General features: G+C 41.9%; 1 protein-coding gene across 1 annotated transcript; it reads right to left on the minus strand.

Annotated features, from left to right (window-relative positions):
* Nucleotides 1–17,732: 17,732 nt before the first annotated feature.
* LOC147627544 (transcription termination factor) lies at nt 17,733–90,333 on the minus strand. Its single transcript, XM_086815088.1, has 2 exons — nt 90,095–90,333; nt 17,733–18,420 (listed from the first exon to the last, which is right to left on the minus strand). The coding sequence occupies exons 1-2, from the start codon at nt 90,206–90,208 to the stop codon at nt 18,262–18,264; spliced, it is 273 nt and encodes a 90-aa protein (XP_086671214.1). The 5' UTR covers nt 90,209–90,333; the 3' UTR covers nt 17,733–18,261.
* Nucleotides 90,334–144,179: the final 53,846 nt, after the last annotated feature.

The following is a 144,179-nucleotide window of genomic DNA, read 5'->3' on the forward strand; positions in this document are numbered from 1 at the left end:
ACTTCATGCTATGATGAGGCGGCATACTCATGCCATGGTCGGATGTTCGAGATTTTCTCAGTTCATTTGATTATAGAGGTTGACCTATCAGAGGATATGGGTCATATATGGGCACCGTTGATGAAGATAGACCATGCCTATGATGATGACTTTAAAGACTATGAGGGTGACATGGTTAGCTACTTGATTGGATGATGTCACTTATCTTTCATGTGTAAAGACATTGTCAGTATTCAATGATTATCATTATGATAATCCTATAGATCATGCTTTTGCTTAGGAGGGTCTCACAATATAGATGGTTTTGCAAATGAGGATATGCTGCATGGTATGGTCATGTCCAAACATGTATTGATACTATGGACCATGTCTTGGATGGTGCAAGTGATGTTACATGGGTCGATGACAATCCTATGTTCTTTGGTGTCAAGCCATTTATCTTTGTATGCATTATATGCTACTTGGGATGTATGGTACTTGATTATGTGGCATATCTTATGGATGCACATCTTGGTTTTGGCATATACAGAAATTCTTTTGTGCCAGGACTACTTGACATTCTGGCCATGAGTCATGGGGATACCTTGGATTGTTACCTTTCTTTATGGCCCAAGGTTTCATGGCTATCTTAGATACCTTTTGACCATTTTGACATATACATAGTTACCTTTCTTTATGGCCCAATATTTCATGGCTTTGTCATGGTAGTCTTTCCATGTCTAGGTGCTACTCCCTATGATGAGTAGATCTGTGTTGGTACTACCTTCATAAGTACAATCTTTATCTCTATCTCCCTAGATCTCACTCTTGCAAACACCTTTATTGGATGTACATATAGCTTTGTGAATGCAAAATCCATATGTAGTCTTAAATTATAGCCCATGTGTTTGACAAATTTGCATAAAGTACAAGTGGAAAATGGTGCTAAAATGGATTGCAAAATGGTATGCCATGATGTGCCATTGTTGCTTTCACACGATTACACTTATAAAGTGGATTTGTTGATGCTTAACATGGGTCCCATTGATATAATCTTGGGTTGTGATTGGCTCTCTACTCTTGGATGCATAACCATGAACTTGCAACGTGGTTACATGGAGTTCATACATGAAGGAAGAAGTGTCACTTTGTGGGGAAATATTACACCAAAGCTAAACCTTATCAATTGCACTCAATTCAAAAGGGAACTTAAGAAGTTAAGTATGATATATGTGTTATATCTTTGCAAGGGGAATGACATTGGCAATGAAGGAAACGTCACACATGATGGTATAGAAATGTTATTTGAAGAGTATAAGAATATATTCCAAATGCCAAAATGCTTACCACCTATACAAGAGATTGATCATGGAATAGAGCTTGAACCTAATTCTAAGCCTATCAACAAGAGTGGAACCAAGTCAATCATCATTTGCATCACCAGTGTTATTGGTGAAGAAGAAGGATGGTACCTTTCGAATGTGCCTTGCTTATAGAGATGTGAATAAGATCACAATTAAAAAAATGTACCCTATCCCAAGGAGGCAAGTGAAGTTGAGTATCTTGGTCACATTGTGGGTGAAAATGGCATTAGAGTGAACACAAAGAAGGTGGAATGTGTGAAGAATTGGCCTATACCTAAGAACATCACTCAACTAAGAGGATTCTTGGGGCTTTCTTCTACCAAAGGTTTATGATTGAGGCTTTCTTCTACCAAAGGTTTATGATTGAGAATTAACCAATAAGTTGAAGAAGGAGGCATTCTTTTAGGAAGCAACATCCCATAAAAGCTTTGAAGAGTTGAAGAGAATGCTTACTTCCACCCCAATTTTGGTATGCTCGGATTTCACCAAGCCTTTCACTATATCGGATGCATGTGGAAGAGGTATTGGTGCCGTATTGTATTAAGACCATGGGGTAATTGCATTAGAAAACCATAAACTTGATGAGACAAAGAGCGAGATGCATGTCTATGATAAAGAGATGAGTGCTATATTACATGCAATTAATAAATGGCATCATTAATCTCTCAAGAAATGGAAGCAAGTTTTATGTGAGAAGTGACGATAGGGTTCTCAAGTTTTATGTGAGAAGTGACGATAGGGTTCTCAAGTATTTCCTTTCTCAACCAAATCTCTCACTCAAGTAAAGGTGTTGGTTGGAAACCCTTCAAAATTATGATTTTGAAATCACTTGTATGAAGGGAAAGGATAATGTGGTGGCTAATTTTCTCTCAAGAATGTGGGCTTGTACATTGTTTGCCATCACAGAAGCGCATAAAAATTAGATTAAAGACATTGAAGAGGAGTATATGTTGGATGAGGAGACGTCACACAAATGATATAGAAATTATAGCTTGGCACTTGTGAAGAGTTACCTCATTTCCGACTGCAAAAAGGACTCCTTTACTTCAAGGAGAAGGTATATCTTGTATCTCATTCGGCTTTCAAGAAAGGTATTGGATGAGATGCATGCTTCTCCCATGGACATTTGGGGTTGTTTAAAACCTATGATGCCATCAAAAAGAGCTTTCATTGGAAAGGCCATGTGAAGGAGTATGTTGCCAAATGTATGCCTTATAAAGTCAATAAGGACTCCACACAAAACCCCGATGGTTTTCTTGAGACTTTACCCATTCCTGAGGTTAAATGGACTTATATAGCAATGGATTTTATCACAAGTCTTCCTACCACACCAAGAAAGGGTGGGATAACATTTATGTAGTGGTTGATCGATTGGCAAAAGATGCCCATTTTTTGCCTACGAAAGTGAGATATTCGACATCTATGGTTGCACGTCAATTCATGGAATATGTGTTTCAGATGCATGGCATGCCATAACAAATAGTGAGTAACCGGGATGTCAAATTCATGGGCACATTTTGGCATACATTTTTTGAGAGTATGGGTACACTCAATTGACTCTAAGTACGACGTATCACTTGGAGCCCAATGGTCAAATTGAGAGGATAAACAAATGGTTTGAGACTTACTTGAGGCATTATTGCTATGAGACGCAAAATGCATTGGATGATTGGTTACACTTGGCTGAATTTGCCTATAATAACACTTACCATGTGAGCATTCGAATGTCACCTTTTGAGGCTATGTATGGATATAAAGTACATGTACCAATTGTAGCAAAGAGAATATCAAGAAGTCTCAAGAGAAGATGAAGCATTATGAAGATGCACGTCGAAGACCATTGGAATTCAAGGAGGGTGATTATGCATTCTTGAGGATTCCCAAGACACACTATGGTTCTCTCAAGGGCAACACTAACACAAAGCTTGCACACCATTTCTATGGTCCATACAAGGTGGTGAGAAGGGTTGGTGAAGTGGCCTATCAATTTCTACTTCCATCCACTACAAGGATTCATAATGTGTTTCATGTGTCTCATTTGAAGACATATATTGGACTGGAAGATTGGACTGGAAGTGCAAGTCTTGGATGAGCTACCTCCTATGAATGAGGATGGCATGGTGGAATATATTTTCGAGAGAGTGTTAGGAATGAGGGAAAGGGTACTTTGCAATCGTTCTTTGCGCAAATATCTTCTTAAATGGAAGGGATTACCTCAAGATGAAGCAACATGGAAACTTGTCCACGTGTTGGAAGGATATGAGCACTTATTGAATGCATCCGATGGGGAGAATTGAGCCATGTAATAGTGGATATGCTTGCTGTATTTTTATGAGATTCACTGTTTGGAGGCTAATATGCACTTCACTTTTTGGATATGAGCACTTATTGAATGCATTCGATGGGGAGAATTGAGCCATGTAATAGTGAATATGCTTGCTGTATTTTTATGAGATTCACTGTTTGGAGGCTAATATGCACTTCACTTTTTGGAGGCTAATATGGTGCTTAATTCGAATGCTAATGACGCATTTCATGGGGAGTGTATATCATATGGTGCTATGTTTTGGTGGTTGTTTGGGGAGATTTACATTAGATGTTGAAGCTCTTAAGCATGGCTATGCTCTCTTGGATAGTTTTGTTACATGGTATATCTACATGTATATAGTGGACATCCTCATACCAATGAAGTAGAAGAATGTTCAAGGATGAAACATATTTGGGTGGGGATGGTTTGTAATGTTGTGGAGGCCATGGATTCATGGACATGTTCATATGTTGGGCTTTGGGGCCTAGGCTTAAGGGCATGGGCATAATAAGTGTGTGTGAAATGGGCCAAGGTATATAAGATAATGGCTCATAGTTGTAGAGTAACCTTTTGATATCTTTTATGATAATACATTACTTTAATGCCTATGGCACAAGTTTCCATGGTGAGCTTCTTCCTCATGAGATATAGGATGGTGACCAACACTCATGTTGTCTACTCCATACAATGAGTGGGCCTCCATCTCGTAGGTGAATATGAGGCTTGGAGAACCGTTGCTTTATCTTATTTCGAGGGGTTTTGTGGTTCCTCCACCCGTGCTTGCATTTATTTTTCTCTTTTCCTTCCAAAGCACCTCACTTGAGGTAGATTTGAAGGAGTCTTGCCTTCTTAAAAATAGAGAAGCACTAGTTTGAGTACTGGTCATTTGATGGGACCAAAGATTGGGTTAGTTTAAGGTGGATCGATTTCTCATCAAAAGGTTCTCTTGAGTGAACTAATCTTTAGTGCGCTCACTGAGAATGGTTGGTGGTCAGCTAGATGAGTAGGTTTGGTAATGATGTTGTTCAGAATAATCGTGCTATAAGGAGACACTCTTTATGGCTCTAAGAGTGGCCACTCAAGTAGGTGTAAATAGAATAAGATATTGGGTAATATACAAATTGTGAAAAATAATTTTTTTAAAATTCTTATTTTTTAAGTTTTTAATGTCTCATATCTAATTACTCACATTTAGTTGGCTCATGTCTGGTGGGCTCACTCAGAGCTTTTTCCAATCCACTAACTTCAACATTAGCGATGCTCCTCCGCACAATCAGTCATGCTATTTACAGATCAGATGGTGTTCTCCTTTGCTTGCTCCTATATGTAATGGTGGCTGGAAGAAGAGCAAGAGTAGGAAGATGGCTATGGCTATGGTGATTTTTTTCTCCTCCACACACAGTCGAGCCCTCAAAAAAATAGATTTTTTTTGAATGGTTCACTAACCTTAGCATGGGCTTGGTCCTAGTTCACATGGGCTCTGATACCAATGTTACACTTGCATAGCAACGATGTATCGAGCACACACGAGAAGGAGCTCTTGTTCACACAGCCATAGAAGGAATGAGTATAGGGATCCTCACCGTGCCAAACATATATAGTGGCCTACATGCCCACACATGTGTGACCGCTCCTGCGGGGGACAACACCCAGGTTCCCTCACCCCTGAACCCTAGCTCGCTCTCGCCATCCACACTCCAGTGTGGATAGTCTTAGAGGTCAATCGAGCTCACCGAATGCTATGAGCTACGCAACATCAAAGAAGGGGATTGGGTGCTTTTACGTATTCCTAAATCAAGATATGCATCTCTTAACAAAGGGAAATACCAACACAAAATTGGCTTATAGATATTATGGCCCATATAAAGTGGAGAGAAGAGTGGGGTAAGTGGCTTACAAGTTGATGTTATCGCCAACAACTACATGTATACATGAGGCGTGCTATGTCTCTCAATTGAAAGCATTTGTTGGTCCAATAGTGGAAGTTCAAGATGAGTTGTCCCCATGAATGATAAGGAAGGCATGGTGGAATGAACAAGAAAGAGTGTTTGTGGGTACTAGAGAAAAAGTGTTGGTGGGTACTAGAGAAAGGGTGTTACGTAACCATTCTTTGGTGAAATACCTCATTAAATGAAAGGGTTTACCTAATGAAGAAGCCTCATGATGGCAACTCACCACAATCTTTGATGAGGTTATTTTGGATGCATTAGTGAGTCAAATGGAACATAATATTAATTTAGCTTGCTAGAAATTCTTGTAAATCACCATTAGAATGAAGATATTTGTATTAGGAAGATGGTGGACTTGATGTACTATCTTAAAGAGCAAGTTTTGGGCTATTTTAAGGGTAAATGATGAAGTTTATAGCCATTGGGGGCCACTTACAGTTGTGATTTTGGATGATTGGACATGCCATGTTCATTCACTTTTGGATGATTGGTACCAATGCACTTATGAATGAATATCTTACCTATATGTGGATTATCTATTTGATGAAAGGTTTTGATGAGAACGAAACCTATGCGTGGGGATGGTTTCGATGAGAACGAAACCTATGAGAGCTAGAGTGTAGACTCCTCTTAAGTATGACCTGTGTAAACTCTAGTTAATGAGTAATTTTCTTTCTTTCACTAAGTAGAAAAATATCAAACAGTGGTGGAAAGTGGGTGTAGGGTGGACGTGAGTTCCCAAGTATTTCACAAAAATGAAAAAAACTTGTAGAACAAGGAAACTTGGGAGGAGTAGTTAATTGGTAATCATGACTAAGGATAGAAGAATTATCTTTATAATTAAGATATCTTGACATCTTGTTGAGCCTCGAGAAGCTTCTCAATGTGACTAGCTTATGAGAATTATGAAGGGAGAATATCTAGAGGAAGCATTCACCTTTCCTTGCATAAGGATTGCTCTTGTCAAACTGAGAGGAGAGGAGCTTATAAAATAACCAAGTGTTAGGATATTATGATATGAGGCCCTTAGGGAGTGTCTCTACCCTTAGTGTGATTTGTTACCATATTATTATATAGATAGAGAGGTAGGAGTCTAAGGCATCCTCTCTTCCCTAAGAATTTTTCAATCAATAAGAAGAGGTGGTTACTATTTTTAAATTAAAAAAGCCTCTCTCTCATAATCACAAGCTAATAGCTCATGGCTCATATTTTGTGGGCTCACGGTTGAGGACTTGTGTGGTGGCTCATGCCTTTTTTGTATGAAATGTCTCATGTCTCATGAGTAATGGTAGACTCACGTCTAGTGGCTCTCATGTCTAATAGCACACTTTGTGGACTCATGAGACTAATGACTCATGCTTGGTGGCTCACGTCTACTAGCTCTCACGACTATGAAATTAGCTCACATGTTTTTGAATGAGATAGGGCCTCATGTCCAAGGTGGAGAGTGGGGAATTGTCCCTAGCTATAATAGGGTTGGTGAGATCAGTAAAATAATAATTGTACTTAATGCTCCAATAATTGGCAAGTGGAGCCTCATACTTATGACGGGGTTGGTGATCACATCAATTATTATATACTTAATGCTCCAATAATTGAAAAGGATAAGAATTTTCCTTACAACTTGATGTTCATACAAACTTTAAGATAGGAAAATATTTTTAAGACATAAGTAAGTGTGTCCTTATAAGTCTTCAAGGTAGATTTAACTGGCTAATACAATATTATATTCGCAGGCTCACATCATGTCCTTATAGGCTCATAACTAATTTTCATGCTACGTCCCTATACACTCATATTTGTTGGAATCACATCTAATTTTCACAAGATATGGGCTCATATCCTCTAACTCGAGAGATGTTTTGGCTTAATTTTCTAGTTTTTCAAGATTTCTTAGACTTGTATAGGGTATTTAACGTTCTTAGTTTAATTATAGGCGATTATACAATTAATTAAGTGTTTATGGTTTGATTTTAGTTGGCTTTATATGCTTTAGTGCTACTAACTTCAATGATGCACGAACAAAATCAAAGGAATTAACATTCACACCCTAATCCACTTGATTGGAGCTCTAAGCTTATGTTTTTGGAGTAATAATCACTCTCAATCACACTAGCTAAGCCTCTTCTTGGCTCAATGCAATCAAATGTAAGCTCGATCGAATCTAATATAAATAACCATTGAAATTAGGGTTTTCCCTTCCAATATCCAAAGAATGCCAAACCTAATACAAAACAAGACTCAAACAAAAAAAGCAACCAGCAAGATTCAAAAACCAATTACCTTTCATGGTGTGGCCCCCTATTCGATACCAAGTGATATTGGAAAATCTAATAGCTACTAATGCATGGAAATTGGAGCTAAGCATTAGGATTTTCCCCATCCGTGTTCAAGACAATAATAGCTTATACTGAAACAAGGATTGTTTTTATCATAGAGCCTCATGATAAATAGTATTCAAACAAAACTCACCTCATGTGTTTGTCATTTTGTCTTAAATTTGTCACTAATTTAAATTTTATCCAAAGCTTTAAGACCCGTGTCTCCTTTGCATTGAAGGACTTTAGATATATACTTCAAGGAGAAGACCCATGTCTTCTTTGCATTATCATCAATGTAAGTTAAGAAATATTTGGCTTCTCCCAAAGTTTTTCTTTGACAAGTTCCTTACATATGTGAATGCACAAGGTACAAATGGTTCTTTGTTTTTCTAAAGCTTCTAGGAAATGGATTTCTTTATTGTTTTCCAAGGCAACATGTATCACACAACTTAAACTACCTAGTTTGTATGTAAGACAAACCTGTAACCATGCCATGCTTCTTTATATTTTTGAAGGCTTTCTTGCATATGCAGATGTACAAGACTTTGATGTGCCACATATTAACTTTAGTCATAGTGAAGCTTTTCCAATTTAAACATTCTAACCATCTCGATTCCACTTGCCATAATTTAAATATTCTACCCATCTTAATTCCACTAGCATTAATTTTTCCATTCATATCTTTCACAAAGCATCCTTGAGGATTGAAGAGTAATCATATGTTTTTCTCATGAGAGAGAGAGAGAGAGAGAGAGAGAGAGAGAGAGAGAGAGAGTATGCATACATGTGCGTGTGCGTAAAAGAGAGTTTTTATGTGTGAGAAGAGAGAGAGAGTTTTTATGTGTGAGAAGAGAGAGAGTTTTTATGTGTGAGAAGAGAGAGAGTTTTTATGTGTGAGAAGAGAGAGAGTGTGTGTGTGTGTGTGTGTGTGTGAGAGAGAGAGAGAGAGAGAGAGAGAGAGAGAATTTTGATATCTGAGATAGTGTATGTGAGGAGAGAGTGTGTGTTTGCATTAGTACATGTGTGTGAGAGAGAGACAGACAAAGAGAGTGAGACAGAAGTAGGCCTAGGGGAGGGGAGAGAGAGAGAGAGAGAGAGAGAGAGAGAGAGAGAGAGAGAGAATAAAGTAGATTTCAATAAAATATAAATTAAATATCAATGTGTATTTTTATTTACATTTATAAATACATATATATATGTTTTGTGTGTGTGTGTGTGTGTGTGTGTGTGTGTGTGTGTAATATATCTATCTATACTATGTATTATGTGCATGTTTTTGGGAGGAAAGGGGACACGTGGCGATTGAAATGATGAGAAAGGGGAGGAGCCACGTGTTAAGGGCAGAGGAGGCGAAGAGAGAAAGCGGGAGGGAGGGAGGTTGAGGGGTGCGTATTAGGAAGGGGAGAGAGAGCGATAAACAACGGGGGACAGCGGGGGCCACATATTGGGAAGAAGAGAGAGAGAGAGAGAGAGAGAGAGAGAGGAATGTAGGGGTATATTGAGAGAAGAAAATTTAAATATATATAATAAAAATATATAAACATATAATAAGTGAGGATATTAAATAAATATATAGTAAATCTATACTAATATATTATAGTTTAATGTTATATATATATATATATATATATATATATATATATAAAACATACTATATCTATACTATAAATATTATATAGTAAAATATAATAATATATTATAAATAGGATAATTTAATTTATATCTATACTCTTATTAAACACGATCTTTCACATGCCTGAAAGGAGAGTAGGGAGAAAGGAAAGCAATTCATGCTATCCCTTTCTCTATTTTGCATTTTCTCATCTCAATTTTTGAAAGGAGAGCTATCGCTTCTTATCTAATGGTTCCCTTGAGAGAAAAAGTAGCGACGCTTCATGACAAAAACTTCAATGTGTGTGTGTGTGTGTGTGTGTGTGTGTGTGTGTGTGTGTTAGAGAGAGAGAGAGAGAGAGAGAGAGAGAGAGAGAGAGAGAGAGAGAGAGAGAGAGATTACATGTAAGATGCATTTATTTGAGAGTGAGTACACCTCACCATGGATTCCCACCTATTAAAACTTAATCTACATTAAAATTGAATTAATCAAAATTAGATGTGTATGTAAGTGTATATAAAAGTTTATTTATATTCATAAACTCACACACACACACACACACACACACACACACACACACACACACACATATGTATATACATACATACACATATATGTATATGCATACATATATATGTATATACATACATATATACATATATTATATAGATATATATATTATATATATCTATATAATATATATATGTATATAGATCTCTCTCTCTCTCTCTCTCTCTCTCTCTCTCTCTCTATATATATATATATATATATATATATATATGTATGTATGTATATGTATATGTATATATATATGTATGTATGTATATGTATATGTATATGTATATATATATATATATATATGTATATATATATATATATATATATATATATATATATATATATAAATTTATATGTGTGTGTGTGTGTGTGTATATATATATATATGTATGTATGTATGTATGTATGTATATGTGTCAAAATATAATAAAACATAATATTATATAATATATATTTGCATGTGTGTGTATTTATTTACAATTATAAATTTACATATATACATTATATATGTATGTATATACGTGTATAATATATATATCTATTATGAGCAAGTTTTGGGGAGGGGAGGGGCACGTGGCGGTTGGAAGAGGGCCAAGTGTTGGGTAGGGGAAGGGAGAAGGTGGTGTGATGGAAGATGGGTGGAGAGAGAGAGAGAGAGAGAGAGAGGAATGTGGCGGCCATATATTGAGGAAGAAGGAGAGAGAGAGAGAGAGAGAGAGAGAGAGAGAGAGAGAGAGGAATGTGGCGGCAATATATATATATATATATATATATATATATATATAGAGAGAGAGAGAGAGAGAGAGAGAGAGAGAGAGAGAGGAATGTGGCGGCCATATATTGAGGAAGGGGAGAGAGAGAGAGAGAGAGAGGAATAGGGGGATATATATATATATATATATATATATATATATAAAGGAGTGTAGGGGTATGTTGAGAGAAGAAAATATAAATAAATAATTTAATTTAAAATATAAAGATATATAGTAAAAGCGTAAAATATATATAAAAAACAAATATATATAGTAACAATACGTAAACATATAATAACTAAGAATATTAAATAAATATATATAATATTATATATATAAATTATTATATATATATATAATATAAGTATAAATAAAAAATTAAAGATAAATAGTAAATATATAATAATATATTATAAAATATGATAATTTAACATAAATATATTTAATAATATAAGATAAATATATAATAATATAATATAATACTATTATATAATATACTACTTACTGTATACATATAGTAACTATATAATAATTTTATTTTAATACTATTATATATAAACACATTCATGCACACACATGTATGCGTACACTTGTACAATCACACATGTGCATGCAGAGTGTGTGTGTGTGCGTGTGCGTGAGAGAGAGAGAGAGAGAGAGAGAGAGAGAGAGAGTGTGTATATGCGAGACGAATGTGAGAAGAGAGAGAGAGAGAGAGAGAGAGAGAGAGAGAGAGTATATGAGAGAGAGAGTGCATGTGCACGTGTATGTGTGTAAGAGAGGGTTGTGTATGTACATATGACATAGACATAGAGAAAATGCATATGAGACAGACACACACAAGTGTGCATCTATGTGTGTGCATCTATGTGAGAGAGTCACACATAGACACATGCATACACACACGTGTACATAAATACACACGTGTATATAAACATATACACACACATATACATGCACACACACACTCACACATGCTTGCACACACATACACATACATAGATGCATACACACATGCACGCATTTGCACACTTGCATATGCATATATGCATACAAGCAAAAAATTCATGCCGCAACACAATGCACGGGTCACCTACTTGTACACATTAAACTTGTATACATTAAACTTGGTAGCGTATGGTGAAGCAAAGCTATGGTGATTTGACTTATTGTGTGGGCTATAGAGCTGGAACTGGAACTTCTACTTGGAGCTGCATGTGGTGAAAGAAAGATATGGTGATTTGACTCACTATGTGGGCTATAGAGCTAGAGTTGGATCTTCTACTTGGCACCTCTTGTGCATTATTCGTCATGTTGACATTTTGGGTGCTTCTTACAATGGCATGCTTATGCTAAGTTGATGAAGTATCTGCTTTGACTTTTAAGCTCCACAGTAGCTTGGTGTAGAAGTGAAGTAGAGGAGGGTCTTACATGAATAAGACGTAAAAGTTGAGATGGATTGGGAGGAATCTTTAATTTGTAGACTTAAATAAGGTAATCGTACTAAATCATCTTCTTGTGTAGTAGTAACCAGTAAAGCTATCAATAGAAAAGCAATTTAAACCTTACCTACTCTTCTCTTTAGGGAAAGAGTAATAAATTGATTTATTGGGTTACACGTTGGTGGTGGCGGGGGGGCTTTGAACTTTCAAATCTTATCTTTTAATAACTTTATCAACATTTGTGTAAGTAATGTGAACTCTTATTCACCACAAAAACACTCATTTATTTGTGGACTTCAAAAGTTAACAAGTCTATGGAAGAACATAACACAAGATCCACTAACGAACATGAATCAATGGGTGAACGTAAATTATTGTCTCCAGGAAGTAGGACCTACCAGTTGTATGAGTATGAACTACATTGGAAGCCTCAGAGTGTGATTTTTGAGGGAGCTTGGTGGAGGGAGATTTTCTTGGGTGCCCTCTCTCTCTACTTGAATAATCTCTCTCTAACTATTGCCACCACCACCTCTGCCTAGCCCAGACCACGCCACCCTCTTCCCTCCCCTATCTCTCTTCCCTCCCTTTTACTCTCCCTCTCTCACTCTCTCTATCCTTGTCTCTCGTTGCTAACTCTCTATACCCTCCCCATGTCACTCCTCTTTTCTCACTCTCTGTGTCCGCCCTATCTCACTCTCTCTATTCTTCGCTCTCTTTGGTATCTCTCTGTATCCTCCCTCTCTCTCTCCTTCAATTCCCTCTCCCTCCCTCCCTTGCAATTCCCTCTCCCTCCCTCCCTTGCACTTTCCCGCCCTCCCTCTCTCTCCTTCTCCGACCCTCCCTCCCTCTCCTCTCCCTCCCTTTCACTCTCCCACCCTCCCTCTCTCTCCTTCTCCCACCCTCCCTCTCCTCTCTCTCCCTCCCTTTCACTCTCCCACCCTCCTTCCCTCTCTCTCCTCTCCACCGTCTTCTCTCTCTCTCTCTCTCTCTCTCTCTCTCTCTCCCTCTCTCTCTCTCTCTCTCTCCCCCTCTCCCCCTCTCCCCTTGTCCCACCACCGCCCAGCCCACACCACCCTCTCTCTCCTTCTCCCACCCTCTTCCCTCCCTTTCACTCTCCCACCCTCCCTCCTCTCCTTCTCCCACCCTCCCTCCCTCTCCTCTCTCTCCCTCCCTTTCACTCTCCCACCCTCCCTCTCTCTCCTCTCCACCCTCTCTCTCTCTCTCTCTCTCTCTCTCTCTTGTCCCACCACCGCCCAGCCCACACCACCCTCTCTCTCCTTCTCCCACCCTCCCCCTCTCTCTTCCCTCCCTTTCACTCTCCCACCCTGCCTCTTTCACTCTCTCTATCCTTGTCTCTCTTTGCTAACTCTGTCTATCATTCCCTGTCACTCTCTTTGCTAACTCTGTCTATCATTCCCTGTCACTCTCTCTATCCTTCTCTTTTCTCACTCTCTATATCGTCCCTATCTTACTCTCTCTACCGTCCCCCTATCACTCTCTCTATCCTTGTCTTTCCTTACTCTCTCTATCCTTCGATCTCTTTGGTAGCTCTCTCTATCCTCCCCCCCTCTCTCCTTCATGTCCCTCTCCCTCCCTCCCTTTCACTCTCCCACCCTCCCTCTCTTTCTCCTTGTCTCACCCTCCCTATGCATAATCTCTTCTTCTCGTTTCTCTTTATCTCCCTCATCTTCACATGTATTTGCATGTGAGTTTATTTTCTACATTTGTATTTTTGCATTTACATGACATGGGCTGCTCTTTATTATCTAATTACATGTCAATGCATGTATGAGCAATTACAATACATTGCATTGCATGGCATGGCATTGCATCTATATGTTATTACATGTGCATGGTACTCCATGACCTTTGCATAGTGTTGCATATCATTTGCATAGTGCTGCATGCCATTGCATGTCAATGCATGTATTTGCCATTACAATACATTGCATGCCTTTATTATCCGATTGCATGTCAATGCATGTATTTGCCATTACAATACATTACATTGCATGGCATGGCATTGCATCTGGATGTTATTACATGTGCATGTTATTGCCTGGTACTCCATGCCCTTTGCATAGTGTTGCATGTCATTTGCATAGTGTTACATGTCATTGCATGCCTTTATTATCCAATTACATATCAATGCATGTATGTGCCATTATTACAATAAATGCATTACATTGCATGGCATGGATTTCATCTGGATGTTATTACATGTGCATGTCATTACATGGTACTCCATGCCCTTTGCATAGTGTTGCATGTCATTGTTGGCGTAGTGTTGCATGTCATTACATGCTGTTGTATCTGATTTTATATCATTTGAAGCCTTTGCATATGACGACATATCATTGCATGTGAGTACAATTAACAAGGTGAATAATTTAAAGAATTATATATACAAGATAATTTCATTCTAGGCAAGATATCTACTATGCCTTGCATGTAGATTTATTAAGGTTAATAATTTTTCAATTATGATTAAGATCATGGCCTAATTATTTGAGAGAGAGAGAGAGAGAGAGAGAGAGAGAGAGGAGTGAGAGAGAGGGAGGGAGGAGTGAGAGAGATAAGAACATGATGATATTACATCCTTAGGATCGAAAATATCGCTTTCAATTCAGATAAAACCAAGTTTGTTCACATACACCTTCCAAATACAGCTCTTTTATCATAATTGTTATTTAAAACATACAATAAATTGATAATTTGACATAATTAATCAAAACAACAACAAACTAAAAATTTACCAAGGCAATTAATACAAAAGGCAAGGCGATCTATGGTTGAGACCATTTTATTCCAAAAAAGGTTATTACATCTGCAACTACGTACTTATAAGGGCTATTGTAATCTAACATTATTTAAAATTAATAGCATACCATAACTACCCACGGATCCTACACCTATACACTTTTATGGGCTACTCTATTCTTTAACTCCTCCCATAGGGGATCCTCCGTCTCTTCGGCAATATACCCGTAACTTCGCCAAATGCCGATAACGCTTCTAATCTTCATGTTCCACAAATACAAATCTCCAGAATCAATAGTCTCATCTGCTAGCATCTTTGTCCAAAGATTGCGAGCCTCTGTCGTGATTCTGAGATGTTCTGTCACATCTCCGCCTGTTTTGTTACATAAATATTTGCAAACCCTTTTTAAGATTTCCTTCAAAGCATAGCTAGGGCCATTAGAAGGAGCCATTAGAGATAAACAAAAGTTAGTTGATGGTGGTGAGGGTTTTAAAAAAGAGAACGATAGTGAGGGAGAGAAATACAACGAGAGGGAGAGGGAGGCAATAAGATTTGGAAGTGAGGATTAGAGTAAGAGGCAGGGGTCAAATTTATACATACATAAAGCAAACAGCAAAAAGTTATTTTGCATGGTTATCCACTAAATTTAGAAAAGTAGATGCATGGCTTTTTCCTAAATTTAGAAAAGTACATGCATGGCTTTTTCCTAAATTTCGAAAAGTAAATACATGGCTATCCCCTTTATTTAAAAAAGTAGATGAATGGAATGAACATATTCAAGCCATTGACATACAACCATATTAATTATCCTTCTAAAACATTACAAAAATGAAAAGTAAAGTCCTTCCTAGAGAATTGAGACAAAGGAAATTTTATTTTTGCAACATGAAGGATCTTTTCAAAACTATAGTACAATGTCATCAAACAATACTAGCTCCTTTTCACATTATTCTTTCTGGCTGAACATTCTCATTAGGTCGTCCTTTTTTAGAGTGGGTTGATGTATAAAAATATTGTGGTTCGCATCATCTAACCCAAAGATACGCAAATATACAAAGTAAAGGTGCTTGCATCATGCACAATAAAGTCATCGAGAGAGGGAGGGTAAAAGGAAGGAAAGAGAGAGAGATAGAGGGAAGAGAATGGGAGAAGGAGAGAGAGGGTAGGCTGCGCTGGGCGAAGATGGTGGTAACAATAGTTAGAGAGAGAGAGAGAGAGAGAGAGAGAGCGTAACCAAGAAAAGCTCCCTCCACCAAGCTCCCTCGATAACTTCTTAAATAAAAGCATCTTACATGTAATCTCTCACACACACACGCGCACGCACATACACGCACACACTGCACCCTCTCATTCTCTCTCTCTATCACACACACACACACACACATGTACACACCCGCATATGCACTAATGTAAACACACTTTCACACACAAAACTCTCTCTCTCTCTCTCTCTCTCTCTCTCTCTCTCACATACACACACACATGCAAATATATATTTTTATAATATCATGTATTACATTTAAACACATATACCTATATGTATATATACATGTATTTATAAATATAAACATATATTATATATACACATTTTTTAATTTTTAAAATTTTAATTTAGATTAAATTTTAATGTGGGTGAAAATACATGATGAAAGATGCTCTCTCTCAAATAAATGCATCTTACATATAATGTCTCTCTTGGTCTCTCACTCTCTCTCTCTCTCTCTCTCTCTCTCACACACACACACACACACACACACACATAAAGACATATCCACATGCACTAATACAAACACACTCTCCGCTCCCCACATACACTCCAACATAGAAATTCTCTCTCTCTCTCTCTCTCTCTCTCTCTCTCTCTCTCTCTTATACACACGCATGCATTCAATCAGAAAATTCGAATTTGAAAAAAGGGCAACCTGAATCGATTCCCTTTCTCCCTTCTTCTCCAAAGTTGTGTTTTATTTAATAAGAGTATAGATACGTTAACCTATGAACTGAACAATTATCCTTTCACACTTGCATGACGCAGGAAAAGCTGTAAAAAGGGATTATTGTTTGAACTTATACCTGCCATGTACAAAACTCCCACATCAACCCAAGAATGGCAAATCATTCAGATACCAGAAAAATGAGAGCTAAGAATTCTACATAGAAAATCTGGAGGTAACGCAACGTCCAAAACAGGATAACCTCATCCTTTAAGTGAGAGACGAAGATACTACAGCTAACTGCACAAGTTGGCCCTGCAGCTTATGCCACAAAAGCAGAGCCTTGGACCCTTTCCACATTCTGTCCTCTAGAATCCTTGCCATAGCACTCTCCTTTCTAATTTTAGTTTAGTCCTCTCTAGAATCCTTGCCAAGCACTCTCCTTACTAGTTATAGTTTAGTCCTACTTTTTCACAGGTTTCGCCAACTCCTATTTCCTTGTTGAGCTTTACTTACACACATTTTATCTTTCTCCTATTTTCTAGTGTGCTGCATTTTTCACACGAGCTCGGAGGAACATTAGTTAGTAGGGATTCCCTTGTGTTCCAAGCACCCCGCTAAAGGCTTTTCACATGAATCATACAAAGCTTGCATTGCTTGTTCTGACCTTCCCATATTTATTGCTTTTCACATGAATCATACAAAGCTTGCATTGCTTGTTCTGACCTTCCCATATTTATTTTGATGTGGAATTTGACAAATATATAGATTAGCAATTATTAACTTCAGAAAAATATAAAATTGCAAGGCTGTTCACGATCACTGTTAACACACATGCCTAGACGCATTGTAATGTATACAACAATGCATGGCAACTAGCGTAAACAGCACAGACACGAGGTGTTCGAAAGTGCATGCCTCTAAATCTGGGGCCTAAAAGCTGGATTTAACAGATCCTAATGATCAAAGTAACTAAAATGCTCACTCGTGGCAAACAGAGCAAAGAAAGCACCACCATCAGTTGCACCACCTGGAAACACTAGGCTCTTAAGATACATGCTGTTAAGTCCTTAGGTGTACCCACAAGGCATTTTAGAGATGGACACCCTGCTCATATTCCCAGTTGAAACGTACTCGAAACCCCTGATGCTAGAGCAATCTCAATGCCCTCAGTGAATTTTCTGCAATTTTCAATTGCAACTCAAAGGCCACAAACAGTTTCCACGAGCATGAAATGTGTCTCAACTTTCATGTCCTTCAGAAAACTCAAGAGACCCATGACTATCCAGTCTCTTGCTCAAAGTCTTCACCTTCGCTTTCTTCCTCTACATTGTCTGGGTCATCGTCCTCTCCATCAGGGTCAACCTCCTCTTCATCATTATCTGCATTGGTCTTGCCAATTGGAATCAGACCCTCATTAGCTGTTCGTATCTCATTATACTGCCAAAAAAGGAGGAAAAGGGTAAACCATGAGTTATTAAACATTTCATTGTTTTCCAATAATGAACAATGCCTCAAGTAGAGGCCAAGCACGCCCTGCAGGGAATGAAACAGCCTCTGAACTCCAAAGACACACGAGGGAGGGAGAGAGGTGAGGTGAAGGGGAGGGGGGGTACCCTTTTTCAAGCCTGAACTCTGACAAGCTTGTAATTTTTTGTTTTAAAAAAAAACAATGAAAAATGCTGAATTTGCATTGAATACACAAGGCGCATAGGGCCGCAGAGATCTCTGCATAGCCCATAGGAAACCTGCAGGCTGGCCGTACTATTCATGGACTGCCATTTGGCACGTCATACAGGTCATACAGGTCATACACAAGGCGCATAGGGCCGCAGAGATCTCTGCATAGCCCATAGGAAACCTGCAGGCTGGCCGTACTATTCATGGACTGCCATTTGGCACGTCATACAGGTCATACAGGACAGGGGCTGCAGTACTACCCAACTGCAGCCATGAGGGAGGGCGCACAGTAGCCATAGGGTACGGAGCATGGGAAAAGAACAATTTTGAAAAAAAAACATTCGATAGGCTAAAAATATAGCATGCTCACGTTTTTGGTGGAAAAATGTGTAAAACTGGGCAACCTGAGGGGGGGATATATTAGGAAGGCACACTCCTGTTTTCTTTGGGAAAAAGCATACTTTCTTTTTAGGAGAAAAAGGGCGCCTCTTTTTTTGGTGCTGCAGCACACATACATAGGGCTGTGTTTCTCTTGTGCGCAACTACAGGACAGATTCTTTGCTTTCGTACTCGCAGATACAGGGTATGGTCAGGACCAGGGCATGCATCTTGGACTTGCAAGACCGCCAAGCAGGGCAACCAGATACCTATACCTCTTTGTTTTTCCTCTCTATTCTCTTCTGCTCTCCAACTCTGCTTTGATGATGAAGTTTCTGACCATCACAAGGAGGATATGCCCACACTTGAGGAGACGAAACAGGAGGAAGTTGAAGGCATGGCAAAAGCCTATTTCAACGCCAAAATGGCGAAACTCCAGGCAGAGTTGTGGGGATTCGGGGATAAATCTTGTGTGGATGCCGAGATGGTTAAACTTTGGAAGGAGATTCGGGGCTCAAAGATCAGATTTTGCTCTAGCAGAGGGCAGTTTTGAACCCATCTTCTTCAGCGACCCCTAGTTCGGTAGCACCTTCTTTCACACCTCAGGTTTTTGCGGGTGACACAAGGAGCGGACCCAAGAGTTTGTGGACACTTGGCTGAACCGATAGAATATCCATTTTAAATTCCACCCTTTTCTGGATAACCAGAAGATTCAGATGATGTAGGGCTCCTGAAGGGGAAGGCATTGTCTTGGTGGAAGGACACAAGGCAAAAGCCAACTTTGTGGGCTGATTTTGAGAACCAATTCCGGGGTGAGTTTCTCTTGTCAGAGGATAAGTTTGACGTAGTCTTGTTGAAGTTTGCAGACTTGGACATGAAGAATATGACTTTTGAGACATACTCGCAAAAGTTCAAGGAAGTTGCAGCTTGGTCCATGCACACAGACGCACACTTTGTGCGGGTTTTTTTTCTTTGTTTTGTTGAAGGACCACAAGCTCGAGTTGAGGAGAAATCATAGCAAAACAATGGTGCATGACTTTGCTAAGATCTTCTTCGATGAGACGATGATAGACATGGCCCAGATGCGCACACACCTTTGCCGTATACATCCCCCCTAGCATGGGTTTCACATTCTCAACCTGTACATATCACCATGCATGCACGCTTTCTACAACAATGCTCCTACACGAGGGTTATTCTGATGCACGATTCATAGTAAAGCAAAGGGGAATTTTAGGGTTTCTGAAATTTTCAAGAAACATGAGCCAGGCAGCCTTGGCATCCCATACCACCAAGACCCGCCTACTAAGGCCTTCGGCAAGATTACCTGTGCATCACTACGGAGTCTGGACTCATAGCACTTCTATGATTGGAAGATAGTCTAAAAGGAAATTATCTTCACTATTCTTTAAGAGTTAAGCTATACACAAACTCACATATGGCAGGGGCACCATTAGTTCCAGCAACTGCTTGTGGGAACGCAGCTACTGATATGGAGGCTTTGGAGAGTTAAGCTATACACAAACTCACATATGGCAGGGGCACCATTAGTTCCAGCAACTGCTTGTGGGAACGCAGCTACTGATATGGAGGCTTTGGAGAGACAGCTACCAGAGAAGGATCACCTTTTTCTGAGTCTTCAAGCAGACTAGGTATGAAGAAGCTCGTGGACGAGAAGGCCAAACAGGTAGAGGAAGAGAAGGCCAGTAAAGTAGAGGAATGGAGTTACCTGCAAATCCTTTGGGAGTTCCTAGAGACGGGATGAGATCCCCCTTTGAAAATTGATGTCAGGACTCCACACACCCAACCAAATCCAAATCCCAATCCTTTGGAAGCAGTGAGCACCACTGTGCCCTAGGTACGGTCACGGACACACCTGACCACAATCCAAGTCTGTAAGCACCACCTCCAAACCAATCCAGCATCCTACAACATCAAAGAAGCAGATCTATGGATCTGAGTGGTCTCATCGATAGCATCACTCAGAGCTAAAGTAGACTCCTCATGTAGAGAAAGGGAAACATGTACATTCACTGTAGCGGTAACTGTAGTAGTAGCCTCCTCAATAGCATCACACAGCGTAGAAGGAGGCTCTTCCATAGAAGGCAAAGAGTCTAGCAACTCATCCTAGTCACTAGTTGTCGAAGAAAGAGTCGGAGGCGAAGCACCAGGAGACAAATCCCCCTCAGAAGCTATGGGCAAAGCTAGCCAATTGTCCTCCACTGCAGGAACATCTCCAAAAAAAGTGTCCACAAGATCACTGGCTGCACAGCACCCAGAAGCAGAATCCATCTGATGATCACTAGCATCACCATACAAGTCACAAAGCAACTACCACACAGAGAAAGTAGAAGCATCATCATGAGCACACATGAAATGTCGAAGAACCAAATCCTGACAATTGAGGAGGAGAAAGCCATAGATCTGTCTGTCAGTCTTCCTCCACCGACACACATCCTCCACGGAGGTTGTAAGCCCAACGGAGCGTGCAATGACAGATGCAACCACGTGTACGAGAGATAAAGATAGAGAGAGAGATGGGAATAGGGGCTTCACACGGTACACCACGCTGAGCGGGGAACATGCCCCGCTCCCTCTTCAAGAATTTATTTCAGGAATAATCCACGGGCTTTTCCAAGCCAGGACCAATACAACAAATGAATACAATATTCAAACAAAAGTGTCAATATCGAGATTGGGCCGAGGTCGATGTCTAGGCACAAGATAACTGATGCCGAGCTCACCACGAGGATGACCCACAAGAGACTTACACCGGCCTAGTACCAAGATATGAGCAAGTCTATGTTGTTCACAAAAATCCCTCAAAGAACTTGTGGAAGAGAGTGATGTATGATTGCCCAAGATTTGTTCACCAAAAGGGAGGAGGAGGTTCTTCAATGGGAGGAAACCCTCCAAAGAAGACGGCTGAAAGATGGAGATGGCAGGTGGCAGCCAACATGCAGAGGTGGAGGAGCAAACAGGGCGTCCCAACAGGTGGTGAAGGTGGCTTTGGGGCGGCGGAAACACCGACGGCAGACAACGGATCTGGGCTCTGGGCGGTGCCAACGCCGGCGGCGGTAGCGGCAAGCGGCTCTGGGTGGTGGCGGTGCCAGCGGCACAGAGGCGGCAGCAGTATGCAAAGGGGTGGAGCAGCTGTGGTTGGTGCTGCAAAAGGGGTTGCCACCAACAGAGGTGGAGGAGATGGGTGATTTTGATGAAGTGGAGAGGGAAGATGATATTGATACCTCTCAAAAAGGTTCTCTTGTTCTCCTCAAGTAATAGCTCCAAAGATTTTCTCTATGCCTCACCAAGAGGGTTATGGCTCCTTATATACTTGGAGAGGGACCCTGCTTTTGCCACACTTTGCTTTTTCTTTTTCTTCTAGCTTTTGATTTTCTTTTAAATGTAGCTTTTTTGAAAAAGCGGCTTTTAGCTTTTTGATCTAGTTTGATGCCCTCTTTCCAACGGTTCCCTCAGCTTTTTGGTCAACAAAGTTTGACTTTTGCTTTTTCTTGCTTTTTGACCCAAACGAGTGCTTTTTCCAATTCCAATTTTAGGAACCCTGTTTCCATGTGTCCATCATCTTGTCCATGTGTCCGGACATGAGTTCTATCATGTGAAAAGAGCATGGAGGACCAAATAGTTACATTCCCTCCCTCTTACATCACAGTTGTCCTCAACTGTGGCATAGATATGATCGTGGTACTAGCCCCATCTGGTGCTCTTGTGCATCTGGTCTTTCCTCATATATGTGGTGGCTTCTGCTCCTCTGGCAACATCTTTATGCCTTTCCTTGACCAATGTCCTTGTTCTTGATGGTACATGTTCTTCATATCTTGTAACAGGGGTTAGATGATAAATGCATACTCACCTTCTTGCAAAAACTAGACACAAGCTAGTCAACAAACAAGTATGAATCATTCGCGTCTACTAGGTATTCCAGGTACTGGGCAGGTAGTTTGGAGCCCAATGGACTATCACATGCCATAAATCCAAGCAATGTCCAAGCATCAAAAACAGCACATAGAGTCAAAGAAATTCAAACATACATCAGTATGCAATGCGCAAGTAATGATCCTCTTGTTCATGGATTGTCTTGTTTGGTTTCATCGAAACCGTGCTAAGCCATCTGGTCACTAGGACTGATCAATCTTCCCTCAAGGCCATCTCGTCTCCAGGACCGCCCGACTATGATATCCAATAAAGTCATTTGGGCCATCTAGTCGGCGGATCGCAATGACCACCCGACTACGAAATCCAATATAGTCATCTAGGCCATCTGGTCGCAATGACTGCCCGATTGCGAAGTCCAATACAGTCATCTGGGCCATCTCGTTGCAATGTCTGGCATCGTTGCTGTCCAATGGGTCTTTTGGCATCGTTGCCTCCCATATACAAATCTTGCTCCTTGGGCTTTCTAGCATCGTTGCCACCCAAACTAGAGCATATTCAATCAAGACCATTACATAAGCAAGATAATGATCAATTTCATTTCAGTATAAATATATACAATGAAGCCCTTGGCTAGGGCTACAATCCCTCCCTCTTAAATCTGTCTTGATCTCAAGACGTATCAAGCTTGTACTTCAAATACATCTAGACCAATTGCTTCCTCATAAGCTCGAATAATATCTGGGTAGTCCTTGAAGTACTCTTCTGGCATCCATTTTACATCCATAGGCGAATAATTCTTAAATTTCAAGAGGAATTTTTTTACCATTGTTTTTCCTCTTTTTCTCACGGAATGGAATACAATCTGTTCCGGCTATAAGACTTCTTCTTGTTCTTCCACTTTTGGTGGATCCTCCAATATAGGCTCCTCTGGGGGTAGTCTTGTATATGGCTTCAATAAACTGACATAGAAGGCATTATGTATCCTCCAATGATCTAGAAGGTTCAAGCGAAAACGATAACATACATCGTTGATCTTCTTGGTAACCTGAAAAGGTCCATAATATCTCGGGGCAAGCTTGGGTTCCTTAAGCTCCTTAGCTTTTGACTTTCTGAGTCTTGCTTTTTCAAATTGCATTAACACCCAATCCCCTTCTTGAAAAGTGACCTTCCTTCTATGCTTCTCTGCAGCTTTCTTTTGCTTGGCTTGAGATGTCTCAATAGTCATTCGAACCTGTGCAAAGGCCGTATCCAAATCTCCAACAAACTCATCCGCATGGAAGATCTCTTCCTTGGTCTTCAAAATAGGCAACAATAATGGTTTGCCATAAATAATCTCAAAAGGAGCTTTGCCAGACGAAGAGTGAACAATGTTGTTATATGCAAACTCAACCAATGGTAAGTATTTCTCCCATATATCCTTTGCTTCGAGAGCATAACAATTTAGCATATCCAAAATAGTGAGGTTAGCAATCTTACTTTGTCCATCTGCTTGAGAATAATAAGCCAAAGAAAAATTCAGCTTTGTCCCCATCATGTCAAAAAGTGCTCTCCAAAAGAAATTGGTAGTCCGAGGATCTCTATCCCCTACAATGGATTTGGTTAATCCATGATGCTTGAAGATTTGCTGAATAAACAGCCTTGCCATCTGCACGGATGGTCTTCTTCAGTGGAATGAAGTGGGCTTGCTTATTGAACCTGTCAATAAATCTCCATATTCCAGCATTCCCAAATCCTGACTTTGGCAATCCAAAGATAAAGTCCATAGCAATACTTTCCCATGGAATGTTAGGAATTGGCAAAGGTTGTAACAATCCTACGGGTTTTTGTCAATCAAACTTGACCTTCTGACAAACCAAACATTCTCGAATATATTGCTCAATATCCCTTCTCATGCTAGGCCAAAAGAAATAACTTTCCAAAGCCTGAGTTGTTGTCATGATACCTCTATGTCCCATATAAGGTGGGGCATGACATTCTTCCATGACCTTTGGTCTCAAATCCTTGGTCACACATAAACAAGCTTGCATCATAAGAAACCCTTCCTTGATGACATAAGAAGTTACCAAGTCTCCATTCTGCAACCTGTTCCAAATGTCCTTGAAATCTTCATCTGTAGCATAAAGATCTTTCATCATAGTGAAGTCCAAATGATATCCCATGGAAACTGGATGGGTCATGGGTCTTCGAGATAGAGCATCTGCTACTTTGTTATCTTTCCCATGAGTATGCATAATCTGAAAAAAAAATTGGGCCAAATAGCTAGCCCATCTTATATGCTTTTTTGATATCTTAGGTTGAGACATAAAATACCTAAGACTTTGATGATCTGTCTTGATAACAAACTCAACATCCATAATATAATGCTTCCAAATCTTCAAGGCATGAATGATAGCCATCAATTCTTTCTCATAAGTGGATGCGGTCTTTTGAGCTCCTTAAAGTCTTCGACTCTCATAGGCCACGGCATGGCCTTCTTGGTTCAAGACTGCACCAATGCAATCTCCTGAAGCATCACATTCTAGCACGAATGGCTTCGACAAATCTGGAATAATCAATACCGGTCCTTTGCTAGCATAAAATTTTAGTGCTTCAAAGGATTCTTTTTCAGCTTTGGTCCACCGAAATCCCACAGCTTTCCTTGTCAAAACATGTAGTGGACTTGCTACCACAGCAAACCACTCGATGAACTTCCTGTAGTAAGAGCATAAGCCAAGGAAATTCGAACTGCATGCACACTAGTCAACTCTGGCCATTCCACAATAACCTTGACCTTGTCTGGGTCCATCCTGACTCCTTCCTTGGACACTATATGGCCCAAGTAGTGAATCTCTGACAAAAAGAACTCACTCTTCTTGCCATTCACATACAACTTGTGCTTCCGCAATTCCTGAAATACTATATCCAAGTGCTTTCGATGCTCTTCTTCATTCTTTGAATGCATAATAATGTCATCAAAGAAAGTAGCTGCAAACTTTCTTTGTGCTCGAAATATTCTTTCCATCATTCGGTTGAAGGTAGCCGGGGTATTGGTAAGACCAAAAGACATCACCAAATACTCATAGAATCCAAAAGTAGTTCTGAATGCAATCTTGTGAATATCCTCTGGAACAATACTGACTTGATGGTATCCACTCTTTAAGTCAATCCTGCTGAAAATAGTGGTTCCATCCAATCTATCCAAGATATCATCAATCCTAGGAATAGGAAACTTGTTCTTTATAGTGATCTTGTTAAGAGTCCTGTAATCAATACACATACGCCAAGAACCATCCTTTTTCTGAACCAATAAGACTGGGGAGCAAAAAGGAGATGAGCTAGGTCGAATCAAACCCTTTTCGAAAAGCTTTGTCACTTGCTTCATAATCTCCTCTTGTTGAGCCTGACTCACTCGATAAGGAGGTCTACTACAAGGTGAACTTCCTGGCATGATGTCAATCTTATTATCTTCTGGTCTCTTTGGAGATAGCTCTCTTCGAAGAGTATCTACAAAACAATCCTCATACTTCTTTAAGAAATCTTTCCTTTCATGATCAAGAGTTGAGAGTGACTCATTTGGATCTCTTACATATATCAAGTACGAGGAAAGAGATTGCTTTATTGCTTTAGGAACTTGTACATGACTAATGAGTGGAATGGAATTCCCCTCAACTCCTATATTAAAGGTTAGATTCCTGCCTTTAAAAGGAAACCTAATCTTATTTCCAGCCCAATCAATGGCCGGATCTATCTTCTTATGCCAAGGCATACCCAAAATCACATCACAATGTCCAACTTTGCCAACCACAAAGTTCTCATGATCCACATAGTCTCCAATCTGTAAGCGGAGCTTTACCAAAGTAGGAGTCACCTTTGCTAACATTCCTTTAAAAGCGGCACCTGTTGTGATAGGAGTTCCGAACCTATCCAGAGGGAGATTCATGGCTTCAACCACTCGTGGATGGATGTAGTGGTGGGTAGCACCACTATCGAAGTGGATAAGTACTGGTTGGTTTGCCACTTTGCCCCAAGCTTTGAAGAGTTGCCTCTTCTTTGGTGGAGTATCATCTTGATGTTGAAGTTCTTTAGGTAATGCATTACTTTGGGACGGTTTGGCTTCTTGGTTCGGTTTATAAGGACATTTTGCAACCATATTTCCTTTCTTTCCACATTGAAAACATTTACCTTCTTTGACATAGTCCTAGAGTTGCTTGCGGGATAGCTTCTTTTGGTACAATGGGGGTTTATCCTCGTTTTTGTTCTTCTTTTCATGTGGCTCGTTCCTTGCTTGAGATCCCCCTTTAAACTTCTTCTATTGGGGGACGAGTCTCGATTCTCATTTTTTTATTTGCCCACCATCCAAGGCATATATAAGGCTTCGGCTTGCAAGGCTTTACCTTGGGCTTCCTCCAAGGTTTTAGGTCCCATCATATAGACTGTTTGATAAAGCTTTGGTTGCAACCCATTTACAAACATTCGCATTTCCATCAATGGTGGGATAGGGGTATATGAGGTAAACTTCAATGAGACAGCTAAGAAATTATTAATATATGTTGCCACACTTTCTCCCGCTTTCTGTTTTACCTCATCCCATTACATCTATCTCGAAGGTAGCGGAAAGGAACTTCTTCTTAAACACGGTTTTGAAATCAACACATGAAGTAGGTTCGATCCCTTCTTGGACCACCTTTAGCCACCAATTCAAGGTGGTATCTTTCAAGTGCATACGGAATGTGCGGAGTTTGGACTTTTCGGAGAAGTCCTCGCCTCCAAAGGCAAGGTCAAACTATTTGATGAATCATGAAGGATAGAGCTTTCCGAGTGTCCCGCTTTCCATAAGAGGTATCAAAATTTACGCTTTTCTCTCCTGGTTTGAAGTCTGCTTTGCCGGTTGAAGGTTCCTTTGCCTTGTTGTCTTTTGCTTGGCCAGAAGAGGTTGCATCTGATAGAGCGAGTCTTGGGGTAGCTTCTCTCTGTCCTCCATGAGTGATGGATCGGGTGGCTTTGAGTTCATCTCTAAAGGAAACCTCCTTTCCTCGTAAGTATGCTTTGGCGGCTTCCACACCTTCAGCTTCAGTATTCTAGTCTTTGATAAAATCTTTGAACATCTAAGCTCTCCTGTAATCTTGTTCCTTCTTGGCTCTCCAAGTTAGGAACTCTTCATCTTGAAGATACTTTTTAAACTTTTGAAAATCTCAATATTCGGTTGATGTCATGACTGCGGTCTCATGAGAGACGGATTGACGACCTTGGTTCCCTTCCAAAAGTTCCCTTCTTGAGGCCCTTGGTCTCCCTCAACTCTTGACATGGTTCTATCACCCCAGAAAAGATTTCTTCAAGAGAGATCCTGCGCTACTACCACTGTAAGCCCAACAGTGCGTGCAGATGTACGAGAGAAAAGATAGAGAGAGAGAAGGAAGAGAGAGAGATGGTAATAGGGGTTTCACACGGTACACTGCACTGAGCGAGGGACAGGCCCCGCCCCCTCTTTAGGAATTTATTTCAAGAACAATCCACAGGCTTTTCCAAGCCAGGACCAATACAAAAAATGAATACAATATCAAACAAAAGTGTCGATATTGAGATTGGGCCGAGGTCGATGTCGAGGCACAAGATAACTGATGCCGAGCTCACCACAAGGATGACCCACAAGAGACTTACACTGGCCTAGTACAAAGATATGAGCAAGTCTATGTTGTTCACAAAAATCCCTCAAAGAACTTGTGGAAGAGAGTGGTGTATGATTGCCCAAGATTTGTTCACCAAAAGGGAGGAGGAGGTTCTTCAATGGGAGGCAACCCTCCAAAGAAGGTGGCTCAAAGGTGGAGCTGATGGAGATGGCAGGCGGCAACCAACAAGCGGAGGTGGAGGAGCAAACAAGGCGTCTCAACAGGTGGCGCAGCCGGCTCTGGGGTGGCGGAAACGCCGGCACCAGACGGCAAATATGGGCTCTAGGTGGTGGCAGCACTGGCACCGGCACCGGCACCGGCACCGGCACCGGCGCCGGCGCGCAGAGGAGTGGAGCAGCGGTGGTTGGTGCTGCAAAAGGGGTTGCCGCCAACAGAGGTGGAGGAGATGGGTGATTTTGATGAAGTAGAGAGGGAAGATGATGTTGATACCTCTCAACAAGGTTCTCTTGTTCTCCTCAAGTAATAGCTCCAAAGATTTTCTCTATGCCTCACCAAGAGGGTTATGGCTTCTTATATACTTGGAGAGGGATCCTACTTTCACCAAACTTTGGTTTTGCTTTTTCTTCTAGCTTTTGATTTTCTTTTAAATATTATTTTAATAATAGCCAAAGTTCTTGATTTATGCTTTTACAACTTCAAGGCCTTGCTTTTTGGCACTGGAGTTGCTTTTTGAAAAAGCGGCTTTTAGCTTTTTGGGAGCTACATACCTGAGAATACAGGCCGACCAATTCCACACTTCTGTAAAGAAAAACACTGATGAGAAAATACCTATAGGCTGTAAGCGATGAAGCCTAGAAGAAGGTAGAGCAATCAGCAGTAAAACACATCAACCTAGAGGGCTGTGATTCTGAAAAACGCAGAGGTGAAGGGGCTATAGATAGGGCAAAAACTGGGGCAGCAGAGAAAACTCTGAACCTAGAGCGATGATACCATGAAAGAGTTCACAGAGAGCAGAAGAAAGATGAGCACGAGAGTGTGCTGATCTGAGAAGTGCAAGAGAGAAAGAGATATGAAACTAATAAGCTGAATATACTGCAATGAAAGAAATCCTGAGCAAGAGACATAATAGTCTCATAAGTGAAGGATACAAAAGGTGAGAGTGTGTCAACACACGAACCACCCCTCCAACAATCAATGAATGAAAAGAGGAGAGGCCAGCCCACCTATATATAGGTCATATGGGGCTGGCCAACTGGAGTAAGACAACCTAGCCGACTAGACATGAACAGCTGGCCGACTGAAAATGCATCACCCAACCTAGAAAAAATACCAAGAAAATGGAAAAAAATAAGGACAAAATAAGCGTGGCCAACCCACAATCAAGGGCCATAAAAAGGGATCAAATGTGGGCACAATACATGGGCAGAATATGGGGATAAATATGCTAACAGGAACTAGTGATGGAAGCTGATCTCGGGGCTCCCTATGACATGCGGGGATTGATCGTAGTAAAACAACCTTAGGCTAAACTAAACTTCACTTAATTATACTTAGGAGATAAACAATGGTGTCAATGCATTAAAATGCAGCTATATTAAATGGATGAGTTACAATGAAGATTTATAAATAGATCTATGTTGTTCCTAGATGAGCTATGTACCTGTTGTGGGTGCGGTAGAAGCCCCAAACACATGCTCATGCTGTGCTATATGCTGTAAATGCCCTGAATAATACTTGATGATCCTGAATGCTAACTAATTAATGCTTATGGATGCTAAGAATGCCATGCCGCTTGTACACCTAATGGGTGTGCACGTGACATTCCCCTCTGCTAAACTATTGCTGGGTGGTACACCTAGCAACCTTTCGACTCCTCTGTTGATCCTCCTCCACTGAAACCACAGTTCCCTTCTGACTTCTTTTGCCGCAATTGAGGTCGACTGCAGGAGTTAAATTCTTTGAGCAAAAGACTTCTTCACTGCGCTAACGGAATGGCAAATACTGCTAAATCTGCTTGGAAATACCTGAACGAGTTGGTCTGCTAAAGCTACTTTATGTTGAAGAACAAAGTTGGCAGGAACAAGGGGAGTATGGCCATAAGCTGCTTGAAAAGGTGCCGTTCCAATAGCTGAATGATAAGAATTATTATAAGCAAATTCCACCAAAGGTAAATATTATTTCCATGAAGCTAATCGAGACTGAACATAATGACACAGCATTTCTTCTAGAATCTGATTAACTCGTTCCATTTATCCATCTCTTTGTAGATGATAAGCAGAGCTAAAGAGTAAATTCTTACCAAGAGACTTGAATATCAAAGTCCAAAAATCTCCTGTAAACTTTGGGTCTCGATCAGAAACTATAGATTTTGGCAACCCATGAAGTTTGAAGATATACTATATGAACAATATTGCAATATCCGAAGCCTGGACTGCTTTCTTGCACGCAATGAAATGTGTCATCTTAGAAAATCTGTCCACCACCACAAGAATCTATGTATTGCCTTTAGAAGAACATGGCAATGAAGTGATAAAATCCAGACTAATACTTTCCCAACGTTCATTGGGAACTGAAAGTGATTGAAGAAGACCAGCTGAAACTTGTCTGCTAGCTTTCATACGTTGGTACGAAAGACATGTTGTGACAAACTTAATAACATCTTGCTTCATTTGAGGCCAACAGTATATAGCTGTCAAAAGACGATACGTCTTGATGATGCCTGGGTGTGCAGCATAAGTGACCTCGTGATGTTCTTTCACCAAGACTCTTCGAACATGAGTATCATGAGGTACACAAATACGATCCTGATAATATAGTATACCATCCACTAATGTATATGCTCCATAAATCTTCAATTCTGAAGGAGTTGCATTCTGAGAATTGAGAATTCGAAATGCATTTCCAAAATCACGATCCTTTGAATAACGATCCTTGAAACTTTGAGGTATATCCATTTCAACTGTAGAAATAGCCAAGACCGAAGCTGGCGGCATACGACTGAGAGCATCTGCAACCACATTGGTAAGACCAGGAACATACTCAATTGTCATATGAAAATTGGCTAAGAATTTGACCCAACGCGCTTGCCTAGCATTCATAACTAGCTACGTGAAGATGTATTTCAAAGAATGATGATCTGTTTTCACCATTGAATCCGCACCAGGAGATTATGTTTCCATGCACGATAGGCATGAACAATGGCCAAAAATTCCTTGTCAGATACTGGGTATCTTACTTGAATCACAGAGTGCTTATGACTGTCAAATGCAATAGCACGTCCTTGTTGCATCAAGACAGCACCAGTGGCAATATCGGAAGCATCCGTATAAACATCAAAGGGGAGAGTAGGGTCAAGAATAGCCATGACAGGAGTTGTGGTCAAAGCTGTCTTTAAACTTTCAAAAGCTTGAGTTGCGGCTTCAGTCCACTTGAATGCAGGAGCGGACTTTAAAAGTTCTGAGAGGAGTAGCTATTTCTGAAAAACGATAAACCTTTGTGTGATAGAAGTTGGCAAGTCCCAAGAAAGAACGAACATCATGGATGTTTGTGGGAGTTGGCCAATTGACAATAACCTGTATTTTCTTCGGATCCACAGAAATACCGTCTGTTGAAACAACATGTCCAAGGTACTCCAAGGATGTTTTGAAGAATTCACTTTTGCCTGGATTAATGTAAAGAGCATTGTCACGAAGCACCTAGAAAACGATCTTAAGATGTGCCTTGTGTTCTTCCATATTACGACTAAACACGAGGATGTCTTTTTTCACCACAAAAGTACTGGAGCTCCAAAAGGGTTTTTGCTTAGTTGAATATGTCCTTTCTCCAAAAGTTCAGTAAGTTGTTGCTGTATCTCCTGCGATTCCGTAAAAGAAACTTGATATGGAGCACGAGTAGGGGGAGCACTGCCAAGAAGGAGATCAATAGCATGGTCGACTGGTCACCGAGGTGGGAGAACCGCGGGAAGCTCTTGAGGAAAAAGATCCAAGTATGAAGCAAAGAAAGGTTGCTTGAGGTACATCATCTTCATATCCATGTCCTCGGGAGGATCTTTGGCTGAATAGACCATTAAAAGTGCTGAGGAACAACCACTCCTGTGAACCCACCGTTTTACTTGAAGAGCTGAAAGGGTTGGTGTAGAGGGTTGGTCTCTGATGCCTTCGAGTGCCACAAGCTTATCATTTTGAGCAAATTGTATGGAATGGTTCCGGAAACTGATGAGGGGATCATATTGGTACAACCATTCTTGACCAAGAATCATATCATAATGTGTCAAAGACATGACTTGGAAATCCAATTTGTCACGATAGTGCTGAATTCGAAAGGAGAGGTGTTTGGCAACGATGTTACACAAAGATGTGGAACCATCGGCATGCTCTACTTCATAAATAACAGCACTTCGAGAAGTCTAAATCTTCAATCTCTGGGTCAAGGTGGTTCCCACAAAGTTATGAGAACACCCACTGTCTATGAGCACATGAATGGGGTGATTGGAAATAGAACCTTGAAGAACCAAAACCTGAGTAAACCGCTGGGGTAACAGTGAAAAGGCAGATTGAGTTGTGGCAGTAGCGGTGATCACCGAAGCAAGTGCAATAGCATGGTGATTAACCGCACGCTTTCCTTTGTCAGCAACTGGGCGTTTCTCCTCGAAAGTGGAGGGTTCAGCATTAGAATTCTGGCGATGGGTTGGTCTGTGGGGCACTCAAACCAACGATGAGGTCCATTGCAAATTGTGCACAATCTTGTTTTTTGTTGATCCCGTACAGAAGGAACAGTGGAAGGATGAGGATTGCGAGATTGGTCACGTCCTTGGTTCCGTCCACGATCCGAATTGCATGGTTGGAAGGATTGAGGACGTCGGGACTGAAAAGAGGATGATCCTTCTGGTCGGCGAGGTTGTTGAGACTTATTCCATTGGGGATTAGGCCGGGAGGTAGAAGTGCGAGAAGATTCTCTTCGACTATCTCGGTTCATACAAGACCAATGGCTTTCTGAATGGCATTAGCTCAACCGGAAGAGGCCGAATTTCGAGAATTAATGTCTGCAACGCGCTCAGCGTACCGTATGGCATCGGCAAGATCGACGGGATTATATTTCTGAACATCGGCACACAATGTGGAGTTAAGATCTTCAACGAAGGCATGGAGTTCGTCCGCTGGGAACAAGGAGTCAATCTCTAGTATTAAGTTGGTGAACTGGGAGATATAAGAGGCCAAGGAACCATTTTGGTCCAAGAGGCGTAAGCGAGTACGGGCTTGGAAATCCGCATTGGCAGGTATAAACTGCTTCCGGAGGACCCGCTCAAATTTTTCCCATGTTGTAACCGATTTTCCGACATGCTATCGTCATTGCCACCACAATAAAGGAGGGATACCGCAAAAATCACCTTTTTGGAATCAGAAAGGATCATGGTTTCAAAGTATAACCGCAGTTTGTAAAGCCATTGGTCTAAGATGCGCTTATCGCACTGACCACCGTAAGATTCAGGGGCTTTAATTTCCAATTTCTTTGTTCTACTAGCTTGTAAAAGACGATACAAAGTTTTAAGGTCATCGCCTTCTACCTCGGAAGGAATGACATCTTCGTCTGCTGGTACTGTTGCTGAAACATTTGCTACTGGTATTGAACTCGTGTGGGAGTAGCGATCCGTGTGGAGGTGCTGGATCTGTGAAGCCAAGGATGCCATGGACTCCTAGAGTTGCTATTGGAACTGCTGCTAAAGTTGCTGCAAAGCTTGCTGCCATCCTGGAGGAGCCGGTGTGTCAACAAGTTCAGCCATAAGAGAAGATGTTAATGTAGAGGCTGCAGGGTGATGAGGCTCTGGGGGTTTTTGCTACTGATGACGTCGCTGGGCTCTAGTAAGAACCATCGGCCGGCTGGAGGGTGCGGCATCTGTAAATCCAGTGATGAGAGGCTATGTGTTGGTGAAGCGGCTATGGACCATCCAGTATAATGAGGGCGATCCTCTGGGACCGGGCTCGCACGAGAGTCTGCTCTACTGGAGAAGAAGGTATAGGGGTAGGGGCCGCTGCTGGTGTCAAAAGCTGTATAATCTGGTGTAGAAGGGCGCACCGTGAACGAAGATGAATAAACGTTCTTAGAATAGGTGCAATATTCATGAAAAATGATACTTCACTCGAGAAGAATAGCGCCCAGATAAGGATGACGCCTGAGTATAAAACAGTAATGATCCAGATCCTCTGCAGAAGTACGAGCACGGATCGCCCACACATCGAACTCTCGGAGGTGAGAAGTCGGTGTGGCTATCTGAACACGGTAATGAATGGGCTGTAAAGAGAGGGGCACACTCACTGGAACAGGGGCACAGACCGGTGGAGAAACACGGGTAGGAGAGGGCATGGGTGTATCCTGTAAATAACTGAATTCATAGGTTTCCTCTGCCATAAGCCATCGAAGAAGAGGGTAATGTGAGTCCACGTGATCTGGGAGGTGCTCTTAAACCCGTAAAAAGTGATATTGGCCCCTGATGAGTGAAGAGCACGCAAAAGAATGAAGTGACGGGTTTTCGATATTCTAATGCGCCACATTATGTGAGATTTTAATGCCTAAGAAAATGAAAAAAATCACACCTGAAACATATTGCCATAAATAATGTTGTTGCTGTAGGAGAAGCACCAAGGAGAAGGTGGCCGTCAATCATACGAAAATCTTCACTGGGAAGCAGCTGGTCCAAGCAAAGGGAGTGGACAGCAAGAAGCACACGGCGAAGGGACTGAGGCGGGCTGAAGCTGTCAAGAAAGGAGGCGGCTGCAGGCTGGCGCACGATGAAACCAACACGTATAGTTTTGCAAGTTTGGTGCACGTTGAAGGCGGTTGCAGGCTGTCGCACATTGAAACCGGCACGTCGTTATGCTCACGTATAGTTTTTTTTTTGTATGCGTGGCAATTTAAAACCTTAGACCCGTAACGTGTTGTTGTGGTTGTATTGTGTTTGTTTTTTTTTTAATAAAAAACATCAAGTCGTCGTTTGCTTCTCAACGGGCAGCCAAGGGGTGTGGCTATTCGATGGAGGGGTAGGAGGGGTGCCTTTCCATGAAGGGGTACCGGCTGAAGAGGTAAGCTCCCTTATTTTTTTTTCCCCAGAAAGGAGACTTCTATTAAGTATGAAAAAATTTTGCAAAATGGAGATTTCACACCAAGAAAGGTAGAGATCTCATCCAATCTGGAGCCTTGTGCTGCCAATAGGGTCCCGAATGAGAGGACGTGAAAAAGATACCAATGTCCCAAACTCTCATAAACTAGTCGCGCTTCCTCTCCGCAGCCCTCGAAGATCCCTGGATTCTCGCCCAGGTAGCCATGATGGTGTGAATAATATCACTCCAAATCCTGCAAAGGCACTGAGAAACAAGAACGAGAGTACCCTCAATAGCCTCGGTGCATCTAGCCTTCTAGATATTCCAAGCTGAGATGCTAGCAATAATCTCCCAAGAACTGTCTAACCTCTGTGCCGGAGGGACAAAGTGTGAAAGTGGCAAATCGTGAAGACAACACTGCCGAGCAACTCCATGCCTAACCATAATGGCCAAGCTCTTGTCAGTCCCCTCGAATCTCAGCTGTGGCGGTCCAGACTGTGTCAACCAAATAGTAGAGCCAAAAGAAATGATAGCATCCCTCTTAATCCTACCAAAGAGGTGTGCAATCGCAGACCAAACCCTCTGTGCTTCCCTGCATTCCCATAAACAATGGTAAACTGACTCCAAAACTCCTACACATCTAGGGCATGCTCGGCAAGCACCAGTAACTGACCTCCACTGATTGGTGGCCAGACCACCATGAAGAGAAACCCAGATAAAGGAGAAAATCTCTGGCTTCCTATAAGAATGCCACAATCTCCGCCAAAAAACCCTCTAAATGTCAGTCGAAATGTCGTAAGATTCCCAATGGGGTCTAAGAGTAGGGACACTCTGAATGTGTCCCAAGATAAGATGTCTGGCATTCCGCACCGTATAACTGAAAAAAGGCATGCTTTTCAAGGGGTTACAAGCATCCTTCCACCCCCACTCACCAGGGTCCCAATGCAAATGTCTGATAGGGCAGCCACCATACAACCAAAGGCTAACACTCTCTGTGATCATCCCGGGGGGGGGGGGGGGGGGGGGTCAACAAAGACGTGCTTCCCTAACCTGCCAACAACTCTGACTGGACGAATCTGGGGGCCCTCAATAAGGTCCTGCACGTCACATCTCTCCAACTGCCATCCAACCTGTACAGAAAAAAAGACCGGTACATCATCCTCCCTAGGCAAGGGGAGACCCATAACCTGAAGAGGAACACCTGTCCCAGAAAAAACCCCAAACCAAAAATGATGACAGTCTTCCAAGAAAGATCCAGTAATCCAGTGGTTGGGAATGGCTGCGTCAATCTGTGCAATCCTCCAACTAAAGCCTCTCAAATGCTGCGTGAGATCCAATCTCTGTACCTCGGTGAGGCTCTGAAACCTCTTCCAAGCCAACACTGTGGGGCAAAGTGTCTCCCATCCAGCCCAAAGAATATGCATAGCTACCCCAAAAGGCCTACCATGCACATCTAAGATCAAATCATTCCACAGAATGGGCTGCCGGTTAACTTCCTCCGCTGAATGCGAGGGGATGTGCACCAAAAAACTCCTCAAGCAGTCCCAGGCCCGTAGGAGGGACCAAACCAAGGGAGATGAAGGGGAGCGGTGAACTACATCCGAGAAAATAAAGCGTGAGCTGAGAGTCCAGTCACCTCCGCGAACAGGGACACATTTCATGATCTGCTGCATGAGAAAGTCCTTCCACGGCTCAGAGCCTGGAAGAAAGCCCCTAACAACCAGCTTACACAGCAAAGCCTTGCATTGCACCTCAAGGTCAATGATATTCAATCCCCCTTCCTGCTTAGGCCTGATAATGGTTTCCCAAGCAACTCTAGCCCTAGTGTGTGCATTTCCATCAAGCCCTGACCAAAGAAAGTTCCGAATAAGGCGACGAAGCTGTCCAATGCAACCCTCATGAAAAATCCAGCATGAAGCGATAAGCAAGTCCTGGCTAGCAAAACTTGGTTAACCACCAAAGCTCTAGAGGCCAAGTCGAGCTTCCTCCTACTCCAATGATGAAGTTTGCTTTTGATGCTTAAGAGCACTGGAGCAAACTGTTGTGCAGGGGAGATGTCAACACCCACCTGACAACCAAGGTATCTAGCAGAGCATCCTCTCTCAATCTAAGTAAAACCAACATCTGTACCCCAATCCGCAAGAGGAGAATCACTGATCCAAAAACCAACTGACTTATGCCAATCGATAGTAGCTCCTGCTGCCAAACAAAAGGCTTCCAAGGCTGTCCGGAAAGCACATAAACAAGCATGTGAAGCCTCAAGGAACAACGCCGTGTCATCTGCTAACTCAGAGTCCAATAACTCTTCCTCCGTACATAAAGGCAGCCTAAGACCCACAACACCAGGGGCAGCCCGAAGAAACCTGCTCATAGCCTCAGCTACAATGAGGTATAGTAAAGGGGCGAGGGGGCAGCCTTGCCTCACTGACGGGAAATCTGAAAACGCTCACCACGCCCCCCACAGGCTAAAACAGTGCTATGAGCCTCCCTGTATAGGCAAGACACACCTTTGATCCAGTTTTGGGAAAACCCCATGTGTGCCATAGTGCCCTACAAAAAACCCCAATCCACTCTGTCATAAGCTTTTTCAAAATCAAGCAAAAGAATGGCAAGAGGCTGCTGACTAGCCTTTCCCCACTCAACAGCTTCCCACCCCGCTCCTGCGGTTATGCCAAGAGAAAGATAAGGAATTTGGCCTTCTCTGGAAGTCATCCTCAGTCCAGCAATCCCTACCAAAAAAGGAAAGCGTGAACCTCTCCCATGAGGCTCGCTCCAAAGGGTGTAAACCCCCTTCGCGTCCACCCTTCTTGTCAGAAGGTTGCTAAAATCCCCTCCCACTATCCAATGATCAACCTGGGGAATGACATTTGTAATGGTGTCCCAAAAGGCTACCCTTTCACCTCTCACGTTAGGTGCATAGATATTCAAGATTCCCAATTTCTGTGACCCTCATGCATGATCAAGATCCACTGCGCTCTAGCAGGGATGATAACACCGTGCCCAATAACATGAGGTATAATAGATGCTGCCAACTGAAATACAAACACCCCCTCTAGTCCCAACTACCGAGGACCAGAAGGTGTGGCCAGAAAGCATCTTACCAGTTTTGCCACACTGAGATCTATCCAATTTGTGTTCCTGCAACAAAAGCACATCCATAGACCCTCCTGTAACAGCAGGGTGAAGCTGGTCCTTTCAGAAGGCGCTTCCTACCACGGGTGGGAAGCCCTCCAAGGCCCTGAACATTCCATGAGACAATTCTCAAGGAAGAGAAGAGGGTTTGACCCCCGATCTAAGAAGACAATGGGCAGCCTGAGGACGCCTCTCATAATGCTAGAGGACGCGAAAATCCACAGGGCAAAGTCCACTGACATGCCCTTGTCCGAGGCCCTGCAGCGTGCCTACATATGTACGAGAAACCTGTTCGCCCTACGGGGCATCAAGGGCAATGGCATCATGCTGAAAATCCTGCAATACATGATCCCCACTGTGCTGAACATCCTGCATATCACCCCCTCCAAGTAGAGAGGACTCCACAAGATCATCCTGATCTGAAATATCATCTCTCTGCAAAGATGCATCAGCCGACACATCCCTCTGACCAGAAACATCATCTATCTGTACGTGATCCGAGGAAGCCTTCCCATCAATCGCACCAGGGGGCAGGCGTGAGAGACAGCATGCCACACCTGGCGGACTGAAGGACGGGAAGGAACCAAGGGAGGTGGCGCCTGAGAGGCACGCTTACGAGGCCTCTTGCGACCTCGAGCCCGAGGACAATCTCGAGCAAAGTGACCCTGTTGGTGACAAACCCGGCACTGATCGGGTTTACCTGCAATCTCCATACGTTGCTTCAAAGGGCCACAAGGGCCCAGAAGCAAAACATAGTCCTCAAAGAGCTCAATGTCATGGGCAAGAACCATGACCCTGGGGACACCATCCGCCGAGGCGGTGACCACCTGGGCAGAAGATGTCGGCAAGGCGTGAAGGGGGGGCACTTGAAGAACAAGCCCAAAGGCAGACCCGATGGCCTCTAACATAGGCCAATATGCGCGCGGAAGACCTGGAAATCTCAGAGTAATCGGGAAACGATTCCGGTCTTCCTCAACAGGGTCAAAATAGCTAGAGTAGGGAAGAAAGAATATCTTCCTCGGGCCCAATGGCAAAGGGCTGCCCTTCAAAACCTCTGAGGCTACGTCCTCAGAGTCAAAATCCACCTGGAAGAAACCTCTTCCACACAACGGAGGGCAGAGCCGCCAGGACCCAATCCCGAGCTTGGAGACGGGACGGATGAGATCCAAAGATTCTCGCAATGAGGGTCGTTTTGGAGTCTTTCTCTATTTCGGCGTAGAGGACCGCGAGCTCGGCTTCGGAGAAAACAATGGTTCTCCCAACCGAGGGAAAATGATTAGCCATGATGCTAATTGAAGAAAAAGGCCGACTTGAACCCAGATGATGAGCAATCCGAACCAAGGGGAAGAGGAAGGCAACAAGGCGGAGGAAAGGAAAGGAGGGAGGAAAAATGAACAGCAAAAAAGGGGAAGAAAGGGGGAGAGGCTGGACACAAAGGCGAAGAGGGGCAAGGGAGGGGCAGCACAACAGCACTGCGTTGAGGGAAGAGGCGGAGGAAGGAGGGGAGGCGATTAAAGGCGAAATGGGCGGGCAAAGGCAAGGAGGGGAGGCGGAGGAGGAAGGGGGGCGAAGCAGCAGGCAGCGATGGAGGAAGGGGGGCGAAGCGATGGAGGAGAGAGGGGCGCAGCGACGGAAGAAGGAAGCGATAGGAAAAAAACGAGGAAGAAGGAGGGGGCAGTGATGAGGGAAGGAAGCGAAGGCAGAGAGGAAGGGAACGAGTCAAATGAGGGGCGCAGCGAAGGAGGAAGGAAGCGATTCAGGTTCGGGGAGCTCGCCGGCCGTGCGCAGTTGATGATCGTCTAAGCTCCCTTATTGAATGGTTGTATGCTATCTTGCCTCTGTTCAAGAGTTTTCTGCATATGGCTGGCCTGGCATTAATCAACAAAAATTGGGAGTTTGGGGCTAAATTTGATGGGGCATTCTCTCCTGCTCTTCCATTCAATACTTGCTACACCCAATTTTAGGGTTTGGGCTGACTGATTTTAGGGTTAGGGTTAGGACTGATTTTAGGGTTAGGGTTAGGGTTATGGTTTGGGCATGTCACAAGGTGGAAAAAAGTTTGCTCTGATACCACTGTAAAGCTTTTATAGCTTTATTAACATGATTAAGACTTGATTAATGAACATAAGACAAATGCTGCAGGAAAAGACTGAATGATTGCATTGAGACAGGGGCCTTTCTTAAATAGAGGCCGAAAAGGTACAATTGAAGAGGCACATCCCTGTGAAGGGGTGTGGCTCTTGAATCAATAGTTACGTACTTAGGACTTAGGGATGTGTCTTTAATGAATAGGCATGTCCTTTGATAGTGACCAGTGTGCCAGGGTGTGACCCTTCATAGGTGTCTTACAGTTAATGAGGGATTAAGGAGTAATTAGGAAGAGATTAAGAGAGTTAGTCACAATCGTGACACATTCCAAGGGCTATATAAGGCAAATTTGCTCATTGTTCAAGGCATTCAATCCTTGCTTGGGCTGAGTTATAGAAGTAGGATTAGATTAGGTATTTTACTACCTTTTCAAGGCAGCCCATGGCTGTAGGATTTGTACATCCTTTTTGTACCGTATGAATATATTGAATGCTCAGCTATCTCTCTCTCTGTTCTAGCATCTACATGTACAAAAAGGATTTGTACATCCTTTTTGTACCATATGAATATATTGAATGCTCAGCTATCTGAAACCGGCCTCTGATAGAAAACCAGAGTGCGGTAGATTAGCAATCACCCGTCCACTTGTAGTCCAGATGATAAAATAAAGCAGATTGGAGCTAGAGTGCCCAAATCTGAAAACACAGCGACACCTGTTGGCCCCAAAGCTTGGCGCCCCTTGCGGTATTTCTTTATTCAATTATAATAAAATGAATGGCTGAGTACAACACAAGGATCAGCCAAGAGTTTACACCTGTAAGTCCAATCTGACGGCCCACAAATCCTTCTCAGCACAGAGGATCTATGCACACAGATCTGTGTCTTCAAACAACACACTGTGCCTCCCTCTGATCAGCCAAGATCACTAAGCAGGCCAGCCATGGGCATACATCTGGCATAACTCAAGTGCGTGATACATCATCTCAACTCAAACATACATGTGCTGTCCAAACTCTGTCTCAACCCTTGTCAATCTGCCATACCCCTCCTCTCACAAGGGGCCAGATAACACATATCTGCAACAGACATCAAGCAGTAGAAAGAGAGATAGATGAACAGTAACAAGGCTTACCAAGTTCAGCTCGTGAAACAACACTGGAGGAAGCAACAGCACCAATCTGTACTTGCAGGCACTTGTATCCACAACCCTGCTTCACACGTGTGCTTGTACTTGCCTGTATCCTCCTCCTGATGTTCACTCTTATGCTGTCCTTGAAAATACAGATCTGAAAATCAGCACTGTACTTGATTGTACTTGACTGTACTTGCCTGTACTTGACGGTACGGTCTATCTACAGAGAATCAGAGGTAGCCGCCTGCTGGATTTTGCTACTGGTTACCTGCGCCGTCCTGCTACAGTACTGTCCAGCACCTGTACTTGCCCTAGAACTGGCCATACAGTGTACCTGCAGAAAGTACAGGGCTGTACTTGCAGTCGTACAGCACTGTACAGCCTATATTCTGCAGTTGCAGGCGCCTGTACCAGTCCCACAGACCTGCGCTTCTCTGTCCACAGCAATCCCTGCAGTCGTACAGTACTGTACGGCTGTTGTACAGCCTTCTTCAACACACAGTACACAGAAAAACAGCAGCTAGACCAGTCTTCAGCAGCCGCCTAGAGCTTCCTCAGCTTTTCCACGCTTGAATTCTCTCTTTTGCTCCACGACTCCCAAAAAGGGAAGAGAGAGAGAGAGAAGAGAGAGAAAACTCCAAAAGTGGCTCCTCCCCCAAAATAATCCCTAGGGCCCCAAACTTTAATAAGTTCCTAGGGCAACTAAGGCCTAGGGGCAAACTTTATTAAACATTAAAGTTTAATGTTTTTAGTTCCCCCCTTCACACCTAGGGATGTCCACACATCTTAAACTCTGTCCGGGCACCCCCCATGTGAATCATAAAATATTCTGACTCTGCAACCACCATGCCCACACTTGTACTGCTCCATTTTCACAGGGCCATGACATACCCCCCTCTTGAAAAATGGCAAGCGTCCTCGATTGCATTCTGGTGATGCATCAAAATATCCAAAGTGAAATATACAATATGGCAAGATCAGCGTCCCAATCTCTCTGAGCCATACACATGTATCAACATTCACTGCAAACCAATGGCATAGTAATAGTCCAAGTTGTATACCACTGTGAACCATACATATCCACAACAATCTCATGTGACTAGTTGTCAAATCCCCACGGATCCCCTCGTGATCGATCTTGGTTCGAAACTCGAATCCTGCAAACAAACGAACAACAAACAAGCAAGGGGGTGCAGGCCTGACTCACCTCCCAACCATGACAGCCGTGGGCAAGCCCACAGTCTTGGCTGTCCCCACCGAGCCACGAGCTGAGCTAACTAGGATGACGTACCGACCAATCTCCTCCTCGCGACGTCCCATACCGCCACGAAGCTGCCCTCGCGGGCCTCGAGACTGCTGCCGGCCTCGGCTGCATAAAGCAGGTGCACGTCTGCACTAGATCCAGGCTCCAAGACCATAGAGCTCTCACAAACTCGCGAGACTCTCTATGTTTCAATAACTAACCTTGGCCACCCTTTTATAGGCTCTTGGCCGGTCATCGGGCGTCCACACTTGGCCGCCCGCCCGTCCATACTTGGGTGCCCGCCCGTTAGTATATCCCTAACTCAGCTCGTCAATCAGCCTGTCTAGTTCCAAGCTTCCCCAAGCCTCGAAACTAGTCTTGCATGCGTATAGCACACGGTAGATACCCACTGTGCACATGACATACTCCCCTTCCTCTAAGAGCTCACTCCTGAGCTCACTAAAAAGCCAGGGTAATCTCTCTGAAGAGAAGTCAATGTCTCCCATGTAGCGTCCTCCTCAACACGATCCTTCCACTTGATCTTGTATTCCGTGATAAGCGTATGACGCAATCTTCGTTCACGAAAGCCAAGAATCTTTTCAGGTTCGTGCGGAACAAATGTCATGTCCTGGACATCTATAATTTCTTGAGGAGTAACTAACTGATCTGCTCCACCCAGTACTTCTTTAAGTCTACTGACATGAAATACAGGATGAACTTTCACATGAGAAGGCAAATCCAATTCATATGCAACTGAACCAATCCGTCGTGTAACACGAAATGGTCCACAGTATCTAGGGGATAATTTCGGAGATCTACCTGTTCGTAAAGTCTCGGAATCTTTCAGAACTCGCAAATACACCATCGTTCCTTCAGAGAACTCTCTAGGTAAACGATGTCTATTAGAATAAAACCTGTCTCGGTCTTGAGCACTTCTAATAGATTCCTTCGCAACTTGTAACATTTCCTGCATATCTTGCAAAAAATTACGTGCTGCATCATGCTGAAGTCCTGAGAATCCTACTGTAACAGGTGATCTTGGTTGAAAACCATACATAAGCATGAAAGGACTAAACCCTGTACTCGTATGCTTAGTACTGTTATATGCAAATTCTAACATAGGAAGATAATCCTCCCATGAACTTTGTCTTTTGGATATATATGCTCGAAGCATATCCTCCAAAATCTGATTCACTCTTTCAGTCTGGCCATCAGATTGAGGATGATCTGAGGAACTCAAATTCAAAGTTGTTTCCAACTTCTCGAAAACAAGTTTCCAAAAGTCACTCGTAAACTTAGAGTCCCTATCACTGACTATGTCCTGCGGTAACCCGTACAGTCTAAACAATTGCTCGATAAACTGCCGAGCTAATTGCGTAGCTGTAATATTCTTCCGGGTCGATAAAAATCTAGCCATTTTTGTCAAGCGATCTATCACAACCCAAATAGAATCGTGGCCTTGATGTGTTCTTGGCAATCCGGTAATAAAATCCATGGAAATACTTTCCCACTTATTACTCGGGATTTGCAAAGGATGCAACAACCCAGCCTGTCTAAAGCGTTCAGCTTTATTTGCCTGACAAATCTGACACTTCAGAACATAATCTTCTACATACCCTTTCATCTTCGGCCAATAAAAAGTGTGTTTCACTAATGATAGCGTCCTGTGTACCCCAGGGTGTCCAACAGAAGGGGGCGTCGTGACACTCCCTCAGAATCTTGGATCTAATGTCCGGGATCTGTGTGGTACACAAATTTTGTCATTACGGAATAGTAAACCATTCCGAATCATCCACTGACCTCCTGCAGCCTGAATAGTAGACTGCTCAGTCACCGAGTCTTGGTCAATCAATGAGCTCCCGTCCTGGATCTTCTGCCAAATTGGACCAAAATAACTATCAGTCCTGCAAAGCCCTCTCAATGACTGAAATAAGTCAGTAGAAATCTCGGTGAACGACAAAGTATTCACCTCTCTAATCCGACTAAGCGCATCTGCAATATTATTCATGGACCCTTTCCGATAACGGATCTCAAAATCAAAATCTTGCATTAACTCTGCCCAACGAGCTTTCCTTCCTCTCAAATCATCCGCATCACACACATACTTGATTGACTAATGATCAGTCAATACCACAAACTTGGAGCCATATAAATAATGTCTCCAAACCTTGAGAGCATGAATCACAGCATAAAGCTCCTTCTCAAGGGTTGGCCAACGAGATTGAGTGTCGTCTAGCTTTTTACTTTCAAAAGCAACCGGTCTACCATCTTGAAATAAAGCAGCCCCGATAGCATAGTCACTGGCATCAGTTTCAAGAACATAAGGCCGACTAGGATCAGGCAATGCTAAGATAGGTGCTTCCTTGACTTTATCTTTCAAAAGTCTGAAGGCCATATCCAAATCGTTATTCCAAGTGATAGGCTGATTGGACTTACGTCCACGACCTTTCAATAAGTCGGTCATCGGTAGTGTGAGGTGAGAGTACTCCCGTACAGATTTCCTAAGAAAAACAACAAAACCGAGAAAAGAACGAAGTTGTTTCACTGTTCGCGGTATAGGCCAGTCCAAAACCTTCTGAACTCGGTCATAGTCAATGCTCAATCCATCTCTAGTGATCTTGTGTCCCAAGTAAATGATGTCGGTCATAAAGAACTCACATTTACTGAATTTAGCATATAGTCGATTCTGTCTTAAAATAGATAAGACATTCGTGAGGTGTCTGACATGATCCTCAAGAGTACGGCTATATATCAAAATATCATCCAGGAACACCACCACAAATTTTCCCAAATGTTCACGAAAAAGATCGTTCATCATTTGCTGGAAAGTGGCTGGAGCATTGGTTAACCCAAAAGGTAATACGAGAAACTCGTAATGGCCATACCTAGTCCGAAAGGCGGTTCTTTCGACATGCCTTTCATGAATACGTATCTGGTGATAGCCAGTACGCAAATCTATCTTCGTGAAATATTTCGCTCCTGCTAACCGGTCAATTAGGTCATCTGATCTAGGGAGAGGATAACGGTTCTTAATGGTCAGCTTGTTCAATCTTTTGTAATCTATACACATTCTCCAAGTATTATCCTTCTTTCTCCTAAGCAACACAGGTGCACCCCAAGGTGATTTACTTGGACGGATCTGGCCCATCCTCAGATAATCTTCGAGTTGTTTAGCCAACTCATCTTCCTCAGCTTGGCTCATCCTATAAGGTGGAATACTCACAGGATGAGCACCAGGGATCAAGTCAATACGATGATCTACTGCCCGTTCAGGTGGTCAACCCGATGGCAGTTCCTTAGGAAATACATCTTGAAACGAATCAAGTATCTTCTGTAATTCTTTGCTTTCAAACACACTTAATTCATTCACATCCAATGAAGGGATGAGAAAAGAAGAAAGTGGAATCAATACACAATGGAAAGCGGTGTACAAAGAAGAATTCATTATATTTCCAAAATCAATTGTATTTACAAGAGGTCCCTGAGAGGGATGGATACAATCACCTAAAATACTATACTTGGTGTCCCTATGCTGAAAAGAAAAAATATGACTAGACCAATCTATCTGGACATCAAGAGTCTTAAACCACTCAATCCCTAATAACAAGTCTACATTTTCCAGATGCATGACATAGCATTCCAGAGTATCTTTGTAGTCCTGAATCTGGATTGGAAGCATCTCCACCTTGCGATCCCAAACTTGTCTGCCCGCAGGTAGACGTACCTCATAGGTATGGTCGCTGAGTGTCGTATCAAGACTCAATTTCTGCACAAGTTTGTAGTTAACAAAGTTATGCGAACTGCCAGGGTCTAACAGAATGTGAATTTTATGGCCATTCACTTCTCCATAAACTCGGAGAAGGTCATGCATGCCAAATACCTTAGAATTGAACAGACAATCAGAACAAGTACTAGGGCGAGAAAGTACAGTAATTGACGTACCTGTCAAAGACAACTGGTTAGCTGCCTTTGGCTTGGGTCCTGCGTTTGACTTGGTACCCTTTTGCTTCGGGCACTCATTACGCATGTGTCCTTTTTCTTCGCAGATAAAACAACGTCCTTCCTTCTTGAGCTTCAAAGCCCTAAGGAGTCGTTTCTTCTTCGCTGGTGTCGAACTTGTATTCTTCGAAGGTTGGTCCGAAGACTTGCCTTCAGTGGTGTTAGCCATAGGTGCAGAGAACTTTCTTTTATGCTTGTTCCCCTGCTCGGTAACGGGTTTCGATTTGGAAGAGACCATCGTATCATCATAGATACGAGCTGAATGAATGGCCTCGTCCAAAGTTTTACATTTATTATTTTTAACCTGTAATCGGTACGAGTCTGGTAAACCAGCTACGAAAAACCCCAAAAGAGTAGTGGGATCCATCTTTGTAGCCTTCATCTGCAAGTCACGAAATTTCTGGAGATAGACCTCATAAGTGAGGTGCTGCGAGGTCATGGTCAAAGCTGAAAACCGGGCAACAACATCGTAGTCATCCTCTTTCTTGAGGAATTCTTTCTTGAAAATGTCTTCGAATTGTGCCCAAGTCGTTGGCTTTGGGTTCAATTCCTTCCACCAAAGCAAAGCTTTGCCGGATAGGAAACCTGCTGCTAACTGTATCTTCTTTCCATCATCATATGGATGAAACTGAAAGTGAACTTGCCACTTATGTAGCCAAGTGTCCACGATCTCCTTGGTTCTCTGCTTTTGCTCGCCCCCGAATGGTTCCGGAGTAATATTGGGGCCTAAAGCTGAAGCCAAGGTATCCATACCCGAGAAAGTAGAGAGGGTAGTGGTCAAGAGAGCGATGGAGTTCTGCAAAGCCTGCATCTGGGCTGCGATTTGTGCCTGACGTTCCGCCGAAGAAGCTTCGAGAGCTACTTTGAACTCTTGGAAATCTGATTTTGACACAAACTCGTCAAAAAGATCGGCATCAGTGCCTTCCGTAGCCGGCAAGCCTTCGCGTTCCACGAGGGGCTCCAACTCTGATTCTTGGGTCGACATCATGAAGAGGGTACGTGGAGAGAAAATTTGGTCTTTGCACAACAAAAGTGCGAGCGAACTCGAGAGCTTGAGAGCTTGAAAACTTGAGAACTTGAGAGATGTGTGGCAAGAAGCCCACGTGAGGGGTTTATAAAGGTTTCCCAAAAGCCAAAAAAAATCTCGAAAAGCTATGCTTAGCTTTTACTTTAGCTTTTGTGTTTTTTTTTCTTTTTTTTTCTTGAATATATATATATATATATATATATATATATATATATATATATATATATATATATATATATATATATATATATATATATATATATATATATATATATATATATGGATATATATATTCTCTTGTCTTTTAAAAAAAAATAAAACCCTTGGAAACCTTAGAGAAGGGAAGACTTTTAAACCTTTTTAAAAAAAATTTAAACGCCCCTTAAAAAAAAAACAAAAAACGAAAGCAGTAAAAAAAAACGTATGCTTTCGTAGCGTTTTTTTTTTCCGCTCCTTGGATTAGCGCCGTCGGCTGTTTGCAGGCGTCACACGTCACACATGCAGGGGTCGCTCGCCATCTTTGCTGCCGGCCTGCTTTCCAACGTCTGCGCCAGCCTGCTGTGCGTGGCCTGGGCGCCAACCTGCTGGACGTGGACTGGGCGCCGGCTGCTTGACATGAGCGCTGGCCCGCTTGGCCTGCCTGGCCTGGGCGCCGGCTTGGCCTGGGCTGCCTGGCTGGAGCGCTTGCGTAGGCCTGGGCTGGCCTGGGCTGGCCTGGGCGCCTGGCCTAGGCGCCTACATGGGCTGGCTGCCTGGCCACGTAGGCCCATGCGCCCGCCTGCAAGACCGCCAACAGTAAACTAGCGACTCCCGCCAGCGACTAACCTGGCCGCCTGCTAGCAATCCAGCACGTCTCTCATGCGCTCTCTCTCTCATGCGCCAAAAAACATCGAAAAGGAAACATGCTTTCTTTCGTTTTTTTTTTTTCAGTTTCTCTCCCTGCAGGTTATGCGACTGCACAACAATTCACCTCTTCTTTGCAAAAGCAATCAACCCTATTAAAACTACCATCTCCCATCATCAACATGGGTTTCTTTGATGAAGAAAAAGCACATACCAAAACTGAAAACTGCAGTATGCACAGAAAAAACAGCAAGTTTTTTAACACATACCGTTCTTCGACCTCTTCTTCTCTACCTACCGACTTGCTCGTTCACGAGGTATGCTCTGATACCACTGTCAAATCCCCACGGATCCCCTCGTGATCGATCTTGGTTCGAAACTCGAATCCTGCAAACAAACGAACAACAAACAAGCAAGGGGGTGCAGGCCTGACTCACCTCCCAAACATGACAGCCGTGGGCAAGCCCACAGTCTTGGCTGTCCCAACCGAGCCACGAGCTGAGCTAACTAGGATGACGTACCGACCAATCTCCTCCTCGCGACGTCCCATACCGCCACGAAGCTGCCCTCGCGGGCCTCGAGACTGCTGCCGGCCTCGGCTACATAAAGCAGGTGCACGTCTGCACTAGATCCAGACTCCAAGACCATAGAGCTCTCACAAACTCGCGAGACTCTCTATGTTCCAATAACTAACCTTGGCCACCCTTTTATAGGCTCTTGGCCGGTCATCGGGCGTCCACACTTGGCCGCCCGCCCGTCCATACTTGGGTGCCCGCCCGTTAGTATATCCCTAACTCAGCTCGTCAATCAGCCTGCCTAGTTCCAAGCTTCCCCAAGCCTCGAAACTAGTCTTGCATGCGTATAGCACACGGTAGATACCCACTGTGCACATGACACTAGTACACATATATCATAGAAGTTCCATAAACAGATGTACTGTCAGCCTCAGTACCTTCGGGTGAGTGAAAAACTGCACCAAGCGACCTCTAGATGTCATCTGAGCCTGTCTGTATCAAGAGAGTGGAGGTGCTACCCCCCTCTTGAGCATCAGGTAATGCTCCAGACCCATGCTCTGCTGAACCTGAATGAGCCACAATAAGAGTTGGCTCTAACTCAAAGGCATCGAGATAAAGCTGCAAAACCTGAGGTGAATCTGTTAAGTCACCTTCCTCATCCACTTCGCATCCATCGGTGAATAGTTCTTGAACTTCACAAGATAGCGACGGGAAACTTTACCTCGTACCTTCCTTTCTTTATGTGCCAGTATCTGCTCTGGAATCAGAACCTCATCAAGTTCCTCAACTTCCGGCTGAGCCTCATCTGATACATCCTCAGGCACATCCCCACGGAAAGGTCTAAGAAGACTCACGTGAAAAGCATTGTGAATCCTCCAGTGATCTGGTAACTTCAATCGATAGGTTACCTCACCAATCTTTTCCAAAACTTGAAAAGGCCCATAATATCGCATGCTCAACTTAGGGAATAAGCGCTCTTTACCCTTCATCTTCTTGAGTCTAGCCTTTTCAAAACGCAAAAGAACCCAATCACCCAATGCAAACTGTAAATCACGTCTGTGACGGTCTGCGGCTTTCTTTTGCTTCTGCTGAGTTTTCTGGAGGGCCAACTTAACTCTCCGATAAGCTTCATCCAAACTCTCCACATACTGATCAGCCTCAAAGATCTTATCCTTTGTATGCAAAATGGGTGGTACTTTCTTCCCTCCTACAATCTCAAAAGGCGCCTTGCCTGTCGAGTTATGTACAGTGTTGTTATATGCAAACTCCACTAGAGGAAGATACTTTTCCCATTGTTGCTTGTGCTCTGACACATAACATTTGAGAAGATCCAACACTGTAGAGTTAGCCTCTTCTGACTGACCATCTGTCTGTGGATGAAATGACGATGAAAACTTGAGAGTTGTACCCATGTTGTCAAACAACCCTCTCCAAAAACAAACTGGTCATCCGTGGATCACGGTCACTAATGATAGACGTAGGCAAGCCATGATACTTGAAGATGTTCGCCATGAACAACTTCACCATATGATCCACTTTAATTGTCTTCCTCACGGGAATGAAATGTGCCTGCTTACTGAACCTGCATATGATAGTCCAGATGCCATCATTTCCCATTTGTGTCCGTGGAAGATCAAATACAAAATCCATGGCAATGCTCTCCCAAGGTCTATCCGGAATAGGTAAAGGCTGTAATAACCCTGGTGTCTTCTGACGGTCAAACTTTACCTTCTGACATACAATGCATTGCCTCACAAAGGCATCAACATCTCTTCTCAAGGTTGGCCAATAAAAGAAAGTCTCCACTGCTTTTACCGTGGCGTCAATACCTCTATGACCTGCATACAGTGGAGCATGACTTTCAATCATAACCTTGAGTCGCAATGGCCTGGTAACACACAGTCTGCCATGCATCAATAAAAACCCATCTCTGAGAGTGTAATGCTCATGCCGCTGACCCTCAGACATCTGATCATACAACCTTTCAAAATCCTCATCATGGGCATACTGCTCTTTCATTTCATCAAGCTCATGATGATAAGCAAGTGAAACTGCAGAGACCTGTGGCTTGCGTGACAAAGCATCTGCCACTACATTCTTTTTGCCTTCCACATGCACAATCTGAAAGTGAAACATTGACAAAAAGTTTGCCCAACGCATATGCTTCTCTGAAAGCTTAGTCTGCGTGAGGAAGTAACGCAAGGTCTGATGATCTGTCTGTACAGTGAAATCAGCCCCAAGCAAGTAGTGTTTCCAAGTAGAAAGAGCGTGAATTACAGCCAACATCTCTTTCTCATACACCTGTAAATGCTTCTCAGCATCTTGCAAAACTCTACTCTCATAGGCTATCACATGTCCCTCTTGCATGAGAACTGCACCAATGCTACTTCCACATGCATCACACTGGACAACAAAAGCCTTTCGGAGGTCCGGTAACACCAATACTGGGTCCGAAGTAAGCTTTTCTTTGAGCTTTTTGAATGCTGTAATTTCCCGATCAGCCCATCTAAACGGAGTTGCTTTCTTCGTCAAAGCATGAAGAGGCGAAGCAATTTCAGCAAAGTGCCGTATGTACCGCCTGTAATAGGAACACAATCCTAGAAAACTGCGTACATCATGCACGGTCCTCAAAGATGGCCAATTAAGTATTGCTTCAACCTTTGCTGGATCCATACGGACTCCATGACCAGACACAATATGCCCCAAGAAATGTATCTCCTGCAAGAAAAACTCACTCTTCTTGCCATTAACCACCAATCTATGGTTTCTGAGTTCTGCAAACGCAATGGCCAAATGCCTTCTATGCTCTTCCTCAGTTCGTGAATGCACAATCATATCATCAAAGAATGTGCCCACAAACTCTCTATGAGGCCTGAAAATCCTATCCATCATTCTATTAAATGTGGCAGGCGCATTCGTCAAACCAAAGGGCATAACCAAGAACTCATACAACCCAAACGTGGTTCGGAATGCTGTCTTATGCACATCCTCGGGTCTAATGCGTATCTGATGATACCCGCTTTTCAAGTCAATACGACTAAAAACTGTGGAGCCCTGTAAGCGGTCCAAGATGTCATCGATCCTCGGTATGGGGAATCGATTCTTGATGGTATTCTTGTTCAGCACCCTGTAATCAATACACATGCGCCAAGAACCATCCTTCTTCTGCACTAAGAGCACAGGTGAGCAAAAGGGTGATGAGCTAGGCTGAATCAACCCCTTATTTAGAAGCTCCTGCACCTGACTCATAATCTCTTCCTGTTGGGCTGCACTAACACGGTACGGTGGTCTATTCGGTGGAGTACTACCAGGAATCAGATCTATGGCATGATCTTCTGGCCTCTCAGGAGGTAATTCTCCTGGCAATGACTCGGAAAAACAGTCTTGAAACCCACTTAAGAAATCAGCCCTGTCCTTATCTAACATTGACAAATTAGACTTAGACTCATCATCCTGTGCATCCTTTACATAAATCAAGTACGCGAAAAGATGCTTTTTCATTACTGATGAAATCGCCGAAGCGGATACAATAGGAACAGATTCCCCTTTGAGTTTTACATCCAATACATGCTCTTTCCCTCTATGAGTCAGAGTAATTTTCCTATTGTAAGTATCCACCACCGCATGTACCCTGTGGCACCATGGCATCCCCAACAAAACATCATAGCCATCCAAAGGCATGATGAAGAACTCTTCGCTGTCCACATAACCCTGTAAATGAAGCCGAAGCTTCCCAATGATAGGAGTGACGGGTTCTGCATACCCTGGACAAGCCATATTTGCCTCATGTAACGGCCCCATCTCCTCTGCGCGAATCCCCAATCGGCCAGCCAAATCTGGTGAAATGAAGTTGGCTCTAGCACCTGTGTCAAAGAAGATCAAAGCATTCTGATCTCTCACTTTGCCCCATGCCCTACCCAACTCTGTAGCTTCACCACCTAGCTGCTCCCCCACAAGATCAGGAACTAAGCCTGCAGAAGGTTTTTGTTTCTTTGGCTTGGGCTCTCCTTTATTGTCAGGGTCCTTTTTGGACGTTCTTTTGGGACAATTGAATGACATATGCCCCTCTTCATAACAGTAAAAACACTTTTGAGCATCTCTCAAAGCCTGTCTTTCCTCAGAAGTCCTTTTGGGCATTGGCAACTTCTTATACTTTGTCTCTGAAGACCCTTTAGTATCACGAGAAGCATGCCCAAATTTTTCAGCTTTCTTGCTCAATTTTTTACTGCCTTTAAATCCAGATGAACCACCCGTGAGTAACGCATTAGCTGTCATAGCATTTTCAATCATCTGTGACATGTTCGTTACTCTTGTCTTTATACAATAATCTCGTACCTCCTTGGGCAGCCCACAACAATACTTCTCTACCTACTCAGATAATGGCACGGCACGATAAGAAGTCACTAGGAGTAAAGCTTCCCAAAACTTCTTGTTATAATCCTCCAAACTATCACACTTTGAAGCATCCAGCTTGTGCCATGCGGTCATAACATCCACCTCAAATGTAGATGTGAGCCATACGGAAGAGAAAACCTGTTTGAATTGGACCCATGTGGTGGGTGCTATGCCCTGCAAAAGAAGAGTAGACCACCACTGCAAAGCATTGCCCTTGAGAAAAGTGGCAGCTTTCCTCACCTTAGAGGACTCTGTGTAATTCCCACCAGAAAAAGCAGCATCAAACTGCTGTAAAAAGGTAAGTGCCTTCAATTTATCCTTGGCCCCACTGAAAGTGTCAAACTTCACTGCAGCTCCCCCTTGTAATCCTTCGCCTTTCCCATAGGCGTTAGATTATCATATGGAAGTGGTTTCGTGAGATTGCTGCCCCCAACATTCATACCCATCATTGGGTCAACATTTCCCATTCCCATGCCAGGCATACCATACATTCCAGCCATGTTTCCATACATTCCATTATGCATACCTGGCTGCATGCCACCAAACATATTGCCTTGCATCCCAGGTTGCATGCCTGCAAACATATTTCCAGCCATACCGGACTGCATACCACCATACATATTCCCTTGCATGCCAGGCTGAAAATTGGCTCCAAAAGGCCCATACATACCCATGCCTCCCTGAGGATAACCCCCAGTCATGGATTGGAACACCGAGCCACCACCAAAATAACCTGGATGCATATTCTGCTGAGGAATAGGTGGCTGTCCATAGAAGGAACTCTGAGAGTTTGCTCCATAAGCATGCTGCATATTCGGAAACTGGCCAAAAGATGGTTCCTGTGGGATGGCACCACTATGACCCTGAGGAAGATTCTTCGAACGAACCTTCTTCTTCTTTTTCTGGGGCTCTGTGCGGGGCTCTGTGCGAGATCTCAAAAATTCAGCAAATCTCTCGCTTTGTGTGAGCTGCATAAAAGTATCCATAACACTAGCCAAGCGATCTTTGAACCGAGCATCATCATCCTCTTTACCATGCACATCTTCTGGCTGTGTTACATCCTCATAGGGCTCAACATCTGCAACCTGTTCTCCTGCAAAAATATCCTCAGATACATCTCTTTCAGGAGAAGTCTCTTGCTCTTCTTCTTCATGATAAAAGTACTCATCCTCTGTATCAGACATGTTTGCTGAATTTTCAGCGATGGCTTTCTTCAAAGCAACCACGAGCTCACCCCCTTCAGAAAGTTGATGATTGGTCCCGGGGACGGAACCTTGAAACCGGCCTCTGATAGAAAACCAGAGTGCGGTAGATTAGCAATCACCCGTCCACTTGTAGTCTAGATGATAAAACAAAGCAGATTGGAGCTAGAGTGCCCAAATCTGAAAACACAGCGACACCTGTTGGCCCCAAAGCTTGGCGCCCCTTGCGGTATTTCTTTATTCAATTATAATAAAATGAATGGCTGAGTACAACACAAAGATCAGCCAAGAGTTTACACCTGTAAGTTCAATCTGACGGCCCACAAATCCTTCTCAGCACAGAGGATCTATGCACACAGATCTGTGTCTTCAAACAACACACTGTGCCTCCCTCTGATCAGCCAAGATCACTAAGCAGGCCAGCCATGGGCATACATCTGGCATAACTCAAGTGCGTGATACATCATCTCAACTCAAACATACATGTGCTGTCCAAACTCTGTCTCAACCCTTGTCAATCTGCCATACCCCTCCTCTCACAAGGGGCCAGATAACACATATCTGCAACAGACATCAAGCAGTAGAAAGAGAGATAGATGAACAGTAACAAGGCTTACCAAGTTCAACTCGTGAAACAACACTGGAGGAAGCAACAACACCAATTTGTACTTGCAGGCACTTGTATCCACAACCCTGCTTCACACGTGTGCTTGTACTTGCCTGTATCCTCCTCCTGATGTTCACTCTTATGCTGTCCTTGAAAATACAGATCTGAAAATCAGCACTGTACTTGATTGTACTTGACTGTACTTGCCTGTACTTGACGGTACGGTCTATCTGCAGAGAATCAGAGGTAGCCGCCTGCTGGATTTTGCTACTGGTTACCTGCGCCGTCCTGCTACAGTACTGTCCAGCACCTGTACTTGCCCTAGAACTGGCCGTACAGTGTACCTGCAGAAAGTACAGGGCTGTACTTGCAGTCGTACAGCACTGTACAGCCTGTATTCTGCAGTTGCAGGCGCCTGTACCAGTCCCACAGACCTGCGCTTCTCTGTCCACAGCAATCCCTGCAGTCGTACAGTACTGTACGGCTGTTGTACAGCCTTCTTCAACACACAGTACACAGAAAAACAGCAGCTAGACCAGTCTTCAGCAGCCGCCTACAGCTTCCTCAGCTTTTCCACGCTTGAATTCTCTCTTTTGCTCCACGACTCCCAAAAAGGGAAGAGAGAGAGAGAGAAGAGAGAGAAAACTCCAAAAGTGGCTCCTCCCCCAAAATAATCCCTAGGGCCCCAAACTTTAATAAGTTCCTAGGGCCACTAAGGCCTAGGGGCAAACTTTATTAAACATTAAAGTTTAATGTTTTTAGTTCCCCCCTTCACACCTAGGGATGTCCACACATCTTAAACTCTGTCCGGGCACCCCCCATGTGAATCATAAAATATTCTGACTCTGCAACCACCATGCCCACACTTGTACTGCTCCATTTTCACAGGGCCATGACACTATCTCTCTCTCTCTCTGTTCTAGCATCTACTTGTGTTTTGCATCAGCATGTTTTCAGATGGTGTTTAGGGCTGAAAGAAGACTCCTAAGAGCTTCCGCATGTAACATTGGTATCAAAGCCTCAGGCTCAGCAAGGCTAAACACTGATTCAATCCCGAATGAGGGTGCACAGGTCCAAAGCACAGGAAAGTGCAGAGGTACAAGCCCCAAGACAAGAAACACTAGAAATGGAAGAATTCCCAAGAGGTTGGTTGGTGGTGTTCCACAAAGCCCAAGGGGATGGCAATCCTGTGAGTTGGCTGCCACTTGGGGCACACCAGGAAAGGCTTTCAAGCAACGGTTCCAAGGGAGGATGATCCTCCAAGGGGTGGAGTGAGAGTGCCAGACTCGTTTCTTAGGAAAGAAGACCAGAGACAGTCTTCAGGGATAGGGCAGGAACGGGATGGGGACTAGATGGAACAGATGCATAGATCTTCATCAGAGTTAAGAGTGGATTTGGAGACTGGGCCGAGTGTTCAATGAAAAGGTTGCCAGAGGAGGAAGGATGACAGAGGGACTCCGGGAATACGGAATGGGATAATGACAGTCATCCAAGAACACAGATTTGAATCCCGTCATCAAGTTTGCTAGAGGGGCATGTCCTGTGCAAGACATGCACTGGCTAATCCAAAAGCTAATCCTGAAGAGGCAACAAGATAAAGAATAAGATCATAACCAGATTTTGGAGCATATATTGTTATTATAGGTAGGAGTTCCTTGTGGAGGGGCACAGGAGCCTGTTGGCCAGTTATGAATGAGGAATATCTCTGTTGGCTTGTTGGCTGCAGCATGGTTTGGATTTACTTGTCCAGGATCTGGCCGACAGCAGGTCGGCCAGTCCATGAGGTATTCCAAAGGCTATATAAGGCATGTGTGCTCATTGTTTAAGGCATTCAGTCCTTGCTTCGGCTGTGTCATAGAACTAGGATTAGATTAGGTATTTTACTACCTTTTCAAGGCAACCTATGGCTGTAGGATTTGTACATCCTTTTTGTACCATATGAATACACTGAATACTCGGCTATCTCTCTCTCTCTCTCTTCTCTAGCATCTACTTGTGTTTTGCATCACCATGTTCCTAGATGATGTTTAGGGCTGAAAGACGACTCCCACCGGAATCTAGAAACCAACCACACAAGCCAGAAAAAAAAATCTTTCTTTTTTTCTAGTTTTTTCTCGCTGAATCTTCACACTTGAAGAAGGCTCTAATACCAATGTAACATGCGGAAGCTTTGTGGTCAAATCGGTAACTTCAATGCTCACAATTCAGCAATCTTTCACGATGAATATAACGCACAAAACTGAAGTAGATGTGCAGAAAAGAGAGAGAGGGAGAAGAGGACAGACACAGTATTGGGTACCAATTACCCTCTGTAGAGAGAGAGAGAGAGAGAGAGAGAGAGAGAGAAGAGGAGAGACACAGTATTGGGTACCAATTACCCTCTGTAGGGCCCCCACCACGAATGATGTATTTGCTTTATTAGAAAGATGTAAATCAAAAAATAAAGGCGGAATCTTGACCTGCACTCATAGTCACAAGGGATGGGGGATGGTGACGGGGACGGGGACGGGACGGGGGACGGCCATAAGTAGGGAACGGGGACGGGGGAGGGAACAGCACTCAAAAAATACTTTTTAAAAAAAAATTCTACTCTACACTTATTCTACTTCGGAAGTACATCAAAATGAGCACAAATTTACACTAAAATGGTAAGTTTTTGAGTCATATTAATAATTAAGTAGATACAAAATGAGTCATGACTCGAGTCAGGACTCAGGAGTCAGGACTAAGCCTTAAGGAGGCAAAATACATGGACGGACTCAAATGAGCCAATGACAAAAAAGTGTTGAAGACTAGAGGCTAGAGGCTAGAGCTAAGTAGTAAGGCCCATGAATCATGATCCATGAATGATCATCCACGTGAAGTGCTCGCCTCATGGTCATGGGTAGCTTGTGCCAAAGAAGCATCAAGCTCATCCTCAGTCTCATCCTCACTAGCATGCTGCTCCTGCACCTCATCCTCTTGTTGCTCTTCTTGTTGACTCATCTCCCACTCGGTGAAGGAATTTGCCTTCTTGGTCACGCTCTTGCAAAGCATTCGCAAGTCCGCGCTGACGAAGACAAGGTCATTGGCACTCTCTACCCCGAGTCGGTTCCTCTTCCTAGAGGAAATGTGGCTGTAGGTACTCCAAAGTTGCTCCAAGCAAGAGGAGCTGACGGCCTGGCTAAGTATGCCGATGGCAAGCTGCTGCAGCTCCGGTCCATTTGAACCAAAGTCCTCCCACCATAGAGCAGCACCAACTTTGGAGCGGTCAACCTGTGCATCATGATAGCCATAGGAACCATGAAATGACCTGTACATCGAAAGCCGGTCCCTGATCTTGCGCCTAACCGATGCATCAGGCACAAGACAATCCAAGATGATCCTCCATCCAGCGCTCACCTCCCGGTCGCTCTCCTGCTTGTTGCCTTGGAATTCTGGGTCCACCACATAAGCTGCTGCAGGCAATGGAGAGTAGTAGGAATTCCACCTTCCTAGACACAAGGCATGGATCTGCTCGTATCTATCTTCGTCAGACACGAAGTCTTTCAACTTCTCTATCATGCGATCCATGGCCTCGTAGACCTTGCCTATGCATGGTTGCATAGCGTCTACAATCCTCAATAGGTAGACTATGGGCCTCACCATAGCATCTGTGGTCTTCACACGCTCCCACCAAGAGGCGTCATCCGCCCGTAGCCTGCACTCTTGGCCAGTGTTTGTATGGGACTCTTGCATGGCGACAAACTCGTCGCTAAGGAAAAGCCCCCTCAAAGCACCGCTATAATCCTTCAACCGGCCCAACATGAGAAAGTTGTAGGCAAACCGGGTGTCGGAATATTTGAGGAGAGAGAGACGGGACCTCTTGTTGAACTCATGCCGAAGTCTTTGGTGGTTGAGGACAAAGGAGACCATGGTGTTGGCCTCCTCAATGAGCGGGCTGATCCATGGTAATGCCCCGATGTCCTTGAGGAGGTTGTTTAGGCAATGAGCCATACAAAAGGACACCGTGACATGTCCATACATACTTTGGAGAATAGCTCCCGCCGCCCTATTGGAAGGCTCCCCATCCGCAACAAAGCCCACTACATGCTCGGGGCCAACGATCTCCATGGTGGTAGCCCACTCCGCCGCAAGCACATCCACGCTCTTCCCAGTGCCGGATGCATCATGAGATGAGATGAAGTACATCTCTCCTCGGGAATATGCAACCATGCCGTGAATACTCCTCTTGCGGGTGTCACTCCATCCATCCACAATGAGGGAGACTCCGTTCCTCTCCCAATGCCGCTTTGTGTTGTTGGCCGCTTGCTCTACAATGCGCTTCTCCTTGTCGAGCAATGTAGTGCGCAAGCTCTCGGATGAGGGGGGCGTATAGGTTGAGCCATACTCCCCAATCTTCTTAACCATGACCTTGAAGTATTCCGACCTATTCAAGAAAGTAATTTACTAATGAGAAGGGGACTAGGATGATGAAAACATGAATGATGAATTGGCAATGATCGATTGCACTTACCTAGCTGCTTGAAAGGCAATGTGGTCGTGGAAGAAGAAGCGGGCCACCGCCATATCCACCTCCTCCTTCAACTTGGGGTTCCAATTCTCCCCAAGTGTAGATTGTCGCCGTGGGCCACGTAATGATTGAGAGGCCGTGGAGATGGAGGGTGCCGGTGTCGTGGATGGAGTAACATTCCGACTTGATGGTGAAGGTGATGGTGTGCATGATCCCGATCCACCACATGACTCCATTGTAGAGGCTTGAGTTTCTCTCCCCATCGTCGCGGGATCCACGGCCACTCGTGGTGTCCTTCTTGTCGCTTCGACCGCTTCGTAGACGCTAAGCTTGTCAAGAAGTTCCCGTCTCTTCTCGGGCGTGACATTCGTGCAAAACCTCACCTCATGCCCACTCTCATGCAAGAGGTGGCCTCGCACTTTGTCAGCGCCACCCGTTCGCCGGTACGGGCAAAGCTTGCATACCCATGGCCGAGAACCGCCTCCATGAACGGATGTGGTGTAGTTAACCTCCTCCCACCATGTCCATCCCGTTGTCCTTCTACGAGAAGCCCCGGCACGTGAGGAGGATGCCATGGTTGAAGATGGCTTGACTCTTGAGCCTTGAGGAATGAGAGAGAGAGAGAGAGAGAGAGCCTTGAGGAATGAGAGAGAGAGAGAGAGAGCCTAGAGGCTTGGAAGTTGGAAGACTCGAAGAGTCAAGACTCAAGAGGCTTGAGGGAGAGGTGAGAGCCTAGGCCCTAGAGCTTGGAACTTGGAAGTTGGAAGAGAGAAGATTCAAGAAGCTTGAGCCTTGAAAGCTTGAGCCTTGAAAGCTTGAGCAATGAGCCTTGAGAGTGAACTTGTGTGTGCTTGTAACCTTGTAGAGGCTTGTTCTTATATAGATAGGCAAGAGAGAGAGAGGAAACTTGAAAGCCTCAAGGGCAAGAGAGAGAGAGGGCCAAGCCTCAAAGAGCCAAGGCCCAACAGCCATAAACGGCTAGAAAGGGGCAGGCAGGCGCAACGGCCAAAAATGGCAGCAATGGCAGGCGCAACGGCTCTCTGCCATCCCCGACAGCCGTCCCCGTCCTTGCGCCGTCCCCGTCGCCGTCCCCTGTGAGAAACGTCCATCGGGGGACGTCCGTCCGTCCCCATCCGTCCCCGTCCCTGCGCCGTCCCGTTTCGCCGTCCCGGCGTTCCAAGGCTCCGTCCCCTCCGTCCCCTGTGACTATGCCTGCACTTTTCACCTTGGTTGAAGCTTTCCCCTTGGCTGTCCTGGCCCTTGGAACGCAGCAACCCATCGCGAATTATGAGATGCTAATCTTGAATTATGACTAGGTTTTTATACTCTTAGGCTTCTAGTCGGCCAGCATTGTTTTTCTCCACGACTTGTTTTCCAGCATTTTATGCTTTTAATAACTCGTTTCACCCCATTAAGGCTGGCCACCTGGCCTTTTGCTGTTTGCTAGGCCCTGGCCGCCTTATGGACTGCCCTGTCTACTGCAGGCAGCCCCTATGGCCTGGCAGACTGGCCAAGGCCATCAAGCTGGCCGGCAGGCAGCCCAAGCCCCTAGGCCTGGCCACCTTGCTGTCCAGACCACCTTGGGGTTGGCCAACAGCCCATTGGCCCAAGGACTTTAGGGTGGCCTCAAAGACCTCCTCATGTAATATGCAAGGAGTTTTACCTCCTTTTCTGGGGGAGCCAAACGGGCTACCCCCTCTTCTATATGCAACCTAAATGCATCTATAGACATCCGGCACCCGATCGCAGACCAGATACACAAAACATCTAGCATCATCCTAGAGGGAGACTCAGTACAAACTGGCACTGGTTCATGTGCAAGGGGGGAACCCTAGCTAACTTGTCCCGGACTGGTCTCACATGGGACCAGTTCCAAGCCCTGCACCTTTTTGTTCAAATATATCTACATGGCATCCAAGTGCGGGATGCACGTGACAATCCAAGCATCATATTTTGGTTGGGTTACGGGTACAGCTCAAAATCCAACGGTTATCAGCTCTACAATCATGCAACCTCGAAGATCATCGTTAGCAGAAATGTGGTGGTTGATGAGACTTCACCTTCCATTGCAGAGGGGGCTTCTTCATCTCTAGCGACTGATTCGGCTCAGCCTCTCCATGGTTCCTCACTGGATCCTCCCGTTCCTCTTCCTCGACTTGACCCTCCACGTCCTCGAGCACCTCAGGCGGAGGAATCTCCCGACATTGATCAAGAGGAGGAGATTTCAGTGGATGCTCCACAGCAGGCTACATCTCAGGAGCAATGTTCGACTTCTGAGGGGGGATCTTGTATTCCCAAATGGTTGTACCAAACATTGCGAGACTCAGGGGTAGCACGAATGCCTTCACCTCCAGCAAGGGGTCCCCGCCGATCGGAGCGGTTGCGTACCCAACATCATCTTAGGAGAACCTGTGCGTCAATTATGCACTGATGTCACACATCCAAAAGGACTTGGAACCTACTCATATTGGGGAGGCACTTTCCAAACAAACTTGGAAGCAGGCCATAGAAGTGGAGCTTGACTCTATTGAACGGAATCAGACTTGGGAGCTGTGGTTCCTAGACCAACAAAGCGGAAGGTGATTGGTGTCAAATGGGTCTATAAGACCAAGTACAAATCCGATGGGACTCTAGATACGCACAAGGCCAGGCTTGTGGCCAAAGGCTATTCTCAAAACGCTGGCGTGGATTTTGATGATACCTTTGCACCAACCATACAGACAGTTCTTGCTCTTGTTGCACACTCTCATTGGCCCATCTTTTAAGTGGATGTGAAGTCGGCATTCCTCAATGGGGAGATAAAGGAGGAAGTTTATGTGGAACAGCCCTCGGGATTTCAAGTTCCTAGGTCCAAAGGTATGGTCTACAGGTTAAAAAAGGCCTTATATGGTTTAAAACAAGCTTCTAGGGCTTGGTATTAGAAGATTGATGCTTTCTTTCAACAAAAGGGTTTCAAGCGGTCGGCGGCTAATCCAAAACTCTACATTTATCCCGAGAAAGGATTGCATACTCTTATCGTTCTCTATGTGGACGACTTGATCATCACACAGGCAACCATACAACGCACATTGCTTAGACAAAGGTTGCCCTCAATAAGGAATTTGAGATGAGAGATCTTGGGTTGCTTCACTTCTTTCTTGGATTGGAGATTTTCATCAGTCAAATGGCATATTCATTTCTCAACAGCGGTATGTTACAGAGCTTTTAGAGGCGTTCAGGATGACAGATTGTAAGTCCATCACTTCCCCCATGGATCCCGGCATCAAACTCTCCTCTTTCGGATCCAATCCAGCGGCAGATACACTTATGTACAGGAAACTGATTGGTTCCTTGATTTGGTTGCTCAACACACCGCCAGGTTGCGTATTTGTGGTGGGAACTCTTAGTGCTTTCATGCAGGCACCTTTGGACACTCGTTGGCAGGCAACACTCCGCGTGTTACGGTACTTGAAAGGTACCAAGGATTTTGGCATTTTCTATGGAGAGGGGCCACTTTACGTGGCTGGAGCGACACTCCGATTAGGCTGGAGATGTGGATTTCCAACGATCTATTACAGGATATTGCTTTACTCTTGGATCTTCAACAATTTCATGCGTGGACCAAGCATATAGAGATCCAATACCACTTTGTGCGAGAGCGGAGCTTGGAGGGAGACATTATCCTTGAATATTGTCCTACCCAAGACAACGTTGCAAACTTATTCACCAAAGGATTATCCCAGTAAGCTATCGGCATTCATGGCATTTCCTTGGGTATCGGGCCACCCCCAGGACCTGAGAGGGGTGTTAACATATATCATCTCCTGGTGGTGGCTATTCTGGTGTCTACAGGGGCCATTTCCAAGCTCAAGCATTCCCCTCCATTTTTCCTATATTTTAACCCTATTTTATGGGCCTTTGATGTGGGTTGCCCACCCTTTTTATGGCTATTTTGCCTATATTCAAGTCGTGTAGGAGCCTAGGAGGCAATTTTTGGCCAGCTACTGCCCTCTTCCTGACTTTTCATCATTCTTTCTTGATCACGTTGGTGAGCATCTTTAGCCCTCTACCTACGAAGGCCACTCCTCGCCTACGGGCAAGTTGTATCCACTCTTTTCTTGAGGATTAGTGCATCAGCATTTTGCTGTTTTCTCTCATCTCTCTCTTGGAGCTTTAGCGTTTTTGTCGTTCATCTACATCTTCCCACTACCTTGTGATACACTTGTCATACGCCATGACCCCATTGTAAGCCCTCAGCCCAAGGATAGCCACGCACAAGCTATGTGTAACGTAGGTCAGTCTCCGAGCCATAGAGGTCAGTTTCGAGTCAATCCTCTTAACCCACTTGGAGAACCCCATCAAATAAGTGCATGTAGCAGTCAACCATAGCCATAAGTCTTGCATCAGAAGCATTAGCAAGCATGTGTAGATTTGTTACATGCCTATGGACTAGCCAAAGGCCAGCCCATGGCTACAACACCATTCAGCAGCCTGTTTAGGCCCTAGGGGCTGTTTACAGCCTTGGACAGCACCTAGGGCCAGCCAACAGCATTAGGGAGCAGTCATGCTCCAATCGGCCCAATATTGTGTCGTCTACATTCTCTTCTCTCTCTCTCTACTCTGTGAATGGATGCTAAAGATCTCACCAAAGTAAAGGTTTAAAGAAGGCTTTGTTGCATGTTACCACAATCAACCTCAGTGCATGTAACATTGGTATTAGAGCCTCAGGTTGGTGACCCAACTCACCTACCTAAAGAAGTAAGAGCATCTAGTGGATGGTACTACTGCGGTCAAGAAAAACGGTCCAGGCCTCCACCTTGTCGGGAGAGACATCTCATCAAGAAGAAAGCCAGCAGGAAGTTGTGGAGATACAAAGCCTTCAAAGCAACACACCCAAAGAAAATACGCTTCTGCCAAACGCAGAAGTGCTCCTCAAGATAATGATGGAGCAAATCAATTCATTAAAGATGCAGCTTGCAGCAGAAAAAGAGGAGCCCAAAGAAGGTTTCTCAATCTAGCAAGAATGTTCTATGCTCTCGAGGAAAAAAGAAGAAAAGATGAAGAAAGACGTTAAGAAGCAAGAAGAAAAGACAGAAGAAAAAAAGAAAGAAGAAACGAGACGTGCGGAGGAACAAAGGGATAAGGAAGCCACACGCAAATATAAGCATAGTTGTTTCCGTATGACGCCATATCGTACGTAATACCGTACAGTGTCATGCAGATTTTTCAAAGATTTTTTCCCTTTTTTGGGGGGTAATGGTCTTGTTTTTGCTTGTCTATGGTTGTTTGAGCTTCCTCTTTACTAAGATGCTTCCCTCCTTTTTAAAATACTCCATATCTCGAAATTGGAAATACCTAAGTTTATAAGTAGTTTTTTAAAACACTGTATTTTATCGTACGATAAGGGGAAAGAAATTTATATCAAACCGTATTTTCCCGTACGGTATCATACCTGACAACTATGAGTATGAGGAAGACCAGCGCCGTCGTGAAGAAGCCAACCAAGGGACCAACAAAAGCTCAACTGGGGGACTATGCAACTCCAGCATCAGCAGACGATGGCACAAATTCTGGCATCCCTCCGGAGGATGGCTCTTATTCCATCGTCCTCCACCACCGTCATCTCAACTTTAGTAAGTATGATGACAAGTGTGATCATGCTACCAGAAAGTCACCCTAAAGTATCTCTGTTTGAAAAGTCAACTATGCCAAGTTGACCGCCCAAATAGACTCAAATTCAAGGACTTGATAGCTTAAATGGTAGTCCTAGGAGAGTTTATGCTAATGCCTCTCATTCAGCCCGCATCATTTTTAACTAAATTCGGGTTTTCAGTCTATCAAAAATTGTCCTTTTGACCCCTTAAATGGCGACCGAATCAAGTGCTTGACGGCTTGATAGGAGCATCTTAGGAAGTGTTTCTAGGCTCCCAAAACAGCCTTCAACATCTTGTGCCATTCCGGACTGAATTGTCTTTTTGTGTCCTGTAGAGCATAGAGAAACCGCCCAAATTTGGCATAATCTCCCCGCAATTTGATGCAAATCTCAAATGAATCCCAATGTAGCATTCACCAATGACAACACAACGCAAGATCCATGTGCAAAAACCAACTCAATCCATATGTCAAGTGTCTCAAATGCATCACATTGTCATTGTACTCCTTGTTGATCTTTGATTGATTGTTGTCGAAGAAGAAACGATGTCAAAGAATAGCTTTGCGCTTGCTGATCTCCCGGCCAAGCCTTCCCACCCTCTTACCAAGACAAAAGTTGGGACCAATTCTCACTCCGGGCACCTAATCCTCCTTTGTACCGTTTTTCATCACAGCACAGAGAGTTCCAGTCACTCTCCCCCTGGGCCTCTCCACCAATGCCAAGGGTACCCTCACATACATCTCTAGATTCTATGAATAGAAAATGTGGGATACAATGTGGAGTGGTAAGTATCAAGCTACACGAAGATGGGATGAAGCCACTTACAATTTGAGCATGACTCATGCTTTTACAACATTATGGCAAATACACTTAGCATGGACTCATGCTATTCTCCATCACCACATAGCTCCATTGCTCCATAGTCTTCAATACTGTCAATGGCATTTACAGTGGCATGTCAATCTCTCATTACACGAGTTTAATGCCAGCAAAGAGGCTCGCAAGGGTTACACTCCAAACACCCAAGCTTGATTCAAGTTAGCATAGACCCATGGACACCCAAAGTGTTGTCAATCTTGCATACCCTTACTTTATCTTGCACCACAGGAGTAGCAAGAGAGTATAAAGGATGCATCCATGGCATTTCACAACATTCCAATGATCAACACATATGCCAGATGTAACCAATGACTTCATGAAGCATCATTCTTTATAAGAAGCATAAAGCCTTATCGTAATAGCATCCCACAACTCATTGGCATATCCAATAGCATCCAATCTTCACCATCATGAATGTGGATGGCAAAAAAACTAATGGAATGGCTCAAGTATGCTCCAAGATGTGGTCAATGCTCAAATCTTACTCCATTTCTCCTTTTTGTCTTTAAGCTGAAGATAGGGTAATATAGTGCCAAAATCAAATGCAAGAAATTCAAGCATTAGTGAGTTGTGGACTTGATTAGCATCATCATCATCATGAATAAATCCTAATTTTTCAAAAAGAATAAATTTTATGAGCATTTGACTCAAGTTTGCGTAGAATGATTAAAATAGGGCATGGGATGATCAAGCAAGAGTATAACATGGTAAAATGACATCAACTAAGCAAAGAGGCTTTACTTAATGACCCTTTTTATATGAGGAGGGTACACCTCTTATAAATGTGCTCATGTGAAATAATGTCCAAGTGTGATATGGGCCATGGCTGCATGCTCCTTATCATGGTCCTCTACTCATACCTTGCCCTCAATGGCACCACAAATTTCAACACCCCTCCTTGGTGCCATGATGTATAGACTACTCCAAGGTGGTTGGATGTAAGTTACAAAAGATCCATCACTTCTCCTTAGTACAACATGCTACTTAAGGAGGTCACGCGGGGTGTTACAATACGTCATCACCCCTCTTGGGTGCATAAATTGCTACCCTCAAGTGGTCACGTGTGATAAAAACAAAAGACTAGGTCTACTCATTTGGTGACCTTTTACAATCATGGACTAAAGTGGTGAGGCTTGTCGATGTAGCTTTAGTTTAGAAGAGATACTTGTTGGGAATCTTCTCTTCAGTTTGCATTCTTCTTCATGTTCCCGAGTTTGTTGCAATGTCCACATTTTAAGTCTGCATTCACTTTTTAAGTGTCCTTTCCTTCCGAAGTGGTAGCATTCTTTTATGCCCTTGGTGGTATAGAATGCCCATTTGCTTATTGTACTTTGTGTTACATTCTTTAGCCGCTCAAATGTTGGTTCATGTAAATTCTTTAGAGTGGTCACTAGTGCACCATATTCCTCTGGCACGCGTTTTATAAGTATGGCAAGTGCATCCTTTTCACCCATCTTTGTATCAATGCCATCCAACTAGGTCATGATACTTTTCATTTTACTTATAAATTGTGCTAGTGACTCATGAAATTCCATCTTTAAGCCATAAAATTCTATTTTCAAATGGATTTCCTGATTTTTGGCCTTGGAACCAAATATTAAATTTAAACCATCCCATAGTCTACATTCACTTTTGAAGTGTCCTTTGCAAGTGCATCCTTTTCACCTATCTTTGCATCAATGCCATCTAACTGGGTCATGATACTTTTCATTTTGCTTATAAATTGTGCTAGTGACTCATGAAATTCCATCTTTAAGCCATAAAATTCTATTTTCAAATGGATTTCCTGATTTTTGGCCTTGGAACCAAATATTAAATTTAAATCATCCCATGCTTGTTTTGCCTTGGTTTTGGAATCAATGTAATGAATGAGGTTAGTGCCCAAGTGCAATCCAATTAATGACAGTGCTTGTTCATCTTTTTCACTTCAATCCTCAGTTGGATTAGCGGGTGCATTCTCCTTAATTAATTTCCATAGCTTCTTGTGCATGAGAAGATACTTCATTTATGTGGCCGAGGTGTGAAATCCTTCCCCAAAGAACTTCTCAACATTCGTGATAGTACCTAATACCATTGCAAAGGTCTTATCGGAGTTTCACTCTCGACAGTGTCTAATTGCTTACAAGAGTGGCAATTTGAATGTTATTGCAAGTAGTTATGTGATCCTGTGAAGTTTGCTCTGACGGCTTCCCAAAACCCAACCAAATGACAAATGATGAATGTTGATGCATGTACAAAGCTAATATAACCCAGAGATTTTTAATTTTACTCTCAATTGAATCCAATTTTGACTAATTACCACTTAATGACTGTGTTTAGTGAGAAAACAGGATAACTAGCATGACTAGAATTTAGAGGACTCCATTGAGCTAATGGAAAGAAATCTTGATGGAGCTTTTTGCATAGAGCTCTTAGCCTTGATGAGACGTAAAGTTTAGAGTAGAGAGAAGTAGCTCAAACAACACTAAAAATGGTGCATTAGTCAGAAAACGATTGATAATATTTTTGCTTCTAGCGCCATGACCCGTGGATGAAATGGGATGAAACCTTGGCTAGAGATAGCTCATACCATTGCTAAGGTAGCCCTAAAGAGACTCAACTCAATTCAGTGCACACACAGCGAAGGGCGCAAAAAACTAGTCAGCAGAGAAACACGAAATTCGGGACACATAGCAACGATATTGTTTAATTCCTCTAGTGAAGTTCAACATCTCGAAGTGATGAAGGTGTCCCTTAAATAGATTGAGAAGTGGCTGTAAGAATAGGGAGAATGAGGCTCTTCAAATTTAGTCAACAAGGAGGTGTGTGGATAAGCTTGGGGTTGATTAGCTTAACGAGCTTGATTAACACTAAGAAACTCAAAAATTATTAGAAGAGACTAAAGCTAAGCTAGTGGAGAAGCTCACAAGGAGAGAAGTGGCTCTGATACCATGTCAAAAGATTGAACATGGATCCTCAAGCATGCATGGCTATGGTATGCTTAACCCTAATTATTGTGATTAAAGAACACTAATCCTATGATGGATGTAGCCTTATTAACAACATAATGATGATCCTAATGACTTCATCAAGCTTGACTCAAGTACAATTAGGTTACAAAATGGAAACTTGTACTCATAGAGAGGCTTGAGAGGTGCTTGTCTTCATTGCTTGAAAATGACTCTTTCTATATGAGGAGGGTACACCTCTTACAAATGTGCTCATATGGGATAATGTCCAAGTGTGATGTGGCTGCATGCTCCTGATTCTAGTCCTCTACTCATACCTTGCCCTCAATGGCACCACAAATTTCAGCAGTAACACCCCATGGAAGCTTGGACATGAGAGCTCCAAGAACATGTAAAAGTGATATATCAAAAAGGTACAATATCCATCTGCTCTATGCCTCTTATCCCCCAAGACTCCATAAACCCATATATGTAAATGACCCTCAGTCCAAAGTGCCTAAGTCCATTGCCCATGTGAATGTGCACCTAAACCACTACATTACATCTATGGCTTGGAGACTAACCTACGTAGCTCGTGCCTGATAATCCCTGAACTGAGGGCTCACAATGGGGTCACGGCGTACGACAAATGTTTCTAAAAAAGGTACTATAACCGTACAAATGATGATGCCAATGTGTCACTGGGCCTATACAATGGATTAAATGTTATGGCTAAAGGTTAGAAATGTTTAAGGGAAAGTTCACATGCATGATGCATATGAGATGAATGCTATGCGATGCAAACCATGACCTAATGCAAATCCTAAGGCTTCTACTGACTTCTATATGCATGAATGATTCTCTTCAAGTGGGTTAAGAGACTTGACTGACTGACTGACCTTCTATGGCTGAGAAAAGACCTAGGTAACTCGTGCCTGACATATCCCAGACTAGAGCTTACAATGGAGCCACGGCATATGACAAAATCATATCGTAAAGGGTCCTACTGTTGGACAATGATGCACTAATTATGAGCCATCTTGTCATCATGCACTAAAGTGCAAAGTGCATGTGACACAGTCGACAGCATTAGGAAGGAGCCATGCTCCAGTCGGCTAGCCTACAGAGCATCAGCAAACAAACCGACCAGCATAAGCACTAGCCGACAACAGCATGTCACGTGCATCCCACACTTGGATGCCACGTAGACATATCTGTACAGAAGGTGCAGGACCTGGGATGGAAAACTGGTCCCATGTGAACCCAATCCGGGGCGAGTCAGCCAAGGTTCGACTCCAGTCGTCCGAGGTAAGGTGTGCATTGTCTTGCACATGCGTCCAAGGTCAGGTGTGCATTGTCCTGCACATGAAGTAGTGCCAGTCCGCGTTGTGAGTCTCCCTCTGGAATGATGTCAATTGCTCTGTATGTTTGGTCTGTGACCAGATGTCAGACGACTGTGTAGAAGTAGGATTTGCAGGTAGGAATGGGGCCAGCCCATAGGGCTGCCCCAAGAACAGTTATATGGGCACGGGGAAGGCTATGGGCCACCCCAAGGGGCCAGGCAGGCCCCAGGACTCGCCCAACAGCCCAAGGAAGGGCTGGGCAGGCTGTCGGCCAGCCTAAGGGGCCTGGCCAGGCACCCGACAAGGCCTTTGGGCCAGCCCAGCCAAGCGGCCAGGCCAAAGGGCTTCCCAGCAGCCAGTCGGCCAGTGCCCAGGGACTGCCCAGCAGCCTGCGCAGGCCTAGACAGCAGCCCTCCAGTGGCCAAACAGCCCTAGTGTGAACACGTATAAAAAACCAGCATTTAATGCTGAATAAACAGGTCGTGAAGGGGTATAAATACCCATAGCATAAATTCAGTCCAATCATCTCATATTTCACCAAGTGCTGAAGCCAATCAAAGGGCCAGGACAGCCAAGGAGAAGCTAACGCAAAGGGGTGAAGGATTGAAGGTCAAGGGCAGAGGATTCTCCTCAACCAAGAAGGTTCAGGTTCAGTCTGTTATGTCAGTTTTGCATCATTCTAATAAAAGCAAATACACCATCCGTGGTGGTGGGGGGGCTACAGAGGGTATTCAGGACCCAATAATGTGTCCTCTTCTCCCTCTCTCTCTCTCTCTATTTTTCTGCACGTCTACATTCAGTTTTGTGCGTTAATTTCGTCGCGACAAGTGTGCTGATTTCTGAGCATTGAAGTTACCGATCTCCCCCCAAGCTTCCACATGTTACACAGCATGATCTTGTGCAACATTAAATGCTATATTTAGCATTTTTTGTCCCATATGAACTGTCCGACAGCTTCTCTGTTGGTCGACCAGCAGCAATATTCCATATAAGTACCATTGCTTGGTATTCAGTATAGATCATCAATCATCAATAGTTAGTCTTCATCCCCTCCAGGCAACACTGAAGCCCCTCTTCAACATTTAGCCAGCATATGTGCAGTCCTACAGCTATCCTCAACTAGAATCAATGGTCTAGAAGAGTCTTCTTCAGTGCCCTTGGATTGGTGGATTCTCAGTCGACCCTAGTTGTCAGGTACGATACCGTAGGATTCGTACGATACAATACCGTACAGGAAAATACGGTATGATATAAAATTTTTTCTTATTGTACGATCAAATATGGTGTTTTTAAAAAATATTTATGAACTTAGGTATTTCCAATTTCAAGATATGGAGTATTTTAAAAAGGAGTGAAGCATCATAGTATAGAGGAAGCTCAAACAGCCATAGACAAGCAAAAGCAAGACCATTACCCCCAAAAAAAAAAAGCCGAAAAAAAAATGTAAACTTTTTTTTCCCAAAAAAAAAAAACGTACAAGTCTGTAAGGTATCGTACCATACGATATTCCGTACAATAAGGCATCGTATGCCGTAGGGAAACAACTATGCAGTCAATGCACGGACTTCCTCGTCCTTGCGTTGGGTAGTCATAGCTCTTGTTCTCGAGCATTGTATAAAAGTTCTCTAAAGAAGTAATATAAGCAAATACTCATGCTTGCAAGAAGGGGGGAGGGGGAGGGGGAGGGGGGCCTTCAGTGGGTATTTGGGACCCAATACTCTATATCTACATTCTCTTCTCTCTCTCTCTACTCAGTGAATGGATGCTAAAGATCTCACGGAAGTAAAGCTTTAAAGAAGACTTTGTTGCATGTTACATCCTATGGATGGTAATCCTACGGTCAGGAAAAACCACCCAAGCCTCCACCGTGTCGGGAGTGACACCTCATCAAGAAGAAAGCCAGCAAGAAGTTGTGAAGGTACAAAGCCCCCAAAGAAAATACGCTTCCACCAAGCACAAAAGAGCTCCTCAAGATAATGATGGAGCAAATCAATTCATTGAAGATGTAGCTTGTAGTAGAAAAAGAGAAGCCCAAAGAAGCTTTCTTAGATCTGGCAAGAATGTTCTCCGATCTAGAGGAACAAAGAAGAAAAGATGAAGAAAGACGTGACGAAGCAAGAAGAAAAGACGAAGAATAAACAAAGAAGGAAGAAACGAGACGTGCGGAGGAACAAAGGGATAAGGAAGCCACACGCAAGTATGAGGAAGACCAGCACCATCGGGATGAAGCCAACCGAAAGTACCAACAAAAGCACAGCTAGTGTCACAATCTGAAACTCGCGGCGGCAGGTGCCCGAGGGACTAGGGCCTTTGACACACTTGTTGATACCATCAATGCATATTAAAACATTTAAACATGGCCCCAACCTTAACACATATCCATCATCACTTTGCATGAAACATAAAAGCTAGACAAAACATCCACAAATGCTGAAAATGGAGCTTGCACATGTGACACCACATAGAGACCGGAATGGGCCAACCCCCCCCCTTGGAGTATTTTATTACCCAAGGAGAATAATATCATGTACAAGCTTTGAGAGCCTTACTCTCCCCACGGGAGATGCTGGATTATCCATATACAAATGCCATAACACAGCCCAACACGAGGCTACCAAGCCGGAACACAGGCTGTAGAAATGCCGAACCAACAATATAATCCATATACCTCTGTGTGGGTACTGATTCTTCCCCAAAAACCACGCGTCTTCATGCAATAGAGTTGGTACAGCAAGTACAACTCTCCATTCAACCAGTACAACAAGTAAAATGGTTGGTACAGCCGGTACAGCAAGTACAAATGCTGGTATAACAAGTACAATGGTTGGTACAGCAAGTACAAAAGCTGGTACAGCAAGTACAATGGTTGGTAGCGGACAAGCTTTTGAGTTATAAGAGAGTTCACATCGGGCTGGACTTTATTAATGTAGCGAGGCCAATTATTAGTGATGGGCTGGACTTTATTAATGTACTGAGGCCAATTATTAGTGATGGGCACCCGGGCACTTGGTCTAAATCCCACGAGTTGCTAAGAGAGGCTGAGGAGGCATTTTTGAAGCCCACAAGTTGCTTTTCTGGGAGGCTGGTGTGCTGGACAAGGCATGGGAGCCAAAAAGAGCAAGGCAGAGCTGGTCGACTGCTTCAAGAGAGAGTTAGGGCTGCACGACAGCACACACAAGGTGTCAAGAAGCTGGTCGACTCCTTCAAGAGAGAGCATAGGGCTGCTGGACAGTATACAAAAGAATCATGAAGCTGGCCGATTGCCTCTACAGGTGTGAAGGGGCTGGCCGACTTCATAAACACACTCTCTAGGGCTCGTTGACTGGGGTTTTACTCTCCTTTTCTGCTAGTCGAGTTTGCTTATAGGCCACAGGAAGCTGGTCGACTTACACACCCACTAGGGCTGGTCAGCATCTTCTCCTGTTTCTCTGCAGGCTGGCTGTGCTGTTTTTCAGCATAATTCCACAGATATCAAGGATGTCTTTGGTCAAAACAGTTACAGGTTGTGCCTGGCTACAAAGTGTTGTCTTGGACTGTTTTGGGCCTGTTTGGGGCTGTTGGACAGCAAGCTGTTGGGTTTTATGCTGTGTATGCACCCAGAGGAGTGCTAGTGATCATCAGTAGGTTACTGGGGCACTTTTTACTTCAGTTAGTGGAGGTTTTTTCCCCCAGTTTAGTTCAGTTTCACTTATATGCAGTTTATAAGTGTTTTGGTCCACCCGGCACATTTATGGCCGGACATGTGAACACTTATCTTTTAGGGTCACTATCATGTGGCTATTGTACTTGATTTTTCTATCATTGAAGCATATTGGAAGTCGTGTTCTCTCATCTGGGTTTCCACGCTTGCTTGCTTGAACCTGTGTAAACCCTAACCCTAACCCTTGAGTGCCTTCAATTGGTATCAGAGCATTGAAGCTCTGCATTGCTGCTGCCCGTACAGCATACGTACACACCATTGTGCGCCGCCATCAGCTCAACGTGCGCATTAGCTGTCCATACGTACAGTCAAGCGCCGCCTACAACCTCAGTACCTGGTCGCCTTCAGTCGGGTACTGTACCTGCATCGCCTTCAGATACTGCACCTGCCCGTGCCTGGTCGCCTTCAGTCGGCCTTCAGCCCGTACATCTGTGCGCCGCCTGCATCGCCTTCAGCGTACGTGTACCAGCCCGTACAGTCAAGCGCAGCCATACAGCTGTGCGCCGTCTTCTGTAACTTGGTCGCCTTCAGTCGGGTACTGCAACAGTCAAGCGCCGCCTACTGTACCTGATTCGAAGACTGCGCCACGACAGTACTGTGGAACTGGTAGTACACGACTGCATTAGTACAGTCAAAGTACATGAACAGTACAGCACCTCGACTGAGTTGCTGAGTACCTGCACAAAACAGAAGTGGTTAGCATTACATATTTTGAATATTGGGCATTTTTATTTTCTCTGTAAAAATATACAGGCACAACAGGCAGATTTTCTAGCAAGAAAATATACAGGTTTTTTGCACAGTTTGGGTGTAGCAAATTTGGGCATTTTTGGGGCATTTTGGCATTGTGTACGCCATTTGCTGCTCTACTCAGTCATTGGTGCATTGAGCTGCACATTCAGAGGATTGAGAGTGCAGGCAGATTTGGGTGAACTGTATTCAGTGGAGTACAGTTGTTATCAGGGTTTCTGTTATTGGGTTTTTTGGTAAACATGTACAACATTGTGCATAAAGCATAATGGCAAATCAACAGCAAAGTGATGTATTCACATTCCTTGTGGAGTTTTATGCTGAAAAATGTGCTTGTGGCAAAAGGTCTTTGGGATTTTGTTAGTGGTGATGAACCACGTCCAGGTCCATTGGCTCCAGAGACTCCTCCCCAAGGGGGTGCTCGTGGACGAGGACAACAGGTACAAGCTCCAGGACAGCCATTGCCTGTTCAGAGAACAAATGCTCAAAAGACATGGGATCATTGCATTGTCAGTTCAGAGGTCCATTATACCTCATATTCGTTCAGCTGGCTCTTCACAGAATGCATGGGTGACTTTGGAGCAGATGTATGCTGCTCGTAATGAGGCTAGGATCTCATTTTTGAAAAGAGAGCTGGAAAATCAGAAAATGAATGAAGGAGATGACATGTCTAGCCACTTAAACAAGCTGCAGGATTTGAGAGAGCAACTCATCAATGTGGATGAGATTATTCCTGAGACACAACTTGTGTCCGCCATCTTGCACTCTTTGCCAAGATCTTACTTGGCTTTCCATACCTCTTTGAACCTCAGCATGAGGAATGCTGTTGAACCCCTCAAGTATCAGGAACTTGTTGCTCTCTTACTACAAGAGGAGCAAATGAGGAAGAATATGAATATGAACACAAATGCTGAACAAGCATTTACTACAGGTCAAAAGGGGAAAGGAAAAACTCAGCCAAAGAGTGCAAATCAAAATTCAGGTGATGGTGGTTCTTCACAGGATACCAAGAAAGGTGATGGACAGCCCAAGAAGAAAGGCAAATGTCATTACTGTAAGAAGCCAGGTCACTACATCACGGAATGTAGGAAGAGGATTGCCAAAGAGAAGGCAAAGGAAGCTGGGATGTCAGTTAATGATACTTCTAAAGCTCCTCCAGAGACTGCTTCTTTTGTTGAGGACAGGGATTACTGTTTTTATACATGCAGCTACGATGCCTCTTGGTCTTCACAGGCACTCAGTTTGACAGAGCATGCATGTACTTGGTATTTTGATAGTGGTGCCTCAAAGCATATCACATCTCGCAGGGATTTGTTTAGTCATGTTGGCCCTGCCCCTGTTGGCAAAACTGTTCAGTGTGCCAACAATGCTTCATATCCAGTTCGTGGCATTGGGGAGATTCAGCTCACAGCCATTGATGGCTCCATTCTCCGCCTTACAGATGCCTTATATGTACCAGGGATAAAGAAGAATTTGTTGTCCATTTCTTCTTTAGCACATTGTGGAATGCAGGTCCACTTTGATGATGATAAATGCATGGTCAGAGACAAAGCTAATGCCTTGACCTTGATGCTTTCTGGTACATTATGTCATGGACTTTATCAGTTGGATGCATTTCAGCCAGTGGATCAGTCTGCTTATCATGCATCCACTCTTACTCCAGCTATGGTTGATGCGGAGTTATGGCATGCTCGCATGGGGCATGTAAATTTTGGTAGTCTTATGCTTATGCAGCGACATAATATGTTTACAGATCTACCTCTCATGGAGAAGCCTCCAGATCACATTTGTGAAGGATGTATTTTGGGAAAAATGCACAGGTTTTCCTTCCCACGTGATCAGGCTCTAAGAGCAACTGCAAAGTTGCAACTTATACACAGTGATCTTTGTGGTCCCATGCAGACGAAGTCATTAGGTGGTTGCTTTTATTTTGCAACATTTATTGATGACTTCTCTCGTATATGCTGGGTCTATCCTTTGACACAGAAATCACAGGTATATGATGCATTTTTGGCCTTTGTAGCACTTGCTGAGACAGAGTCAGGATGCAAGGTGAAGACTCTCCGTTCTGACCGAGGGGGGGAATATATGTCACATGTGCTGAATTCCTTTCTTGGGAGTAGAGGTATAAAACATCAGTATACTACTCCTTACACTCCACAGCAGAATGGGGTTACAGAAAGGAAAAATCGGTCACTCATGGAGATGGCCAGATGTATGCTAAAGGCAAAAAGACTACCACATATCTTTTGGGTGGAAGCAGCAATGTGTGCTTGTCATATTTTGAATCGATGTCCCACAAAGGCATTGGTTTCTATTACTCCTTTTGAGGCTTGGCATGGCCGCAAGCCTTCTGTATCGCATTTTCGTATCTTTGGGTGTCTTGCATATGCACACATACCCAAAGAGTTGAGGAGGAAGCTTGATGATAAAGCCACAAAATGCATTTTTGTTGGGTATAGCCGTGAGAGCAAGGGCTACAGGTTATATGACCCACTATCCAGGAAGATATTCATCAGTCGGGATGTGATTTTTGATGAAAAATCAGAAATATCCATGGCTGGTTATGAGGCAAATCAGGCTGAAAATGATGTGTTTGAAGGTCTACTACCCATGGAGTTTCATTCCACAGTTGGTGATCCAACTCATGAGAGTACTGGACAGCCAGCAAATGATGTAGGTGGTGCAGAAATTCAGCAGCCAAATGAGCCAGAAGCTGAACCAAATATGGGACAGCAGGCACCACAGGTCAGACATATACCTAGATGGTATTTGAGGACATTACAGGACAGCCATTTAGAGGGTCCTCTTGCTGGTCGTACTCGTAGGGATACAAGGACCAATGAGCATGCACACATCATGGATTTGAATCTGGTTATGGCAGCCAGTTTACAGGATGATGATGAGCCTGATTCATTTGTGGATGCACGAGATAATGTGCATTGGAACAAAGCCATGCAGGATGAGATTGATTCTATTAAAAAGAATCAAACATGGGATTTGGTTGATCTGCCCAAAGGCAAGAAAGCCATTGGTACTAAATGGGTCTATAAGTTGAAAAGACATGCAGATGGATCCATTGACAAGTACAAAGCCCGTCTAGTTGCAAAGGGCTATGCACAGAAGAAGGGCATTGATTATGAGGAGACATTTGCTCCTACATCCCGTATGTCGACACTTAGGTGTGTCATTGCATTGGCTGCACATCGTGGTTGGGTTGTTCACCAGTTGGACATAAAGACTGCATTCCTACATGGGGACCTCGAGGAGGAAGTTTATGTATTTCAGCCCATGGGATTTGCAGAACATGGTCATGAGGGAAAAGTTTGCAGGCTGAAAAAGGCCTTGTATGGTTTGAAACAAGCTCCACGAGCTTGGTACGCAAAAATAGATGCTTTTCTACTCACTCAAGGATTTGTGAACAGTCCATCAGAGGCCACTCTGTATGTAAAGAAAGAAGACACAGATCTGCTGGTCATCAGTCTTTATGTGGATGATCTCTTGCTCATGGGATCAAATGATGACAAAATTGCAGCTTTTAAGGAGATACTGCAACAGACATTTGACATGTCTGACTTGGGCCTTGTACATTACTATTTGGGCATACAGTTTGTGCAGGATAACAGAGGCATTGGGTTGTTGCAATCACGTTATGTTGCTAAACTTCTGGAGAAGTTTAAATTTCAGGATTGCAAGCCTATTAGTACTCCTATGGAGCCTGGGATGAAACTGTCACTACAAGATGACAGTGTTTCCTTTGATGCCACTACATATGCTCAGGCTGTTGGGTGCCTCATTTACTTGTGTAATACAAGGCCAGATATTCAGTATGCAGTCTCTCAGTTGAGCAGATTCATGCACAGCCCACGGTTGTCACATTGGCAAGCTGTGAAGCGTGTATTCCGTTATTTGCAGGGTACCTTGTCTCTTGGGTTGCTTTATCCTGAGGGGGGTGACATGCAGTTACACGCTTACAGTGATTCAGATTGGGCTGGTGACTTTGATACCAGACATTCCACTAGTGGAAATTGTTTCTTCCTTGGCGCTTCATGCATTTCTTGGCTAAGCAAGAAACAGACCACAGTGGCCACTTCGTCTTGTGAGGCAGAGTACAGAGCAGCCTACACTACTACTGTTGAGTGTGTTTGGCTGCGTCGTCTCATGACTGATATGGATATTTCAGTGGAGGAGCCTACACCTATCTATACTGATAGTCAGAGTGCCATTGCTGTGGCCAGGAATCCTGTGTTTCATGCTCGCACGAAACACATTGAGATTCACTATCATTTTGTTCGGGAGAGACTCCAGGCAGGAGATATCAGTCTGATCTACTGTCCTACAGATCAGAATGTGGCAGACATCTTCACCAAGGCATTACCACGTCCAAAATTTGAAGCATTCCGCAATGCTTTGAATTTGTTTCCTTTTGGTGGATGATGTACAGTGATCACATATCACTCCAGGGGGGTTTGTTGGGTTTTATGCTGTGTATGCACCCAGAGGAGTGCTAGTGATCATCAGTAGGTTACTGGGGCACTTTTTACTTCAGTTAGTGGAGGTTTTTTCCCCCAGTTTAGTTCAGTTTCACTTATATGCAGTTTATAAGTGTTTTGGTCCACCCGGCACATTTATGGCCGGACATGCGAACACTTATCTTTTAGGGTCACTATCATGTGGCTATTGTACTTGATTTTTCTATCATTGAAGCATATTGGAAGTCGTGTTCTCTCATCTGGGTTTCCACGCTTGCTTGCTTGAACCTGTGTAAACCCTAACCCTAACCCTTGAGTGCCTTCACAAGCATTTTCAGTCAAGAAGATAGGAAGGATGTTGTTCCGGGTGAGCCTAGTGAACTCATGTATGATCTGGTGGAACCTTTAGGTGGCCAAAAGCTTGAAACATAGCTGGTTGTGCAAACAGCTGTGTGGACAGCTCTAAGCTAGAGGGTGTGATCACGTACTAGCACTCAGGTGGGCCTGAGAGGTGCCCCAAGGTAATCAAGACAGCACTTGGTGACTGCTTTGCCATGGGTTGGTGACCGAGGGCCTATTTTCTTTGCTGTATTTCACTTATTTGGATAAATATGGTGCTCGCAAAGGAGTGGATCTCCCGGACACCCGCATCTTGTACAAGTGAATACTCTGTTGGATACCTCGGGGGGGGGGGGGGGGGGGGGGGGGGGGGAGGGGGGCAGCTTCAGCCCCTAGTGCTGTGTCCTATGCAAGGCTATCTTTTGGTGTTTTCAGGATGTATATGTTTATGATGTTTGTGACAGATGTATTGGAATATGCTCATGATGTGATGGATGCTGAATTTATGCTGTGTTTTGGCAACTAGTTTCTATATTCATGCGCTCGCTTGTGACATTGGTATCAGAGCATCAATTTCTTTCTCTGCTTGAGAAAGGACGATTTTTGGGCATACAAATTTGGCTATAAATTGTGGTAGAAGTAGGTGTGGCACTGGCAAGCAGCAAAAGAAAACGTACACACACAAATTTAGAGAAGGATCTGTTGGAGCTGCTCGAACTCCTTTGGAGCAGGAGAGAGCATATGCAGAAGGGATTGTTGGTACTGTACATACAGATCCTATTGATGTAAGGTCTGAGTTGGAGGCCCTTAGGCGTCAAGTTAGACGCTATCGTGATGAGACAACAGAATGGCGGTCTTTGAGAAAAGATCCTAATGTGCAAAAAGTTTTGAGTAGAAAGAGGAAAATTTCACCAGATGATGCAGCCTTTGAGGCTATGGTAGCAGAGATGGGATACAAAGATCCTCGTGAATTGGCCATGTCCTATTGAGAGGACAAAAGGATGTATCTGAGGACTATAGTGGAAGAAGGGCTTCTCGCCTGGAAGCACATGCAAATTCTAGTGATTCAAAAGAGGCTATATCTCGTTCTCATCATACTGTTCCACGCCGAGAGCGTTCCCCTCATGCTGATTTTACTTGATTTACAAGTACCACTCGGGATAGTGGAAAGAGGACTCCAGATGAATCCCCTAACTCTAAAACTAATGTGCGTGGTAGATCTCATTCAAAGAAGAAAGCTAAAGAGTTCAAGTCAGGGGATAAGGACATCAAATTTGAAATGTGGAAATTACCAAAGCTCTTGCTTTTATTTGGCAATTTGAAATTGCTTTTTGCAACGTAGACCTCTCGGAGAAGTCTAAACTGAGGCATGTGGGTATGCATCTAAACGACGTAGCTCGTGATTGGTGGATGGCCAAACTTTTGGATCATATCGCTGCTCGCACATGGGCTGAATTTAAAATTCAGTTTTATGCTCAATTCCTACCGCCAAACTTTGCGAAAAATGTGCATAAAGAATGGGATTGGTTAAAGCAGGAAGATGGGGAGTCAGTGCAAACTTACATTGCCAAATATCGGAAGGTATTGCTGAAAGTTACTCCTTTCATGACACACTCTGATAACATATGAGATGGAAAAATTTCCTCTCTATGTTTCATTTCCAGATTTTACATACTCTCGGAAAGAAGAATGTAGTGGCTAATGCACTTTCCCGAAGGCCTTAAATTCATGCCATTACCATGGCCTATCGTCAAGATCTCTCAGATATGCGTGATGCCTATCACACAGATGATGATTTTCAACATATATGGGCTGATTTACAACAGAGTAAACCAACCCAAACTTGATGGATATTTAATGCTGCAGAATCGCCTTTGTGTGCATAAAAATTTAAGGCAAAAGGTGTTGGAGGAATGCCATACACCACCTTATGCACGACATAGAGAAATTCTTGCCACTATGCAAGCTTTGGAGAAGTATTTCTTTTGGCCGCAGATGCGTAGAGACATTGATGATTATGTACGCCAACGTTTGGTTTGCCAGAAGGTCAAATTTGGCATGCATAAGACTCCACGATTGCTTCAACCGTTGTCAATTCCGAATCAGCCTTGGGAGAGTATTGCCATGGATTTTATCATGGATCTTCCAAAAACGCAGCAAGGAAATGATGCTATTTGGACTATTGTGGATAGGTTTAGTAAACAGGCACATTTCATTCCAGTATGGAAGACCATAAAACCAGAGCATATGGCAAAGATATTTTAGGCCCAAATCTTCAAGCATCGTGGCATGCCAAAGACAATTGTGGGGGATCATGATCCTCGCACCACTAGTCTCTTTTGGCACGCTCTATTTGATAATATGGGAACCAAACTGAATTTCTCTTCTGCGTATCATCCACAAATGGATGGGCAGAGTGAAATCGCAGAGTTCGTCTACAACAATACAGTGCATACTACTGTGGGTAAGACATCCTTTGAAATTGTTTATGGAAAAGTTGTTTTGCCTCCATCCTACGCACCAAGGATGAAATATTTCCAGCAGATGAGTATGTCAAGGATTTGGATCCTGCCTTTTCACAGGTCAGGACAGCCATACACAGATCCCAAGATAAGCATAAGAAAGCTGCAGATAAGCATTGGAAACAGTTGCAATTCAGGGAGGCTGATTGGGTTTTATTGAAATTCCAAAAAGCTCTCCTCCGTAAGGAGACAGACCCAGCTCTCCGAAATAGAGTAATCTAACCTCTATGTCAAACTTCTGATTATGGACAAGTGCTAAAGCTTAAAGAGGATGGTCATGGATGGCTCTCTAAGGGATGTGGCCTGAAGGAAGATCTACTTGAAGCCAAACACTTAGAATAATATGGACAGTAGGTTGAAACCATATTTAACCTACAAACTAGTTAACATACCCCCCTTCCTAATGGTGATTGCGTCCTCGTGTCACCAAGCTCGGATAGTGAAGATGTTGCCGGTTCCAAAGAGGTATAGATGGTCAAAGACGTAGTCGGTGACGAGACCAATCCACGTGCTTTGGGGCCTGTTGGAGCTAGAGTTTGGTTGGCCCTTGAGTTAGGAAGCATGTAGAGGCTGCATGTGGTGTAATGTGGGCAAAAAATGCTTATTGCAAGGCCTCATCTCCGGGCTTGTGAGTTGGTTGGGCTGGTACAAAAAACGAGGACCCGTGGCTTTGCTTTATGGATTCTTGCACCAAAGCCACTTTCATCTGATTGACTATTGGTAATGGTGATCAAATAGATTGTCGATGCAAATTCTTAAGCCAAGCAATCACCAAATAAAACCACTAGTCGTGATTCTTGAACAAGAGAATTTTCCCATGCCCTTTAAGCACTAGAGGCCATGTGCAGAGCTGCCACACATGCACACACGAGCCCATAAGGGTCTTTAGAAACCCAACCCTAAGTTCACACTGAGCAAGCACGACTGGTAATATTTGTATCAACCTAAAACCAGACATTTTGAAGAGCCTAATCAAGACCACGTCAACACTCTACGATTTTGGCACAACAATGAACAAACCGTGAGCACATAGCTATTGCCTATCTCGCCTCTCCTTGTAACCACACTATCCCTCCAATGGAAGTGCTTAAAACCACCCAGCCCCCCTTTCCCCCTAAAATAAATAACTCACATGAAACTAGCACTGTGGTACAATCCAAGCATGTTTTCTTTTTTGTTTTTTTAAATCCGTATAGAGGACGGAAACAAAAGTGGTCTCCATCAACACTAAGGTCATAAAGTCCCTATCTCCAATATTCCCCTTTCCCCCCAAAACAAATAACTACATGAAACTAACACTGTGATATGAAACTAGCCACAATACATGCATGTTTTTTATTTTTTAATCCATATAGAGGACGGAAACAAAAGTAGTCTCCATCAACACGATCGTCACAAAGTCCCTATCTCCGATATTCCCCTTTTATTCCTAGCTTAAAGTGCATAGCCTATATCTAATTTTGTAATGAGAACTCCACTACCATGCTAGTTCAAATTTGTGAAAATTAAAGCCCTTTGTTTCCCAATTTTTAGTCTACAACATCACTGATTTAGCCTTGCATGCAATCTCAGCCTGCATTTTCTGTCCAATCACAATTAAGGATGTTACTTTCAACCTGAGAATAATAAAAAATGGAGCTCTGATGTCAGCAGTCTTCCTACTGAAAAAGGAGGCTTTTTGGTTGCCTTTCGTCAAGGAGAAGGCACGTCAAAATACGCAGCGGAGATGATGACCACATCCGGGAACACGAGAGCAAACGCAATGCAGAAAAACAACACAAGAGAGAGAGAGAGATAGAGGCGTGTAACTCTGCTCTATATACACAAAGAAGATCCCGAATACAAGACAAGAATGGCAAGGGGCTGTAGGGCCATTTTATATGGCCCCCAAGTGGCAGTCGGCCAGCTCCAAAGGCAGCCGACTGGACCATATATCCCACGACCAGTAGAAATCACCAGTTGGCCAGATATCCCAAGTCAGCCAGCATCTGAAAAAGGTCCACGACCTGTTCAAGACAGTCGGCCACCTCTAGCATAAACAGATGTAGTCGGCCAACATCAGAGGTCCACCTACCACACAGGACTGCCCCCCCAAGCCACAGAAAAAATGGAAAAAATATGGGGAAAAATACGGGGAGTGAGGAAAAATGAGAACAATACCTACAAGGGTGGGCACACCCACAACAGAGGCCCTGGTGTCTCAGTAAAGATAGGAGATGACTTCTAATACCCCCTCTCAACTCCTGGCTGTGAAACCAACCACAGGGAGCCTGAGCAAATCTTGAGATAGCGACTTCGTGGAGAGGTCCACCGTACTGTTCTCCATCGAACAGAACTCTAGCAAGATGTCATCAGCAATGAACTATTCACAAACAAAGTGCCTCTGGATAACCGTGGGTTCCTCCAGTGGAAGCCCAATCCTACCATGCAACCTCCACAATCTTACCACCTCACAAGCAGCCCGGTACTCTGCCTCTGTCAACAAGGCAAAAGATGACTGCCTCTTATTGCTCCATAAAATTGCTCCTGGGCCTGAAGTAGATCTCCTCGTGTCTGGATCTCCTCCCCGATCTGAGTCACTCCAACCGTGGAGTCGGACTCCATCCATCAATCCCCCTCCTATGTAAAAGAGTCCATGATCCTTCGCATGCCGCAGAAACCACAAGATACGCAATCCTGCCTCCCAAAGAGTCATCTGCAACCATGAGCTCAACTGCCTCATCAGGAAGCTCCCGTCCAATCTGGTATCCATCAACCAAATCAATGGACCATTCTACTTCCGAGTCAAAAAGGCATCACACTGCTGTAATATGCGGAAGCTTCGGAGAAGGATCGGTACTTCAAAACTCAGAAATCAGCACTCTTTTCGCGACGGAATTAACGCACAAACTGAAAGACGATGTGCAGAAAATAGAGAGAGAAGGGGGAAATGGAGAGGACACAGTATTGGGTCCCAATTACCCTCTGTAGGGCCCCCACCACGGATGGTGTATTTGCTTTATTAGAATGATGTAAATCTGAAAACAAATACAGAAACTTGACCTTTTCTTGGCTGGAAAACCTGCCCTTGACCTTCAGTCCTTCACCCCTTTGCGTTAGCAACCTCTTGGCTGTCCTGGCCCTTGTTTGCTTGATGCACTTGGTGAATTATGAGATGCCCTCATTGATTTCTTGGCTGGGCTTTTATACCCCCTTTTGCATCCAGTCGGCCAGCTTCATGAAAGCCTCACGACTAGGTTCCTTTTTAATAAAGTGCTTTCACACTATGCCAAATGTTGGCCATTCTGCGCAGCCTTCTGGGACAGCATCCTGGTTGCTGGGCAATCAGCGCATGGGTGTGGGACTGCTCCCTACACCTGGCCGACCTGCGGGGTAGGGTATTAGCCCTGTCGGCTGCCTGTCCAGCAGCTTGAAAGCTGGCCAACAGCCCCTTCCAGCCCATGCCATGGCTGGTGGGCACAGCCTGGGCCCTCCTGGCCCCTTGGGGGTGGTTCTACACCTCCCCCATGCCCACACTAAGAGTGCAAGTGCAAATCTTCGCACTGGGGTAGCCCTATGGGCTGGCCCCATCTCTACATGCAAACCTACATGCCTACAGAGGCCTGGCATCCAGTTGCAAACCAGATACACAGAACATCTGACATCATTCCAGAGGGAGACTCACAGCACGGACTGGCACAGCTTCATGTGCAGGACAGTGCACACCTGACCTTGGACTCATGTGCAGGACAATGCACACCTGACCTCGGACGACTGAGATGGATCCCTGGCTGACTCGTCCCGGACTGGGCTCACATGGGACCAGTTCACCATCCCAGGTCCTGCACCTTCTGTTCAGAAATGTCTACGTGGCATCCAAGTGCGGGATGCACGTGACAACTGCTCACAAGGATCAACACCTTTACGGTAGAAAGCCAAGTCCTGGAAACCTGCTGAAGACCACGCAAGGCCTTCTGAAACATGTCAAACACCCCCTCTGAATCCGGAACCACAAAGCCTGGAGAATATGCAACAACCACTTCCTTCTACAAGTAATCAATTGCCACCTGCCTGGCTTTCCAAGAGGTCCCCGTGGAAAGAACATCCTCATCTACATGAGTTTCTTTGTCCCGAATACTACGAGACATCAGAGCATAAGTTACCTGTTCAGTTTTCTCTGACTAACGAACACAAGAACCACCAACATCAGTACTAGAAACTTAGAAAGTTCCTGCCAACTGCTGCCATCAACTGGCAAGCTATTCTCCATCTGGTCCCGGAGAGCCTGTACGTGCAGCGTATCCACATTTAAGTGGCCATTACCAAACTGCCACTCATCACAAACCTGAGGACCTAAGAGAGAGAGTGCTGAAAGCTTGTAAACTCCATTCTCCACTCCGCCTTCCTAAACTACATAACCTGTTGCCTTGTCCCGAAGAGCAACAAAATGCTTATCAAACTCCACCCGTACACCAATCTTGCAAACCCGATGCACTAACACCAGATGAAAACCAAGTGTGAGAACATTTCCAGTAAGAATGTGACCAGAATACTTGCAGAGATCCTGTAAATCTGAACGGGAAGGAGTCATGTGCCTGGAAGCACCACTGTCTAGAATCCACTCCCGAGTATCCACTGTTGCGGAGAGTCCTCCAACCTCCTCCCTGCCTGAAGAAAATGAAACATTGGTGTCCATCAAGTCTTCATGATTGCTGCTGAGGAATCTTCACCCTTCTCGGTCTTTTGCTTGGGACACTGCCTCCAATAGTGGCCTTTCTCACCACAATCATTACAGGTCCTCTTTGTCTTTAGTTTATCGCGGTCAGCGTCGGACTTCTTCTCAGAAGACTTCTCCGATGAAGCCTTCCCTTTGTCCGTGTTACGGCCTTTCGATCGTTGGCCAGTTAAGGCCTCCGAACCTCCACCCTAAGGAGGGTTCGAGAATCTTTCCTCCTAGTCCAAGACCATGGGCACAAGCTCCTCCCAAGTAATGGTGCTGAGCTTGCCACTGGTAATCAAAGACGAGTAGAATGCTGAGTACTAAGAGGGCAAATGTGACAGCAACGTTATGGCCATGTCCTCCGATGATCTCTCCTTCCCAGCCTGGAGAACTTCCTGCTGAAGAGCCTGCAGCTTGTTAATATGCTCCCGCATCGTCAACGACTTTGTAGGGCTCGTAATCCACATCTGTACTTCCAAGGAAATCCTCTTCATGGGTGATACCCTGTTGTAAAGAGAAGCCAAATGCTGCCATATACCTCTCGCCAGCGTCATATGCTTGATATGATTGATTACCTGCGGTGTGCAGTTGAGGAAGATAAATGAACGGACCCTGGCATTGACACGATCCCACAACTGTGCCTGTGCCTCCCGATCCTTTCGGGTTGACGGTAACTCCCCTTCCTCTACTTCAGGCTATGGAACCCCAACAACGATGAAATCCGCAAGGTCGTAAGACTCCAGAACAAATTCCATCATAACCTTCCATATGCCGTGGTTGTTCCCGTCTAACTGACGATCCACCGAGAACGTGGGGAGTGTACGGATCTTCACATGCCTCTCGACCATCTCTAACAAATCTGCCATTGCAGGGATGTACTCTAAAGAAAGGGTGGGTGGGTGGGAACAAAGAAGAACTTACATCTGCAAGTGGCTGTCCAGCAGATCAACCCGCCGTCCTCTTTCTTCTCCTCTTCCTGAATAGTCCACCAATCAGCAACACAACAGTCCCCTTCTTGCTCACACAAATCCCAAGAACTATCATGGGCCTAGAGCACTGATACCATGTCTGAATACGCAACGGAGATGATGACCAAATCTGGGAACACAAGAGCAAACGCAATGCAAAAAAACAACACGAGAGAGAGAGAGAGAGAGAGAGAGAGAGAGAGAGGCGTATAACTCTGCTCTATATACACAAAGAAGATCCCGAATACAAGATAAGAATGGCAAGGAGCTGTGGAGCCATTTTATATGGCCCCCAAGTGGCAGTCGGCCAGCTCCAAAGACAGTTGACTAGACCATATATCCCACGACCAGCAGAAATCACCAGTCGGCCAGCATCTGAAAAAGATCCATGACCTGTCCAAGACAGTTGGCCACCTCCAACATAAACAGATGTAGTTGGCCAGCATCAGAGGTCCACCTGCCACCACAGGACTGCCTCCCAAGCCACAAAAAAATATGGGAAAAAATACGGGGAGTGAGAAAAAATGAGAACAACACCTACAAGGGCGAGCACACCCACAACAGAGGCCCTAGTGTCTCAGTAAAGACAGGAGATGACTTCTAACACTTTCCCCTATCCATTCCAAATTACAATAGGGATCAAGAAAGCATGAAGCAAATCCTCTAGCATAGCAAATCTATCGAATTGCCTAAGGATTTTCACTCTATCTAAAAGCTAGGCAGTATACCCACGTTGCTCTTCCTTCCCCGGGGTCCACTCCCTCTTGGCGTTTGCAGAGAGAAAAATGGCTTGCTTTTCAGAGTAGTGAGGTAAAATTTGTTTGCCTTTTTGTTATTCTGTTTCAAAGGGCATGATGAATACATAGACTCCTTCGCTTCTACTTGGCATTCAACAAGTGCTTCCTGGTTCCTAAAAGGTAGGCAGGTAGTATGGGCCCTCTAACTTCTCTCCGGGGCTTTCCTCCCACCGAAAATCCTACGAGGATGGTTGGGACCATAATAAGATAAGAGTTGAAAGGTCCCACATTTTTGCCGAGATGTCGTTCAGTCTTCCATCCCCAATAGATAGGTAATCCGCTCTCTGTAAATGAAAGGAGAGAGAAGTGGCACTCGGGCCTGACCATGATGTGGCTATAGCACGCAGAGAGCATATCCGCATCTATCTGGCAGGGCATGGTCACCCGAAAAAGACTCCAATTTGCCAGCTTTCTGCCTCATCTCTTACCAAACTACTAGGCTTGAAGGATTCGTCCCTGAGACGCTTTGCCTTCAATCGTGCTTTTGCGACATGCTATGGTCTCTGCCTCCCTTCGCGGGTTTAGTGAGTCACATGCCTGTATGTCATTCCTGTCCTTTCGCCATCAAGGACGGGAGTCTTGAGAATGCAAAATGTGTATACCCTTACAATGATTTAAAACAAATGATATTTGTGCTTCCGAAAAGAAAAAAAAAACGCCTGCCGAGCTGTAGAGCACTTGTGGAATGAAACAGTTGCGGCAGCAGACGATGTGTGTGTGTGTGTGTGTGTGTGTGTGTGAGAGAGAGAGAGAGACTACCTTGTCTTCGAGCTCTGCCTCCTCTTGCGCTAGAAGAGCCTCCTCGCACTGCGGCAACGTCCATTGCGAATGATGCTCTAGTGTTGGTGGTTTGAGAATTGGAAAGCGCAACATCTTGGTAGCAGGAACAGCCCTTGAAAGAAACAAGGCAAACAGCTGGAAAATACGAACGAAAACTGTTAGATCTCCATAATTCAATGTTTCCAACAAAAGCAACGTTTGGATAATCTACATCTACATGGGCACCAAATCAATTAATTAGTGAGTTCGAATCGGGGGTTTTATGCCTTGTGTTTTTTTAATTAATTAATTAGTGAGTTCTAATCGGGGTTTTAGGCCTTAGGTTTTATTTTTTAAAAATCGAGACCTTGTAAAGTCCAGAATGTGATTTGACATGAGGTGGGAACCTTGGAGTGTGTTCTACAATTCTTTCCAAAATTCAAGCACCTCGTCGCTTATAAAATCCCAAGTCAACCTACGTTTATGACTCATGAGGCTTTCTGCCTCATCGAAAAGAGAGAGAGAGATGTGATCATCATGAGAGAGAGAGAGACATGATCATCGTGTGATGCAAGAGACATGTGACTTTTTTAATGTATGAATGAGATGCGCCGAGAGAGAGAAATATGAATAGACGATAAGAGATGACTTTTTTTTTACGTATGAATGAGTTGCACTAAGAGAGATGAGTGGATGATGGAGAGAGGTGTTGCTTGATCGAAATTATCAACCTTAGAACTCAGTTAATTAATTAGTACCGAATGGGCACTCAATTAATGAATATGTAAACTAAAATATCTATAACTATTTTACTCCTTGCCACATGTCCAAAAAGAATGCGATAGAGAGCTGAGAGACTACGTGCAACTTTTTTTTTACGACGGCTTCCTTGGGCCTACAACAGTTACACCCAGCCACCCGCCACCCTCTGCATGCATGCACTCCACAGTCCAAACATCCAAAATTGTAGAGCCACCCTCCCTCAGTTTGTAGATTTGCAGAGTGGTCATCCTTTAACGTGTAAAATTCAAAATCAAGCACTTCAAGTTCACGCCTCCTCCTCGCTTTTTTGTGTTCATTTCGATTAGTGTTTGTGTTACACTTGCTATCTATGGGTGAGCCTCTCTCTCTCTCTCTCTCTCTCTCTCTCTCTCTCTCTCTCTCTCTCTCTCTCTCTCTCTCTCTCATGTTCTTCTTATCTTATCGTTTGTGTTTCTGAAGGTTGTTTGAGAATTGTGCTAATTGCTTTTTTTTGTTTGTGCAAGTGATCCTAAGCTCATGCCTCCTCTACTTGATCAATATCCAAGTACTTCTCCAAGTATTGTCCTCTCTCTCTCTCTCTCTCTCTCTCTCTCTCTCTCTCTCTCTCTCTCTCTCTCTCTCTCTCTCTCTCTCTCTCTCTTGTTTTGATTTTTTTATTCTTTTGTTTGTGCAGGTCAACCCATCTTTGAGCCTCCAATCTCCAAGTGGCACCTCTTCTTCACTAAGACGTCCCATCTTCGAGAGCCAACATCTTTGTAGCGGACATCTTCAAGTAAGTGATGGTCTCTTTCCTTGATTACGCTATGTCGTCAGCTCTCTAAGCATCATAACACATGCTACAATCCTTTGCAATCCTCGCACAACCAAAGCACTAAGGCAACTGCACCAAGCACATGTCCAGTCGATTGATTTTCTATAAAAATCAGTGTCTTTCACTGTTTTGAGCTGAGATTTTTTTGGCTTGGGTCACTCTATCTCATTAAGGGCAACAACCTTATGTAAAAAGCCCCATTAAATTGTTCTCACACACATACTCAATTATATCCTCCAAATTTTGGCTATGCTAATCAATGTAATTAAGTCTTAATCAGCTAATAGAGGAACTTGATCACACATGAAATCCCTCAGCTTCCAAAACCAATCCCCCTTTGATTCCAACAGTTGATTTAGATAGTTGACTCTACAGGTCTAAAGCTGACGACGTGGCATCCGCGAACTGGAAATTGACGTAGCATTTGTATTTTGGGAGCTGACGTGGCATCCCCATTTCAAAAGTTGACATGTCATCTGCATTTCAAAAGCTGACATGGCATCTGCATTTCAGAAGTTGACATGGCATCCACACTTTGGACGCTTACGAAAGCTGGCCTAGCATCGCGAGATGAAAGTTAACATGGCATTTGCATTTCGAAAGTCGACATAGCATTCACATTTCAGAAGCTAATGTGGCATCAATAGGTCAAAAACTGATGTGGCGATAACATTTCAAAAACTGACATGGGTAGTGACAGCATTTCAGAAGCTAACGTGGCGTCAACGGGTTAAAATCTGACATGGCATTCAGCAGGTCAGAAGTTGACATGGCGTCAGCAAGTCGAAAGCTGATATGGCATCAGCATTTTGGATACTAACGTGGCATCAGCATTTCAGAAGCTTACGCAAGTCGGGTTTACTTTCTTGGCCAGACATACATATACATATACATATACGTATACGTATACATACATACATACATACATATATATATATATATATATATATATATATGTATGTATGTATGTATGTATGTATGTATGTATGTATGTATATATGTATGTGTGTGTGTGTATGTATGTATGTATGTATGTATATGTGTATGTATGTATGCATGCATGTGTGTGTATGTATGTATATGTATATGTATGTGTATATATATATATATATATATATATATATATATATATATATATATACATATATACATATAATGGAGTAGCAACTTTAATAGTTAGCTTAGGTTTATGGTCATAGGACCGAAGTATAAAAGGGGCTCATGGACCTGCATTTGTATCTTTTGATCATATGACTTTTGAACATATATTGGAGCCTTGAGCTACCATACATTGGCCTATGGAAGGTTATTTCTATCCTTTGGTGAAAGGCTAAATCACTTAGATATTATATGTGATTCTTGCTAATTGCATGCTAATCCACATGATGATTTGTCCCAAATCTTAGCTTATGGTTGCTTCATTTCAATTGGTATTAGAGAATTGAAATGAAGCAACCATAAGCTAAGATTTAGAACAAATCATCACATATTTAGGACAGATCATCATGTGATAATTTGTCCTAAATCTTAGCTTATGGTTGTTTCATTTTGATACCAATTGAAATGAAGCAACCATAAGCTAAGATTTGGGACAATCATCATGTGGATCAGCATGCAATTAGCAAGAATCACAAATAATGCCTAAGTGATTTAGCCGTTCACCAAAGGATGGAAATAACCTTCCATAGGCCAATGTATGGTAGCTCAAGGCTCCAATGTATGTTTAAAAGTCATATAATCAAAAGATACAAATGAGGTTCCATAAGCCCCTTTTATACTTCAATCCTATAACCATAAACCTAAGCTAACTATTAAAGTTTTTACTCCATTACAAACTGTCCCTTTCCCAAAGATTTTGTCCTCTAAATATATCATGTGTACAGTATCTCCCATAAACATTAATGAAAAGAGAAGGTTTCATCATATGTACAAGACAATGGTCTCCAAAAGTACCCTTGTTGAAGTAGTATGAACCCATGAATCCATAGCATGAGCAATGTAGAAATAGACCCTCCAATCATGAAAGAAGTGCTCTTGAAACATAGTGGATTGTTATGGCAGCCCATGTCGATGTCAAAACCACTTGCAAAACTCTCATCAAAACACTTCGAAATGAGTCCCAAATGACATGTGCATGATGCTAAAGTACCTATATGTCATAAACTACCATCATAGTAACCATTAGAGCTCATTGAGATCACTAAAAGACTCCCAAAAGTGCCTCTGCCAAATCTGTCTAGAAAATTCCAGAATGCACGTCTTCCATTTTAGGAATCATAAAAGCTCATATAATGTATATCAAATGGTCAAACCACATCCTCCCTTAATGGACCTTGTTGTTGCACATAAGAAAGTGGTTGCCATGTATCCTCATCCATAAGTAAGTCCACTAAAGTGTGAACATCTCTCCGATAGATGAATCCTGCCCCATCGGGGTCAAATGGAAATGTTTCCTTTTAAAATGCCATGTCATCCACAATATGTCCATTATTCCAACCACCGGGGTAAAATGGAAATGCATTACCCTCTTTTATTGAAGAGTGATCCTCATGTGACTTTTCAACATGTGTTCCTTCATAGCAGCCCTTAAACTCTTAACTTCATGAGACTCCTTAGCATCCTCTCCTCCATCCATGAGAATCATGGTTGCTACAACCTTCTTAGCTTTGTATACATGCTTGCACTTGAAGCATAAGCCTTTGCTTCTTAACTCATCAATATTTGGGTCATCCATCCTTTGAGTCTTGTTGAAGGTTTGAGGAAACTTCTTGGTGGAAGTATTCCCTTTCTTTGCATCAAAACAAGCTTCACTCTTGGGTTGTCCACCCCCATAAATGGTAGGAAATCTAGGAATGAAAAAGGGTGGTATAGGAAGAGAGTTAGAAGAAATAATGGGTGGCTTAGATGAGTCATTCAAGAGAGTTAGAAGAAATAATGGGTGGCTTAGATGAGTCATGCAAGAGTAAAGTAAGCTGTGATTTTTTGTATTTGGGCTCTGTTAATCCAATTCTAGGATTAACAAGAGCTACCGCCATTATCTTACATCAAGGAGTCACAGTAGATACACCAAAGGGTCATACCTTCAAGATATGAAGTAATAGTGTCCAAAGCTACAGCTTGGACAGGCGCCCGTAATGGTGTGACGGAATATTTATGGTGATTCCCGATTTAAGAGCATGTAGTAGCAAGCAAGGATGAAGCTTCATGGATATATTATGAGAGTAGTCATTGTAATTACGTTAGGCCTCTTATGAGCCTAAAGTGCACGGTCGGCTATAGTTTAAGAAGTGAGTGTGAACACTTATGGCCATATATATAAGTGAATATCTCTCATAATACAACATACTCTCCCATTGTGTAATTGAGTCTTGCTCTTGCTAATCTCTCTCCCTAATGCATGCTAGTGAGTGTGTGTGAGTGAAGTGAGGTGAGAGAAGGGACGAGTACCTGTAGTGCAACGCGGCGGTGTGATAATGCTCGCGGGAGGCATGGTAGAATTGCTTTTCTCAAGGAGTTGTAGAGCTTGGAGACCTCAAGGGTTATGAGCTCGGCCATTGGAAAGATCCTCATGACAGTTGCGGTTCACCAGGTAATCTCCTTTTGGATGTGTTTCAAGGAGGGTTAGGGTGAACTATAACATTTTTAGCACTGTTGCCGGGGAGCCATCCCTTGGCTTTTTCAATCATTTTGCCTCTAATCTATGCATAACCCATTGCCCATTATCTTGATTAATAGTTTTCCATGAAAAAGATGTGGATTTGATGGTGATTTGTGTGAGATTTGGTGTAGAATAGCTCTCTTTTTTGTTTTTGAAAAGAATGCTTTTTGCTTAATTTTTAGATTAATTTATTATTTTTGTGGTTTTTCATGTTTTTAGGGCTTGCACATAGTTTTATTAGGCTTAGTTTGTATCCATTGCATCAAACAATGCAATAGAATGCAATTTTTAGTGAATGTTAGCTCTCTTTAGAGTTAAACATAGAACTGAGATCATTAATTTTAGTTTGATTGTGTGTTTGTTGTTGAAATTATTTGGATTAGAGTGTTAACAAGCATTAGGAGTAGCTTAATCTTTCAAAAAAATTCTTAAAACCATCAAAAAATCCTTGAATTTGACTAATTTATCTTAATGGACTAGTTTTTATTATTGAGGGTGATTAATCTTACTCAAGAGGCAAAAAATTTAGAAAATGTGTTAATTGGGGTCTAAGTTGATCATATGAGTAGTCGAAATTGGTGTTTTTGAGCGTTTTAAGAGAGGAGACCATAATTAAGAGTCTAATTAATTCTCTATTTTAGATTAATTTACACAATTGTTGATGCCTAAAGATTAGCATTCCCTTGCTCTATCCAATGATACACTCAATTGTGTGAATTAATTAGAGATTAGTGGTTAATTAGAGTCCTTGATTAGTGTAAAAGAGGGAAATATTAATCCTTAATTACTTTTTTACATAACTCATTAAGGCTAATGAGTATTCAATGAGTAGATGCTCATCATGAGTTGTCAATTTGTTCATTTTGGGGATCATTTATGAACGGTGTAAGGGGTGTCATTAAAAGGTTGACTTTTTTGATTCCCACTTACCTTTTTGGAAGAATGCCCATATTCCTTTCGTTTTAAATTCAAAAAATATTCCCCCAAAAAAAGTAAAATTCGTATTTTCCACGAGTCAAAAAAAAATCGTGAAAACTTCATGGTTCACGGAACCTGAAAACTTCACGGTTCACGGAATGGAACCTTTAAAATATATATATATATATATATATATATATATATATATATATATATATAATAAAAATAAATAAAAAAATATCACGAAAACTTCACGGTTCATGGAACCTTTTTAAAAAAATCATAAAAACTTCACGGTTCACGGAACCTTAAAAAAAACAAATGAATTTAATAATACGTGAAGTTCGGTTCACAGCGTGAATCATTTTTTGCAATTTCACAAAACTAGAGTTCACGCAAAAAAAAACGAATTTAAAAATCCGTGAAGCGGACCCGGTTCACAGTGTGAACCATTTTTTTGCAATTTCACGAAATTAGAGTTTACGCCCAGAAATAAATAATTTTAATAATCCGTGAAGTCCCGGTTCACGGTGCGGTGTGAAGCATTTTCTACAATTTCACGGAACTAGAGTTCACGCCCAAAAAAAATATGAATTTAATAATCCGTGAAGTCCGGAGTTCACGGCGTGAACCATTTTCTGCAATTTCACGGAACTAGAGTTCACATCCAAAATAATAATAATTTTATAAAACTTGTGAAGTCTATCGACGTGAAAAGGGGTTCGTTGTGGCAAAAAAAGAAAAGACTCTGGAAAACACCCTTGTTTGGAGGCTAAATCGTATATCCGATGTTGAATTCATTCAAATGTTTGAACAGAGGTGTGAAGCCTTCGGAAATCCCAACTGTCCCACCAAGGTACATGCGTTGAACCTATGTTTAAAGGAAAAAGCTAGTCGATGGTTCATCACATTGATGCCTGCGCTAAAGACCAACTTCAAAACCTTGAAATCAATCTTTATACATTGCTTTTCCAGACAAGGTGATCGATGGAGTGCAGCAACAGAACTCTATTCAATTGAGCGTTAACCAAATGTATCCATTAGAGATTTTATCCTTAGGATAAAACTCTTGGACTCACGTTGTGAGTCATGGGAAAAATTAAATGATGTTCAATTGAAGAGATATTTCATGATGGGCTTGAAGAATAACAACTTACACAACTTGATCATTGTATCCAATCTGGAAACATTCGATCAATGTTGTAAAGAAGCAATACGTTTAGATGAAAACATGCTTGAAGATGATCATGCTACGAGGTGTTCCTCATCTAAACCAAGTGAAGTAATGGCAAAAGAAAGATCGATCTCGAAATTGACATTTCCAGAATTTTATACAGCCTTGCTTAAAACCTTAGAGCCAACATCTTTAAGAGAAGATGAAAACCTTCAAAACCAGGCATCCTTAGTGCCTCTAAAAAGTGAGGAACAAAATGCCTTATGTTAAGTGCAATCACTACGACCATCCCAATCCTCATTGTACATACAAGACACATGTTCTTCTATACTGCATATATTGTAAAACCTTTGACCATGATACTAAAAAGTGTCCCGCTTCATCCACAATGGACTCAAAACCTCCATCTCCCGTGCAACAAAAAGAAACAGTCCAAAGGGTAGAAACTGCTAAGGAAGTAGTTAATCAAACACTTCAGTGTTTATATTGTTGTGGACCTCACTAGGTGGCAGACTACACAGTTTGGAATACTTCCATGCCCATAGTCACTGACACCTTGTGACCAATGTGTAAACAATGTGGCATTGAACACATGTTCCAAGATTGCCCAAGACGAGTTGTGTCAATGCAATTTATCTCACAAAATATAACTCTTAACATCTTAAGTGTACAAAATGGGCAATTGTCTACGGTGCCCTTGAATGTGCTTACACGCTTACAAGCCAAGGCACCGAGAAATAGTAAAAAAGAATGTAAAAGACAACACCTCAACATGGGTAGAAGAACATGCTTTAAAACATAACCCAAAAGAGAAAACAAAACCTTCTAAACCCAAGAAAGACAAGGGACAATAAACTATCGAAACCAAGGTCAAATTAAAAGTCAGGAAAAAGGAGCCTATAGAGGACATAAACCCAACAGGGGACATCAACATAAAAGATCCAAAAGCTATATATAATGCGGACACATCCACCTTAAAGACCACCACACAAACCTCAACACCCATATGTGTGACATAGGATACAAAAACCCAAAAGAAAATTCGATCTCGCGTTGCATGGGTAAACATAATGAAAAACTGATAAACCAAAGAAAGTCAGAGAATGAAACAAATTCTAGTACATCACTAAGTGAAAATGAAACAAGTTCTTACTCTTCACTCAATGCACCACATAGACCAATCAAGAAACTAGAACCCACCCAACCACCCCAAATGGATAATAATGATCACATGACATATGTGGAACACAAAAAGCAAGCTCAAGAGAGCACGCTTAGCTTGGTTGAATGTCTTACAGGGTCACCGGTTGTGATTGAAGCTCATAATGCCAATCCTAAAACAGCAACCAAAATATAAAGCCTAGAGGAGTATCGCTTCCCCTTTCAAGAAGAGGAAGATATACTCTCTACAAAAGAGTCATTTGGAACAGATTGTACGAACTATATGCTTGAGAAAGCACGTAAGGAATTCGATAATTCCCTTACAAGATTAAAACAATCTCTCAAAATCTCATTCGGAGGTATGTGGAACGCAAAAAGCAAGCTCAAGAGAGCATGCTTAGCTTGGTTGAATGTCTTACAGGGTCACCGGTTGTGATTGAAGCTCATAATGCCAATCCTAAAACAGCAACCAAAATATAAAGCCTAGAGGAGTATCGCTTCCCCTTTCAAGAAGAGGAAGATATACTCTCTACAAAAGAGTCATTTGGAACAGATTGTACGAACTATATGCTTGAGAAAGCACGTAAGGAATTCGATAATTCCCTTACAAGATTAAAACAATCTCTCAAAATCTCATTCGGAGGAATGCTCTTCTCTCATGAATAAAGCCAGCATCACATCAGCACTTGCACCTTTAAGGGCTCAACCTGAGTTATACTACACAAGACTTGAACATGCCATGTTTAGGGTACTTTGAACATACAATGTATATTGAAACTAACCCCCTCACTTTGCAAGTTTTTTTGTGGTTCAGTATGTGTTGGAAGCAGATTTGATCTTGGGGCATAAATGGACTATTGCTGCCTAAGCGCCACTGTGCTTTGTTAGCGATAGAGTCATCATGATGGTCAACGAAACAAAAAGTTAGCAATACCATACTGCAAGAAAGAGGATCCAACTTTAATGGATATCTATGATACTGCAAGAAAGAGGATCCAACTTTAATGGATATCTATGATGCTGAATGCAAAAGGACATAAGCCTCTTCCACAAAAGCCCCTCTACACAATGACCTACCATCTGTGTGTCAACGACCGACTCCGATAAAGAATCTACTCCTTCAACCCCATCGTCACCGATGCCAAAACCTCGCAATCAGCAGCTATTCTTGAAGAAGTTCCCACAGCCAAACCATTTATCTCTAATAAGGAACTCAAAGGAAAGACCCCGGAGCCTATGCATCTTCACCAACAAACCTCACTAAAGGAGACAACCACATGCTCAAAGGCCTTGTCATCGATAGCCACTCCACAAGAAGAGACTCTAACCTCATCATCATTAACAATGCCCATGAGTCCCAAACCTACAGCCTCAGTGCCTACCAAAGTCAAGGAGGGCTCCAAACCTTCCACATCAATCCAAAAGAAAACTCCACCAAGACTACCATAATCACGATATCTTAATAGTATCAAAATGTGCATGGAGAAGCAGCTACTTATAACTCAAGACTACTATGAAGATGCCAATCAAATTTGGGTGCCTCGACAGTTAAAACCTCTTTCTCAATGCAACACTCGGAGGCCAAGGAAAAAGAAAAGTACTCCACAACACAGTCCACAAAAGCCTATGCGAGTTCCTCAAAAATCTCCACCAAGTCATCAAGTGTGGGTACCAAAAACACTGCTACACGCACAAGGGTACTACCAAAGAAATACCAACGTTTGGGTCCCCAAGCGCATCACAAAGTCCCCTAAGCTTACACATAGAAGGAAGCCTTAGCACCAAGCACACCAGTTTACAATGTTCATCAAAGATGGGTGCTTGTGCATGTGCTTCAACAACAAAGATACTATGATGGTAATTGCATCATATGGTTGCCAAAATCGGACAATGTGAAGAAAACCTGACCATCGACTTCAACCCCAACATCTTCACCTAAAGTTCGACAAGAATGGAGGCCCAAGTAACGACAAGCAAATCACTCAACAACTCTCGTGCATTCAGCACCAACACAAGAGCTTGAGAGCGCATTAGGGACAAAATAACAATGCTCTTATCACCCCTCTGGATATGAGAAATAAGTGCATAAGATGTTGTTGCTTGCAAGTCATGACCTAGTTGACCCATTTTCTTTAAAAAAAACTATCGAGGTCAAAACCTGCAACTTCACTGAATTAGGCCATCTCACGAAATAACCCTTCCACGGCCAAAAAACTAGCAATCTCACGAGTTCAGGTTTCTCACAAATTATAGTCTCATGGCTTAAGAACCTGCACTTTCATAATTTTAGCCTCATCACGGATTAAGCCATAGTGAGCAGCATGAACACTTTCCCATGATCTTCAATAGCCATTATATATCTGTTACTATTCTTTTGGTTAAATTAATGTAGCAGCTACTCCATGAGTACATATCCATACTCATGTAGTGGAGAACATTTGCACCAAAGCTTCACCATCAACAACTAAGTACCGTCTGGATGGGAGGGCCATGGTGGGCGAAAGCCTGGTCAATGGTACAACCCATCGCCCACCAGAAGTTCCCTTCAAATTACCAACCTCTCCAAACGATGCCACCGTCTTCATAAATCAATGATCTTCAATCCTTAGTGAAGATATCTATATTGAAGTTCCCTTCAAATTACCAACCTCTCCAAATGATGCCACCGTCTTCATAAATCAATGATCTTCAATCCTTAGTGAAATTACCAACCTCTCCAAATGATGCCACCGTCTTCATAAATCAATGGTCTTCAATCCTTAGTGAAGATATCTATATTAGCCTCGCAAGTCGACGTAATTCTTTCAATCCTCACTAACAAATGGCTACTTCAACATAGAGTAGTTCAATAAGAGTCTATATGACTTAATTCTTGTACTTCATGTAAATCTGCTTTATAAGAGCACTTAAATATACATAAAAACATAAAAAGCACATGGGCAGAAAAGATAAGAACAGGTCCTACTAACCAACATTTGACAAGAATCCTGCCACACAAAGGGTCATCATCAAAGGCCAATTTCTTTAAATGATAAATGTCGCTTCAATGAATCAAATGAGGAACTGAGAATCACCATCTCATTCTGATGATTACGTCTACGTTTCTCTGGATCCTTTCCTCTCTTCTCTCCCATTATTATTATCTCTTAGTGTCCCCACTAACAAAAATCACATGTAATCTTACCGATGATTGCCAAAAATAAATTGAGGCAAAAAAGGGCTCACACAAATATAAAAATGCAATCATTCGCAAAAAAACCCCACCCCCCACCCTGTTAGAAATTCCCAATACACCACTAACCTATTCATTCATTAACTAGATTTTCTTATTTCTTCTGGAGGAACAAAGACCATTGAACGTCACTCAACATCAAAGCCATCAACAAGTTTGTTCATTCTCTCCACACAAAGGTCTTTAAAGTTTTCAAGAAAGTGCAAAATTACTAGTGTAAAGTGTTGTAGTTTATAGATTCAAGAAGAGTTTGTAGAGCTATGTAGAATACAGTTGTTGTCCATTTTCAAGTGTAGAGTTAAAGATTCAAGTGTAGAGTTGAAGAACAGTGAACATTTTTTTCAAGCAATAACTTTTAGATTAGGTCTAGGACCATGGTCAAGGGGGCTCATGGGCCACTATTGTATCTTTTGGACATCTTTTGACATTTGATCACTTTGACTCTTGGAGCCACTCAGCTTTCATACTTTGCTCTATGGAAGGCTAGCCATTTTCATCCTCTTGGTGATGAGAGGTCAACTCACCTAGGCATCGTGGATTTTGTATGAGATTATCTCTTTAATCTTATATTAACCCATGGTGATTATCCCATATCTCAGCTTGATGATCACTCCATTTCATCTTATGTTCCTTTTCCTCTACTATTAAGAAAGTTCACTCCTCATACTCGCCCATCCCTATTTGGTCTTCCTTTTGTCCAAAATGCCATAGTTGAAATATGGACTTCCCACACCAATAAATATCTTACATATATCTAGAATGCAATAGTTAAGGATACTCAACCAATGCGCACCAATATTAAAAAGAATATAAACAACTTCAATTGATAGAAGATGATATAAATTAAGGGGATGACTCTCTATATAGAATGAGGCCATTTAATTGATGCATGATTTAAAAAGGGAGAAAATCATTTCCTATTAGCACGTAAACAATATACCAAAGAATGGTAAACTGAAATTGACAAGCCCAATAAAAGAACTTTCAAGTTTCTTGCTAAGAAAGCTTCTAAGGAAATCATTCCTCCTCTTATTCTTCTTGTTTGCTACCATGCCTCATTTAAAAAAGAAAAGATTCAGTTTGCTAAACTATACTTCCCTACTATTTTATCTCCTCCGTAACACTTCCTTACTATAGAATAGAGTAGAGCCATTCTCATGCAAGTTAGACCTTCTATAGTCCCCCTCGATATAGCCTACTTTTTGGATCTTCCATTAACAGAAGAAGAGATTTATCCAAGTATCCTAGGATGTCAAATCCCTTATAATTGATGGTCTCCCCTTATGTTAGAAATATTTCTCCAAGATAATCATGTGTATGTGGAATTTTCCAATCAAAACTACACCTTCCCTCTTGATCTCAAAATTGGAATCATTAAACTCATTCACAAGGGATGCAATAAGGATTATATTTTCTCACTATACTAGCCATTTTTATGCCAAGGCCTTTTGAACAAGACTTTCAAATCATAAGAGAAATAAGAAATGGAGTTTCATTTTGGATACCATTATAGCACTGTGAAGAGGGTGTAAAGTATTCTAAGGAGTCTAGAGAGGATTTCATAATTCTTAAAATTGATTTTAAGGAAGCTTATGATAAGCTAGAATCACCTTATTTGATCCAAGCAATGAGGAGTATGGGACTGGGACTCACCTTTATAAAATGGACCCGAATTCTATTTAGAAATGAATATGTAAAAGGCCTCATTAATGGGACCTTGTCCTAAGAGGTTTTCTCTCAACCGATCCATAAGACAAGAATGTTATTTAGCCCCCTCGTTATATGCTATTGCTATATATATGGGTTAAATTGGTGGTCCAAAAAAGAATTAAGGAAGGCATGATAAAGGGTATCACTCTCCCCAACAATGACCAACTTATTATACAATAGTTCATGATACTAATTCCCTTCTGCATAATTATCTCCACACCAGTTCATCCTTGGGAGATGTCTTGACATTTATTGCTTAGCCTCATAATATTGAACCCGAATTCTATTTGGAAATGCATCTGCAAAAGGCCTCATTAATGGGACCTTGTCTAAGAGTTTTTCTCTCAACCAGTCCATAAGAGAGGACTATTCTTTAGCCCCCCTGTTATTTACAATTACTATAGATTGGTTAAATTGGTGATCCAAAAAAGAATGAATGGAGGTAGGATCAAGGGTATCACTCTCCCAACAAGGTACAACTTGGTGTGCATTATAATGTTTACAGATGATAATAATGCCCTTCTACTACATAATGATTTTCAAACCATTGCCTCCTAGAAATGTGTTAACATTTATTGCTTAGCCTCATAGTCTTGCATCAACTAGAGAAAATTTGGAAATATAACCTACATTGCTCCCCCTTCTTTCTTTCCTTCTAGACAAGACTACCAAGCCATTCCTTAAGGTTTAGCCTTGAGACTCTTGGGAATCCCAATGGGATCAAATGTTACTCTCTATCAAATACAGAAATAAGCCCTAGCAAAGATCCATAACAAATTTGAAAGATGGAAAGGAATGCAATAGTGAATGACATGAAGAATTTTTATGCTCGTATATTTTCTTTTTCTGGCTTTTATTTACTTCTTGATGGAGACCTTATTTAGCAAATCTCTCTCTTCCTTGAAAGACTTGTGCATAGATTTTCTTTAGAGACCCTTTGGTGAAGTATTTCTAAAGTAAAATGGGATATCTTTTCTCTTCGAAATCTATGGTGGTTGGTGGGTGGACACCATGGGTATTTCGAGAATTTTATTTGGAGTGGGGGGACCCTTTGGTGAGAAGTATTCCTAAAGTAAAATGGGATATCCGTTCTCCAAATCAACGGGTGGACTAGGCATTCCAAATATTTCTCTTATGGAAGAAAGACTTTCACAGTCAAGTGGATTATAAGGGATTATAGTCACGGTGTGATGAAGATTGGAGCATCTTACATACCATAAACACTCATTTATTCAAAATGAGTGGGTGGACTTGTTATTCGAGATACTTATCTTTATGGAAGAAATACTTTCACAACCAAGTGGATTATGAGAGATTAGAGTCATGGTGATGAAGATTGGAGAATCTTCCTTTACAAACACTCATTTGTTCAAAATTAAACACTACAAATCTTGGAACCACCATCCTTTTGCACCTAATCCACCAGAGGATTGTGCAAAGTGACGTGATTAAATTCCTTTAGACTACTTGGTTCTCCTTAAAACATCTCACTAAATGGGAAGGATTTCATCAAAGACATACTAGCAATGTGCTTTGGTTTTCTTATGTCTACAGAAAGGATATGCCTTTCAACCACATCAAACATGTCTATCTCTTAAACAAAAAAGGTATTCACACCTAGATCAACCACAACATCATAGATGGATGACGTATAATGAAGCATAAAAAATCTAAACTCTTTACCAAGTTTGATAGAACTATGATAGAAAACTTACTAGTCCTCTAGGAGATACATGAAAAATTTCTTTAGGCCCTTTTTCTTTCAAAATGTATTGTTGGGTAAATAAAAGAAGGCTGTTACATATCCCTCAATCCCCTCAAAAACTTTGGTCTTCATATCATCCTCACTAATAGGTGGAAGCTTCTGCTAGACCTCTCAAATGAAACCTAAAATTGACTAGGTATGGAACAAGCTCATTCTACAAAAATAAAGCTATCTCTTGTGGTTAATCATGCACAAAACCTTGTGGACTAGTAAAAAGATAAAAAAATCTTGGAATCTCAAATAAAACCTATCTTAAATGTCATAGATTAGTAGAAGACATTCCTCATTTGTTTAATAATTGTTCAACTAATAGAGATCTTTAGTCTTTCATGCACTCTTATCCAAACAGCCCCCACAACTATCCCTTGTCATGGAAGGAAATCTTGTTGGGGAACATTAATAACTTTTCACGTTCATTATGGAGTCTCTATTTGTCAGCCTTAGATGAAGGAGTACAAAGTAGCCAACAACACCTCATCCAAGAAGGCAACCCACAAAGCCATGCAAAAGGGTGTTCTCCACCTCCATATGATATACATGGATAAGAACAACTACATAACTAACCCATTTAACATGTCACTTCTTTTATGGAGTCTCTATTTGTCAGCCTTAGATGAAGGAGTACAAAGTAGCCAACAACACCTCATCCAAGAAGGCAACCCACAAAGCCATGCAAAAGGGTGTTCTCCACCTCCATATGATATACATGGATAAGAACAACTACATAACTAACCCATTTAACATGTCACTTCTTTTATCCACAAGTAGGTATATATGATCAAATAAGCTATGCAAGCTAGGGACAATGAGCTACACCGTTTTATATTACAACTCATTTCTCAACAATAAGAAAATATTATACCATTTTATATTATAGCTCATTGCCATAAGAAAATTATGTACATAGTTAATAAAGTAGGAGAAGTTCTCCTTCAATAAATGCTTCTAGTTGGTTACGAACTCTTTCTTGGCTTGACTCTTCATATGGCCTCTGAGAGATTTTTTTGCTTGTGCTTGCACACTCAGTTATACTATGCCACTTCTTGTTGAAATACAAATGATTGGATTCAATTTTTAAGAAGTCTTAATCTTGAGAACATCTCTTGTTGCTTCATCCCTCCATTTTGTCTTTACACCTTGATTTATCCTTATCAACCTTAGCATTTTGCCATAGCTCCTCTTCGTACCTTTATGCCAGAACATCACCTTGGAAAAGGTAACCTAACCTTGGTAAAGGCATGAAGCCATGAGTGTCTCCACCTTTCCTTCATTAGTGACAAGATAGGAAGGTGCACACTCTTGGAGCCATTTCTTTTTTATTCTTCTTTTGAATAGTATCTACTAGCAAAGATGTGTGCAAAGACTAGCTTTGATATTATGTGATAAAAGCCCTCAAATTCTATATAAAAGACCACAACTACATAGTGTGATACCTACTTTACTCATGCATCAATCATTCAATGCACACAAATTATGCTCAACAAAAGAGATGGGGATAATAGACCTCGCCATTTGATAATAGATGGTGAGCTAAGTTTCCATACACTAGTGAGATGACCCATGCTTTGCATGTATATAATTCCCAGGTTGATATTTTTCAAATTCATAGGGTAATAGGATCCTACCTCTCCTTTAACCTCCAAATTACCTCTCGAACCTCCAAATTCTTACCACATGGCATCTTCGTGAAACTCTTGGAACTGCCTTCGATGGGTTACTTGGTTGATCCGTGTAAAGTGTTTTACACGTGTTTTCTTCTATGATACATGCACATGCACATGCACGTAGAAGACATGCACACAAACATAAAGCACATACATGTAGAGCACACACATACACATGCATGCATATCACTCTCTCTCTCTCTCTCTCTCTCTCTCTCTCTCTCTATGCAAGGCTAGTGTAATTGCCCTTGGGATGACATGTACCCACCTGGGCTTAAGTCTCTCCGTATATTGGTCTCTCTAGATCAATAAGTCGACGTTCAGCTACTCTCGTCTCTCTAGATCAATAAGTCGACGTTCAGCTGCTCTCGTCTCTCTCTCTCTCTCTCTCTCTCATGCAGGGCTCACACACTATTTCACACACGTGTTTTGGTCATTATGTTATTTGGTGTGCAGGGTAAGGTCATGTTGTCTAGGTTCTCAGCATCCATTGTGCACGGTGTTGTTCGTTTGAATCATGCAACCTTGAGGCAAAAAGCTGATGCAGCCCTGACTCTCCTGAGGCAAGCGCGAGCTCATGCTAGGGTCATGCTTGGGCAATTGCTTTCCTTGTAATGTATAGAGAGCTTGTGAGCCGTCACATGGGGCATTTGCCACCTTAGCCCTCTCTTGTTTGCAATTGTTATACATCCAATCTTATCTAAACTGGATAAGCTAGTGGAGGACGATGAAGTTGTAGGGATTACTCTTCCAAGCAAAGACAAGATGGTCGGCCAAGCATTGACAGATGATTCTTTCATGTTTTTTAAGGCTTAAAGACTTAATGTTCAGAAGGCTATGGCTATTTGGGATACTTTGGTCTTGCTTGAGGTTATATATTAATATGCAAAAATTTGCTCTGATAAGCTGTACCGAGAGCGATTTGCTTGGTTTGTGTAAGGTTCCCCCCTTCCAAAATAGGGGAAACACTTAAGATAGTCCACTAAGTCTTAACTTAAAGAAAATTTCCTACTCATCAACACCTTGACCATGCAGAGATTCAAGGATACGATTCATAGGTAAGACCTAATTTTATTCCGCAGGGGGAGCGTGGTCTTCTAAAAATCAAATCACCCATAGGGTAATTGATCATAAATTAGGCAACTACAAGACTTGATTTCTAGAGGCAACGCTTTTTTTCTCATCCATGCAAGGCACAATCGCTGACCTAGTCTTCTAGAATAGAATTGCGTGAGAACCTATTTATCTAACGTAGATGTGAAAGCTACCCGACTAATCGGGTCCACCCGTCTGTAGGATGGTGCTGTCGGGGCATTCCATCCTCCCACTTTCCACCCTACTCACGTATCCTACTCACGCATCAATTTGTTTTCTAATTAATCCTACCACACTGTTTGACATAAATAAACATGTTCCTTAATTAAGGTCCTTTTCACAAGGTTTGTTAAAATAGCCTTTTTCCACAGTACACTAATGCCAAAGATAAGATTTTTAAAAAAGTTTATACATGAATCAATTTCATACAGCCAAACCGGCTCTCTTATTCTTTTCCTTTATACTGCCGATGATCTAGAATTCGGTCTTCCAGCCTCTACATGCTGGGCAAAACCCTACGGGACCATACACCTCATCGTCGCCACTGGCGAGGACTCAAGTTGGCTTATTGCCCTCTCAGGCTCCATAACTCGATCCTCCTGCCCCTCAGAGGGATGTCTACGCACTAGGGTGGGCTAATTTCACCGCACTAGCCTGGGCCCTCATCAGAACTAGGCAGCATCACAATCACTCGCCTCAATCGGCGAACCTCATTCTCCCAATGGTATGAGGGATACCATGGGCCAACTCCGGGCCTTACTAACGTCTCCGCCGTCAGGGTATACAAGCACAAGAACGGGGCAACGTCAAGGCAGGGAGAGTTGTACTTGTACCTTAATTTAACCAAGATAACAATCCATTCTCACTTGTATCACCCGTTGGATAAGAGCAACCGCCTCAGTGTGACAATGAGTGCGGGAGGATGGTGGTGATGAGTGGCTATGGTGGAGCTCTTGATCCGTGCTTAAGCTCGGTGGATAGGCAACTTCCCACAACACGTTAGGGTAGGGTTTCCTTAACAGCGTCAAATGAGGACAGAAGAGGAGCCAAGTTCACAAAGAATTTCGAGAAAGGTGCTTCCAATCGAGGAAAATGGATACCAAAGCAAGAAGTGGAGCAAAAAAGAAGATCAAATATGAAGAATTGGTTTAGATTCCATCTACCAATGAACGACAAGAAAAAGCTAGATGGTTAGTGTCACAAGCAATGCTAAGAGCCTAGCGATACTACAAAGGTCAAAGAAAAATTTGGCTACCAAAGGAAGCATCCCAACAAAGGCGAGTAAGAGCTCAAAATACTGTTGCAAATCAAAGAATGATTCCATCTACCAAGGATAATTGACAAGAAAAAGCTACATGGTTAGTGTTACAAGCAACGCTAAGAGCCCAACGATACTACAAAGGTCAAAGAAAAATCTGGTTACCAAAGGAAGCATCCTAACAAAGGCGAGTAAGAGCTCAGAAGACTCCTACAAATCAAGAGTAGTTACTTCTATGCGAAGGATGTGAAGAATGAAATTATAGGAAAAAATATGGATCAAAGCAGGTGCTAGACAAAGCAAGGAAAGCTCAAAAAAATGTGACAAAGCTTTGGATTCCCAAGGTCCTATCTAAGATGGAAAAGACTCAAATGCCACAACCACAACAAAAGAAGAAGGGTGGAATTATCAAGGAGCAAACCAATGTGTGGAGACCAAAAGTGCACAAGAGAAAGGGAAACAATCTCTGCTAACTCCACTAACCTTGGCGGAAAAAAGCAAAGATAATCAAAGGCATAAGAGAATTACCGTATTCATCGATCATTATGTATTTAAGCAAACATCCAAAAGAAGTGATGATAAGCAGAATTCCAATAAAAGAAAGGGCAAAGCAACTTTAGGTATTGCTATTTGGAGAAGCTTCAATTATCAAAGTCGCCAAAAGCTAATAAAATGTGGCATAAGAGTCAAGAGTCGGGTAGCCAAGCCATGAAATGAGGTAGTGCTTATGACCCAAAGCTTCAAGTCTAAGTAATTCTATGTTATGAGTCGTAGATATTAGGCTATTTGCTTAAGCTAGAGAGTTAAGCTACTATGCAAGTTGCTCACACTAGAAGAGTTGGACATAAGAGTCGAAGTCTACTAATTTAGCCAAGAGAAAATGGCATAGAAATAGAAGGAGAGCACTTGGAAACAGTTCTATTCAAGTGCACATCTTGGAAAAGATCGACTACAACACATGCATGTATATAAGTAATAAGAATATCAACCCTTGTGTGAACTTTTTCCCATGTGGTTTTCTAACTCAAGATTATCATGTGTATACGACGATGTAGGTAGAATCATTGTATATACATTCATACATTATGCATAATAAAACAAGAGCACGAGAGATAAGTGAACAAGTGAGAAAATATTATTCACACCAAAAGTCCCAATCTGAGCTTTGGAAAGTAAGGAAATCACTTGACAAGAAAATTAGAGTTGCAAAGGATACAAGGACTCATTTTGAAGTCTTAGAAGAGGCAATTGACTTGCACATCATAAAATTTTTATCGATTTTTGAGCATCTTGGGTGTTCACATTGAGGACCGAGGTTGGGACGTATCAAGGTCCACCTCACATCGCGTGCATATAATGCCCAAGCATTCATCCATTCTCAAGCCAGCTGCCTTTTCAAGGTCATGAAGAAATAAGTATTCTTCACCTTCCACCACAATGGTGCTCAAGAGATTGATCTCAAGCTCTGGCAGCACCTTGCTCTCCTCGTGTGGGGAAGATGGCCCCACATCTTCTACTACAGTGGGCTGTTCAGTTGCAGATTGTGCACCCTCCGGAAAGTGCTCTGATGCAAGCTGCTCTTCTACACCAACACTCGTTCTCCTATTGCCTTCACTTCCTTGTCATCTCTCAAATACCTTGCCAATTGCCATGCAGGCATCTCTACCTCCTCATCCGAATCCTCATCGTTGTGATGAGGAACGCAAAAGTGGCGAGCCACGAGAGGAACCTAGTTTCTGAATTGCCCTTCCCCAACCTCTTCACCTCCTGCTTATTGAAGGTACAGTAAGCTCCTGCGGGGATGCAGATGTCGATGAAGCATTCAAGGCGCTGGATGTAGGGACGGGCATATTGTTGAATGTACTTAAGGAGCTCAACAGGCACCCATTGATCATTGGGGCAATGGGGAAAGGAGATGGAGTGGGGAGCCAAGTATTGCTCCATGTATGCAATCTACGTCTCATAATGTTGGGACGCAAGGGCGAGCGACTTTTCAAAGTCGATTTCACGAGAGAACATGACAAAGAACTCGCTCTTGCCCGCCCACGGGGTGGTGGAGAGGAACTCACAGAAGTTGTCAAAGTGGGTAGCCATGTGAATGCAAAGAGATAGTGTGAGCTCGTGCTTAGTTTCTATCGCATGAAAATGAGAAAGAAGGCACCTTTGGCTATTTATAGTTAAAATTTAAAGTTTGGTCTTTTCACACTAGACCGCTAGACAAAAAAATTACAGTTTGCAAAAATATATGCTGTTCGGATTAACAAATGACCTAGCAATGTTTAATCGCCTCATGCAGGACATTCTCAGAGAATACTTGGATGAATTTGTTCTTGTCTTCTTTGATGACATCCTGGTATACTCCAAGAATGCAACAGATCATGAAGATCATGTGCGTAAAGTGTACTTTCTCTGCTGACCATATCGAATACTTGGGATTTATAGTATTTAAGGACGGGATTTCTCCTGACCCTGCTAAAATCCAAGCAGTCGTAGATTGGCCAGAGCCCAAGACAGTGAAAGAAGTCAAAGGATTCTTAGGATTAACCGGGTGTGGTATCGAATCTTTATATTAAGGTATGCTCAGATAGCATCCCCTTTGGCTAACCTTCTCAAGAAGAGTACCCTATTTCATTGGACCGCTATGTGTCAGAGTGCTTTTGATAAGCTGAAGACAGCCTTAATAACTAACTTTGTCCTTAAATTGCCAGATTTTTCCATACCCTTTGAAGTAGTGACAAATGCTAGTGGTTTTGTCCTAGGAGGTGCACTTATGCAGGAAGGTCATGCAGTAGCCTATGAATCCAGAAAACTCAGAACGCATGAGAGAAATTATGCCGTCCAACATGACTTAGAGTTACTCTCAGTAGTTTATGATCTAAAGCTAGAGACATTATCTCTTGGGCCAGAGATTCACCTTGATGATAGATCATCAAAGTCAGAAGTGGATCTTCACACCCAAAAGGATCTCAACATACGTCAAAGAAGGTGGATGCAGACCCTGCAGGAATTTGATTTTGAGATTAAGTACGGGCCAGGAAAAGAAAATGTGGTAGCAGATGCACTCAGCAGTAGGAAAGCCTCCTTGCTTGTAATAACATTGGTGTCAAATCCGTTGATCAGTGAAGCAAGAGAGAAGATCATGCAGGATAAATTTTTTGCCCCTATTGCTACCCTACTGATGCAGGAAAGCAAGAGGAAAGCGAGACTCCTTAGGAAATGAGTTGAGTTCTTGGGTACAAATTGGACGAAGGATGAATGTATTATAATAATCAGCTATGCATTCCCAATGATAAGGAAACAAAGGAAAAAATTCTGAGAGAAGCCCATGATAGCCCGATAGCTGGACATCAAGGGTTCATAAAGACCTACATGTCTGTAAAGAAGAGATTCTTCTGGCCAGCAGGACTAAAAAAGGATGTACTTAATCATGTGCATCAGTGTTTAATATGTCAAAGAGTCAAGACATAAGGGTTAAGATGCCACAAAAGCTGCATCCCTTAGACATTCCTCAGATGAGTGAGAATGTGTTAGTATGGATTTTGTTACTGGATTACCGTCAGTGTAATCAGGTTACAACTCCATTTTTGTGGTAGTTGACAGATTAACCAAGGTTGCTCATCTGATTCCAGTAAATGAAACCTACACTGCAGTGGATGTTGCCAGAGTCTTCCTCAAAAGCAGATTTTCAGGTTGCATGGCTTACCCAGAAGAATAGTGAGCGATAGAGGTCCTAAGTTCACATCAAGGTTCTGGACTGCATTCTTCGAAAAGCACTGGGAACTTCCTTAGATCTCAATACTACTTATGATCCCGAGACAGATGGCCAGACAGAAAGAGTCAACCAAGTAATAGAAGATATTCTTCGGTCATGCTATGGCACAGAACCCAAGAAGTGGTTAAGCTACTTATATCTAGTTGAGTTTGCTTATAATGCCTCTTACCACCGAAGTATCGGGATGAGCCCTTTCAAAGCTGTACGGACAAGATTGCCTCACACCATTAACTTGGTCCGACCTAATGATCAGGGTCGAGATGTCTAGACAAATGCTTGATGATATGGAGCAGCAAATGTAGGCAATCCGCAAAGATATTAAGGCTATCCAGGATAGATAAAAGCAGTATGCTGATAAGAAGAGAACGGAGAGAGTGTTTGAAGAATCAGATATGGTCTTCATTCGTGTACGACCCAAGAGAAGTTCTTTATCTCTAGGGAGTACAAAAAGCTATCTCCTAGATATTGTGGGCCGTACGCCGTTACTAAAAAAGTAGGAGATCTAGCTTATGAACTTCTTCTACCTCCCCATCTCAAGGTACATAATGTGTTCCATGTCAGTTTACTTAAAAAGTATGTACCCAGCCACCACAGTCATGTGCTGGATGATGAACAATTGACTTCTCCGGTTCAAGGCCAGATGGAACTTCAACCTGAAGAAATCGTAGATGTTCAGGAGAAGGCACTCAGGAACAGAGAGTCCTTAGAGAGTTCTTGGTCAAGTGGAAGTTCTACCCTTTAGAGGATGCCACTTGGGAAAAAGAAGATCAACTGATAAAGGACTACCCCCACTTTTGCGAGATGAGGACATCTCACATTTTTTAAGTGGGAGAGGATGTAAGGTTCCTCCTTAGCCTCTAAAAGATGTATAAGTTCTCCTCTCAGTCCTTTGTAATCATTCCCTATTTCAGAATGTAAGAAAACATTGTTTTTCTTTGTTTTTGGCCGAGAGAGAGAAAATATTCTAGAGAGAGATAATATAGTTTTGAGATATTTTTGCATATAAAGTTATCTCTTAAATTTAAGATGAATTCCCTTGAAACATAAGTTTAAAAAGAGTTTTCTAATATGCATTAGAAATTAATTGAATATGTGCATTAGATACCTTAACCTAAGGGTACCCATTTTTAGAAAATTATGGATTAAGGTCCAAAGAGTGTTCTAAAGGGCCAATAGGGTTAATCCAAGTGTTGGAATAAGAAAAATGCAAGAATAAAAGAAAATCCACCAAAAATGAGTAAATTCTCGCATAAGATAAAGAGTTGACTAGTACAGGCACTTATAGAAATTTATTAGTAAAAAAATGGAATTTTGACACCTCAGGAGGGTGAGTGGAGCTCATGAAGGAGGTGCCTAGAATCTCATCATTTTTTCTAATTTTTTAATTAAAAAATGAGATATTTCATCTCTCCTCTCTCCTCTTTCAAACTAGATAAGAAAAATGGACCTGACTGGTCCAAAACTTATCTAAATTGGATCAAACTGAAGCTGGAAGCCTCTAGATCCCAGTTGGACTTGGTTGGTGGCCTCCCTCTTCTATAAATAGAACCCCATTCCTTTTTATTTTCATCTTAGTGTATGCTAATGTAATTTTCAATTTAGTGTAATTCCATTATCCCTCTACCTTGCCTCTCCATTGTGAAGCTTTGGAGCTTCACTAATCCTCTTCTTCTCTTGGATATTACCCTCTTCTTCTTGGTGGCCAAGCTTCTTCTTTGAGGGCTACACATCTCTCTAAAGAATAAAGCCAAAAACCAAGGGTAAGCCTAAAACAATGGTGTTTTACTCTCTTCTTGAATGGTAATCTTCTTTTTTCCAATATCTCATAGTCGTCCAAACACATGATCCACCACTCTATCATCACCTACATCCCAAATAAGATTAGTTAACGTATAATGTACACATTAATCTTGACTATATCATAACATTGCACACAACTGATTAAACACATTAATCCTTATAATAAATGATATAAATAAAAGGTGCATCCAAAAAAAATATCTCAAAATAAAATAATGGGTGTCTCCATAGAGGTTATGACTAACTGAATTAGAGAGAGTAAGAAATCGAGAGAGAGAGAGAGAGAGAGAGAGAGAGAGAGAGAGAGAGAGAGAGAGAGAGTTGGCCAATTTGAGAGAAATAGAGAGAGTAAGAGAGAGAGAGAGAGAGAGAGAGAGAGAGAGAGAGAGAGAGAGAGAGAGTTATAGGGAGAGAGAGTTAGAGAGAGAGAGAGAGAGAGAGGGGAGTTAGAGAGAGATAGAGAGAGAGTTAGAGAGAGAGGGGTGTTAGCATGGTAAAGTGGATCAAAATAATTGTCCATGGACACATGCTATATAGCAAGATTTTGGATCGTATATTGTATTCTAAGAAATGACATTTATTAAAGGCAGACTTCTTAGACATGTGACATGACTGACATCAAAGGTCAAGATTATAAACTTTCTTGAAACATTAGCCGCCGCTGCCAATTACGTCGTCTAATGCAATGGGTTTCAGATGAAGTGAAGAACTCTGAGCTCTAGGTGGTCATGTGATGTCCTCAATAGAATTATTGATGTGAGTTTATTTCTCTATGCTCTTTCTTCCTTACCAAATTACTGGCTCAGGTTTTTGACATAAGATAACATCTTTTATTTAGTTCAGTAACAAAAGCTACAAGATACATCAAAGTTCTTTTCAAGTGCAATGCCTTGTTGAACACAGTTCAAGTTCTTTGATAACCTCAGCATAGTTGTCATCCAAGATATGCCAGAGCATTTATGTGATGAAGGAAGTAATCAGCAAACAGGTTCACCCACTCTAGTCTATTCAGGACTATGAAGCTGCAAAGAAAAGAGATTATAAGAAAAGGAAGAAGATGGAGGTTTTTGAGGTGAATGACTCTACTTTGGCTTTAGATATCACGACCAAAATTGTTTAGTACAACATCAAGGCCACAAATAGATTGAACAAGGAACAAGTTTCTGAGGTGCTACACAATGTGTGGAAACATCCACGCATTTCATGATTCATGGGAGGGATTGAAGCTCATACTACACTGCTCTCAGATCCAAGAAGCTCCATGCAATCATTAAAGCACCATAGCTTAGATGACCAAATGGTCATAAAACATAGCAGTTTGATGTTGTTGGTGAATGGTCTTTAACAAGAAGGTCCAAGCTTTCACAAGGTTACAAGGGTGTTGTGTGTGCACCCATAAAACTTCTATGTTGCTAAGTTTAGATAGGGTGAAAGTTCATTAGAAGATCGTCAACCCATGTTTTCTTTGGCTCTATGCAAAAGACACCCTCATAGTGACATGCTTAATCATGACCTAAAAGTGCTCATCCTTGATTTTTGGACTTCACAAACATGAGTCTCACCGAACAAGAAAGATGTCATTCCTTTGAGGCATGGTCCAAAGCGATTCACAAAACATCCTATCCACTTCTTGGATGAAACAAAGGTATGGATATGAGCTTTCTAGCATGTTTATTTCTACATAATTACTCACAAAGTCAAAGGTGTTTACACCAGTTTGAGCTAATGTTTAACTAGCTTATCCAGTTCTTAACATATACTCATAGCAGACCCTTTGCTGCTATAAAGCTTTATGTAGGAAATTACATACATCAAACTATATTGCTCACACATACTATCTATATTTCCACTTTTGTTCAACCATCAGATTATAAATTTTTAATGTTCAAATGTGTGCTTTATAGTACTCAAGGCACTGAATTGCACTAGTTTCATATTGCTATAAAGCACCAACTGTTGCTATATAGTAGTATTATGGTAGTTTAGCTCAGTTCTTTTTAGTTTTCCTGCATTAGTTTCATGTTGTGCGGACTGTTGCTAATACAATAGTGCTATAGTAGTTTACCTCAGCAAGAATTTTCTACGTAGCACTGTTAAAGGTAACTCCTAAAACTATATAGCATCTCCATGTGCTATATAGTAGTTTGAATAAGCTGCATAGCCCTACGCTTTATAACAGTTTGAGTGTGACAAGCTCTCCTAGCAATTAAGGTGAATGTTAGTGCTATATAGTTTCTCTCTCTGTTATATAGGAGTCGCATGGCTACTAGCACTTCAGTATAGCAAAAAACAACTATATAACACATCAGAGAATGTAACCCGGTTTTATTAACACTATATAAAAATAAAATACTACTATTATATAGTAAAAAACAACAATATAACACTCTCAGAGAATGCATCCTACTATTATAAACACATTAAAGAAACAAAGTACTACTATATAGGAGAAAACAACCATATAGCTATTTCAAATAATGCAACCCATCTTTGAAAACACTATATACAAACAAAGTACTATTGCTATATAACAAGAAACAACTATGTAGCATTGTTAAAGATTGAAACTTGGTGCTATAGACAGAAACAAAGTACCACTATATAACAGAATATAATTATATAGCACTTTTAGAGAGTGCAAACAAAGTTGTTTATGGTAGTAAATTAGTATGCTATATAATTTTTTATGCTAATAAATTAGTATGCTATATAATTTTTTTAAGGATTTTAGTAATTTAGGGCAGAAAAAGTTATTTATGCTAATAAATTAGTATGCTATATAATTTTTTTAAGGATTTTAGTAATTCAGGGCATGAAATTATGTGTCTACTTTGCGTTGCTAATAAATTTTGAACTTTGTTTGGATGTAGATAGAGTTCTTTGTTAGATTCAAGGCATAATAACCATATGTGGTGGTGGGTCACACTCCTTTGAGAAGACGAAACCACACATTGTAAGGAAACTCAAGGACAAAAACATTTGCTATTATAAAGCTCATATGTAGATATTATACCTGAAGGAAGATCTTTATTGTATTCGCTCAGAGAGATTTGGATACCATGGCTTTGCATGTAAAAGCAAAGAAATACTTGCTATTATAAAGCTCATATGTAGATATTATACCTGAAGGAAGATCTTTATTGTATTCGCCCAGAGAGATTTGGATACCATGGCTTTGCATGTAAAAGCATTGCATGGTGCAAGGTCTATTTCTTTGCAGGTTTTGGAAGAAAATGCATGGCTTCAAAGTTAACATTTAAAGGTGCCACTGAAATGTGGGAGTCTTGTTTGTGCCCCAAACCAGAAGACAACACAGTTTATCATAAGTTACCTAGCTTATGGGTAAATGTAGTAGGTGTGGTGTGAAAAAGTTACAAACTTGTCAGCGTGAGCACACACATAGGGAAATATATTATGTCCCGTCAAGTTGTTTGAGTACATTGACAATGTGACCAAGATAGGAAAGAGGACAAAGCACGTTGAGTTGTTGCATAAGGCTCTCCCTGTGTGTGAGGTATTGACATGCACAGATCATTTCTTGGAAGATGTGATTATTTCAATCATGGATTTTATAGAGAACTACTCATTTGAGTCATTTGAGTCATTTGAGGAGCAGAATGAGATTCAGTCACAACATTTGTGTACTGAGCAATGTACCATTGTGGTACATATCTTATATCATTGGCGCGTGACCAAAACAATGAAATAGCCAAAGAAATGCATTTCTACATCTCTGATGATAGAATACATGACATATTACTTGTCCAACATTTATTTCATGCTCCATTTCAAGTGGAGGGGCTTACTTTTTCAAGGCATTGGGTATAGTTTGATGGTGCCGCATCACAATTTAAAGCATCCAGACCATTCTACTTTGTTGGCGGGTATGAATATTTCATTTTGCATATGAGTTAAATTCCTCTAACTTGTGTTGAAATATACAAGTGAATAGGGTGTGTGCAGGAACAAGCCCTTGGCAAGAGGCTGTAAAAGAGAATCTGTAAATGTGAGAGAACCTGTGAAAAGGTGAGAAGAATCTACTGGGAGAGAATAAAGGGTAGCATGAGAAGATTTAGGAAGTGTGGAGATATTCTGGGAGAGGTGGAGAGAATCAAGCAAAAGAGGTGGAGTGAATCAAGGAGAAATCAGTGGGATTAGATGCTTGGATGTAAACTCTATAAATTGAGGCATTGGCCTAATGAGAATTTGCTGGTTTTTGATTATCCATGCCTATATTAAGCTATTAGTTAATTACTCACTAATCACTTTGTTAATCACATCTTAATTATCTAATCACTAATCACATCTTAATTATCTAATCACTTTGTTAATGATGTTGATTCTAGCATTTGATCCACCATAGCTCATCACATTGCTGTAATTTTAACATGGTATTAGAGCCAAGCCTAGAATCCATCAATTTGTGAGCCCATTATCTTGCTAATCACTTTGTTAATTAGGATTAGTAGCTAATTAATAATTTTTTTCTCTTTTTCAACTAACCCTATGTACCCCCAGTTGGTGGAGCAGCTCTATCTCCTTACACACATTAAATTAGCCCAAAGCCTTCTAGCCACATACAGCCATGATCCCCACGATTTAGGACATCAAGACAAAACGTCAAACTGTCGCGTAGAACTCCAGAAATTCGCTGATTCAATGGCGCCTATTTTCTGAGTGAAAAATGAGATTTCTTCTTCATCAGTTGCAATGGCTCTAATTCCTCTTAGCCCCGGGGGTTTTCAAGCATGCTCTACAAGCTGGTGAAGTCAGAATTTGATTTGATCAAGTCTACAGTGATATCCAAGCTCTTCATCAAATCTGCAGGTGACTTTGGTAAAATAGAGATTAAGCATTCAATGTTTGGTCAAATCTTGTGTTTCTTGGCTTAATCCTCTTCTAGACTAATTGCTATTGATGGCCTTGAAAGGATTTGAGCTCATTTGAACTCTAAGGCCTCAGATCTATGCTTCCCGCATACTCTGTTTTTTGCACACAAAACATAGGATTAATTTACTAATCAATGATTAATACTAATCACTATATTTTGGTGCAATTGAGGGTTCAAATTAACAATTAGGTATCTGATACAGATCCCTATAACTTCAGATTACAATTCGGAGATGGTTTGATACTCCAACCATCCCGTACAAATTGGTTACCCTTGATTTAATGTAATTTCTGGTAAAATTATGCTGATAAATTTATGGTAATCATCATTTTGCATTTAACCCTTGGTTAATGCTTGCAAATCACACTCAAATTCAAGATTATTTACAGGCAGAGTTGCATTTGCAATGTGCATAAGAATGAATGCTATATGCATTATGTATTGGGCACATTACATCAGTGTAAAAATGGGATCAGACACTGCCCTTGTCTCCAGAATAAGGCAAGAGGTAAGACCTCCCGTAGATTTGGGTTTGCATTACATAATGATACAAGATGGGAGAGAGAGGGAGATTGAGAGGGAGGGAGCTTGAGAAGGAGGGAGAGCTTGAGAGGGATGGAGTTTCTGCAACAATGGAGAGCTTAGAAAAGGAAGAAAGAGGGAGAGGGAGCTTGACAAGGAGGGAGAGCTTGAGAGGTATGGATTTTCTGCAGCAATGGAGAGCTTAGAAGAGGAAGAAAGAGGTTCAACATGAGCTTTCCAAACCTAGAGTATGTTGGGGGGAAGTTTGAGAGGGAAAATACACTTTTGGAAAAAAATTAAAAATTTTCAATTTTTAGGGTTTTTAATCTGCGCGATTCTAAGTGGGGGGGACCTCTAAGTTTGGGCCCAAGTGGTAGGGGGACAAGAGTAGTAATTACGACCCATTAGCAAACCAAACCCTAGGTCCCCTAGGGTCAAAGAAGTCAAAAATGTGCACCCAGCCCTCTTCCTATTGGTCCATTCCTAATCAAAAGTTAATCCAAGAGGCCCTCTTTGGGTCCAAAAAATTCCTAATGTGTTCAAGATACTAGAAGACTTTTGGTATGAGAATGAGTGTGGTCAACACCTTGATTGTGGGGGATGATAGCGCATACAAGATTTTTCACAATGATCGAGGTTGTTGCATTGTTCTTCCTACATTGGAGAATCTTACTGCTAAAGAGATGGAGGAATACATGACTACCACATTGGTGCAATGGCTTTGGGGTTGGTTTGCTGGCTCCTGACTGCTATGCCAAAATAGATTACTCACACCCATGGATGAGGAGAGTTGTTCTGTGTATCGCTTGTTCAAAGTTGAGTGGGAAACTTTTTAGTCCACAAGAACTAGGAAATCTTCTAAAAGATGATGTGTTTTGTAAGAATTGGTATAGCCAATACATCAATCATGTATTTTGTTTATAGAGGTCTTTTTGTAAGAAAGTCTCTTGTAAGAGAATAGTGGGAGCCTTTGGATTGTCGTGGCTCCATTTTGATATATAGATTACTGACTGCTATGCCAAAATAGATTACTCACACCCATGGATGAGGAGAGTTGTTCTGTGTATCACTTGTTCAAAGTTGAGTGGGAAACTTTTCAGTCCACAAGAACTAGGAAATCTTCTAAAAGATGATGTGTTTTGTAAGAATTGGTATAGCCAATACATCAATCATGTATTTTGTTTATAGAGGTCTTTTTGTAAGAAAGTCTCTTGTAAGAGAATAGTGGGAGCCTTTGCATTGTCGTGGCTCCATTTTGATATATAGTCTCTTGTAAGAAAACAATTAAAACATCTTTTTTGGTTCCTTGTATTTCTATTATATGTGTTCATACACTATATGGTTAAACAGTCTGAACATGAAGTTTTTTTTTACGCTCATCTAATTTGTTATTATATGTGTTCATACACTGTATGGTTAAATAATCTAAACATGGGCAAGAAGTCTCCATGACATTATGAAATCTCATGTCACATGATTGAATCTTCATATGGCAGATTGTGGTAGATAGATTCAATGATATCTGTTGCCAAGTAGTATGTGTTTGTTTCTTTTTCCACATGCTACATGGGAAACTTAATAGTTCAAACATGATTCATGTAGTGTATTGTTGTTGGCTTCTCCACCATTAAGCGATAGTGATGTTCATCTTTCTCCTCATAGTACGTGCTAGTAACATAGTGTATGTGTTTCTCGCATTTCTTGGTACCCCATGCATCTGCCATATTACATGTTGCTTCTCTCTTTTGATATATACATCGAAGTATGTGAAACTCAACCTACTCTCCTATTTCCTATTTTGGCATTCAAACAACAAAATAATCTCTCACAACTAGCAAGTCTACCAAGAAGCCTTCGTATCCCTCATAAACAAGATCTATTGTTATCAATTCTTCATCACTTGATGGATCTTGTGCGTGCAGGCATTAACTTCATATGTGATCATTTTTCCACATGTGACTTGTTTCTGCAACTCCTCCAAGTCCTATGCATACATGCATCACAAAAGCAACTTAACGTCCTTGTCTTCACTTGTGAAGTGTTAACGATAGAAAATCCACAAATGCTGTAAATGCCACGAGTTTCCTCAACTGTTTGAACTGCCAACAACAAGTTGCTTTTATCAACATCACCTAGACTTTTCTCCCAAAATAGCCTTTGGATCTATGTCTTCTCATTTTGATATGTAGAGAATGCCCTTGTACTCCTTGTTTCTTTTAAGAAGTGCACAACATCTCCTGTGTTTTTCAAGATAACACCATTGGTCTTTAGTTTCTCATGTGACATAGCTCTCTTTACTAGTGCTCCTCCACCATCCTTAGTCCGCGACCAACGCCTAGCACACCTCCCCTCAAGTGAACAATCTTAGCACACCTGGACCCTATACCAAGTTTCTCTCTTACTTGATAGTCCGCAACCAGTGCCTCAAGTCCCTAAACTCAGAGTCCTTGACACTCTCTCTCTCTCTATGTGTCCAAGGCTACTATAAGTGCCCGCAACCTTGACTAAAGTGCTCACACATACATCTACCACGTGGCCTACATCATCGATGGCTCAGAGGTGGTTTTACTCTGTTGGGGTAGGTTACATTGGGTTGTGGGGTCTCTCTCTCTCTCTCTCTCTCTCTCTCTCTCTCTCTCTCTCTCTGAGATTTTCACATGGCTCCTCACTCTTTGGAGCCTCACATCTTCTCTTGTCTTCAGTCTTCTTGTCATGGCAGCTTCTCTCCACGCATTCCTCTTCTTCCAGTCTTCTTGTTGTGGCAACTTCTCTTCTCGTGTCCATGTCTTCCTTCAGTGCTTCCTTTAGCTTTTCTTCTTGGTGTGGATCTTCCTCTTGGAAAGAGATGTTCTTCTTCTTTCATGGCAGCTGGGGCCATGAGCTTGTCCGTTAGTTCTTCTTGCTCCATGTGAGCAGCATGTTTAAATGTTTTGTTGACAGCTCTTTTGGGATTTTGATGTTTCCCTCTCTCTCTCTCAAGCTTGTCCGTTAGTTCTTCTTGCTCCATGTGAGCAGCATGTTTAAATGTTTTGTTGACAGCTCTTTTGGGATTTTGATGTTTCCCTCTCTCTCTCTCAAGCTTTCTCCCTCTCCATTGCTGCAGAAACTCTATCCCTCTTTAGTCTACTCTAGGTTTAGGAAGCCTATTCTCAAACTCTAACCCTCTTTTAAGCTTTCTATTGCTGCACTGAAAACCCTGAACTTTCTCTCCTCTCCACTCCTCTGTTGTAAAACAAGCTTTTCTTTTCCCTTCTTCTCTTTCCTTACCACCATGGCCTATTCTAGTAATGTGACAAGACATAGGGAGAAGGTGGAAGAACTTGTGCTGCATAACACAAGAGATGAGAATGGAGTTTGGGCTCCAACAAGATTAAGGGTTGGGGCTTGGGTCTACATGTAGCCAAGCTCTAAGGGACCACATCGAGTGTGTCAGCTAGGGAATATGCTACATCATTGGAAGGGGCAGCTACAAGGCTTCAAGCATATTAAGAAGGAAGGAGAGGTTGCCATAGGGCAACATGTGTACATACCCTTGGAGACCTGTACATTCAAGGCCAACGACCAAGGTTTCCTTCAAATTGTCAGTGTAACATAAACAAAGCTTTAACAACATGCTAATATTGGATTTTTTGTTTCAAATTTTCTTATGATTCTCCATTTTCTTATGTCTCTCTGCATATATTTTTCCCTTTAATTATGTTGAGGAACAACCACTCCAAAGCCTCACTGGAGTTTTCTATGCTATGCATGTATCCATTGGAGAGGCAAATTTTGTATCTCAAAGACCAAGTAATCTTGTACAAAACAATATCTTTTTCTTTTCTCACTCATATTTTGTAGATAAAAAACCAGGTTTATTTGGCAAGCTAGAAGAGATCCCCAACCCCCCTCTTAACAATCCCAAATGGCCCAAACCTGATGCTTGGACCATCTTATGCTTAAAGTTTAAGATGGTAAGTGATATCAAGACATCACTCAAGTTTTCAAAGGCATCTAGGTCAGTAGGGATAAATTGGTTTTGTCCCTTACATGTTTTTGTGCACATGTTCAATTCCATGCTAATGCACCAAACAAAAACAATGTATATTTATAAGGAGGTACGGTCTGACCTCATTCAAGGATTACTAGGAGAGGGTTGGGAGGTTAATGAGGGGTCACATCAAGGTGATGTGTACAAGTGCAATGTAGTAGATTCTACAACGCTCTATTTTTTACATGCGTCTGCACTACCAAAGATGGATGCAAAAGCACGGGACATGGATCTTACTTCAAGCCTTAGAAGAAGAAATTATGCCTATATTTGATTGGATTGAGCGAGTGGCAGCAAGCAAGCATTGGAGCCTAGCAGGCCTGTGTTAACACTTTAGCATCATGGGCTTTGACAATGTGGAAGAGTCAAGTTTCAAGTTGATGAAGAAAGGTATATCTGATTCCACTACATGTCTAGAATTAACTCTTACACTTTTTGGTTATTGTGCCACTTTCTATATTTTTACAGATTGGGAAGCGTAAGGAGGGGACAACCATGGTCTCAGAATCATGGCAAATGGGGGACCTTGAATTTTCAGCAACAAGGTGCATAGCCCTACCAACACATAGTAGGCTTGTGGAAGAGCTTGAAGATGAGCTGAGTATATGGGAAAATAGCCTCTGTTTTGATGCACGTAAGGGGCAAGAGTTTCAGGATCGAGGTGAAGGCAATGACAAGCTTTCAAGTCAAAAAGGAGATGGAGATCAACATGAAGTAAATGTCACAAGAGGGGCAAAAAATGAAGACATTATAACAATTTTAGATTAGATGACATGCTTGTAATTTTGTAGCAGGCTCTTTTTTAACCAATCTTTATTTAATTGAAATCTTAATATTTTTGCAAACTGTAATTTTTTTGTCTAACGGTCTAGTGTGAAAAGGCCAAACTTTAAATTTTAACTATATATAGCCAAAGGTGTCTTCTTTCTCATTTTCACGCGATATAGAAACCAAGCACGAGCTCACACTATCTCTTTGCATTAACATGGCTACCCACTTTGACAACTTTTGTGAGTTCCTCTCCACCACCCCGTGGGCGGGCAAGAGCGAGCTCTTTGTCATGTTCTCTTGTGAAGTCGACTTTGAAAAGTCGCTCGCCCTTGCGTCCCAACATTATGAGACGCAGATTGCATACATGGAGCAATACTTGGCTCCATGGAGCAACATTATGAGACGCAGATTGCATACTTGGCTCCCCACTCCATCTCCTTTTCGCACTGCCCCAATGATCGATGGGTCCCTGTTGAGCTGCTTAAGTACATTCAACAATATGCCTGCCCCTACATCCACCAGTGCCTTGAACGCTTCATCGACATCTACATCCCCGCAGGAGCTTACTGTACCTTCAATAAGCAGGAGGTGAAGAGGTTGGGGAAGGGCAATTTAGGAACTAGGTTCCTCTCATGGCTCGCTACTTTTGCGTTCCTCATCAGCAACGATGAGGATTCGGATGAGGAGGTAGAGATGCCTGCATTGCAGTTGGTACGGTATTTGAGGGATGACAAGGAAGTGAAGGCAGTAGGAAACGAGTGCTAGTGTGGAAGAGCAACTTGCATCAGAGCACTTTCCAGAGGGTGCACAATGTGTAGCTGAACAGCCCACTGTAGTAGAAGATGTGGGGCCATCTTCCCCACACGAGGAGAGCAAGGTGCTGCCAGAGCTTGAGATCAATGTCTTGAGCACCATTGTGGTGGAAGGTGAAGAATACTTATTTCTTCATGACTTTGAAAAGGCAGCTGGCTTAAGAATGGATGAATGCTTGGGCATTATATGCACGCGATGTGAGGTGGACCTTGATACGTCCAACCTCGGTCCTCACCTAGATAGTGCTATATTACCCCTTAGAAAATCTATCGCACAGACAATTGCTTTGGTGTCAAGAAAACTGTGGTTGAGACCGCGGAGGAGCAAGCTCTAGTTCCAGAGGAGGAATTCACAACCTTACAAAAGACAAGCTAGAGGCTAAAAAGGATACCCTTGCTGCTGGAGTGATGGAGGAGACCAAAGCACCAAAAAAGGATGAGGCTAAGTCCTCGATTGACCTCTCCGCCCCCACCAACACTTTGGTAGAAGAAGACATTGAGTAAGAGGTAATAATCGACCTTTTACAACCTAGAAACATTTGTAATTATGTATAGGAAAATATTTTGATTTTTCCTTTGATTGCAGAGGGTGGTTGAAATTGACGCATTTGCTGGGAGAGGCGGCGGCAGCAAAAACTAGGCCAAGGTCCATGGACATGATGCTGCTGCGTTGGCGCACTATGTTGGTCCACTTCCTGTGGATGGCATCGCCATTATCCATAGGGACTAAACCCCTCAATTTGCCTTCACTCTCTTCATTTTGAAAGCCCTCTCTAAGGTGCTCTGTGTAGCCTCTATGACACAGAGCACCAAATGTATGGTTCTGATTAAAAAATCCCTTGCCTTCGATGTTTTTGGTTCTGGATTTAGGGGTAAGGTCCTTGCTCGTATAGGTATAGCCAAAAGCATAGGCACATAGAGGATCCTCAAGAAATAGCCCAATGACTCCTTGAGCACACTCTGCCCAGTAACAAGAGAAGGAAGCTCAATATTGTAAGAAAGCTTTTATAAAGATGATGTATCACTTCTTATTATGAATACAATACAATTTTTGTAAACTTATTTTCATCAAGTATATCATTGTTTTTTCTAGTTTGTACCATCAATTTTTTTGTGAATGCATCAGAAATGACCCTGGGAGCCTGGGGGAGCAGTGCTAGAATAGTGCGAATTTTGAGCCTACAGCAATGCTGCTGTAGAGCCCAAATTTGCACTATTTTGGCATAGCTTCCCTAGCCCTTCAGGAGCAATTCTGATGCATTGGATGACAAACAATGTAATTTTATACATGATTAAAGCTATTTTTATCTTATAAACTATTGTTTCTCATAATTAGTGTACTCAACTTCATTATATATAAATGTATCAGAAATGATCCTGAGTGGCTGGGGGAGTAGTGCCAGAACAGTGCAAATTTTGAGCCTACACCGCCGCTGCAGAGCCTAAATTCGCACTGTTCTGGCATAGCTTCCCCAGTCCTCCAGAAGTAATTCTGATGCATTGGATGATAAACACTATATTTTTACACATGATTAAAGGTATTTTTATCTTATAAACTACTGTTTCTCACAATTAGTGTGCTCAACTTCATTATAAATACATCAGAAATGATCCTGAGTGGCTGGGGGAGCAGTGCCAGAATAGTGCAAATTTTGAGCCTGCACCGCTGTTGTAGAGCCTAAATTCGCACTTTTCTAGCATAGCTTCCCCAGTCCTCCAGGAGCAATTCTGATGTAATGGATGACAAACAATGTAATTTTACACATGATTAAAACTGTTTTTATCTTATAAACTATTGTTTCTCACAATTAGTGTACTCAACTTCATTATAAATTCATTATAACAATGTAATTTCACACATGATTAAAGCTATTTTTATCTTATAAACTATTGTTTCTCATAATTAGTGTACTCAACTTCATTATAAATGCATCAAAAATGATCCTGACTGGCTAGGGAAGCAGTGCCAGAACAGTGCGAATTTTGAGCCTGCATCGCCGCTGTAGAGCCTGAATTCGCACTGTTCTGGCATAGCTTCCCCAGTCCTCCAGGAGCAATTCTGATGCATTGGATGATAAACACTATATTTTTATATATGATTAAAGGTGTTTTTATCTTATAAACTACTGTTTCTCACAATTAGTGTGCTCAAGTTCATTATAAATGCATTAGAAATGATCTTGAGTGGCTGAGGGAGCACTGCCAGAACAGTGCAAATTTTGAGCCTACACCGCCATTGCAGAGCCTAAATTCGCACTATTCTTGCATAGCTTCCCCAGTCCTCCAGAAGCAATTCTAATGCATTGGATGACAAACAATGTAATTTTACACATGATTAAAGCTGTTTTTATCTTATAAACTATTGTTTCTCACAATTAGTGTACTCAACTTCATTATAAATGTACTCAACTTCATTATAAATGTACTTAACTTCATTATAAATGCATCAGAAATGATCCTAAGTGGCTGGGGGAGCAGTGCCAGAACAGTGCAAATTTTGAGCCCGCACCGCCCGCCATGCAGAGCCTAAATTCGCACTATTCTGGCATAACTTCCCCAGTCCTCCAAGAGTGATTCTGATTCACTGGATGATAAACACTATATTTTTACATATGATTAAAGGTGTTTTTATCTTATAAACTACTGTTTCTCACAATTAGTGTGCTCAACTTCATTATAAATGCATCAGAAATGATCCTGAAAGGCTAGAGGAGAAGTGCCAGAATAGTGTGCTCAACTTCATTATAAATGCATCAGAAATGATCCTGAGTGGCTAGGGGAGAAGTGCCAGAATAGTGCAAATTTTTAGCCTACATCGCCGTTTTGCAGAGGCCAAATTTGCACTGTTCTGGCGCACAGCTTCCTCAGTCCTCCAAGAGCATTTCTGATGCCTTGGGTGACAAACTGGCACATGATAGACACTCCATGTTAAACAAACATGATGACACCGAGACATTGTAAGAGAAACTTAGATTTTTAATTATTAGAAGGTTACAAATGAAAGCCAGATAGGCTTGTTACAAAGGGGGGTTTGAAACAAAAGAATTGCTTCAAAAAAAAGGTTAACATCTAAGATCTCTAGATCATGTCTCGCTCGCCTCGAATACGCAGAGCTAGTTGCATGTCCTTGGCAGATATGGTAATCTTCTTTGCATGTATTGCAAGGAGGTTGGTGTCTTCAAAAAGCCCAACAAGGTAAGCCTCGGAGGCTTCTTGCAATGCTTTAAGGATAATCCCCTGCACACGGAACTCTGTTCTATATCGTTGGAGAATCTCCTTCACTGTGCAAGCGAAAGGGGCTCTTCTTATCAGCAACTCAGTGTTCCTCTGATAAAACTTGATTTCTTGTAGAGCCCTATGCCCTTGGCGCATCCTTCTCCTTGGAGCTCTCTGTGTTGTGTTAGTGTGTTGGGGCGAGGGGGATTGGGACTTCCTTGGCTTGAAGAACTTGACCTTTCTACGCTTGCGTGCACTTGCCGGAACCTCCTCTTGGTCTCTCTCATAGTTTGTATCCTCCTCCTCCTTTGTTGTGGTACCTGTGTATCAAGTTCCTCCCGGGTAGGTAGGGGACCCTGTCCTAGTAGTAGGGTCTTGCCACCTATGGTGTTGCGCAATGTAGGAATGTTTTCACCAACCCAGTCAAACTGCTCATCATCGGCCTCTCTATCTTGATCTCTGGGGTGGCTGCATTGTGGGGTCTTCTTCACACGCTTGCTCCCACTAGAAGAGCCTACATGTGTGTGCGCTGGTGTTGTTGTGGGAGGAGGGTTGGACTCTAGTGATCCCATTGGGTGTGTCCTAGAATCCACGGGGTCACTCTCTTCCGTGGTGTCGCCAGTATGTGGTCGTTGGGTGCCTTCTTGCACTGTGTTTTGTGAAGGCATGGTAACACGTGCGGGTGTTCTTGGTGCATGCCATATCCATGTACGACTATGCTAACGTGGTGATGTGCTGGTGTCCTTATGTGGGTGTCTACGAAGATCTTGAGCTCAAGCTCTCTAAAAAAGTGAAATGAAAATGAAGTGAGAGAAGGAACTATTAATAGTTTTTTTTAAAGACAAAAAAAAACCTAACTAAACTTATTTTCTTAGCCTTATTACATCTAGATTTATGCTGGTGCGTGCACAACCCAACGCCTCCCTTGTCTCCTCATTCGTGTTAGAAAACATGGGAGCTCAAGGATGGATTGAGCACATGATTAGAGCAAGGATTAAGCACTAGGAAGCAAGACTATGCTTAAGCATGGCTAGATTAGCTAAAGACAAATCATATGAGCATAATGATAATGTGAATAAGGCAAAAACTAAAGTATCTTTTTCATTAGATGAGGAGCCTTTAAATAGGCTGAAGTACAAAAGGATTAAGGAGGAGATTAGGATCTAATCCTAATCAAGATGTTTATCACTTGCCTAGAAGTGAGCACCCAAAGCCTAGAGTAGAGAGCAAGAAGTAGAGATTCTCCACTAAGGCATATAAAAAAAGCTGAAAAATAGGACCATCCAAAAAGGAGCTACTAACGCTTAGAGAAATAATCTGCTAAGGTCCAAATATAAAGCCAAGCTACTAAACCTTAGAGAAATAATCTACTAAGGCCCACTACTAAAGCCATGTAGAGGGGCCATAAATTCCAATACCCTCCCTGGACCTCAACATGGCCTGAAAATAAGGCAAGAGCGTCCAAGAAGTGTGAAGGAATACTACCCTCCCTGGACCTCAACATGGCCTGAAAATAAGGCAAGAGCATCCAAGAAGTGTGAAGGAATACCAAAATACCCTCCCATGTTCCAAACACTAACTATGGGACTAACCAAAAAGATTTGCTCTCCCAGGAGGCAAATGTCTAAAACGTTACATGAGCTACATCATGTGGTGCTCAGAGGTAACCATACAAAAGTCCCACTACTACTACTAAGAAAGTTACGTGAGCTACATTATGTGGTGCTTAGAGGTGACGTACATCAAAAAAGACTTCAAAAAGCCTAATCAGAATTAATAAAAGCAAAATTTGCTTCTTCTTCCTTTGTCAAAACTTCTTTTTCCTCAACCAAGTGTGCTTTATCCTTGTTTTTAAAGCAAAAATTCTCTGAACGACCTTTAAGACCACAAAAATTGCATATCATCTTCAACCTGCATGTGTCAACTTTGTGTCCTGACTTTCCACAATGGGAGCAGGATACTTTTGATTTGCCTACTACCATTGCATTGTCAACTTGAAAGAGACCTTCTTTGCCCATCTTTCTTTCTTCTTCCAGGATAGAAGATTCTACCTTTTTTCAAGGTTAGATCTGGTACATTTTTTAAAGTGGTGATCAAGGTGATCAAGGTGCTGTAAGTGGTGATCAAGGTGCTGTAAGTGGAAGGTAAACTTTTACGCAAAACAGCAATGACTATTTCATCTTTCAAAACTTCTCCTTTCACTGGCAAGCTGAGAGAGAAGGCTTTTAGCCTTATTGAGGTGAGTTGAGAAACTTTCATTAGCTTGCATCATTATCCCAAAAAATTCTATCATGAGGTTCATTAAGGTGCCTTTCCCTTTGGCTCCAAATAACTCCTCCAATGTATCCCATGCTACTTTGGAGGTGTTGCATGCACTAATATGATGAATGAAATTATCATCCATACTACTAAGCACTAGAAGGGAAAGTGCCTTTTCATCCATACTACAAAGCACTAGAAGGGAAAGTGCCTTTTCATCTTTAGTTATCCATTCTGCTTTCTCATCTTCTTTGTCTCTGCCGTTTGGACATTTGTTCTTACCATTGACAATATTCCAAAGTCCCTTCTTTATGAGAAGGAATTTTACCTTGACTGACCAAGTAAAGAAATTAGTGCCATCAAACCTAGTAAGCCCTTTATCCTTGTGTTCTGACATACCGAAAAACGACTCACTCAAACAAATTACATGCATGGGAAATCAAAGTTGCCTTCCCCATATAAGTGTAATACTTCAAGATAGGATGATGGAATCCGAGAAGTGGGTTTGTTTTTGGCATGAACGTTGTTGATGGATTTGACTTTGGCTTTCTTCACGGCCTTAATATATTTGACATACTTTGCATTGTTGGACTCACATGAAGAAGGAATGTTGAGCTTACAAAAAAAATAGTGATTAATGTCCACTAATCACTCATTAGTGATTAAGTTCACTATTTTGAAAAACCAAAAAACTGGGCCACCTTGGAGTGAAAGAATGGATGCCTTTCACTAATCATTTTCAAAAAAGCTTCAACATGCTTCAATAGCAATGTGTCCACATGATAATCATCACCCTAAACACTTGATTAAGCAAAGAAATCATTACTTAATCTCTATTTTGCCCAAAGTGCCTTCTGTAGTTGCCACAGTGCTAGAGGAGCTACAAGCAAACATTTTCAGCCAGATCTGATGCTACACGCATTTTTGCCATGCCCAAAAACCCCTGGGGCTAAGAGGAATTAGATCAATTCGTGGTGATTGGCTCAATTTTTGCAAAAAACCAAAATTTTTCCTTCAAGATGGCGATGGTGTTTCTACCTGTTGTGAGTATCGTTTTGCTTCGAGCCTCCACATAGAGGGTTGCCTAGGGATTAGCTTTAAGCCCCTAAGAGGGCTTGATCATTGTTGAAGTGGTTTGTGCACAGCAAGGCAATGTTCAGCTGTGGGTGTAGATGGGCTATGGTGAGAAGAGGTAAAAGTGACTTAATTAATGAGGGATGATTAGTAAATGAGATTAGGGACTACACATAGCTTGAGGGTGACTTACACAGCTCTGATACCATGTTAGAAAACATGGGAGCTCAAGGATGGATTGAGCACATGATTAGAGCAAGGATTAAGAACTAGGAATCAAGACTATGCTTAAGCATGGCTAGATTAGCTAAAGACAAATCATATGAGCATAATGACAATGTGAATAAGGCAAAAACTAAAGTATCTTCTTCATTAGATGAGGAGCCTTTCAATAGGCTAAAGTACAAAAGGATTAAGGAGGAAATTAGGATCTAATCCTAATTAAGATGCTTATCACTTGCCTAGAAGTGAGCACCCAAAGCCTAGAGTAGAGAGCAAGAAGTAGAGATTCTCCACTAAGACATATAAAAAAAGCTGAAAAATAGGACCATCCAAAAAGGAGCTACTAATCCTTAGAGAAATAATCTGCTAAGGTCCAAATCTGAAGCCAAGCTACTAAACCTTAGAGAAATAATCTACTAAGGTCCACTACTAAAGCCATGTAGAGGGGCCATAAATTCCAATAATTCGTGCACGCCAAGAACCATGCTTATGGGGAGCATTGATCTGCAACCATTAAAGCCGGGCATGACTTTTTGCAGCCTTGCGTGCCTCTTTCACAAGCTTAGATTGTTGGGCCCACTCCCTAACCAATACCCTTGACTGTGCGATAAAACCAATTGAACATCTCTTGTAGATAGTTTGTATGTGTTCCTCTTGTAGAAGCTCCACCTCCATGTCTTGTATTTTGGAAATAAACCCTTCTTGCTTTATAATGTGATTTCTCCATCCCGTGGGTACTCCACATGGAGAATATGGGTTTGCTAAGCTCCACTTGTAGTCAATCTTTTGCAGTATCCTAACAAGCCAAGATCTCCTTCACCAACAAATTACATAAAAGATGATAAATTGCGGAAAGGAGGGTTTGCTCTTAATGGAGGGTCAATTGGATAGAGATGCCCATCGACCCAAAGATCTACATTTTTCTCCTTAGCTATCCTACGAGCTTGGACAGATTGTGTATCAATAGGATGGGTTTTTTTAGGCAAGCCAAAAAAGGCATTGTTATAATTCAAGGGAGATTTTTGAATTTCAATCGAAGTGGCTTTTGAAGCACTAGCCAGGCATTAGGATACATTTTAGTGGGCTCATTTTATTGTATTCACACATATCACTTTAGGATACATTTCAACGTGCATTTAGGATACATTTCATGTTATGAAAATATATTTTAAGCTCTCTTAAAAATTATTATCCTACCCTCTTAGATAATTTCGGGATGCTTGGATTATCTTTGTGTCAAGCCAAATCATGTTAATATCATGTGGGTGATCCCATTATAAATATTAATACATTTGGTGGATATTGATGTATGTTTGGGACCTCCAATGTTTATTTCAGTTGGTTTGTATAGAAGGGTGATTCTTGGGTTACTTATGCCTAGCAAACATGTGTGTGGTTATGGTTTGTATACTTATGGAATATTTGTTTGCCAATTTATTGTTGGTTATTTTATAGGTGAAGAGGATTCCAAAGATTGAGAAGAATTTGCACATATTTATTACGTGGCACACCATTTTTGTAAACAAGCTTTGTATAGACATGTGTTAGCTTGTGCACATTTTTGATTTATTTGGAAAGCTTTAGTTTATCAAGCATAGACTTAAACTTTAATATTTTGTAGAGCGTGATATGCTTTAAACCCTAGCCTTAATTTATGGGCACTCTATTTTAAGCATAAGATAGTGTCATGCAAGAAAAGCACCTTTTTGTATTTTTGGAGGCTATGGCCTAATTTGGAATAAAGTATCTCATAAATACTCATGTGTGGGGAGAGGCCACACACATGAGGGGGGATGATTGCACCCAATCTTAGAGTCGTGCTTTGTGAGCTAAGTATTATTTCTTATTCTCTCAAATGTTAAAATATGTTGAACATGTGGTATTTGATAAGCTATTTTATTTGATTTATCTAAATTCTTGCAAGTTTCTTGAAATATGTTGAATATCTGCTTCGCCCCGTTAGAGCACCCAATGGTTACAGGTCGAATTCAATGATTCAAGAGCTAAGTTTTTCGTCTACCTGCATTATTAAATCGCACTTTCTTTATCTATTTAATTGCAATGGCCACTTTACCTGCACAACCCACTATGCAAGACCGAATTGCTAGTGAGCGTGAACTCCGACGTAAATTAGAATGAGCTATCCCTAGCCCCCTGAGTTGCCCCACCATAGAAAGCAGATCCCTTACCCCACTGTCCACCGTAGAAAGATAAAGTGATGGCACTGATACGTTCATGTTGGATTTCACAAATCACGTGGTGTTTCCAACGTACCCTGTCTGCCTTCAAACCACACAATTCTACTTGGTTGTCCCACCTGCCCCTCAGCTACACCCAGTAGCATTTTTGCGTCCCGAATTTTTCTCCATCAACGGTAGAAAAACGGTGTGAATAGGGGGATCCTGATTGCAGTATTCACACTGTCTTTCCAGCACTCTCCTTAGCTACCGAAAGCTTAGCTTCTATTGTGTACTCCTAAGCTACACCCTGCTAGGGTTATTGAGAGGTGCTGTTGATAACCAATTTCTATTTGGTTGTTCCACTTGCCCCCTCAGCTACACCCAGGAGCATTTTTTTGTCCTGTATACTTCTCCATCAACGGTAGAAAAACGATGCGAATAGGAGGATATTGATTGATTAGATTACAGTAATCGCATAGTCTTTCCAACACTCTCCTAGCTATTAAAATCTTAGCTTCTATTGTGTGCTCCTAGGCTACAACCTTCTAGGGTTATTTAGAGCTGTTGTTGGCTGGATCCAAAGTTTATTGCATAGAAATGGGTTCAAGTGATGAAGGTGTTCCTATGACAGAGGAAACACTAACTGGGAGACTTTTTGACTTCGAACAACTTGCAGGTGCACAAGATTTGTTTGAGTGCTCTAGGGAATGCTTCAATGTAAGATTTGAAATGAGTTTAGTGATTGAACACTTCAAGGAGTATTATGAAGAGGAAATGCAAGCTTTCTTTGCATTGACATATGATAGTGCCATTCATATTGAAGGTGTGAGGTTTGATCATCTTAGCATGTTGTCACATACATCTTTAAAAAAAGGCTAGATTATAGAAAAAGTATGACATACTTCCTAACAATGTAAAAGTCACTATGGAGCATTGCAGAATACATAGTAGGAATTGCAGGTTTCTTCAGCATCATGTGGCTTCCTTATTCTATCTACACGCAAAATCAAGAATTGAGGATGCTCAAAAGAGCAGTCTTGACAGTTTCAGTGTCTAGCCTATAGCATTTCTAGGGGACATTCAAAATCAAGAAGAAATGCATGATGTAGAAATGGTTGTGGATAAAGAGCAAGAAGAAATAATGAGCATGGATTTTAATGATGGAGATTTTAAAGTAAGTTTAATTCTTCCAGAGGAAAATGATGGTTCTATAGAGGATTCAGAGAAGGAGATTCTTCTCCCATGTCTACCATCCTTCCCACGAAAGGATAATAAGAGTTTTGTACTACTAATAGATATTAAGAAGCTGTTGAATAAAAGGGGGGACTATCGTCTTGGTTTAATAGCAAATGGATGTCAAGTTGTATTAGAGTTTTTAAATCCAAATTCCACTAATGAATTTTCAGTGCCTTGATATAGAAGTAGCAAGTAACAATTTTATCGGTGCACCTAAGGCTATAGAAATGTGCATAAGAAAGTTTCAAGAACCCACACAAGAAGAATTTTTAGCTATTCAAGAAAGCATGGGAATCTCTACCATGGGAACCAAGGATTCCATGCTTAGAAGGAGAGATGCCTCCACAAGGTTCAATTGACTTGTGGAAGGATAGGTGACTTGTTGATAATGAGAACAAAAAGGTATCTATAAGAATAAATTCATAACATTTTTTTAAGATTTTTATTATCATAAAGTAATTTTTTTCTTTGTTTACATCTTGAGATGGTAGATGAAGATGGATTCCTCGATCGAGGTAGGTGGAGGTAAATAAACTTTTGTTAGTAGAGACTTAGTCCTCGACCACTATATTTCAAGGATACCTCCAGGCATGTTGATCATTTACCATTCAAAATATTCAAATGATCCATGCATTCCATTAATGGCTTAAAGGTTATGTTAGCATACTTAGGATATGGAAGGATACAACAAAACGTAGAAAAGATAATGCTGATAAAGAAGCAAGAAGCTATATGTATTTTTGGATATGCACCAAGGTTGTGGGCATCGAGGGCAGGGTATTTTTGTGTTATGCATATGCAAATGCATGTGCTAAAATAGTGGCATGGTCATAAGCTAAAGTGTCAGCAGCGTGAACATCACTAATTATGGTAGATAGGAATGGGAAGTTTCTTGCCATAGACAATTTCAAAGAGAGCTCCCAGTAGCTGAATGGGGGGTATTGTTATAAGTAAATTGAAGTAAAGGCAAATGTTGATCCCACTTAGAGGGTCGGTCAATAGTATAGGATCTAAGAAGATCCATAATAATGTTGTTGGTAGCTTTAGTCTGGCCATTACTTTTTGGATGGAAAGTGGATGTAAAGTCTATTTTAGAACCTAAGTTCTTGAATAAAGCAACCCAAAAATGATTGTAAAAGCCGCTATCTCGGTCAGAAAGAATGACTTTGGGAAAGCCATGGTGAGGAAAGATAGTCTTAATGAATAGCTTAGTAGCTTGAGGGGAAGACAAGGTCTTCTTGCAAGGTACAAAGTATGCTTGCTTACTAAATCTATCAACTATGGTCCATATCATGTCATTATGAGAGGAGGTAGTCGGTAAGCCATTAATAAAATCCATTGAAATCTCTTCCCATGGACCTTTGGGAATAGGTAGGGGCATTAAAAGACCAAAAGATTTACCATGATGGCGTTTAATTCTTTGACAAAAAATACATTGAGACACAAATTTTCAATGTCATGTTTCACATGTTTCATGTCAGGCTAAAAGAAATATTCTTTACATGCAACTAATGTGGATTGAATTTCTCTATGTCCCATATATACAAGAATGTGCATCTCATTTATGGCTAGTTCTGTAAATGGTGCAGTGATGCAACTCTCTTTTGAAAGAACAACAATCCATTTGCATAAGAGTAATCATTTAGTTGCAAAGAATAAACAAGTTTAAATCTATGTATTTACCTTAATGTCAAATGAGATGATATAATGAAAAGGTTAATTTGCATTTGAAGGTGAAATAACTTGAGTAATAAATATGAAAGTTAGCCATCATAAGGTTGACTCAAGCATAAGAAAGTCGTACCTTATATATATTCAATTGCAATGATGTTTTGGAAGGTGCTCGAATCACCGTCTGAAAGGTAAAACTTACATAGAAATATTAGAGAAATTATTAACTAAGTTATAGAGGGTAGCAACTTACTTGCAAGTGTTGGATAGCTTTGCTACAAAATACTTTATTAGAAGGACACAACTATCACAAGCATATGTGACGTTTTAATTTGCTATGATGATTAAAATATGGAAAATAAAGAAACTTACTTGGGTTGGACTGTAAAATATCAATTAAAACAAAATGAATTGACAACTAATAATTTTATTTTATGCAAGTTATCAAATTACACAAGGTGAACACTTAACTGGTAAATCATCGGAGATTTTGCATATACTAATCTGCAGGTTAGTTTCAATATAATATCAAACTTGAATTGTTATTTATTTATAAAATTTAGAAAATGTAGTTAGCTTTCACCTGCAATTAGTAAAAAGTCGGAAGCTTGTATGTCGAAAAGTTAGTAGTGTCATTAGATAGCCTTGATTTAATCTACAAAAAATAAGTCTTAACAAAAGTATGAGACATTGTTGATTTTACAGAGTTTTGATGTTAGCCTCGGATAATGCTTTGAAGATCTTGAGTTTGCTCAAATTTGCTTTTCCTCTTGTAATCCTTGATGTTGAATTCACTTAAAGCTTGTGCTTGAGTGGTATGCCCCCCACTTTTTTTAATGAATAAAATTAAAACTAAATTGTTAAAGCTGAAGCTTTGTAATATGTATTTTAGAGCTTATATTATAAAGCTTTAGAACACATAGCTTTAATATAAACCTTTAAAGTTATAGGCAAAGGGTTTTGAAATCTTTTTTAACAAGGGTAACTAAATCTTTCTAAATATTTTAATTAAAGTTTCCAAGAAAAGCCTAGATAAGGTTCTCTCATAGAAATTTTGCCTACGATCAGCGCGTCAAGAAAGAACGATAAATTTATTTTAAAGTTTCGATAGCTAGCCATGGATTTTATAGCAGTCGGTTGTTTGAGCATAAGTTCTCTCTTTTTTAAAAAAAATCTTTAAACAAAGCTTATTAACAAGTCTTATATATATATATATATATATATATATATGTGTGTGTGTGTGTGTGTGTGTCAAAGGAACCACCTCCTAGGATAGCTATTCAATGTGCATCCCTTGCATGTTGGCAAGTTCAAGCCCACCTCTGAGTGAGTACAAACCAAGTGAGTGTAAATATCACCCATAGGACATAGCATGCCTCACAAAACTTTGAGTCCCGAGATAAGCTCTCTTTTACAAGGGAATTCTGAATTTTGGAGAGACTTATCCACCTAGATGATTAAGTTCCTAGGTTCCCAGTCATCCAGTTGGAGAGACATCCTTTTATAAGGGAATTCTCAGCTTTGGAGAGACTTATCCAACTGGATATAGCTGGGAACCTAAGATCCCACACACGTGAACCTGAAGAGGAGGAGGATGAGCCATGCTCATTGACCACTCTTCTTCCAAACCCAAAACCAAAGGATAGCCAAAAGTGCCCATGAACAAGTTGGGACACTACGTTGAAAGTGACAAAACAAATGTCGTTTGTAAAGGAATGATGATCTCCCTGCGCTCTTGGTGGATGATGGTGCTCGTGATAACTCATAATCACCATGGATTGTTGGGAGGCTTGGAAAAGTCCACCACTCGTCCTAAGCACAAGCCTTATGGTCAAGCTTGTTGAGATGGGAACATAGTTAAACCATTAGGCGGCCATCCTACATGATGCAAAGATTAAGACCTTTGAGCTAAGATTCCACCACACATTTGTGGTGATGGATTCTCAGAGAATATGATTGTACACACTATGATCCTCGGAAGGACTTACATGAGAGAAGCAAGGCTGGTTCATGATTGGGTAATTAATGATATTTGTGTATGCAAGAAATCCCATAAAAACAAGGAAATGGGTTGAGGCATTCTCACTCGGCAATATATCCGAAAGTTCGCTTAGTGCTGTGATGGTGCTTCTAATCTTCATGTTCGACACGAAAAAATCTCCAGAATCAATAGGCTCATCTGCTAGCATCTTTATCCAAAGATTACGGGCCTCTGCCGTGATTCTGAGATGTTGTATTTTGTTGCATATATATATATATATATATATATATATATATATATATATATATATATATATATATATATATATATATGCTAGCCTTTCCATGCTGAAAATAGCACACAGCGATCAAAGGAAAACCAAAATTGTGAGAATTTATAGCCACGTGTGCGACCATGAATCAGAATACGCAAACCTACTGGAGGTGATGAGAAACCCTAGCAACGAGACCATGAAACCCTCACTAGTCAGTTTGCAAGAAATCCAGGGCATGGCTGTAAGATTCCTCTCCCAACCCCTTTTTGATGTCTAGTATATTCCCCTGTAATCAATTCCTTTTCTGAAATATAAGAGAGCTTGTTTGTGACTGTTTTAACCTAGAGAGAGAAAATATTCTAGAGAGAGAATATTCAGATTTTGAATATTTCTGGATAGAAAAATATCTCTTATAATTCAGATGAGTTCCCTTGAAACAGAAATTTAAAAAGAATTTTCCAATGTGCAATTGGAATTAATTGGAAATAGGTATAAAGAACCTTAGCCTAAGGGTCTAGATTTTCATAAATCTTTAGACTATGGTCCAATTAAGGTTCCTATGGGCCAATAGCATCAATCCATGTGTAGGGAGGAGATAAATCCAAATTGTAAAAAGAAAATACCCAAAAATGAGTAAATGCTCACATGAGGTGAAGAGTTGAAAATGTACAAGGTTTATCAGTAAAAAAACTATATTAAAAATATGAGATATTTTGGGAATAATGATTTTATTATGACACATATGTAAGGAAGGGGAGTCCCTTAAATGCTCACATAAGATGAAGAGTTGAAAATGTACAAGGTTTATTAGTAAAAAACTATGAACAATATTAAAAGGATTCCATTATGACACATATGTAAGGAAGGAGAGTTCTTTAAAGGAGGTGCATATTTCACATAAGATGAAGAGTTGAAAATGTACAAGGTTTATTAATAAAAAAACTATGAGCAATATTAAAAATATGAGATATTTTGGGAATAATGATTTTATTATGACACATATGTAAGGAAGGGGAGTCCCTTAAATGCTCACATAAGATGAAGAGTTGAAAATGTACAAGGCTTATTAGTAAAAAACTATGAGCAATATTAAAATGATTCCATTATGACACATATGTAAGGAAGGGGAATTCTTTAAAGGAGGTGCATATTTCACATGCTTGAATAAATTTTAAACTCATAAAAATTGAGATATTTTATCTCTCCTCTCTCCTCATTCAAGTCTAGTTCCAAAAAGTTAGCTTAACTGACCTAAAAATGATCAAAAAGTGACCAAACTGACTTGGAAAATTCTAGAATCAGTTTGTTTGGTTAGGAGCTCAAATTTTCCTATAAATAGAAGCCTCCCCTTGTTGAAAAAGATATAGAGTCTTATGCCTTGTTACTCTACTCCACCTAAGCCAAAATATATAGAGTCTTATGCTTTGTTACTCTACTCCACCTAAGCCAAATTAGATAGTGTCTTATGCTTTGTTACTCTACTCCACCTAAGCCAAATTAGATAGTATCTTATGCTTTGTTACTCTACTCCACCTAAGCCAAAATTAGATAGTGTCTTATGCTTTGTTACTCTACTCCACCTAAGCCAAAATATATAGTGTCTTATGCTTTGTTACTCCACCTAAGCCAAGAACTGTGAATTCTTTAATAATTCACTAGTTTTTGACACTTCTCTCTTTCTTCAATTCCCATTGGTGGCTCCATCAACATACTAAACCAATTGATTGGTTGGGGGCCTCTACCGTGAATAAAGAATCAAGCAAATTATAAGGTAAGTATATTGAATTTTGATCTTTTCTATAATTTCTCAATGATTCTCTCTTCTCAACCCCTCTCAAGCTTGAGAAGCTTAATTGGTATGGTTTTTTAAATGCTATTGAAGTTAATTGGTGAATAGTAGTGAAGAGTTACATAATTTAATAAATGCTATTGAAGTTAATTTCCATTTATGTTTAAATTCTAATGGTTTTTATGTAATTTCTCTCTCTCACTCAAGAAATGGTCATACTCATGACCCATTCTCAATCCAAATGAAGCTTTTCATAAAGCTTTTTCTTAATCCAAGATTAAGCTATGCTTGAGACCAAATCAATGGCTTTTTTCTATACTTTTAGTTTATGCACATTGATGATTCAATCCCTTATGGATTGATGACCCAATTAGAGACCATTCTAATTATACCCTTAATGATAAGCTTTATCCCTTAGAAAAAAAAAATTGAGATTTATCAGTCATAGTAGCGGAGCTATGCAAAATTTTTATAGAAATTACGCATAAAATAAATTCATTCAAAGCATAAAAAGAGGACTTCCTACCATATTCTAGGAACTATCATCCTAGATTAATTAAAAGAATTTTATTATGTATGGAGATGTGGATGTTGCATGTAGATGTAGATGTATGGATGTGAGTGTGAATGTGGAGGTGGATGTATGCATGGAGATGTGGATGTATGCATATAGAAGTAGATGTATAGATGAGGATGTAAATAGAGATGTGGATGGATGCATGTAGATGTAGATGTATAGATGTGGATGTGAATGGAGATGTAGATGTATGCATGTAGATGTAGATGTATAGATGTGGATGTGAATGGAGATGTAGATGTATGCATGTAGATGTAGATGTATAGATGTGGATGTGGATGTATGCATGTAGATGTAGATGTATAGATGTGGATGTGGATGTGGAGGTGGATGTATGCATGTAGATGTAGATGTGGATGTGGATGTGGATGTGGATGTATGCATGTAGATGTAGATGTATAGATGTGGATGTGAATGTGGAGGTGGATGTATGCATGTAGATATAGATGTATGAGGAGAATGTGAATGTGGATGTGGATGTGGATGTGGATGTATGCATAGAGATGTGGGTGTATGCATGTAGATGAGAATGTACGCATATAGATGTGGATGTATGGATGTGAATGTGCATGTAGATGTGGATGTATGGATGTGGATGCATGAATGTGCATGTAGATGTGGATGTAAAATTAGATGTATGGATGTAGATGTGGATGTGTGGATGAGAATGTGGATGTGGATATATGTATGGATGTGAATATACGATATGTGATGTGAAGGAATATGAAGTGTTGAGATGGAAAATGAGGTGATGGGATGAGTATACATATAAATGGAATATGGAATAAGTAATGTGGATTGATGAGGGATAATGTGAAAAAATGAAAGTAAAAATAGAAACTGTATTGTAAACTGTTTGTAAATGCTGTTTGTAAATGACTGTTTTATGTCAAGATTGCTGGGGGAGCATTGTGACTATCTTGTGATTAAGGTCGTGAGACCTAACTGATAATGTTGCAACTGCTGACGGAGAGTCAATGAAGGACGTCTCGCGTAGCAAGGTCGGCCGAGGTCTTGACCAGCCTCGGTGCGATTAAAATGGTGAGCTTCCGGTACGGTGGATGAGGGGCCAAGGAAGCGGCCTATGAGTGAAGCGCTAGGTCACCTGCGAAGGATCCTAGAGGGTGCTGACCATACGGTGCTCGGGCTCTGGGTCGCCTAGGATACCCACGCGTGCGTCGAGGAAGATATTGGAATAGAGTTGGAGTTGTTTTCTGAAATCGAGCATGGATCTGGTTGATTGACCTTGCTGGTCTTCAATGGATGAGTCCATGGCTCCTTATATGGATCCGTTGGTTGATCTTGCTGATCTTCAACGAGAGTCCATCTTGATAAGTGATTATATTGCCGAGTATTAAGGGCTAGAAACTAAGAAACGGCCCCTGAGTGGACAGGTGGTGAGCGTCCTAGTTGCCAATGATGCCATAGATACTCTGATGAAGGAATGATGGAAAAATTAAGAATCAACTGGATGAATTGGAAGATGGTGATCAGTGATACCATGGTTTTATTAAAGGATTGTTTTAAACTGGTTGAATCTGTGAAAAGGCAATTTCATATTGGGTGTGTGAGTGGTGTGACTAGTTTTATTTTGCATGAACATCCGGCTAGGGGGCCTTGGAACTCTTTTCCTTGGTACCCGGGACAAAACCTAACCAAATTTTTAATTGGATCCCATCACTACAGTGGTTGGGCGGTTGGCTAACCCATGGGATCGGATGGGGTTAGGCTGGACTGATGGATCCGTAAATCGAGACTCAAACTTTTGTTTTTACGATAGAAAAAAAAACAAATCCCGGA

This window comes from Cibotium barometz, chromosome 20 (assembly GCF_041138505.1).
Source record: "Cibotium barometz isolate CiBa-2024 chromosome 20, ASM4113850v1, whole genome shotgun sequence".
Taxonomy (NCBI): Eukaryota; Viridiplantae; Streptophyta; class Polypodiopsida; order Cyatheales; family Cibotiaceae; genus Cibotium; species Cibotium barometz.

Excerpts from the sequence above, each read along its gene's own strand:
- LOC147627544 (XM_086815088.1), bottom strand. The coding sequence starts at position 90,208 with ATGTTGCGCTTTCCAATTCTCAAACCACCAACACTAGAGCATCATTCG. Across the intron at positions 18,421-90,094 it reads AGGCAGAGCTCGAAGACAAG|TATAATGAGATACGAACAGC; the intron begins GTAGTCTCTCTC and ends CTTTTTTGGCAG.